The 121356-nt window shown below is 37.5% G+C and overlaps 6 protein-coding genes across 6 annotated transcripts; 5 read left to right on the top strand and 1 right to left on the bottom strand.

The window, feature by feature from the left end:
- The first annotated feature begins 23686 nt into the window (after positions 1–23686).
- On the top strand, positions 23687–28587 carry LOC149029406 (urea-proton symporter DUR3-like). The gene is made up of 9 exons (XM_089141788.1): positions 23687–23872; positions 24788–24895; positions 24993–25088; positions 25204–25286; positions 25423–25643; positions 25786–26048; positions 26200–26438; positions 27414–28063; positions 28360–28587. Exons 1-9 carry the CDS (start codon positions 23687–23689, stop codon positions 28566–28568), a joined length of 2055 nt encoding a protein of 684 aa, XP_088997914.1. The 3' UTR covers positions 28569–28587.
- Positions 28588–29986: 1399 nt separating this feature from the next.
- LOC149029405 (transcription termination factor MTEF18, mitochondrial-like) lies at positions 29987–35331 on the bottom strand. The gene has a single exon (XM_089141778.1). The coding sequence runs from the start codon at positions 35153–35155 to the stop codon at positions 33413–33415; it is 1743 nt and encodes a 580-aa protein (XP_088997904.1). The 5' UTR covers positions 35156–35331; the 3' UTR covers positions 29987–33412.
- Positions 35332–35382: 51 nt separating this feature from the next.
- On the top strand, positions 35383–70379 carry LOC149029404 (flowering locus K homology domain-like). The gene is made up of 8 exons (XM_089141782.1): positions 35383–35751; positions 36680–36781; positions 43976–44191; positions 60697–60755; positions 60846–60928; positions 61023–61150; positions 62780–62842; positions 69189–70379. The coding sequence occupies exons 1-8, from the start codon at positions 35455–35457 to the stop codon at positions 69258–69260; spliced, it is 1020 nt and encodes a 339-aa protein (XP_088997908.1). The 5' UTR covers positions 35383–35454; the 3' UTR covers positions 69261–70379.
- A 2823-nt stretch (positions 70380–73202) lies between these two features.
- Positions 73203–76572, top strand: LOC149029403 (MADS-box protein GGM13-like). The gene is made up of 6 exons (XM_089143342.1): positions 73203–73390; positions 75284–75350; positions 75476–75637; positions 75761–75802; positions 75880–75921; positions 76357–76572. The coding sequence occupies exons 1-6, from the start codon at positions 73203–73205 to the stop codon at positions 76570–76572; spliced, it is 717 nt and encodes a 238-aa protein (XP_088999468.1).
- Positions 76573–88965: 12393 nt separating this feature from the next.
- Positions 88966–91622, top strand: LOC149029402 (derlin-1.1-like). The gene is made up of 7 exons (XM_089150731.1): positions 88966–89067; positions 89552–89687; positions 89846–89919; positions 90133–90226; positions 90335–90463; positions 90976–91136; positions 91309–91622. The coding sequence occupies exons 1-7, from the start codon at positions 89051–89053 to the stop codon at positions 91421–91423; spliced, it is 726 nt and encodes a 241-aa protein (XP_089006857.1). The 5' UTR covers positions 88966–89050; the 3' UTR covers positions 91424–91622.
- A 15267-nt stretch (positions 91623–106889) lies between these two features.
- LOC149029401 (U-box domain-containing protein 52-like) lies at positions 106890–114075 on the top strand. The gene is made up of 10 exons (XM_089141771.1): positions 106890–107070; positions 107671–107893; positions 108543–108661; positions 108763–108881; positions 110255–110451; positions 110793–110989; positions 111398–111499; positions 111637–112068; positions 112680–113435; positions 113533–114075. Exons 2-10 carry the CDS (start codon positions 107689–107691, stop codon positions 113710–113712), a joined length of 2307 nt encoding a protein of 768 aa, XP_088997897.1. The 5' UTR covers positions 106890–107070; positions 107671–107688; the 3' UTR covers positions 113713–114075.
- The last annotated feature ends 7281 nt before the right edge of the window (positions 114076–121356 follow it).

Raw genomic sequence — 121356 nt, 5'->3', positions numbered from 1 at the left:
TTTTTTTTTTTTGACCAAAAGAGGTGGGGGCAGTGATGGCCAGCAAAGGAAGGGTGTGTGGTGGTTTCTGATAAGGTAAAGTGTAGGAAGAGGAAGAATGCCAATGGTGAATTAGTTCAACAGTTAAAAGCCCAAACTTCCATAAGGAGGTTTTGGGTTTGCACCTATCCGGCGGCACTTATATTAGTAATATTCCCCCTAATATAAACTCGTTGGCTACAAAAATAAATAAATAAATAAAGTGTAGGAAGAAGATGGGTGAAGCGGGAATCCTTCTGCCTACCTAATGATTGGATATTGAATGACATACAAGGGTAGTTTAATAAATTGATATTATGATAGTTTTTAAAAAAAAAAAAGAGTTTTTTTACCGATGGCAAACTTAAGTGGGGGTAAAACTCTGGTCTCCCCTTTTAAGTGGGAAAAATTACTAGTGACCTACTTTTAATAAAGTGAAAATTTATTTATCACCCACTATAACCTTGATTCTATTAGTCAAATCAAAATTTGAAATTTAAATGACATTTATGCCCTTAAGGAGGGTGTTTTCAAGGTACGCAATCTCGCCAAAATTCAGTGAAATATTGCCGAATTTTGGTGGTTTTGGTTCATGGCGAACCTTAATTGCGAGCAAACTACAAACTGCCTAGATATCGGCGATTTTCCGACGAATGGCGACACATAATCTAAATTTAGGCGAAATTTTGCTGAAAGTCCATTCGCCAGAATCACTTTTCTTTCCCACTACTCCTTCCTTTCTCTGTGCATGCGAAGAACTTGAATTTTTTGCTATTAGGGTGAGAGAGGTTAGGATTTTCTTGCTAGTAGGTACTCTACTTCTGAGAAATCAGAGGTAGAAAAATTCAAAAAAGAAAGAGATGATCTTCAACACTCAGTCTTTATCTTTGCTTTTCTTCGCTGGAACCATCATCACAAACACTAAACTTCATCCCTGCAATCACCGTGACAAAATGAAGAAAAGGCAAAAATCTCAAATCCATGCATTTTGCCTTTTTCTAATCCATTTGTGTGAAGTTCACACAAGGTGTCTTTTCAATTTTCATCCTCTCACCTATTAAATGCAATTTCATCCATTTGTTTTGATTTGTAGTTAATGTGTTACTTTCAAATTTTCACATGTGTAATGGATGAAAAACCTTGGGAGACGAACATTTCAGATTTCAAATATTTAATGGATAAAAAATACCTTAGGAGCCGAACCTACTGCATAGTTACACTAATTACATTTCACATCCAATGATAATTAACAATTTTTATCAGCGAAATTTCGGCGAATTTTGACTGGTTTGCCCATGTGCGAACCGGCGAAATTTCGCACCTTGGGTGTTATGACCATAATGCAACCATTCCTCTCACTCATATTGTCCCTCTCCTACACAACCCTTAGGTGGGTGAAGACCCATCTTCTTCCTACACCTCACCGAAAACCACCACAACCCCTCCCCCTGCTAGCAACCATCGCCCCCTCCATCCCCCATGTCGGAAATCGCCCCATTAGCATCCCCTTTTGCCTTAAACCCTAATAACCACTCTAATTCCATAACATCTTATGAAGAAAGACCATTTTGCTTCAAAGGACAACAAGATTTTTGGGACGCAAGTGAGAAGTATTCAGCGCCTCAATCCAATCATCACACTATTCATCTTTTTTTGGGTCAAAAATCACACTCTTCGTCTACAACCCGGAAAGGAGGAAGCAAAAGAATAATTTTAAACAATTGTAGAAACCCTCAATTAGCTAGATATGTAGGGCATCTAAAATGAGCATACATATAAAACTTTGCTATAGTAAAATTAGAACTCTGAGTACATCGAACACGTATTGAAATATTTTATCCAAAAAAAAACATGTATTGAAATAAAAAAGCAAATCAAAAAGTAAAACCAAAGAAGGCAAAAATGGAGCAACAACTTCAAAGCAAAAGAAACAGGAGGAAATATACCCCAAAGTTAGGTTTTCTGATTGAATTTACCTTCATGTAGACCAAACTAGCTTGAAACACTATCGATAGAGAAAAGATCATTTAGATGATTATGAACCTCTCACTTACCATGTTGGAGCACACTATTGAAGTCTTGATTAGGACTCTATACAAAAAAAGAAGCCATTTCTTCTTATTTTTAACTACTACTATGAGTTATCTAGACAATAATTTTTAATCTTCTTAATGAGTAGTGATAGATAAATCGATATCAGGAGAAAGTGAAGTAGTCAATCAGTCAACCAGATCAAATTATTGGCAGGTATATCATTTTTAGAGAAAGAGTGGGGTGTGAGAGAGAAAATTAAGGGGAAGACAGAAGAAAAAAAAATAGAGCTTTTGTTTACAAAAATGGTGACATGGAAAAGCTCCCATGGGGAGGTCTTGGGTTCGCACCCATCTGGTGGCACATATATTAGTAATATCCCCCCCCCATAATATCAACTCGCCAGCTCCAAAACAAAAAAAGGAGAATTTGATAATGTTTGATTACCCTTATGAATTTGATGAAACAGATATGTGGGCTTTAAATCATGGAGAAGCAGTAACATCACCACTAGGATTGAAGAAATCGACAAAATCTATTGTAATGATCATGTATCTCTAGCTTTGTTCACTATTTGTTCTCATGCATTCATGTTCTTGCTTTAGGCTGCTACTAACGATGGTCGTATAGTTGGGATTCGGGTTTATCGTCATAGTTCAAAATTTTCACATCTTCTATTTGCAGATGACTCTTATTGTTTGGCAAGGTTAGTGTAGAGAAAGTTTACCTTATTAAGGACATTTTATAATTGTATTGTGTTGATTCTGGACGGGCTTTAAATCTATAGAAATCCAATCTGACTTTTTCCCCTAGTACTTATAGTCGACTAGAGCGCTAGTTCTCGCAAATTCCCCACATTCCATGTAATTTCAGCCCTAATAAATATTTGGGCCTTCTAACAGATTTTGGAATAATCTCCAAATCAAAGTTGTTTGAGGATCTTTTGGTCAAAGTAGATAATCGTATCTCAAGTTGGTGTGCAAAACTACTTTCTCATGCCAATAAGGAGACTCTTTAGAAGTCATTAGTTTCTTTGATGGGAACTATGTTGCATCCCACTTCAAGTTGCCTCAATCTTATCATTCACGTCTTCACAATGCTTCAATGAATTTTTTTATGGGGTGATTTAAGTGGTCATAAAAAGATACGTTGGGTGGATTGAGACTCCCTATGTCACTCGAAAGAGAGGGGCGGTTAGGGCTTTAAGAATTCCTTTATGCATAATCAAGCTTTACTGAATAAAGTAGCCTATCGACTATGGTCAAACCCTAACTCACTATTCTTTATTAATATGAAATCGATATACTTTCCAAGAACATCTTTCTTGGAAGCCTCAGTTGGACATGGACCTAGTTGGGGTTGGAGATCAATCATCTGGGGTAAGGAAGCTTTTTTTAAGGGTCTCAGATGGCAAGTTGAGGAGGTGATCAAATAAACATTTGGCTTGACAACTGGCTCCAAACTTTGACTGGAAAGGGACCCACTAGGCCTCTTGTTATTCCCACCCAAATTACATCGGTTGCGGAGTTTATTGATCCTATCAACATGGTCTGGAAAGTAGACTTGGTTTGGCAATATGTTCACCTACATGATGTTTCAAGGGTTGTCTTAATCCCATTGAGGTTGGTTGCTGGGGATAATGGTAGGTTTTCAATTAAAATTTGTTACCACATGCTGATGAATTTTAAGGATGAACAACGTCTTCAACAACCTTTAGCTTCACTTGTTGTACCTCTGATAGTAGATTCTTCAATTTGAAAATCATTGTAGTCTTGTTTAACTTTGCCTATAATGTCATGCTTCTTGTGGAGGGGTTGGGTTGATGCTTTAGCCACTGGGGAGTGTCTTCATCGCCATCATCTACATGTTGAGTCACAAATGTATCAGATGTGGGGAGCCTCGACGGTTCGGCATATTCTCATGGGATGTGAGTTTGCTATCTTAGTCTAGTTTGGTTGTGGTTTTGGATTCTCACCTCTATATGGATCTTTCTTGTTGATTTTATTAGGATGTGGAAGCACTTTCATTTACTGGAAAAATCTTACACGCTCATATCTCCTTCGCATTACAGTATTTATGAATTGGTTGTTGTCGGTTGGTTCATTGCCACATTGAGATTTCTCCTTCATGTGTGATTCGTGTGGTGCATCAGGCAAGTGCAGAGTTTGACTCGGCTTAAGTCGAGTCTCAAAGAAGTTCACATCCACCATCCTATATCCAAATAGATTCTCAGGTGGCAATTAATGATGTAGCAAATGTAGCAGCTGTACAACTAAATCAGAAAGTGGATTTGTTTTGTGACACTAGTTTACCTATTGAAGCTGTTCAAGGTGGGTTGGGTTATGCAATATTTAGATCTAGTGGTCACTTGGTGGTGGAAAAATCGAGCCCGACATGCTTTGGTTGTGCCTATTTAGGTGAAGCTTTATCTTTATGTGTTGAGCTTTTGGAGGCCCATTAGCTAGGTTACAAATATGTACAAGCTCATTCTAATAATTAGAATATGGTTTCGTTCTTGGTTGATCGAGTGGGAGATCTTCCTTATGATTTTTGTGGAATTATGATTGAGATTCTAAAGCTTCCTGTGTCTTTTGAGTCATGTGTTTTCTTCTATGTTCCAAGGGTGTTTAATGATTGTGCAGACGCTCTTGCTTGGAAGGCCCTATCAATCTTACTGTGCTAGACAACTTGGCCTCTTTTCGATCCTTGGTTGTGGGGTATCTTGCCCGCTAGGTGCTTTGTAAGGTAATATGCAATTTGTCTCTTTTAATATATTTTATACTTTATTACCCAAAAAAATTGTGCATTATGAAGATAAGGTGAGTTGGCATGTTTATGACTTCAAATAGCAGTGATTGAGTCCCATAGCATCCTTGGGAGGTCTCCTTGGTGGTTATAGGGGTTAGGGAGAAAGGAGACGATGGTGGGGTGACTTCTAGCAGGGGGAGGAGAGAAGGAGGGGGCGGTGGTCACCAACAGGTGGAGGGGTGTGGTGGTTTTTGACGAGGTATAGGAAGAAGATGGGTGGACCCACCTAAGGGTTGGATAAGAGAGGGACAATGTGAGTGAGAGGGATGAAGGCATTATGGTCATGACATCCTCGTTAAGGGCATGAATTCATTTAACTTTCAAAGTTTGAGTTGACTAACAAAATCAAGGGTAACGAGTAATTTTCCACCTTATTTAAACATATTCTCTATACATAAGCTCGAATGACCCCTTCTCATAATGAGAATGTAAATAACCCTATTCCGGTCTGGTCCGGTATGGAATGAACTTATAATCTGATGATCGATAGTTTCACCCCCCACTTAAGTGGGCCATTGGTGAAAAACTCAAAAAAATAAAAGAAAAATGAAGTCTAATACAAATACTTTAATATTTAAAACAAAGAAGAAGAAAAAAAAATACTAATAATAACACAAAAGAAGATAACTATTGTTGCCCCCTTTTAGTATTGCTTAATTATTAATAGAATCCACCTCTTTATGAAGTTAGTATTACCCCTTCACTTCCAACGGTGTTATGAGTCTATTATGGTTAGATATGTGATGTCCATTTTTTCGTTCATTAGAAGTAAGAAAGTCAAAAGACAAAATTACCCTCATCGAAAAAAAACATACGAAATACCAATTTTTGCCCTCATATTTTTGTCATTTTAGATTTCAAATAAACGGATCCTAATGAGATGAATAAATAGTAACAAACCTTAGAGTTACTTCGGGGTTTTTGAAAATGCAAACATGGCATGTCAACAATCAATGAAGAGAACACAATAGAGGGCATTAGTAATTTCAAGACAAAATCTAAGTTCGATTAGTAATTTCAAAGACTACAAGGGATAAGGTAATAATTAAGATATAGTTTGGAGGGACTAGTAATTATCCCCAGTTTAAAATCTTTATTTATTTATTTTGTGAAAACAATGAGTTGAATCATTTGTGAAAGAAATTTAAGTCAAATGCAATCCCTTTTGATTTCCAATGAGACTTTCCTTTTGTTTTTGAGAACGACAAAACAAGTCAAAGTTATTTGCAAAAAGCCTTTTCAAGCACAAATTTGAATAATTCGTTTCTTGAGGACAATAGAACAACCCATTTTGCCAAAAACTTTTTGACCATTTTTCTATGTTTTCAGAATGATGGGATGCCAAAGTTCCTTGGTCAGTTACCAAACACATTTTAAGTATTTAGGAGGCTATTAAATCGGTGGTCTCCCTATATAAGTGTTGGTCACGTGTGGCTTCAATTTGATAATCAATCTTGTGTTTGTTATTTACAAGGCATGTAGATCAAGCGGTTTCAAGGGAAGTTAAACTTGTGTTGGATGATGTCATGTTATTGGTGTCTAATATTGAGTCATGTACTTTTGAATATATTCCAATAGCATCAAACTATACTGTTGATGCCTTGGTTAGAGAGGCGGTTTCTATTCAGTGTGGGATAGAATGACCACATTCTAATCCTTGGTTGCTGATTATTTTACCTACCAAGTGGTTCATGCAATAGCTCTAATAATATTTTTCTTCTTCCCACAAAAAATGAAGAAGTAATATGATAGGTTAGACAAAGAAACCTCGTCAATTGACATAATGAACCAAGGCATGCACAAGACTTGGACTTGGTAATGAGCCATATAACGCCGATGAAGAGATATCACTGCTATGAGAAACTCCCAAAAATTCTATTATGTCCAAGCTTGTCCCTCCCCAAACCTCAATTTATAAGGATGCCAACTCTTTTTATTTGTATAATAGTAATGGGGGACAGATGCTGGAACATGCAAGGCTTACTTGTCTGTCTAGAACCCAATGGTTGGGCTAAACCCACCTCAACCGCAACATGCTAGTCACTACTTTTTTCAAGCAAGGTTTCGACGGGGCTTGTATGGCCTCAATTTCATTTGATTTCTTGCTTCCTACTTATTTAAATCAAAATAAACACAATGGAACTAATAGTTTGCCACACAAACTTTTGAAAATTATCATTCAAGCATGCTAATAAATGATTGGTTCCGAGAAGTACAAAATATATTGCATACATGCATAGAATCATCAGTATACGTGAATTGTTTGATAGAATGATTACATATACAACAAGTCAACAAAATATAATGACCAACTAACAACTACAATGTTCTAGACTTCAGTTCCATGTTTAGTGGCTGCTTGAAAACGGTGGATCTATCCCCTGTTTATAGTAGTACTTCAAGTACTAGATGAAAGCTAGCCATGAAATTTTGCGTAGAAAGTTATCTGTGAATTAAGACATTGTGTTTCTATAGGTGGAATCATCCACATAATATAGATATTCCATTGCGTGAACTTTGCTCGTTTGAACAAATTTCTAGCATTTTCACCCAAGTTTCAATAAGTTTTGACAAATGAATTATTGATTTACTTTATGAAGAAATAGAGATTGGAATCACAAAATCTAGCCCAAAAAAAAAAAAAAAAAAAATGCTTTGAGGGTTGAAACTCAAAAGGAAATATCTGCGAAATCTCGCAAGATTTGACTGGTTTGATCGAAACTTGGTACCTTTTTGACTCCATCTAGGTTTCATCTTGTTTTTCTCAAAAAACAAAAATTTTGGTGGTTTTGCCTGAAATTTGTGCCATGATGTAGAGGTGTGAAGGGAGCACATTCCACTCACAGGTAGAGAGGATGCCAACTTATTACCATACATTGAGGAGGATCCACCTTGTGGGAAACCTTTGATTAATGTGCAAACAATCAACATTTCTGCACTAGAAAGTATGCAATTGGGTCAATTATATAGAAAATTGGAGAGGAAAATTGAATCATTCATGATGTTGTAAACCCAACTCACATTTATTATTAGCGCATGAACAATCTTGACGAATCCAAAACTACAACATAAAGAACTAACGTCAAATGATAGAAAAACAATGTTGCTATGAACAATTAGGGGTTGTATGGCAATGATTCTGTGCCAATTTTCCCAATTCAACACAAAATGCACTTTCTATTCTTTTGTGCCGAATTGGATACAAAGTTTGTACTGAAATCTTGTATGGTTGGGCATAGAGGAAACGTTTCTCTGGCAAAATTGGCACATAATCTTGTATGGTATGTACAAAATCAGAGTACAAAATGGGCATTTTTTTCTTAATAAAATAATTGAAAAAGGTAAATACACATCAGAGAGACAAGAGAGGCCAGAGAGAATCAAGAGAGTTGAGAGAGACCAGAGAGACCAGAGAGAGTCGAGAGAGTTGAGAGAGACGAGCAGAGAATTTAAGGCTTTCAAAATTAAACGTGAAAAATTACATCGATAACCCTCATCACCATCACCGTCCCTCTTTTGTGCCCCACCTTTTTTTGAGAATCGCTTCTATGTCAGAGCAGCTCGAATTTGAAGCTTCTTGTTGACACAAAAAGTGTGTGCCAAACACCCGGTTCAACACACTTTTGTTGAACCAACACACTATTTTTAAACCGATTTTCCATACATGATTTCGGCAACTCCTGTGCCAAATTGGGCATATGACATAGAATTAGCGTGCTAGAATCATTGCCATACAATCCCTTAGTTGCTACAAGCAAATTATCAATGTGGTAACTTTTCTAGTACCTCTAAATTCAAATTCCAAAGGTCTCAAGAGCAATATGCCAAGTGTTTTTTAGGCTTGTACTTGTACATATTAGAAATCACAATCAAAACAAGCTTTTACCTATTTGTTCCATACAAGATTTCTGTTTCATAAATATCAGCTCTCGACAACTACTTTGTCTCTAGGCACGCTACTAGTTCCAAAAAAAAAAAAATAAAAAAAAATTCTAAAGATGTATTTGTCCACGAAATGTTGTCTAGTCTAAATCATTACATGCTAAAATCTATGACCGAGAAAGAAAAAAAACACTAAAATCATAGTCACTTATTATAACAATATGTTTGAAAGGAATGTACTTATGTATTGCATACGAAAGATCTTACCAAGAGAGGCACACTCCCGTACTAGGATGATTTTGTATTGTACATGCATGTTAGATTTATTTTATTAAAATCTAATTTTATATTAAATTTCTAAATTAATTTTTGCATTTTTCTTTATTTTAATTGATTTGCTTGTGGGTGCGACTTATGAGTTAAGGATGGTAATTAGGCCCTTTATGACCTTGATTATGAGGCCCTTCATGATCATGGGTGGTGAGGTGTCTAGGAATATCAATTGGAATTGATATGAGAACCTTAAATACCTTGGTCATGAGTGATGATGGTGTGGGCTTGTTTATTGGATGTGATTTTTTCAAATGTCAACATAAGTTACCGTGGACCCCTAAATTTATATTGGCACCGTCATGACCTTTATGACCATTACCATGAGAATGAGTGGGGTTAAGGTGAACATGAGAATCAATTCTCCACTTGGTGGGAAAGATTGGTCAATGTGATTTATCTCTATTAGTGGAGAAGGGACAATGTTATTAATTCTTCATTAGTTTTAGAGAAATGACTATCCACTTAAGTAGGGGAGGTGCGTTAATGGCCAAATTCATTACCACGACCAACTCAAGGGGTTTAAGGGGTGGTATTTACCCTATATAAACCCAACCCCGTCTTTGGATACATATGATTCATATAAGTCTCTTTTTCTCTTGAGTTTATTTTGATGTTTTGCTGTAACTTTAGGCTTTTTGGAGGGACTATAAGAACTGCTCCATCTGTTAGTTGGAAGGTGATTTATGTTGGAGGTGGCGGTGTCAAACTACCCAATGTAGTAAGGTGCACTAATTTCCTTAAAGGTAGTCCTCAAAATGTGACTCAACCTCTTTCATCGGTGGTTTACTCGATTACTACATCAAATACTCCGAAATCAGGTGATGATCTAATCTTCAAATTCCAATTGTATTGTAGGTTATTTTTGCGCCCCAAAAAAGGGAATTTTGGGATAAGGTGTTGATGCGTCCAAAATCTGCTCAGCCCTTAGATCTCCTGAGAATTACCTGCAGAAACGAACGTCAGATGTGGCCCGATCGCTGGGATCGAGAGTCCACCTCCGAAGGCTAAGTTAGTTGATGAACTTAATTACAAACGGCTCTGCTAGAGCATAGAGCTAAGGAATGAATAACGAGAATACGATTCAAATTGTACCCGTCCTCCTTACCTTGTGAGTAGGTGATGTCTTATATAGAGTGTACCTTCGAATCTCCTTCGTTGGATGTATTTGAGCCTTCTTCGGAAATGATTCAAATTTTACCCGTCCTCCCTACCTTGTGAGTAGGTGATGTCTTATATAGAGTGTACCTTCGAATCTCCTTCGTTGGATGTATTTGAGCCTTCTTCGGATAGTCATTGGATCTTAATAGATAGATCCGTTGAGTAATAGATCTCTACTAGGTTGGACTAGTAGATGATTCCTTTGATAATACGATCGTTATATGGTAGTTATCCATATAATAGCGTTGAGTGACAGCTGCCAAATACTGCTAGCCGTCTTTAGGTTGATTAGCCTATTCCGATCGTATCGGATTAGGGCGTGCTTGTGACTAAATCAGTTTTCTTCTTCAACAAGCTATTTCATGGACCCGACTTGCCCGGAAGAGAGTCAATTTCTTTCGTCCGACCGGAGTCGAGGGTCAAACCAAGATTGAACCAGGTTCGGTTATATTTTCTCCATATCAGGTGTGTACTATTCTAACAAAATTTTCACCAGCCGGAACCTGGACCGGGTCGACACAGAATCCTAACCCGAGCTGACTTCTCTCTGCATTTCAATTGGAGTCTTAAACCCTCCAGACCCTAGAGCGTTGGCATCGCCCTGTATTCCATCCTCCGATTACCGATTCGCACGAAAGCTTCCTTATTTACTTTAGGCTTCTGGGTTAGCGTTTGTTGGCCCTGAGATATTAACAAGTTAGTGGGAGTGATGAGAATCACCAGTTTTCAATAATTCTTATGTGAAGATGCACAGGTTTAAGCACAAAGTGGGTGAATCCCTGGTTATGGTTAAGAAGACTAGATGGTATTCTGTGCTTAAACCTTCAAAATGGTCGTCTTCCTCAATCGTTTTCTCCCCGGAAAAGTCACTATCTGATGTGGGTTTTATTACCTTTTCATCCACGGCAACGGAAAAGAATGCGGTTGACATGGGAATAGCTGACTCGTTGAAAAAGGTATGCGCTTCCTGATTGCAGGCATTTCCGTTCAATTCTCGTTTTGTTTTGTCCGGTTGATGGTTAGTGAGTTTCCATGCACAGATGTATTTTAATTTTAAATGGAAGCAAGGTACGATATTGTACTTGGAATTTTTAGTTTCTTCCCCCCTTTTGAGGCGGGGGACAAGAACCCTCCCCCAAATTGACCTCCCAATCTGCAGAGAACAATAACTAATTTGTACCTGTACTACTGTTTCACAGATGATGCTTTGGCGAATTTTTGGTTTATTTTGTTTATTATAAATTGTGTTGAATTGCGTTCAATGTATGTAGACTGACTTCTTACTAGTGCTCATATTTTCTTCTCTTTTGCCAATGGATACATAAAAGAAAATTTATGATTATGTAACTGGGAAACTAGGAAAAGAAGCTTAGATTGTTTCATGTCTTATAAAAGTTTCCTCCTCTTAAGAATTCTTATTGCCTCATTATTTTAATTTTAATAATTGCGTGCCAGTATAAATGTAGAAGATTGTATGGAGTGTCCAGTTCATAGTTCATGCCAAAAGGACACAATAAACAAGTAGGTGGTTGACCAAAAAAAAAAAAAAAAAAAAAAAAACAAGTAGGTGGTCAAGTTGGGTCTACTTATTCACGTCAGAAATTCTTTTCAAGATTACAAATTTTGAATCAGCATTTATGGAATTGCTTTACTTCCAAAACTCTCATCATCTGCTGCAATTCACTTAGACAAATTAAAATATGAGCCTTTTGATGGTCATCAAACTGATGAAATGAAGTATTAACACATTGCCCTTCTTGGAGTCAGTAATATGGAGGTTGAGGTTAATGTACACAGGGAGGGTTGGAGCAGGACATAGGTTTGTGTTGAATGAGTTTGAGGGAGATGTTTTTGGACTGCAGGGTCACAAGAAGAACTTGGTTAATCAAACTGGGAAGAAAATTGCGATGAGGCTCTATCTATTTCTTCGGGGTGTAAATGGGTTACTGCAATCCACACTAGAATCTGCCTTTTTATTTGTTTAAGGGTATCTGAATCCATCCAATTACTAATCGGATGTATGATAATACCCCGTTGGACATATTACCATCCAACTGTAATTATCCGATTAAGTTACCTTGTTGGATTTGTTTTCTTTATTTTTATAGTCTTTTAACTTAAGATAATGTGAGTTTTCTATTAAAATGAGTATTAACGAAATCAATAGTACATATTGTAAGACTATCAAAGACTAAGAAGAGGAGAAGAAAGGGAAGTTGCTAAATTCTCATATCTCAAGCGTACCCTTTATCAATAAAATGATAGCCTCACGGATAATTTCATTACCTTCACGAGCAAGATAAGATCTTGATGGGTGGTTGAATATTTGAATCCAGGCCATAATCATGCCCATTTAGGAGAAGAACTAAAAAAAATAAAAAATCCAGGTACTATCTGAATCAGACTGAATCCATCTGAATACCCAATATCCTATTTTTCCATATATAGTAGGATGTGAATATGCTAATACCAGTATACCACTATCCAATTCGTTTACTCCCCTACATATTTCTATATGCTTCTATAGATCCAAAATCAGTTAAAGGTTTCAAGCAAGTTTGTGTGTAAAGAGCGATTCTCTTTTTCTTTGGAGGATCTGTGAGTATGCGTTGGCTTGTGCATTTTGAATGGGTGCTGGAATTCAATGCACCAGAAGTTAGTGTTTGATAGGTGGGGAAGTGAACAATAGGCAGTGGAAGCTGATCACATCCTGTACGATTAGCAATCCTGCAATTCCCTGCAATTAACCATTAGGATTGTAACACGTGGCAATTATTTATCCACTGATCACAATTAAAACCATATTAGGAAAAAACCGATCTTTTCCTACAATTTCTCCCCTATTTTCTCTCCTCTTTTTACACAACGAGGAAAGATTTCCACTGTCACTCTGTCGTTCTGCAATCTCTTTCTGTGATTCAGCCATTATATTCTTATACATGTTCTTGCACCAGTCAAATTTTCTCTTAAATTGAAAAAACTGGGGGATGGTGGAGATAATTAGGATCCTAACCATATCTCGTACAGCTGGCTGTCATTTTCAACCCCATATCTCCTCTCTTTTCTGAAAATATCTGAGCCCCCCCATTAGGCTTTCAATGTAGTGCTAGCCAATCTTGATAAAGTGCCTTTTCTTTGCCTCACCTTTCCCCCTTTTTTTCATGTTGGGTTGGGGGGGGGGGGAAAGGTTTGTAAAAAAAGAGACTTTTGGATCTGCCATTCCTAGAGGGAGGGAGGGGCAACTCCATAATGCATCTCAGAGGTTGGACCCTGACCCATTGTGTAGTGTGGAGCTGCCTCCTCCTCCCAGGGGTAGCAGAACTCGACCCTAGAAAAGATGTGGTGGCCATGCCTTGTTACAGTCTTTGAGCAGTTGGTGACATGCATGCTCCCTGGGAGGAACAATGTAGGGTTAACCTGACCAGCAATTAATATGGCTGGGTTGGTACTAGTGAAAGCTTCCTAGAGCTCTATCTGTTGCCTTCACTATGAATCATACTGTCATAAGACTAATATCATGTCTAATCTCACATTAACTGTTGTTGAGTTGGCTTGAAAGATTTTCTCTAGAGTTGAAAGCTAAAATATGATAAACCACAATCTTGGTTCCTGAAATAAATTCACTTAATTATCATTTAATCTTTCTTCTTATTATGGAATTACTGCTAATCAGCACATAAAGTATGTTACATAACTTTCTTAACAACTAATGCAATTATCTTGCAATTTTTCATGCTATGTCTTCTCAACAAATTGATCTATTCCAACTCTTAGACTCTTGGTAGAACTTCTGCTACAGGCTGAGTGACTTTGGTGATTCTATTTTGTTTTTGAGGCTTGTGCTAGTGTTCTGCTTCTATTATAGTATAAGATTGAGGACATCATGTAGAAGGATCACACAGTGTATTCAGAGTTAACAAATTGAATAAATAAATAAATTTGGCTGTTGTATCTGTTATGTGTTCTCCTCCTCGCTACAATAGAATTTTATATTAAAGAGAAAATGCCTGGGGTGGGGGTAAGAAACTGATGTAAACTGTTTCCAGGGGCAGCATAGGGCCTAGGATTACTTTCCTCAAACCCTATGGCCCCTAATCGCTCCAGGGGTATTTTTGGTCATTTTAATAAGTCTCACCGTGTCCAAGGTCAGGGTCTCATTGTGTCCAGCTTGTTGTCAGGACCCTAGATCTATTTTTGTTTTCTTATTTGAGTCTTATTTTGTGATTTATTGAAGAGTCCTTGTTAGGGTCTGAGTACTTGGTTGTGTGGGAATCCCCTAGTTTCAGTCCACTTCTTGTTAAGATTCCATATCTACTGTTAGATTCTAAATTGGGTCTTTCTAGAGTTAGATATGATAGAGTCCTTTTTTAAAGTAGAGTCTTTAGTCAAGTCAGAGTCATACTTAGCATGGCTTCATTTTTGTTCTTCACATTTCCAGTAAAAAGATTAAGTTTCTGGAAATTAAATATTGCAACAATCTTTCTTATTCAAAATGTACTGTACTTGTTTCTTTTTGACCAAAAACGCCTACTGTATTTTTTCTGCATGTAAATGAAAATTATAAATTTAGGGTTTCACTTGGCTTCAACTAGGATAAATAGCAATATGAAGGCTTGGTTTGAATGTTGATATAATTTGCTTGACAGACACAATAATGAGCTATTTTCTTGTCATTTGAGGGCCCAGTGAAGAGTAGAAATGAGTAACCTCATATTCTGAGATGGGCAGCTTTGCTCAAAATGGAAAAGAAATAAAAAATAGATAAAATAATAAATATTCCTATGATGCATGTTATGAATGTGAGGTCATCCATTAGGGTGTTCCCGTGCTCCCAATAACTTTCTCTTTTGTTAGATGCTGTGGTTACAATATAATACTTCTCTGTGCTTGCAATGGTTCTTTTTATTAGATGATATGAAGATGACAATGTAATTACAGGTGGTGTTAAAGTCAGGTCCTGTGAGCAAAACTAGTATTGATCCCAGAAGGCTGTTTAAGGTATGCATCTTTTGAAGTCAATTATTAGATATCTCTGAAGAGACCATGAAATGTTAAGAACTGTTTTCTGCTTTCAGCATGTATGTTTTCCCTTTCCCTAAATCCATATAGAGGGAGAAGAAAAGATAGAGACTTGATATTTTCTTTTTCTCCAATCTATCTGCAGGATGTGCTGGGGACTGAAGGTCAGCTTTGCAACTTATGTTTAATCACTGTTTTGACCTAATGTCCTGTATATCGCTGCTGTCCTTATGGAAATGGACCAGTTGCAAATGTAGTCTGTTGGGATCTCTAAATTTTCATACCTTCTTATTTTCCACGTAGCTCTCTCTTTTTCTCTCTCATATGAATGATTTTACTATATAAAAAATCATGCTCATGATTTACCCATATGCGGATCATAGCACTGGGGAGTGGAGACTGACTGTTTAATGTTCCCAAGTGTACCAATGTAGGAGATATTAGTTTGAAAATATGACCTGATTTAACGATAAGTACTTGTCCAATCGATGCTTTTTTGTATTTTAACTATAGGGAAAACTTTGGCAAGTTAGGATCATATAATTAGTTTAGATGCTTAGTATCATCCATAATGTCAAAATTTGTTTGAAGAGCTTTTCTAGGTTGTCCTATCAAATGGTGGGTGTCTTAACACCTGATGCTTCACCAATTTATGAATGGATGGATGGGGAAAAAGAATTCTTCTATTGGCATATATCATCATTAACTCATGTTTCCCTGTGATTGAAACAAATACCTAATAGTTGGATTCAGGGTTTGGAAGTATTTGCAACAGCAATGACAGCCACCTTACTGAACTAATAGAGATTTTAGTGACTGTGGTTTAGTTTATATCTCACTATAACTTCCCCTTGTAATCCTGTAACTGTTTGACACTTGCATGGACTGATACCTCATGGAATTTGAGAGATCTGGATAGTATGACAGTTTTTGGCTTATAGAGAGAAAAAAGAAATGATTAAAATACTCTTGAAGATTAATGTCAGAAGTTGAATATGGAAATCTTCAAGAAAAAGTGGTTTTTGTGTGTGTGTGTGTGCGTGTGCAATGGCTTTTACAGAGGAAGGCATGGAATTAGGCATTAGCACTATTTGGGAAAGCTCCAAAGTTGTGTTTTATGGTTCTTCTTTGTGGCAAATTGGGATTGGGGTCCATGCTTTGTTCTCTTTTCTTCATTTCATGGTAGGCCAGCTCTGTTCCCTTCCCATGGTTTACTCAAAATGTGATGTGCTTTGTGATGGTGATTTTTCGAAAATTGAACAAGAAGAACACTCTTCAGGATGAAGTTGGATTTTGATTCAAGCTAGTGAATTAATTACTGAAGAGCTGCATATCTCTGTGGGGGTTGGGGCTTTTCCATATGGCTGGGAAATTTTTTTTGTGAGGAAAACAATAGTCTCCTGGTTTTGTTTTCATTTGATTGGAAAACCAAATTGGTAATGGCAATTCGTTAAATTTATTTAAGAGTAAATTGGAGAATGGAATTTATTGTACCAAATGCAGATTCTGATCTCATTCTATTCCGGAATTGATTTCAGAAATGTTTACCATCCACTAATTTTTACTATAAAAATCAAGGAACCCGAAAAAACCAATTCCACCTGGAATCAAGGATTTTGGAGCGAGTTGGGTTACCAATTGGGTCTTGACACTGTTAAGAATCTCATTGCATACTTGAGCGTGAGAGCTAACTGGGATGATTCATTTATGATGAATTTTCGACTAATACATTAAGTATCAATGACAGACGGCGGATCTGATCCTGATTGATGAAGCTGTCTTGATCCAACCCAGGATCTAGCTCGATGTCTGGGTTATCAGCAAGTCTTGGATGGATCATGTCAGCCCATCTGGATCTGGTTCTGCATTGGGTGATGCAACAGATCTTATCATGATTCTTGAAACCTTGGATTAACTTTTACCTTGGTTGAGTAGAATGAAATGGTCCAACCATCTTTATTTAGTTCCTTCTGTGGTTTCCGGAGGGAAATTTTATTGAAAGACAGTAACATGTTGATCTAGTTGGTTGACAGGAAATCCAATTTTGTCCAGAGGATGGACGAGCAGAGAATGTCTGCTTAGTTCATGGAGTCCTTACCAACTCGCGAAGTACCATGGACAACCTGAAATACTTCCATTCTTGGCTAGATCCCTTGCATCCAGTTCAGCTTCTCAATCATCAAAACAAACTCCAGAGGTTAGAAATATAAATTGAAAATTATGAGCTATTGTCGCATCACACATTATTTTGCATTTCAAAAGCTTCACATTATATTGTATCCATGGTAAATGTGTTTAGTTATTTCCAGTAAATATGATTTTGCTAGTAATTTTGTATGTTTGCAAAACATGCTGCTTTGGATATAGATTCTGCAAGATTTATTATCCAAAAGATGTTTACAACCTATTTTCAATTAACTAAGCTGTGAACTTGCTCCAGCAGAACAAAAAGGCATATCTACAGTTGATGATCCTTTTGATGCACCCACATACAATATTCCAGAGAAGCCGGTGACCTTCACAGAAGGCGCCTCTTACAGTGTTATCATACTAGTAGGACTTGGTATTGCAGCTGCTGCTGGATATGCTGTTTTCAAAGAGCTTATTTTTGAGCCTAAGGAGTAAGTTTCTGACTACTATCTAATGGAATGTTAAATTATAACTATTTTTATCTCCTTTTAAATGACGGTGTATCTTCCATCATCTGTTTTAGGTACAAGATTTTTGGGAAGGCTTTGGAAAGGGTTCAGAATGATGGTCAGGTAAGCTGATGGCATTTAGTTCTTCTTGCAATCCAAAATTCCCCCCTTTTTAATCCAGATTTTCTCCTTTTCCCCCCCTCCCTCTTCATTTCGAGTTAAAATCCAAAGTTTTCAACCTCAATTGTGGAATCTAACTATTAACCTTTGTATCTTAGAGCCATCCCTTGTGTTTTGAACTCAGAGAATCATTGGGATTCTTTGGATGAATTTCAATCGGTTTCCTTAGAATGCATTCTAGAAGGGATTAGGGAATACATATCTATTTGTTCTCAAATCTTATGCATGGTCAAGCCATGAATAGCAAACATCCTGCTCTTCAGTGGTGGTTGAGGATTCTGTTGGTTTGAGCAAGATGACTTAGGATTCCAAATAAGGATTTGGTACCAGGAGTTAAAATCTGTGGCTAAAAGAAAATTCTTTTTGACAGAAAATGGTAGTTGTTTATATGCACAGTATAGAACTGCTTGGAGCATTTTTGTATGAAAGGTAATGACGCTTGAATTCTGCCTAGGCCATTCCATGGGGTGATAGTCAACCAGACCAATATTGGTTGCTTACATTTGTTATCAGAAAAGACATGATGAGGATCTGTATTTCAATTGAATTTTTACGGCACGGAGATTCAGTGCAAATTTGATCTATGGATGCTCTCCTGCAAGCAATTCCCCATCGATGTTCCTGTAGCATAGCTCTGCCATTTACCTATTGTTATTGCATCCTTATGATATCACAAACAATGAATTTTCCCCCCTCTGGTCACCACTTTTGATGGATTTCATGTTACATGATTTTGATTTGTCTTCTATCAGGTTAGAGTGAGGATTGGATCACCTATTACTGGCTATGGTCAGGAAAGTAGAAACCGGGCAGCTCGGCAACGGATTCCCAATAGAACATGGACCGATGAAGATGGTGTTGAGCATGTTGAGGTACCTTCTTTGTAAAAACAGTGCAGGATATTATTCTGGCTCACCCCCTCCCCCCCCCCCCCCCCCCACCCACCCACAAAAAAAAAAAAAGCCCCAAAAGTAGAAACAGCTGCTGCTTGATTAGTCATTGTTTCCTTGGTAGTTGAAGTAAAATATGGCAGCAAAATTTTGTAGGTAAATTTCTATATCCGTGGGCCCCATGGAGCTGGCAAGGTCTATGCTGAGATGTTCAAAGACAAGGAGGACAAACAGTGGAAGTTCACATATCTGATTGTTGAGATCACATCACCTTCACCAGCACAGTTGATGCTTGAGTCATATGTCCCAGCATAAGACATTGAGATCAAATTACAATCATATCACATGCCATTTTCAGTCAGATCTGTATTCTGATTTATAAGGGATTTTGCTTGAATTAAGGTTCTTGTGAGGCCTGTGGCCTTCGGCAGTCGAGAGCATTGCGAATAATTTTTTTTAATTACTATTTGTCTTTGCTGAAGGTCCCTGTAGCTAGTTTTCCAATCTAGTTGGGATAAAGCTGAGTTGTATTTTGTTTTTTTATTTTTAATTATTTGAGGATGAATGTTTTATTTGACTTCATTGCCTTCTCTTTTTTTGCCGACCTCTAACAGATTAATCCATTGGCTGCGTGGAGCCAATCAAGTTCAAAGAGCTACGTTGTGAGGGTAGTTCTTTACTTTTGTGAAATCAGTTGAGGTATCAAATAGAATCTACCAAAGGTGGGCTCATATGATAAATTCCATCCTATCTTAGGCTCTTTTTGGTATCAATTATCATTCTCAGTTATGAGAAATTTTCATTATTTTAAATTGTTTGGCATCTATTATCAATTTTGTTTTTATTTAAAATAATAGATAAGCCTCCAAATCTATAATAGGCTTTTTGCTTATTATGAATTATGGTGAGAATTTCATTTTCTTCATTTATGCAAATGTTTACTTAAAATTTTATAGTTAAGATGAGGGTAAAATAGTTAATACACATTCTTTTGTAAAAATCATATTTTCCCCCACTCTTTTCTCACATGCTCACTATCTAATAATTTTTTATTTTGACATACCAAATTTATTTTTAACAAAATTCACCAAATCATTTTTTATTCTTGACCAATAATGAAAATTTTTATTTATTTTTTTTAATTAAGCATAATAGAGAATGAGAATTGATACCAAAAGTTTACCCCAAAAAAAGAAGAGAATTGATACCAAAAAGAGCTTTAGTATCTCCGATGTATTCATGTAGGCTCGCATGCACGAAGATTTATTGAATTTCTGTAGAACTCTTAAAATTATAATTTACCATAAGAATTTAAGTTATGCTTCTAACTCACTGAAATGGAGGGTACATGTGGTCGTATTTTTTGCATCATGGTGGAAGCCTCTTATGTAGAAGTCTTAGGACGAAGGAGATCTAGGTCGGAGTTTATCCGTATGTATCCCTTAAGTTTTTACCTCCTCTCGCCGTTCCTGTGCCTATGGGCCTCCAGTCCTAGTGATTAGATTGATGATGACCATAAAAAGGAAGGTTTTCATGGATTATCAATCTTTCAAGGAGAAAAGGAATGGTTGTATGACTTGATGGATGGAACTCACCTTAGAGATGTGGGCATGAGTTGTTTGATGATATTATAATGAGAAGATGCAAAGAGACCAGTTTTCTGGGGGTTTAAACCTGAAAGTTGTTTTACAATCTATCATGTAAGTAAATAACAATGGGTTTATGCTAACAAATCATATCTCTCACTTCTTTATGGATTGAATTTATTTTAAGGGTAAATAATATAAGAACTGTGACTAATATCAATAGGGGTGTCAAAACCTAACTCGAACCGTTAAAACCGGACCGTTATAGCCCAAACCGGCCCGCACCGAAGCTTAATGGGTTGTATTTGGGCTGAACAACCTCAGCCCACAATGGTTCGGGCTGGGCCGGGCTAGCCCGTGTGTGGCCCGCTAGCCTGAACCGGTTGGCCTGAAATCAGCCCGAACACGAATCAACATGTTAAACCCGTTATAAATAAATAAAATAAAATAAATTTAAAAGACAAGAAAACCCCCAAGTTTTTATTTGTTTTCTTAATTGTTTTACTTTGGAATATGCAAACAACAAGCTTATCAAAGCCTTGACCATTTAGAAGACGGGTTTAGTAAATATTTAGCAAATGTATTATCATTTGAAAATCTTTTAATGTTTTATTTTGTTCCATTTTTACAAGCATCAAGAAAGGAAAGGAGAATAAGCAAATATAACCCACTAAAATTCATCAAGATGTTAGCTTTATTTTGTATATTAGTTCAATAATTTTTACTTCTTTGTAGAAAAAAAGTTTTTGGTTTTGAACACCCAACACAAGAGATTTGAAATGAATTTAATGCTTATATGTGTTTACATGCTTTTGATAAATTCCACACATCAACAAGGTACTCAAAACATAGCCCTAATAAACTTGAACCCAAACCGTTAATAAACCAATTCTAAACCGTTAGCCCAAACCGTTAGTCAATCCAAACCCAAACCGCACCGGTCCGAAACCGCCCGAAACCGTTATTTTCTTAATGGGCCGTGTTTGGGCTGAATGCTTTTCAGCCCGAAACTGCTAGGCCTAGCCCGAAACCGGCCCAACCCGAACCGTTGACACCCCTAAATATCAAGCATAAATAAGCATAAATATAAACTATACCAAATAGAACCCTTGGGATCATTGTGCCATGTTAATCTCAACCATTGATCAAAGAGAACATGAAATGAATTAGTTTTTAAAATTGAACCCCCAAAAAAAAAACACAAAAAAAAAAAAAAGGTTTTTTAAAATAGGGATAGTTAGATACTCAATGATATATATATTTTTAAAATTTCATGTAAATCTGTATTTTCTTGTAATGGGAAAAGAATATCATTTTTCTTACAAAAAGAAGAAATAACATAATTTTCTATATATTTCCCCGTGGGCCATCATCATCATCGCAATATTCAACACCTTTCCTAAGCATTCTTTAGCCTGACGTGGGAAATCCCTTCATATATGCGATCATTTGACATTCCTTCCCATGCATCCAGAGTTGCTTAATGTAAGAGATGCCATCATATGCAAAGGGATATGAATCCTTTCCCATTTTGAAATCCTTTGATATATAACTTGAAAAAAAAAAACAAAGGAACTATTTAGATCTTATCGCATTTCTTGAATTCTTGTATCTATTCTAAAGTTATTTTACTCCTATATATATATATTTTCTGGTCTTAGAAAGGAAAATTTGGTGAGGTCCGTAATGACGGACATACATTGCATAGAATTGTCCTTGAAAGATATTAATTTCTATTTTGTTTCACTACTACAATGAACAATCGTCAGCAATGTTTGTGGATATAACATAACGTATTGTTGTGTGTGTGAACCATGCTAATTTGTGTTTTCTTTGCTCTATTTCTGTTTTTCCATGTTTCTTGATGTTTGTATCAGCATTAACATCAAGATCTTCAATCCAGATATAAAATTTTAATTCTAATTTTCATAATAATATCCAAGAATATTTAATTAAAGTATTTCAATATTTACCATATGATGAATTTAAATCATTGTTATCTATCATCGAACCATCACTCCTTGTGGGATAATAAAAGTGGACTGCTTTTGCAAGCTCACCAACAAAACTTTAGTGTTTTAAAAGAATTGCTGATTTTTGATTTGTAGAATTTATTCTTTACATGTTTGGCATGTGTCATGTATAAAAGCTATAAATGGCATGCAGCACCGAGAAATTGAACAAAGTCCAAGAAAGTCCAGGCATTTTTTTTCTTACATCAACCATTTTGTCCCCTCCTTACCCAAAAAAAAAAAAAAAAAAAAAAAAAACCATTTTGTCCCCTCATGCCCTAAATGATGCATATAACTGTCACTTCATTGCATCACTATCACTTTCATTATAGGAAAAATAACTAAACGACAAACCTGAATCAAACTAATAAATCATTTTTGGACCCCACTTGGTATCCTTATAATCTAGGCATGATGCTTCATGGCAAAGAAGTCAAATGTTCCAATCTCTGCACTCTAACCAGTGTGTCAAAGGGCCAAAGGTGTTTATTTTTTCAACTACAGTGAATCTATCTAGATGGGTGTGTGGAAGGATATCATGAGGGTATGTTGGAGAATCTACTAGAATCTCTTAAGGGTCTGTGAATCTTAAGATAGTAGGGAGAAATCACATCATGTGGTGAAGGAAAACTTTACCCATAGTGATCCAAATCATCATATTATTTTTCAACGTGACAAAATTAACTGAGGGGTGCAAGAAGTTGCCAAAACTTGCCCTTTGGAATGCAGTTCTGGTCAAGGCAGTTTTGAGCTTTCACAGCAAACAATAAACAGCTCTTTAATTCTATTTCAGAGATCCAATTGTGTAGCTTGGCTGAAATGGAATCTAAGACTTCTCTTTCTCCCTCTACAAAGTTGGAATTAGAATGGATAGTGAGACAAATTGTGAATGTTCAAGGTCTTCACACTGAGAGTGACAGACAGAGATAGAGATAGGCAGAGATATTGTAGCCAACCCCAAAGAGTTATTTTCAAATTCCATAATCTGAAGAGCTAAGAGAGATAGATACTTAAAATTTGACGTCAGAGGTTCCCTTCTGTCACCCAACCATCATTTCTTCAACTTCCCACCCTTTATATAGCCAGCTTAAGAACAGAGCAAATGGAGAAAAAAGAAGAACTCTGTTCTCATGGCTTCTTCTTCTGTGCAGTGCCCACCATTCGGGTTCTCTGCACAGTACTATCAAGTTGGTCCTGATGGAAGCTGTATCCGGCAGAGTAGTTTTTTCGAGGGTAACCCATCTCTCAGTCAAGCAGTTGGGTATGCTGTGATTTTGGGTTTTGGAGCTTTCTTTGCTTTCTTCACCTCTTTCCTGGTATGTTCAAAACTTTTCATCTTTTCAGTATTTCATTTCCATAATCTTTTTGAACGTTTGTTTCTGGGTTTTGTATTCTGTTCTTTTCTACTGAATTAATGGGTTGAGTGGAATCAACAAAACTAGCTAGTTTGAAAGAAAAGGATAAAGAATTAAATGGGCATGAGGCATCGCTGCATGTTTGGATGAAGGGATGACTCTGAATTGGTCAGGGAAAATCTGGTTCTGTTGTTCTGGTTGACTCTGGGTCACTAGGTGGACTGAGGACACTCAGGGGGAGTCTTTTAGGTGGGACCCACATCCTGTGTTCTTGGTAGAGCACCAGAGAAGGCCAGTGTGTCTCCTTCTACGGTGAAAATCTAAATGTTAATCACTACTCTAATGATATCTAGGTCTTTGTTGGAGATTTTCAATTAAGGAATGGATGAAGAGACTTTTCAAACTCCGATGATGCTGCCAATCTTATTATACTAAAATCATCTACTAGGTTCCTTGAAGCTGGTCTGGGTTGAGTTGTGACTGCCATGTACCAAATAGCTCCATAGGTTCAGTTTCAGAACAAAAAGCATGAAAGAGAGTTAAATGCTATAGTGGTATAAGCATTTCTTCTTCGTTCTCTATGGTCCATTAGTGAAGCTCAACTTTCTATCCTACTCACTTAATACTGGAAAAGAAATGCAAAAAGTAAACTTTTGCTTATGTAATACTTTGAATTGGTAACCAAGAGTGATCTTTACCTCAAAACCAGTTTTTCTTTTTTGGGGCTCAGTTCAACCAGGAACGAAGAAGCTCGAATTTGTATTTCTAATCGAACTCAGATCCTGGTTCTTCTGGGTCCAGTTTGCATTTTGTCTTCTTTGCATGGTACAGCTACGTGTGTTCTACTAACCTTTTCAATGCATCTTCTATAATTAGGTATGGCTTGAGAAGCGATATTCAGGTGCACAACATACATCCGAATGGTTCAACACTGCAGGAAGAACTGTTAAAACAGGACTTATTGCTAGTGTCATAGTTTCTCAGGTAAAATGCTTTTCTGCAGGTTATACTACCTGTAACTAAGTTGCAATAAATTAACTACTGAACTTACTTACATTTTTCAATATTTGGGTTCTCAAAGTGGACATATGCTGCTACAATTTTGCAAAGCTCCAATGTAGCCTGGGAATATGGTGTTAGTGGTCCTTACTGGTATGCAAGTGGTGCCACTGTTCAGGTCTGTTTATACAATCTCATGCCTTGTGTATTGAAGCAATTTGATTACACTGTTCTTTCTTAGGGATAATAAAAAGAAGGAATCACATAACGATTAACTTTGTTCTATGAAACAGGTACTCATGTTTGGTATCATTGCAATAGAGATCAAACGAAAAGCTCCTAATGCTCATACAGTCTGTGAAATTGTAAGAGCTCGGTAAGTTGTATATACTACTAATTGCATGACATAATTGTGTGTTCTACATAGTTACCAACAGATAGATAATTTCAACAGTTTCTTACATTATAAATCAATCTAACCTGTAGTTTAATTGAAATCTCACTCCTTTCAGATGGGGGAAAAAAGCTCATATTGTCTTCCTTTGCTTCTGCTTCATGACAAATATTATTACGACAGCCAATCTTATTCTTGGTGGTTCTGCGGTTGTCAACGCTCTTACTGGGGTCAACATTTATGCTGCAAGCTTTCTAATTCCTCTTGGTGTCATGGTCTACACATTGGCTGGGGGACTGAAAGCTACATTCCTGGCTAGCTACATACATTCTGTTATAGGTACAATACCTGATGTTGGCAATCTCTGATAACTCAGTTAATTTGGATAGCGATTAACTAAGCAAATCAAACAAGTAATGTTCTTTCAATCTATACTGTTTGAGGTTTTGTAGACTGATTTGTTGATGTAATGCTCTATCAGTGCATGTGATTTTGGTCATCTTTGTATACCTGGTTTACACGGCAAGCAGCAAGCTTGGAAGTCCAACAGTCGTCTTCAATCAACTCATGCAAGTAACCAGCAAATCAAGAGTATGTCAAGAGCCAATTTCTCATACCGGACAAGCCTGTGGACCTGTTAGTGGCAACTATGGTGGATCCTACCTAACAATGTTGAGTTCTGGTGGTCTTATTTTTGGAGTTATCCAAGTAATTGTCAATTTTGCCACTGTTTGTGCAGACAATGTAAGTTTTATCTGTTCTTCCAGAGATTCCTCCTTGATATTTGTTAAAAAGATTTTCAGTTTGAACCCTTTGCTTTAATTCTTTTGTTTCCATCAGTAGTTAAGTAAATTTATATTCCTAACTGCTTACATTTTTGACTTTGGTACCTCAGGGATTTTGGATGAGTGCCATTGCTGCACGACCTACCTCAACTCACAAAGGCTACTTGTTGGGTGGCTTGGTTTGGTTTGCTGTGCCTTTCTCTTTGGCAACATCACTTGGTTTAGGAGCATTAGCTCTTGATCTACCCATAACAGCAAGTGAGGCCAGTCGAGGACTTGTTCCTCCTGCTATAGCTGTAGTTTTAATGGGACAAGCAGGATCATTTATACTTCTTTCCATGCTTTTTATGTAAGTCTTGCTTCCCTTCAGAGCTTTGTCGTTTATTTTCACATTTTTAAAATTTTTATAACTTAAGAGAACTACATGATCTTTAATGGAGTGAAATGAAGGAGAAAGTTTCATGGGAGTTTAAATTTTCCTTTTGATATATGTTTTGTTTCTTCACTCCTTTCGAGCATCATCATCACAGAATCTATTATAATGAGTTGCTAAGCTCCCCCACCCCCCCTTTTCTATTTACACCTTCTTCAAGTACTTGTTACTGATCCTAAGTTACTCTTGCCATTTCTCCTGGAGTCATTTCAGGACAACCGCTGGTGCTTTCCACCCTTCATCTGAATGAAGCCAGCCCTCTCTGTGCTGGAGTATTCAAGGGCCTCCATTAACTATTTTGCTCTGTTTACATCTTACTTCGTTATTCTTGCAATTTCTCCTAGAATCATTTCAGGTCAACCTCTGGCGCTTTTGACCCCATTAATCTGAATGCAATCACTCCTCCATGCTGGAGCATTCAAAGGCCTCCATTGCATATATATATATATATATATATATATTATATATATATATATATATATATATATATATATATATTTTTATATATATATATATATATATATATATATATATATATATATATATATATATATATATATATCTCATGTTAAATGACTTTCTTGCAACTTATCATGCATTGGGGATAACTTCTAAACTTGCTCTGACATGTTCATCTCTATTTATCTTTTTAAGTTTCACCACTCGTCTGTCTCAGTATCTGCATTTGAGACACACTAAGTTTGTTTATAAGTGGTATTTTACTGCCCAACATTCAACTCCATATATCATAAATGAGCTTGATATGCCTTTCCAATAAGAAGCTTTCTGGAAGAAGGAACAAAACCACAATGGATGGTTAAAAGTGTATCCATGGATAGCAAAGAAAAGGAGGTCCCCACCAGCTTTATCAAATTTATGTTTTCTTTTCAGGGCTGTGACCTCTGGTGGTTCTGCTGAGCTAATTGCCGTGTCTTCCTTGTGTACTTATGACATATACCGGACCTATATCAATCCAAATGCAACAGGAACACAAATTCTGAGAGCTTCAAGGATTGCCATTCTGAGCTTTGGATGTTTAATGGGAGTGCTAGCTATGATACTGAATATGGCCGGAATCTCATTGGGCTGGATGTATTTGGCCATGGGAGTTATCATTGGTTCAGCTTTTGTTCCACTAGCTTACTTGCTTCTATGGAAGAGAGCAAATGCATCAGGTGCCATTGCTGGAATGATCACTGGCTGCATTTGTGGAATTATCACATGGTTAACAATGACAAAAATAGTGTATGGTAGAGTAGATATTGACACCACCGGCAGGAATGGCGTGACACTTGCTGGAAACATTGTCTCTATAGTGACTAGTGGAGTTATCCATACTGTGTCTAGTCTTATATGGCCACAGAATTATGATTGGGAGAGCACCAAGCAGATAACCATGGTTGAGAAGGATATCAGTGATTTGCCAGATGATGAATTCAAGGAGGAAAAGCTGAAAATAGCAAAAGCTTGGGTACTAAAATGGAGTGTCTGTTTCACAATTGTGATTTTGATATTGTGGCCTGTTCTCTCCCTTCCAGCAAGTAAGTTCACCTATTACTTCTTTCTATTTGATCTAGATGCTTAGATAAATTCTCATCAGGCTTCCAAGACATTCCCAAAAACTGTTCTGTTATGCCCAACTAACCAGACCAAATCCAACATAAATCATATTTTCGCATCTGTACTACCAGTTTGGATTCTCCATGGTCCAAAGATATCTTACACTAAAACCTGTCATTTGACATGAATTAGTTGGTTTTGGCACAAAATAATCAGGTATGCTTTTCAACAGATTTCTGCAAGATATATTGTTCTAAATATAATTTCTCTTTTGCAGAAAGCTTCAATTTGGGGTACTTCACATTTTGGGTTGTAATAGCAATAGCATGGGGTACCATTGGAACTGTTGTGATTATCGCTTTGCCCTTGATTGAAAGCAGGGATACAATCAAATCCATAATGATTGGCATTTTGCAAGATCTTGTTCCCAACAAAAAGGTTGAAGAAAAATTGCATACAGTCACGTCATCAGTACACAAAGGATGAAATGGATTTTCTTATTAGAGAGAGACGGCCAAGAAACTTGAAGAGCTAGAGCAACAAGTGTTGCTGTTTATTCAAAGACATAATAGTCTTCTCATGTTAACTATTGTTATTTATAGTATGGAGTCTTAGGCTGCTCTTCAGAATTTCAAAAATGGTGAATTATCAAATTAAGTGGTTGTGTACGTTCCACATTTTTTTCTAGGTAAGGATATGTGCTCAGGGGGCCTAAGGCTAGCTATCAAATATTCATATCTATATTTGCCTTAGCTTTGTGATCTATGCTTCGTTGTTGTTCAAGGAAAATACAAAATGTTGATGGTTCAGATGTTCTTAACCTTCCAGTATCTGAAATCTGAATAGAGGAAGACTCACCGAGCCTTTTCTCCATGTGTTAATATCATGTAGATGTAAATTTAATAGAGGAATTCTGGGGTTTTACTTGTGTGGGGGCTGCCCAGAAAGCAATGTAGGTCCGAAGACATACCTCAAAAGAAGCCACAAGGCCTGAAAGAAGCCCTATGCTTGCTGCCCAGCCATAAGACCACCACTTGATAGATCAGTGGCACTTCTGTGATTACAGAAGTCCCACTCGATACCAGCAGAGGCATGAATTACAGTAGCGTTTAATTCTGTCTTTTAAATTTTGTTTTGAGTCACCCTAGGTTATGTCAGGTCTATTAAGAATGATGTAAAATAAATATAACTGACAAGGAGTCCTTTTAGGTTAATAATACAAGTCCTATTTGACTTCAAGTTGGAGTCTATGTTGAGTACAAGTTGGGAAGTTGGTTCAAAGGCCATAAATTCAAGGCCTGTACATATAACAGCAGAACTCAGATTCCAGAATACAATGTATCGCTGCCTAAGAACAAGGTGTTAGTAGTGCTTCTCGTCAGTGGTTAGGTACCTCCAGGTGATCGAGAAAGCAATCTACGGTTTCAAACTGAAGGGTTTCTCCTTCGGCAGTACTTGCAGCGTGCCTACACCATCCCATCTTCATCTAAGCCATTACCAGACTTGGTTACTAGTAAGTAACAAGTAAGCCTTATTCTATTCACCTTTCACCTATCTTAAGTTGCTGTTCCTTGCAAACGCTACCCCCTTCTGCCCTTCTTCTTTTCTCCATATACCCTAGAGTTCACAATTCTTAAACCCATTTCCCCTTGCTGTTCCAGAATCACTCTACAGACACTGTCACTCGATCCCAGCCTCAGCACTTTTCACTCCACTAAAACCCAAAATCACTGCTGCTCTAGATTCCCAAACCCTATAACCTTAAAGTCCTAATTCTGGAACTGTAATCCAAAACCTAGATCCACAAGTACCTAGCTTCCCTTCTAGAACTTTAGCATCCTAACCCCGGACTTGCCCAACCCCTGTCATCCTTGGGCTCTAACCTCGGGCCACTCTGTCCCCTGTAATGCCTAACCCTACTTCCAGATTTGAGGGATTCAAAACAGCATTCTGTTACACAAAAACAGTCACAAACAGGTGACTTAGAGTTCAATTCAGTTTCAGAAATCTTTTTGGCCCTAAAGAGAAGCTTGACTCTTTCCTGGCAGAAATCTCTTCTAGTCTATCTTACTGCCATTCACCTAAGGATCTTGGCTTTCTGATCCTCATTCACTTGAGGCTACATTAAAAAGCTTACTGAACTCTGATTGGTTTGAAGAAAAATTCATGTTGGGTGAATATAATCCCAATTTAATATTTCAAACAATTGATCTTACCTCATGTAACATTAGAGTATTTAAATCAATCAAAGGGAGGATTTCTAATTACCTAATAATCGACAAACGTAGGTTCTTCCAAAGACTTTGGTCTCTGGATCAATTCCAAGAAAACTGAACTAAAACAAAACATTCATAAGCAAATGTTGCTTCGAACCAGTGGCAAAGCCTCTATCCTCCCAATCTAGGCTTCAAAACCTAAATACCAAAACCCAGACAAGAGGAAAGGACGATATGGTCTCTACTTTTCTTGAACACCATATGGTGCATTGACCTGGTTGGACTTGTGAACCATAATTTGAGATTTTTTTTTTTGTTTTGTTTTGTTTTGGATATGATTCTTTGGGATGTTATTAATAGACCAACAGACAATGATTTGAAAGAACAGCAATAGTTGCTACATTAGCGATCTAGCTAATCAACAACTGGATAGGCATTTGAAGTAGTCAATAAGAAAATCCTATGATTAAGTATGAGGGTTTGATGTTGGTTGGAATCTGATCTCGTATTTGCCAAATAAATAACAGTATCATTCTCTTTCTAGATAAGTTTCCAACCATACTGCTTTAGTGAAATTTGATTTTGGAGACTCATTTTATGCGGTAGTCATTATGGTTTTCTTAATGTGCTGTATCATTGTTTTTTGGTGTGGATGAAAGGAGGAAAAAAATCTGTTTAGAGAAGATGATTGCATCATATACAGAATTTTCAATAGTATCTGCTTCAGTAAAGCCTTAACAGCTAACCACTTAATCCACATAACAACCTCTTCACCAGCAAATACACAGAGTAACAACTAGCCCCAGTTCCCCAGCCAAGCAGGGAAAAATAATCTAGCATAAATTATAGAATGATTTCCATGATCAAACTGTAGACTTTGGAATCATTGCAATAGCCTGCAAAACCTTAGAATTAGTCTGAAATTCAGCAATTTGCCACCCCGTTGTAGCTGTTAATCTGTGAAGGAGACCCTGAGCATCTGCTTCAACTTCATGGCATGTCACAACAGAGCCCATACCTATCAAAAGAAAATGACCTTGGAACAGAATCCAATAGGCCCAACCTGCTTTGTTCAAGAGATCATTAGTAGTTCCAGCACATTCCAAAATGGGATAGTTCATATCAAACCTTGAGTGGATTGGATCTAATAACATGAAAGATTTGATCTTTCTCTAAATTTTATTCCAATTAGAAGTATCAGAGAGTTCCCCTGGGCTCAAATTGTAAGGTAACCTATCTCTATGCCACCACTTCCGAATTCATTTGATAGTTGGTCAGCAGGAAGATATTTGACCTGTTCAATTCAGCTTGTTTTTGGTCCAGCAGGTACTGTTCACAGTGAAATCAACAACCTAATTATCTGTGCCAACCATTTAGCTACTCCTATCTTTTCTATTATAAGACCATTATGGATGTGAAAAAGCTTCTTGATGGTAAAGCCTGACTATTGTATCCTTCACAACCCCAAGTTACCAACTTACCAGACATCCTGACCAAAAAATTGGGTAGAACTTCATCATCCTCACAACTCCTAGTTCTAGAACTTAATGATTTGCTCTTCTGACATTAGCAAGGGGCTTCAAGTAAGATACTGATACCATCTAATCTGTTGGTTGGAAAAAGGATTAAACCTCATTGATGAAGTACTCCAGAAAAAAGGTGACTGTTCAAGCTTTGAGAACATAATTTAATAGTGATTCCATGAAATCAGTGGAAAGGCTAGTTCCTGGTCATCTGTAGTAGGTAAAGCCCATGTGGAAGGAAGTTCTCATGTAATTGGGAAAACAGGGATATACCTGTATGGCTATCCAAGTAGGCTGCATCCAACAGGACACTTAGATGTAAAAATCATGGTTCTGTCTCAAACAGCAAATTAACCAACTAAAAGTATTGATGATTCTGATATTATTAAAGTGTCTGTAAGTTGAATTTCTCCATGCCACACCACGCCAAACCCAAACCCAAACGCCCCTCCCCAGCAGGCAGCACGTGGTCCCTTTCGAACAGGTGTCTGAAAGGTGAACTTGGTCTGTTGGGAAATAGTGCCTTGGAGTACCTGGGTGTACTTGATAGACTAGAGCTGGATCTAGTACAAATTCCTACTCTCATGGATCTATGTTTATTTCTCCAAATCACATGATACCCAAGCAAAATACACCAATGTGACATGTTCTGAATGTTTCTGCGAGCATACATGACTTTTGATGTTCAATGCCGATTGCAATGGAAGCAACTCCATCAATAGAAGTTAGACCTTGAACACTGCCTGAGTGCTTATGTAGTCTATTCCATGGAATATCGTTCATAACTAAATAGTTGGGTCTGATTCTTATTCCTATTTTAGTATGTCTTTTCCAATTGTTTTTCGGCTTTAGGCTCCTAGCTGTGAGTCTTTTTCCTTTTCTAATTCTGTTTTCTTTCAGTATAAAGACATGGGCTGGTGCAATAGACTGAGATACAACTCATCCAGTCTATCTTCCAGCCTTCTCTTCTTCTCCTTCCTCCATTTCTCCAGCAGTTCTCTTTTTCTTCTGATTCTGCTCTTGATTTGAGGTTTTCTTACACTAACAATTGTTAACAACACACTGACTCAAATTATAATTGAGAATGGGCATACAAGTCTTATCAAACTAATTTACAGATAAACAAGACATATTTTGAGCATGAAAATCTAATTAATGACTGGAGCAGATCAGATGCAAATGTGGCTGCAGTGGTGCTGCAAGAACCAGTGAGACCTAATTCTTCATGAATGAACACCATATTGAAGTCCTAAGAACATTTTGAGGTTTCTCAGAGACAGATCAATAGATAGTTCTACGAATGAAAACGTAGCATGAAGACCTATCGAGTAAAGCATACCTCTTAGATTGTCCAGATAATTGAATATAGAGGATCACAGATTGGTACGCAAATCTGATTTAAGTGTATTCACTTCAAATAAGCCTATTTGTCTTGATCCAGAAGTTCTTCGAAAATATAGAACTGAAATTTCTAAACAGCCCCCACTGAGACTCTTGAAGAAGTGTTGGTTCCCCTACAAAGTTTAGTATATGGATTCATCGGAGAAATAACCTACAAAGAGTCTGCAGGGATCATGGTTGCTGCAGTTAATCAATCACGAATGGCAAAGAGTCTGTTACTGCATAACCTAGTCTCTTGATCACCGTCAGATGTTTTGTCAGAAGAAAAACACTCCAAGAACTGTTTTGGAGCAGCTGGATGAACTCTGCGAAGACGAGCAAGGAAATTCTTTTCAGAAGTAGCAATCATGCTTGCAATGGAATACTCCTCAGTCAAACCCTTATCTGTAAGCCACCTATAGAATCCAAGTCTAGGCTTGATCCGGTTCTCTAAATCAAAACACAGGTAAGATGGGAAAAGATCAAGGTATTGTAAAGAGCTTCCATAGTCCTTGCAAAGGAAGGTGACTTTCTGTTCAAGCATGTCTGGATTTTGATTCAGGATACTGGGCCTCGAGCTAAGCATTTTACAGAGATTGGAGAATTTAATACCTAGTTGCAGAAGGCATTCAAATCTCTCCTGCAATTCGTCACTTGAGCCATGTAATGAAGAGAATACCTTTATGAGAGAAGCATTCTCCCCAAATCCAATTCTCTGTAAGAAATATAACTTTCCAATCATGTATCTGTGATTCCGAGCAGATTGGATTCTCTCAAGGCCTTGTTTATACTCGTTATCCAAATAGTTATCAGGACTACTAACAACAAAATTAGTTAATAGGTGGTGTTCCCCATTCATGATCTTGCTGAAGAACCATTGGTGAAGATCCACTGCTTTCATCACATTAGGCAAATTACCCAACTTGTTCCTTCCCAAAACATAAGGGTACTGGAGAGAGACAAAATTCAGTTGCTCTTCGCTTAGTCCAATATGTTTCATAAAATCCAACACCGAAAAACGAGGGCTCTCTAAGTCATAACTCAGAATCTCCGGATTCTGGAGAAGCAACAAAGCTACGTCTGCTTTCTTTGCACCAAATCTACAAAAATATTCCACCTTTTGCACTAGACACTCTTCAGAGTACTGAAGAAAGAAGTCCTGTCCCAAGCCAAAAAGTTCTCCAATCTTCCCCATCTCCCATCCCAAATCGTAGAAAACCTTAATTTTTCTGCAAATCTCATACCACGAATCCACATTCCAATCTACACGGTTCGCCAAACCAAAATTAAAACAAGCTTTTGTCAAATCATCAAACAACGCATTAACTTGGCCATCCGATCCAGCCTTTCCATTCAGCACAAATGGGAAAGCCAAACATATCCCAGCCGCAGAAACATTGTCAAACCCAGACTCTCTCACACGATTAAGCCTAGCAATCAAAGCATCTGGAGTCTCACCATAAATTGAAAAAATTTCCTCCTTGTACAGATTTCCTAACCTGTTCCATGGGAACCCATAAGCAGAAAGCACATGAGCTATCTTCAAAATGTTCCCATCTTCAGATAGGAAGAATTCATGGCGGGACAAGAAACCATTAATTTCCGAAGGAGGGATGCCGATACTTTCGAAGAAAAACTCAATTTCATTGATGGGATGGTAGCTGAGGAACTTCTGAAAATTCCTGACGAAGCTGGAAGTTGAGAATTCAACCCTCGAAATGAGTTCCGTGAGGGAAACGATAGAGTTCTTACTAATGTGCTCAGCATGGGTGAAGGATAAAGATCTAGTGGTATGAAGATACTCAGTTAGTGCTTGCTGGGCTTGTTGGATTGCTCGAGCTCGATGCCTAAATGGGATTTTCCGAAGCTTTGGGAACTCAGAGAGCGAAATGGAACAACTGAAATGCCGTGAGATGAAGCTGCAGCGAGAGAAAGTGATGGGGACGAAGCGCATAATGATAATGGGTTTCAATGCGTTTAAGTTTCAAGATTCTCAAGGAACCAACATGGAGCTCTCATGGAGTTTTGGGCTTCTAGCAGGAAGGCATCGGGCACAACGGGGATTCGTATTTCGCAGAGAGGCAAGGGTAACTTCAGCTAGCTGAAAGCCTGAAAGGGCATTTTTGTAATTTCGACAGCATCAAGTCTATTGACTCTCTTCTATTGTCAACCCCAACTATTGATTCTATTCATTCGTTTTCCCTATTAGAGGCTTCTTGTGTTCACCCGGATATCTAGACTAGGCTAGCAACGATGGCAATGGTAGGGGATGAACAGAGAACCCACGCTAAACCTAAGACAGAAGGTGAAATCGATAGAGGAACGAAGCGTCCTCGGGAAGATGAATCAACTGCTAGTCTCGGCGAAGCACCCCCAGATTCGTCTGTGGATCACCAGTCGCCAAAGCGTATGGCGAAATCTCAGGATGTGTTGTTCAGGATAGTCCTCCCTTCCAGGCAGATTGGGAAAATTATTGGTAAAGGTGGTTCTCGGGTTCAGAAGATCAGAGAAGAGACTCGTGCAATGATTAAGATTGCAGATGCAATTGCTGTGAGTTGAAATTCTCCTCCTTTTTGCACCCTAATTGTTTTAGCTAACAAATTAGAGCTGCGGAATGAACCCCTACTGAGTTTATCATTTTAACAACATGAACTTTTCTATTTTCTTCTCTTCACTTGCAAGTAATGTAGCTTGTTTAGACGTGAATGTAGAGTTAGGTGAGATACGACAGTGTTGATTGAACAGAGAGTTGTTTTTTAATGGCAGTTTTATCTAGCTTTTTAAACTAATAATGCTTTGGTAGTGCCTGAAATAAATACTCCTTCAGGGAACTTAGGTGTAGCACCAACGGTTGGGTGATAAATTTTTTTTGTTATTGATTGAAGAGAAGGGACGTGACCAGCTCTTGGACTAACGGTTACAACACATACACACATACACACACACAAAAGAAGATTTTTTTTGGTGGGGCGGGGGAATCATTTTTTATATATGGCATGTAAGAGTGTTGGATGTAAAGCACAACAGAAGGCCGAAGATGTTCTAAGTTGGTGTTTAGAGAAAGTGCATCGGTGACCGTTATGGCTCTACATAGGGTGGAAATCAGGAACATGATTTGTCTAACCGATCACAGATTCACAGGTAGTTGGGATATTGTGTAGTTGAGTGAGTTATTTAATCATGGGAAAAAATATCAATAGGTGACATATGTATTAGAGATGATGTTCCAAATTCCATGACTGTTGTCTGCTGCTTAGTTGTTTAATATTTTCAGAAATCATTATTACCAAAAAATAAATGCACCTATCTTCCTGATGCCTTGAAGAGCCAATCTATAAATAGGTATTTTGGAGGTTACCCTAATTTTTCTGTTCTGGTGCCCATCTAATAACAAAGTCTTTTGGTAACAATTATGCTAGATTGTAATGTGTTAAATCTAAAATAGTGGTATCTCTGACTTTACTTTCCCATTTTGCAGCCATTTGAAGAACGTGTTATCATTATCAGTTGTGTGGACAATGATAGCAAGATTTCTGATGCAGAAAATGCACTTCTTCTTATAAGCACGATTATTCTCATGGTAATATGATTGACAGTACAGATTAATTTCTTAGAAATTGTGTTGTCATATGTACCTTGTTTTCCTAATGTTGTTGGTAAGTCACTTTCTTTAACAAGCATGTTTTGTTGCTAGAAATGTCACTTCTCTTTCTTTGTGTGTTATTTTATCTCGAGAACATTTCTGCCCATCATTGTTAATTCCCTGTCAAAGAAATCTTGGTGTTTCCAGCAAGAACTCATTATCCTTTTTCTTAACTGGGTAGGAGGATACGTTAAAGATTGAAAAAGAAGGATATAAAGTATGGTCAATGAATATGCCAACAGAATTATAGGAGAACCAGATTTTTTTTAGCTCACCACACTAACATCAGCAGGCACCCCGACCTTTCAAGTTTCAACCACATACAAGTATACAACTACCTAGGACAGACATGAAATGAAAAAAAGGAAGAAGACAGACTGGGAAAGAAGAGAGGAAGAGAGAATTCAAATTGATACATAAGCTAGGATGGGTGCAATTATCTTTGGGTTAGAAATCTCAACTCAGCCTTGTACCATCTAAAAGGGGTTTTGCTACATGGATCCTCTTCGCTGATCAGCTTTATTCAAATTCATATTTAAGCTATACATGTCTTTCTCCACCACTTCAAAAATCATTTTGGCCAACTTGTGTCTTCTAGATCAAATCGTCCTACAAATTGGAAAGTTCAAAGTATTTGTTGCGCATGTCTGTGCCACTTCAAACAACTTTTCGCCAATTATCACGCATGGAGCTTTTGCTAAATTAGTTCTAATTTATGCATTCCTTGTTTTATATTCCAATTTTACTACTTATTCATCTTAACATTCTCATTTCAGCTACACTAAGTTTATTTTTATGTTGTTCTTCACTGTCCAACATGCAGCTCCATGCATCATTCCTGGTGTAACTGTCCTGTATAAGTTTCCTTAGAGAGTTCTACGTCTAAAGGAATATATTGGATCGCATAACACTCTGGACACACACATCTACTTCATCCACCTTACTCTAATTCTTTATGTGATGTTGTTCTCTACTTCTCCTTTATTTTTTATGGAACTTAAGTACCTGAAATTTTCACTTTGGGGTGTATCTCCGTCATCAATTTCACCCCTTCAAGTGAAGTCATGTTGCTCCAAAAATTACATACCAACACTCTATTTTGTTCCACTTATACATGTTGACTCCAAGGTTGATCTCCATGATTCTATCTTCACCTTTATCATTGGCTTTGTCTAGTCTATTCAAACAATGTTATCAGTGAAAAGAAGCTCGTCAGCACATTTATGGTCAGTTCGAGCAAATGTTGCTAAAGGCTGATCCTTGATGTAATCAAGTTGTAAGTGAGAATTTACTACATTACCTCCCACAGTTTTACGCTAGTCACTGCCATTATGCAAATATTTAACTATGTCCTATGTCCACATGTATCACACGTTGCTATGTGTTTTAGAACTGTCCTCCGAATCCCTTGCCAATAAAATGTTAATCTTATCCGTTGATAAGTTTTTTGAAATCCTTCGTGTGTGCTACCATGAAATTGGTCAATGATGGGGGCTATAATAAGAGAATTTGTAGGGGGGAAAATATCACTTCGTCTCTTTCCTCCCCTGCACACACAGCTTCATTATCCCTTATTCTGTGTAGAAGTTCTTGCATGTCTATGTTAGAAGCAATTTTATCTGTGATGGAGTCAATCCAATTAGTTGAGGTAAGGATAATGCCAAATGTTGGCAATCCTTATTCCCCTCTTTTTCTCCTTCACTTTCTCCTACTTCCTCTCTCTTGGAAAGTGTGTCTGCCACCATATTTCTCTCCCTTTTTTCTTTTGCATTTCAAAATCATTGATGCAATAACAATTGTTGTTGGGCCGGGTGGCTTTCTTTTACTTGCATAAATTTTTTTGACTCCTTGGATCAGTTCTCACCGCAAATTGTTGCCCAAAAATATAAGAGTGCCACTTCTAAAATTCTATCACTTGTGCAAGGATTTCCTTCTCATAGGTAGAAAGGAACAACTTTTTTGCCCGGACGTACTAATCCACCATCAGCTTTTCAAGCACTAATGACTCAAGTATTCAAGGAACATTTAAGAAAGTTTATTTTGGTTTACTTTAATGATATTTTAATATATAACATGACATGGGAGGGGCATCTAGAGCATTTGGAGATGACGTTGAAAATTTTGAGAGAACAAAAGTTGTTCGTGAAGAAAGAGAAATTGATCTTTGGCCAGCCAAGTGTTCAATATTGGTACTATATAGTTTTTGCCGATGGAGTTGTAGTTGATCCAAATATGAAATCAGCCATGTTGAACTGGCCCAAGCCAAAGATTGTGAAGGCTATGCATGGGTTCCTTGGATTGACTGGCTATTATTGAAAATTTATTAAAAATTATGGGAAGATAGCTGGGCCCTTCATTGGCTTGCTTAAGAAAAATAGTTTTGGCTAGACCCTGTAGTAGAAAAAGTATTCAGCCAGCTCAAGGATGCGATGGCACGTGCAGCGATCCTCGCAGTGGTGATGGTAGAAGAAGCATTCAGCCATTTGTTGAAAGGAAAATAAAAATTGTTCCTTTCTACTTGTGAGAAAATCCTCGCACTGGTGATAGCAGTTTAGAAGTGGCATTCTTATCTTATTGGGCGATAATTTGTGGTAAGAACTGATTGAAGGAGTCTAAAATATTTGTGGGAGCAGAAAATAACCACCCCGGCGCTATAACGGTGGTTATTTAAGTTGATGCAATCAGGGGCGGAGCCAGGATTGAACATTGGGGGGGGCCGAATATATGTGGGCCAATGTGGGACCCACTGTAGGTCCCATGTCAGAATATATTATTATATTTTAATGTGGAGTCTACATTAAAAATTAGGTAAATTAATAGAAAATTCGTGAGTGTGAGAGAGATAAAAGAATAATTTGAGAAAGAGAGTGAATACCTGATGTGGAGAAGATTTATAAAAATTCCAAAGTTTGCTAACTACTTCAATATTTTGTGAGACGTGTGAGAAAAAAAAACAAAAAAAAAAAAAAACAGAGAAAAAATAGGAATAAAAGATGAGATTCATGAGAGAATAAATAGAAATAAAAATATGAGAGAATATATAAGGAGAAATTCATGGATCGTGAGTTAGTTTTTAATTATAATTTAACATTTTATTCCTTAAAACTAGGGATTTAATGATAATCATTAGATAAAAGATTATGAATGACAATTGTATCCATCATTTTTATCTTAAATTTTTAATTTTAATTTTTGGAGGGGGGCCAAATAGTGGTATTTCACATTTAAAGATAAAGAAATAAGGGAAAAAAACAAGAATACATACAATTTCAAAAAATCCGGGGGGGGGGGGGCATGGCCCCCTCCGGTCCCAACGTGGCTCCGCCACTGGATGCAATATGATTTGAAATACAACACAAAAGAGGAAAAGAGAACGTGGTGGTGGACGCACTTTTCAAGGGAGAAGTAGGAGAAAATGAGGAGAAAAAGAGGGGAATAAGGATTGCCATCTTTTGGCATTGTCCTACCTCTAACTAATTGGGTTGACTACATAAAAAATGAAATTGTTTCTAATGTTGAGATGCTATAACTTCTGCAAAGAATAAGGGATAATAATACTATGCACCCATTTGAGGAAAGAGAAGCTGTGAGAATAGGGAAGTAGTTTTCCAAATAAGATCTAGTCAAGGGGTGGTGAGTGAGAATAGGGAAGTAGTTTTCCAAATAAGACCAAGTCAAGGGGAGAGTGCGTGAGAATGGAGGTATTTGATCAAAGTAGTAGGGGAGTCATCTATTAAGTATGGTTTGTTAGCAGTTATTTTTGACTTCGAATTGTAATGGGTTAGTAATAGCTATTTTTATGGGATTTGAAGATTATTTTGGGCGGTTATAGGGGAGAGGTAGTGAGGCATTATGAAGTTTATAATTGGTTGATTTGTTGAATAAACCATAATATATTTGCAACTACTCTTGAGTAGAGAGGTTAGGCTTCCCTCGATAAAGCCGCGTGTCCCGAGAACCTTATCTTCTATTCCAACCATAGGTGGAAAGAAACAACCCACTATATATATATATATATATTATTAGAAGGATCATTAAAGAGGAGGAGCAACACTTGAGGCTCTCTAGGTTTGCAAACCTGTTTGCTTTTACATTTTGTTATTTGTTTTTTAATTGATGATTTTGTCATGTGAAAGAAGACTTGAATAATTTTTGTTCCACGATGTGTTTGGATATTGGAATGATCCCTTTGTGATAATCTTGCCATAAACATTTTTAGGTCAACCGGGAATGAGTCCATGCTGCCTTGTGTTGAGGATTAGTTAACTATAAGTCTATAACCCTAATTTCCCATGGGAGACCCCAACAATGGACCATCACAAGGTGGTCAACTGAATAGTACTATTTGCAGTGCACATCCAAACCATTTAATCCCACACCAATTTATGTAGGAAATCCAGTAAAGGTCCATTGCTACGAAGTGCAACTCAATACTTCCAAGGCGCTCACAAGGTGACAACTAAGCGATCAAGGCGTTATACTATTAATTTTAAGGTGGTCAAGGTGTTCTAATGGTAAAATTTTGAAATACAAGCTAAAAGTTACATATTTTATTCCTAGCCTTCAAGTATGAAACATTTTGCAAACTTAACAAAAATTTCATTAACATGATCATTATATAGCATTTAGGTAAGTTGTAACAACAATTGAAGAAATAGTCTTACATCCTGGAGTTGCAAACTTGAAGGGGGAAAAAAAAAAACAACCGTGGCCTAAGAAGAAGAGGCTGTTGCAACTACTGTGAGTGTAGCGGCCTATAGGTAAGTCACAAAGTTCCAAAAAAAAAGAAGAGAGGCATCACCAGGGAGGAAAGAGAAGGAGACTTACCTTTGGTTGGGAAGAAGACCACTGGAGAGTGGCCGGAGATGGCCGCTACAACTCCTACGAGTGTAGTGGCCTATAGGTAAGTCACATAGTCGAAATAAAAAAAGCATCCACTGGAGAGGAAGAAGACTACTAAAGATTATCGCTGATTCACGCTAGGGTGAGGGTTTCTTTCGTGAGGAGCAATTTGTGTTGTCGTGAAGAAGAATAGTTGTTTTGCGATTTATATGGGTTAGATTATGTTTTGTCCTTTTTTTTTTTTTTAATAAAGTAAGTTGATACTTGATCCCATTTAGCACTGATTAAACTTTCAATGTACTTTCAACCAATAGATATATCTATATTAGAATCAAGGAAGATGATAAATATCAGCCTTCCATTTGCTTTATTTATATAAAAAAATTAAAGAGAAGGTGGACGTTTGGCTCCCAAGGCGTCTTAGGCGCCTGCCTTGGGCACCAGGGTGCCCGCTTTATTTAGCTCTCATAAAGTGAGTGTCAACTAACACTCTTGAACGCTTAAGTGTCGCCTTGACAACTATGCTTAATTGCTTATAACACTATATTTTTAATTATTGTTGAGAAAGTAGTTTAATTTTCGAAACATTCTCGTTTAATTTTTAATATTGGGAATGCAAATAGGTCATTTGAAGGGCTTATTTGAGTGAAAATAAGCCATAATATGGTTAGTATGTATTGAGCTTTTGATTCTTCGTATTTATTTTGTAAGTCACCAATTTAATGTCTAAAAAAAGTATGATGAGTAAGAAAACGAGATACCTGTGCTGCTTTGGCTTGTTATGCCCATAGTCAAAGATAAACATTACTTATGGTTACTTAGTCTAGTAGTATATCGAAGCGATGGAGGCAACATCATTATCCATATTATTGTTTGCAGGTTCATCTACCGAATCATAGTAGTAGTAGTTTCATGGTTTGGGATCTTTATCTCAATAGGGATCTCGGTCCCTTAAAAACACCGAGGTCTCATGAGATCTGGTACAAAACCTCGGTCAACTCGATCCAACTCGAGGGCCCATGTCGGTGGATATTAAGATTTAGGTTGCGCTAGAATTTGGTATTTAGTCTATTTGGGGCCTCTAAACACAATGGTGGCCTTAGATTTGTGAGAAAACAAGTCTATATGTGAGTTCCAACTCGACCATAACTTTGAAACCGATGCACTAATGGAGTGAATATGCAGATTTTTAAGATATGAAAATAACAGCCATTACTTGATATAAATGAAAACATAGAGGTTTAAAGTCAAATAATACATTAAACATGTTCCATTGTTCACAATTTCACATTACAACATCGATGTACTTATAAGTTACACCATGAGAGTACAAGAGTAGAATCAATGATTAAGCAACTCCTCCAACTTTGGCTCTTCCAGCATCAACACCAACACCACCTCCGTCAATGTAGAACACAGTTTTTAAAAAGAAATAAAGTTTGGGAAGACCACTTAGCTTGCTTCAAGATTGGCTTCAAAATCTGTATATTTTTGTTCTAGATGAGCTAGATAGCTTGTTGATGCACCCTAGGTAGTGATCAGACCAACTTTCTGGCTAAAAATCCGGCCAAAACACCAAAACCAGAGAAGGTAGGAGTGTCGAGACAAGTCAAGATTGTCTCGACAAGATATGGTATTTTTAGAGACTGGATTGAACCGAGTTCCTATGAGACAAAAGATCTCGAACTGAGGTCTTGGCTGAGATCTTTGTATTTTTCTGGGATCATCTTGTTTCACATGAGATCTCATCTTGAGGTCTCAGGAAAAGAGATCTCGGATGAGATCTCAACAAGATCTCGCGAGACCTTGAACTATGAGTAGTCTGACTCTGATGAGTTAGTACCTGCATCTCAAGCTTAATTGCTGAAGTGATGCAAGTCTCAGATAGAACAATTCTCATAATTAAATATTAACTTCCAGGCTCTCTTACCATCTTTAATATTCAGTATGGAACATGAAACCTCTGCTGGAAATTTATAGATGCTTGTTAAATATATAGGTGTTGATATTGGTTTCTAACACTGACTTTGAAAATGAAGTACCCTTATCAGAGAAGACTGGAGTGAACATAGCAGCATCAATTTAGGGGGTTATCACCTGGTTAACGTGTTGTTGGTTGCCTTGCAGAGTCATATTCTTAGGTGATGATGTTAAAACCTTTCTGGGTGTAGTTAGTAGGCTTCAAGCTTTAATATATGATGAAAAATGTGTCTTTGGGTCTGGATTTTTCCTTGTGAGGTGAAGTACTAATGGGGTTTTCGCCTTTTTCTTCCCCTCTTAACTTCACAGGACGATGCCAATGCTGTTGCATCAGTTGGTGTTGGCCAGGTGGCTGTTAAAATGATTCAGTTGCTGATTTCAGGATCACAAGCAGGATCTTTGATTGGGACGTCCGGCAAGACTATTGAGCAATTAAGGAATATATCTGGTGCCAACATCATGATTTTGGCTCAAAACCAATTTCCTTTGTGTGCTTCTGCTCATGAATCTGATCGCTTGGTGCAGGTGAGCTTATCTTTGCGAGAGTTACAATTTGTGGATAGACTTTTCTTTGTTCCTTCATTTTAGATTATAGCTTAATTTATACTTCTCTTCTTTATCATCTGTTTCTGTCTTTGTTGTTGTTGTTGCAGCTGTTTCTATGGTTAACCTTTACTAAGTAATGTAGATTTGGAACCTATTTGTTGGATAATCCTCGATAGAAACAAATGGGTTATTAGAAGCCTAAGGGACTAGGTTTTGAATTTCAGTTGAAAACCTTTATTGCTAAATGCTGTGGAGACAAGAAAAACAATGATGCAGGCAAGTCACTTAAACTGCTTTCAAATTGGTCATGGGCTTTGGTAGGGGTAATATTTGTTTGGACTATGATCCCATGTGTTTTCTATGAGCTAAAAATTATTGTAGATGGTAGATATACAGGATTAGGCTGTTAGTTTATGCTTTTTAATTTTAAGATGCCTAATAGGCTTTGAATTCTGTCACCTTGCATGAGTAGGATTCCTTTTATTAGTTTTTTTTTTTTGGTTTTTTTTGTTTGGGATGATTAAACAATTAAATGAAACGCCAAGAAAATACAAAGGATGAAACGAAAGGTGGGGGGGGGGGACCAGCCTTCAAGAAGGACACCGGAAAGAGGAGCTAAGACCTTAGGCAACAATGAGCTTGTTCCTTGGGGTATCAACAATCGGGGGATGGGGGATAGAAAGAAGCCTAGCAGAAACATAAAAAAGATGGCACTCCAAATCGTGTCTAAAGAGTGGGATTTGGAAGTCCATCTCCTAATATTGCGTTCCCACTACAGGTGATGGACAATGGCAGGAAAGACTAGCTTACTGATCCGGTCACAAATGGAGGGCTTGAAAAGTTTCTCAAAACCCAAGTCCAATCTCAAGCAAAGCCAAAGAAGCGCCATGAACGAGGCCAAATGGAAGCTAAGGCTTTCCCCCCCAAAGGGAATAGGAGAAAGGCAAGTGAAGAACAGGTGCTCTAGGTCCTCTAAACCATTCTAACAAAGGATCCAACTGGGGCTAACCGAGATATGGCGGCTAATGAGGAGGCTTGGATGGGGAAAACAAGGTTAAGGGCTCTCCAAAGGGTGAGAGAGTGGTGGGGGATGTGACCTTTAAACCAAACCAGGGGGGCCAAGGGGCTAGGGGAAAGGAGGACGAAGAAGGTTCCAAGATGAAGATGTAAAGAAAGATTTAGTGGGAGAGGGAAGCTAAAAAGTGAGGTCATGAGGGGAGTCCAAGAGAGTAGGAAGCGAGTCCCAGACTTGTGTTAAGACTAGGGTGGGGAGAGGGGATCGGGAGCCATCAATGAAGAAAGCAGAGAGGGGGCTGGATTTGGGGATGCGGGTCTCATAGATAGTAGGAGGGCCAAAAAGGGTAAAGAGAATACCCATCTGATCCACGGATCAAGCCAGAAGGAGGTGGTAGAGCTAGAGGAAATATGGGTAGAGGTGGCAAAGAGAGCACGCGGTCTCAATAGGAGAAGCTTCCTCCATACCTAGGAAAGATTGGAAGGGATAGAGGCAGTCCAAAAAGACTTAGATCTGAGAAGATAGGAGTAGATCCAATTAACCCAAATGGAATCCTGCCTGGAAACAATTTCTCAAATGAGTTTAAGGGGATAGACTGAATTGACATCTTACATACGACGAAAACCAAGGCCTCCTTCAGATTTTGGACGGTAGATGTTCGACCAACTAACGGGTGGAGGAAACACAAGGAGTCCTAACCCTTCCAAAGAAATGCACAGAAAAAGGATTCCATAGCAAAGATGGTAGACTTGGGTATAGAAAAAATGCCACACCAGTATGGGTAAGAATGGAGAACGGAACAAATGAGCACCACTCTACTTGCAAAAGAAAGGAGCTTGCCTTTCCAAAGTTGGAGCTTCTTTCGGATGTAATCAAGCATTGGAGAGTAGTGGTGGCTAGTAAGTCTACCAGGGATAAGCAGCAGACCTAGGTAGACAATAGGGAAGGAGCCTAGCTTGAAGCCAATGAGATGCAGGAAGGTGGTGTGCAACGAATCAGAGACACTAGAGAGAAAGAGGGTAGATTTATCAAGATTGACCCTAAGGCAAGAGAGGGAATCAAAGAGGGAGAGGACTAAAAGCATGCAGGAGATGGGGAGATGATTGGATTTGGAGAAGATCATTAAGTCATCACTCATCAGCAAAAGCAAGGTGAGTGAGTTTAAGGGATTTGCACTTGGGAATGGGAGAGATGAGGAGTTGGTTGGTTTTGGATTGGAGTATGAGGGAGAGGACCTCTAAGGCCAAAGTAAAAAGGTAGGGAGAGAGAGGGCAACCTTGGCGGATGCCAACATGAGAGGGAAAATACCCAGCAGGGGACCCATTGGTGATGATGGAGAAAGGAGGAGTGGAGATGCAAATCTCAATCCAATGGATGAAGGAGGGCGGGAATCCCATGCCTGAAAGGACATCACTGATAAAGTCCCAGCAGGAATCCATTTATTAGTTTCCTACTTCGTTTGTTCCTTGGCAATAGGATTTGCTTTTTTGTATGTTATGATTCTGAGTAATGTTAGCTTTGTGAAGCTTAAGAAGGAAGGAAGGTTTTGTGGTAAAGTAAGATTACTATATTAGGATCATGTAGTCCTGTATTCAAGCCTTGAACCGTTTTTTTGAGGAACCAGGGGAAAGGCTACATATGTTACTCCCTACCCAGACCCTGAGCCTTGTGCACTGGTTATGCTCTTTATTATATACATTTTCTAGGAAGTTACGACCATTGGCTCACAGAGGATTTGATGAATAATTTTTGAATTCTGTGCAGTGGAGTGCTTTGTTGAGTCACTAAGAGGGTCAGATACTAATGCAAAAGCAGACTTTGAACCAGGGAGACCAATTGCAGGCAGGATCAACACAATAGTGGTGAACTTGAACGCCTCTCCTTCTCTTTCTTTTCCTTTTCTTTTTTTTTTTTTTGGGGGGGGGGGTAAAATTCCTTTCTCTGTTTACATAGGAAGTAAAAGCATCAAATAAAAGATTAAAAAAAGAAATGAAGAAGGGCATATAGAAGATGATAGAAAAGAAACTGTTGGGGGGGGGGGCTATTTTAGCCTTGGGTCTCACACCCATAGCTATCTCAGCTGTTGAGCATGGATTACTCCATAAGCAATGGCAATATGGTCTATTTGATTTCTTTAAATGTCTAATTCTCAATTGCAGTGAAAGAACCTTTTCTTTTGCTTGGCCAAAGCTTTATAGAAAATAGAAATTCAAGAAAATATAAACTATAAAAGCTACGCAACTAAAATAGGTTCTTCCTGTAAACATCAAAATGGGAACCCTGAAATAGTAACAAACTGAAATTAGAAACTGCCTATGATTCTGTTATGAGGAAAAAGTTATATGTTCTACCTTAAAAGCTGTAAATAGAAACTTAACTATGGCAGTGTTAAATGTTAAAATAAAATCTTCCTCCACTTGATGGGTCCACAAAATCTTCTAGAAAGTATCGCCAAACAATTCAAATATTGGCTGTGGCTCTATTCTCTTATACAACGTGAACCATGTTTTGATCTTGTTTTCAGTCAAGTATTGGTGGGTAATTTTCAGTTGGACCCCCGCTGAAGTTTAACCCAAGTTGCATTTGATCCAAAAAAACATCCTGTTTTGCATTTGGATCCCCTGTATAATTCAAAAACACAAAAAAGGACACTCTGTCAAGTCCTGACAGATTCTGTTAGTTTGCAGTATTTTATAACAGAAGTACCCTTGCACGCTGTGAATGACAGTAATGCCCTTCCCCTTTCTCTCTTTGTTCCCCTTCGCAGCGACCGCCACCACCATTGGATCATCCACCCCATCTTGACTCCTCTCCAAGTCAACCTCCATATTCTTCTCCTAATTTGGAGTTTGGACATACCGAAAACACATCTTCTGTGCGAAAGCCATTGGATCTGCAGACACATAAATTCCGGAAAAAATGTAAAAACTTACATCTTAAGGTAGATGATTCATTTTTCTTCAGCAAGCACCTTCTGTCTCAGGTACTCCAACGGAAAAGGAAAATGCCCAATAATCCCTAACATTGAGCTCAAGCAATTAAAAGTCTGGTCCAGAATTGAAGATATTGTAGGTGTTGGAATTTTAATTTGAAGGAAACGAAACGGAAAAAAAGAAGAAGCAGAAGACTTATAGCAACCTGCACTCTGCTGGTGGAGGTAGCGGTTCTCATGCACCACCTCCGAAAGCTTCTCTTCCAACATGTCATTCTATTGCTAATAACAGCCTGGATTCATGAAGGTTCTTTTCTCTGCTTCTCCCTGCATTTAAAGAGAGAAAATAGAGCACGATCCAAATAGCGAAGAGGCCATTCAGGTTAGCAACATACGATATCCCTCTGCAGACAATTCCAACCAAACAACTAGAATCCATAATAGCAATTAAAGGCTTAATCCTCATGTCTATGCACAAGAGAAAGAAATCCCCCTGCTCCAATCAAATTTCAGTCCAAAACACCCGTTCTAGAGTGCAAATGGTGCTGAGAAATAAACCTTGGAAGTCGTCATAATGCGTAGAAATGAAATAGGCTAGCATGTTAGGGCTTTATTTCTGTTTTGAGATGGTAATGTTAGTTAAACTAGCTTTATCTTCTTCACCTTTCCCTTCGTTCTTGATTCTTGATTCTTCCTACTATGTACAATAGTCAACTAAGGTTTTGTAAGTATTTTCTCTTTTCCTTCTTTTTAATTAATAAACAATATTTTGTTAATTTAATTTAATAATATAAATGGGTGAAAGCCATTAAAGGTGAGGGCATCTTCGTCATGGGCAATTCAAAGCGAGTAGAATCCGTCAAGACTTGATGGGGGTGTCCCTTTTTAGGTGTTTCTGGTTAGCACAGTCGATCCAAATGCAAAGTGGCATTTTTTTGGGGGGGGGGGTTCAAATTCAAATTAGGTCAAGCCTCACGGGTCCAACTGAAAGTTACTTGATATTGGCTCTGATGCTTTTCACATGAACATTGTGACATGAACCATGTTTTGATTTTGTTTTCTTCTTCATTCATGCTTCTATTTGGATGAGGGCTGCCTCATGTGACCCTCCGTTGAACCAACAAAACATGCCACATCATCAGGCAAGGCTGCCTCTACCAGCAGTCGCATCCCACAACCTTGGTGGGCTGGTTTTTGGGATTAGGTGCATATGAGCTTGTGATCCACATCCAATACCCTTGGAGTGAAGTGAGATTCTGTTCATTTATTGGTCGGCAGCAGCCAGAGTTGTCATTCTTGAATTATAATATTTGATGGATGCAAAATACTGCTCGAAGGTCTGATATATGAAGGAGACAATTTCCCTAGATCCAATGGTTTTGTCTGTAGTTACTATAACGTCCTACACTCCTACAAATGTGAATAGTATGTTGACGCTAGCGTATGATAGAACCTAACTAGTGTTAAAGCCTATGATCAAACAACACGGATGATTTATCAACTGTAAACTATCAAGCTGAAACAAATCAGCTTGCAATTGTAATCACATCTGAGAAATCCAGACATTGTATGGCAGTAAGGCCACTGTAGGACTCAATTGTAATTTGTAATGGCAGAAAGATCAGATCTTGCAATTGTTTGAGGGCTGATGACCAAATCTGAAGCTTGATTTAAAAATTGATATGGTTTAGAAAATTGTGATTCAAACAATGAGATGGAGAAATTTCCAGCAACTAGAAAGTGAGAGAATTGACCTTATTGATGATGGATGGGTTGAAGAAGAATGAAAGAAAGATATATTGATATGTGCCATGTGTCTTACCTGGAGCTTGACTGAAATCCCATCAGCCCTCACCTTTAACATTCCATCAAGGGTTGCATACCATCTCATAGAACATGTGATGCTAAAGCCTGCCTGATTCAACTAGCAAAAACTTTGGGTCGTATGAAACTTTATGATGTTTTAAATAGAAACTGAAGTATGTTTATGATAGGAAAGAATAAACATAATGAACAACTATCCTATTATGTATGTGTCCCAAGAGAACATAGCTTCTCTCACCTCTTTAGGTTTGGATTAAATCAAAAACTTGGTGATCATTTAACTTTATTACTCATTTTTATTGTTGATATAGAATTTGATAAGGCTCTCACAACGCATGGGTACAGGCGAAAGAATAAAAGGGAAAAACACAATATCATTTCCAGCTGCTGTAGGGGATCAAAGGAGAGAGGAAACAGATGGCAACCTCTTACTGGACAGCAACCAATACTCTTATTTCAGCAAAGCTGCAGAACAGGCATTCCAGGTGGCAGAAGAAGATTGGATAGGAGAGTAAGAGTTTGTTAGAGATGGTTGCGATGGTCAGGGCAGTATGAAAAGGGGAGAGTGAGGAGCTGAGATGGGGGGGGGGAATAGGAGAAACAAGCTGTGCTTGTGGGAGAGGGAAGACCTTTCGGGGAAGCTTTGGATGTGGAGAGGTTCTGGTTATCAGGGGAGTGAAGAGTTTTTGTTGAAGGGAAGAGAAGAGAGCAGCAGAGAGCTTGCTGGGGAGAGAGCCATCTCTCGGTTGGGGAAGAGGATATGTAAAGGGGGCTATCACTCGTAATGGGAGTAGAGGCCATGGTTTAGCTGTAGTATATCCTTGATGAATTGTTATCAGTGTCATCGAATGAATAGAGTAAATTCATGGTTGCTGTATTTGCTGTTTTCTGTGATTATGAATGAAAGACTACATTGCTGTTAGGGAGGTTCTTGGTAAGATTCAGGGCAAGGAGAAAGGGTCTTAACAGAACTCTGTGCCCTTACTCTAGATTGGGGCCTCTTATTGGATTGAATCTGCCCATTTGGGAGGTTCTTAACTTCCTGTTGCAGCATGTATTCAGGCATTTGATGACTTGAGCTTTGTTGGGATCTTCCTTTCATTGAGATCAGATCAGAAACCCAACTTCCCGGTAGTGTCTCCCAGAATGTCTTGGGGGTAATGGGAGCAGTATAATTTTTTATTAGCACTTCAAACTTGTCCTAATTGTTTTATTCGAGCACTCATTGTTCATTCCTTTAGGTGGTTGGAGATTCTTGGCTGAGCAGTCTCTTGTTGTAGCAGTGTAATGGTCAATTGTAATACATAAAAGCCCTATATACGACATCCATTTGAGCTGGCTGGGATTCTAATAAACTGATTCTTTGCTCAAGTTTCCATAGATTCCTTTGTAGATGTAAAGGGAGTGATGGTGGGGAGGAATGTAGTATGAAGGAGGATATCATAATATAGATTGTCCAGGAGGAAAAAAAAGTTGCCAGTAGGAAAAAAAAAGTTGTAAGTAGGCAAAGTCATTGTAGGACATGTAAATTTTATGAACCTGGAGGAAAACATCGAGGCTTTGTCCACTGACACTTTTTGTCTTTTTTAAGCACACAAGACATTGATAACGTGCATGAACTTTATGAAATCGGAGTGAAACATTGAGTCTCTGTTCACTGGCACTTGTGTCATTTTCTTTGGATTGTCGCTGCAAAGTTGACCGAAACTGGACCTTTTTTGCATGCAGTCAAGGCCAGAACCAGAGTACCAGGTCTGTACCATGTATTTGGATAGTTATGGACATAACCTGTAGTTTTCATAATGTTATGGACTCGTGATCATGACTGTGTTTTGAATATCTGAATTTCTGTGAGCAATGAGCATCGATTTTGGTCAGTTAATGCTGAGACCATAGATTGGAGAGAATAAGAGGTCATAAGCTCACCTTTGATGGTGTAGTATTATTGATGTAGTTGCCAAGCTGTTTGGCAAGAAACATAATAGAGGAATTAGAAGAATAGGGGCTGGTTCACTTTCGAACCAATTTCGTTGGGCTATAGAGCCCATTAGTTGCTTAGCTGGACTTCTAGATGGGCCAAAACACTGTTCATTTGAATAGTGTCATAGTCAATCTTTGTCTCATCTTGAAAGTGCTTTCTGAAGATTCTGCAAGGTCCATGGCTTTGGAAGATTACAGACTTTATTTAGTTTCTCTTCTAGTTGTTTTCTATGTTTAAAAGTTAGTTTCTATTTGATTATTCATACATGTGGCTAAACTATACAGCCTAATAATTCTTATTTCTCTTAGTTTCTAATTTCAGATTAGGAAGTTGTTATCTTTTATTGGCGGGAATATTGAATAAATAACTTAGCAAAGTCTACTTTCTATTTTTGGTTGAGAGAACAAGGGTTTGCTCAAGGGGGGGGGGGGGGGGGGGGGGGGGGGAGGAGCTGCTGGTCTCTTGTCCTCCTCAGTGATAAGAGGAGAGGACTAGCTTTGGGCTAAGTCCTAGGGTGGAGGGGGGGGGGGGGGGGGGGGGGGGGGGGGGGGGAGGGAGGGAGGGAGAGAGAGAGAGAGAGAGAGACATTGATTATTGGAGCTTTGCTTGGTATATTCTCTTGTCTCTTCCTTGAGTGATAAGAAGGATGAGGACTATCTATTGAGAGCTAAATACCTAGGGTTGAGGAACCTAGCTGGGATAGCTGAAATACCTTTACCCCTTTACCATCTATTTTCCTGCTCCTGGTGTTCTTCTCTTGTTTAAATTTAACCTAAATTGAAGACCAGCATGTGCAGCTGCTACTGTGAAGAGAACTTGGAGGCTGTTGTGAATCTGCAACCATTTAACATTTGACCGTCTGCTTCTCGTGATCCTGCCAATCAATTGGATTTTGCTACTATATTTGGAGTTAACTACTTGGTGAAGCATACAATTTGAACCAGTTCATTTTTTCGTAGCTGTGAATAATCTTAAGTTGCTAATTTCTGTCTTCAATTCTATTTCTCTCTTTGTGGGTTATCTGGGGCTAAGTCATCCCTAATCTTAGCTTTACATCAACCATGAGAGGAGAGGCATCTACCCTTTTTTAGGAATTCAGAATTGACCTCTTTATCTATGGTCAAATCATTAGCCTGGTATGATATATAGAAATGAATCTACTTGTCCTAGGCTTGTAGCTTTCTCCTTTGTTATGGAAATTTGTTAATATGCACTGGCATAGGCTATCAAGTTTGTAATCTATATGTCAATATGTGCTGTGTCTGGGTAATCCTTTTGGTCATTGATGATAGCTACAATAGCACAAGACAAACCATAGCTAGAATAGTAATCGCTCTAGATTGAAACTCTACTCGATGTAGGAATAAAGAGATAAACTACTAAGATAATAAATAAGATAACCCAAACTAGAGTAAGAAATAACTATCTATTTTGATGTTCTCTTATCTATCATGGTTTGAAATCTCGCGAAATCATGCTTGAGATCTCGTTTTTCTGAGAAGGCGAGACGAGATCTCTTGCGAGATCTCAGAGTTCTCACAACTCACGTGGTCGCGAGTTCTCGCCATGATATCTCTGTTGGACTGAGATCTGGTTTGGCCACACCCTTTTAAGACACTTACCTCGAACGAGAGAGCTCATTTCTCGACCTTTGTCGCCACTCTTTCTCTCTCTCTCTCTCTTCAGGTCTTGCTAAATCTCGCCAAAAATCTCAATTTTCTCTAGATTTCTTGTGGATTTCAGCATGATCTTCATTTGCAACTACTTTTAGGCTTAACACATCTACAACACCAAAGGAAGATCAATCAAGTCCATTTCAAGTAGATCTTCAACCAACATGACATTTTCCTCCATAATAGCTATTCATGGGCCCAAGCCCAAACTACAAAGGAAATCTTAAGGCCCAAAGTAATATAAGGCCTCTACAAGTTGGGGGGCGCTGCTCCTTGCAACTCCCTTCCGGGCGCTGGGGGAAGGTCGTCAGCAACAGAATGTGTAACATGAGCCATACCCAACACTTCAATAATAGATCTTCAACCAACATGACATTTTCCTCCATAATAGCTATTCATGGGCCCAAGCCCAAACTACAAAGGAAATCTTAAGGCCCAAAGTAATATAAGGCCTCTACAAGTTGGGTGGCGCTGCTCCTTGCAACTCCCTCCTGGGCGCTGGGGGAAGGTCGTCAGCAACAAAATGTGAAACATGAGCCATACCCAACACTTCTGTTATGAACTTATGATGGTTGTATTATTGTGTTTTCGAGAGTCGAAAATGTGATGTTCTATTGGATGGAATTCTGTTGCTGTTTAAGTTATTTAATATATCTCATCACTTGCTTTTCATATATATGTCCTAATTGTTCTATATTTCATCTTTTATAACTTTACATATCCATTCCTGCAGCATTTCGGTTTCAAACTTACGGTAGATTCATATTTAGGGTTGTCTTCTTACAAGTCTAAGGCCACCAATGTGTTTAGGAGTAAAATAGGCTAAGTACCAACTATGAGCCCAACTTCTGACCCTTAAAAGCCCTCGAGATTGGGTGTCGAGTTCACTCAAGTTGGCTAGGGAAAAATACCACCTCTCAGACAAGATCTGCCAACTTGAGCGAGATTTCTCTTTGGTCCAGCGAGATGGGTGTCAAGAACGAGTTCTTGAACCATGCTATCTGAATAAATAGAGAAGACTCTTGTACGGAGCTAGTAATCTAACTAAATGGAAACAACTCAAAGAGGAAACTCTCCAAATCTAAGAAAAAGAAACTCCAAAAGAAATATACCTCTGTAAGCTACCCATTTTAAAATATTGCATCCTAGCTATAACTTCCAATCATGGCCAGACCAGAAAATTGGTTTAGGACCAATCCTTGGTTTTGGGCCTCCAACATTGGTCATCTTGGTCTATCCAAGCCAGGCAATTGCATTAGTAAATCTAGTACTGCAACCTCGTCAAAGAAATTCCATTGGACTAAAGCATGGTTATTAAAGCGGCAAAGTGACCAAAGCGATATTGGCTTTGTCTTGGCGATTAGGCGGCAATAAAGTGACAAAAGCTGTTTAGTCAATATTTTTAATAACTACTTTTAAACTACTTTTTAATACAAATACTTTTTATACTAAACTAAAGTACTAAACAAACATTCAACAATCACATTCATAAAAATAAAAATAAAAAAAATTCAAGAATCACAATTATGAAAAATTATCCAAAAAAAGAATAAAAACATCACTTCATCTCATCAAGCATCATAAGATTCATAACAATAATTATGTTGTATGTGCTATATCAGTAATCAATGTGAAAAATGAAAATGAAAGATCTGTTAGTATGTACTATATCAGTAATCATTGAATATGGCTCGTGTTTCACATTCTGTTGCTGAAAGACACTTTGGGCCTCGGAGTTCATTTGCAAATTGGGCCTCGATTTCGAAATGGCTCACATATTTAAATTTATATACGGCATCGTAGAATAAATTCTGATTAAAAAAAGAAAAAATAATATGCACAAATTACAAATGTAAAAAAAGCGGTTGCTTTAGCATCTAGGTGGCATTATGGCGCAAAAGGCGGCAAAGTGGTAGTGTCTAAGCAAAAAAGCGGAAAGAAATCAGCCCGTTAGTTAAGCAGTCACAATTTAAGCAGTTCAAAAACTGCTTTGCCGCCTAGGCGGACGCTTTGATAACCATGGACTAAAGGCGCAATGCCTATATAACCCAATCCAAGGCTTATTTTTTATGTGGTTTATTTGCACCAGAAACGGTAAGTGTTTGGTCCTAAGGGTTGTGTAATTCTGCAGTAGCATGTTTTGATTTTCAGTCTGGGTGCAATAGGATCTAGTTTTATGGAATATAATTCGTAATACAAAAACTGTACAGTACCCCTGAGTTTGAGCACTAAATCTACCTTGAAAAACTGTTTGTTTACCTTGAATCTGGGCCATGACTCATTTAGGTAGGTGTGGTTTGGGGAGATTGCTATTGAGCTGATCTCACCGACAAATCAACTTATAGTGTAAAAGGGTATATAGGTGATCCAATGGGTCTACGTGCAAGTTAGTTTTTCCACAACATTCAGCTTTAAAAACCCAGAGTCATGACTCAATGGACGTTGATTTCGTGAAATTGTGCGGCCAAAACACTTCCTAAGGGATTTTCAACCACACATGCCAGGTGTTTCATTTCATATCGATAATGAAGGCAGCATAAATCCTTTGTTTCCTCAAATATCCCTCCCAGTATTATTGTGCTGCACTGCTGCTGCACTGCTGCTTACTGAACATGTGGGGGGAAACAGGTTTTTTTTCCTTTTTGCTTTTGGGTTTTTTTTTTTTTTGGGGGGGGGGGGGTTGTCTAGAATTCCCACTTTTCGTACCTAGTTATTATGTTGAAGTGCAAATTATAGATGCTATGATGCAGCCTACAATACAAGGTTGTCAAAGCGACAAAGTGACAAAGCGACCAAGGTGTTGGAGGGTTCCCAAGGCACCAAAGCGACAAACTGCCAACTAAGCGACGACTAAGCGATCAAGGAGTTAATAGTGTTAAGTTTTTGATATTTGATCCAAACATCAAAAGTTACATTAAATTCCTAGCATTTAAGTATGAAACATTTTGCAAACTCAATGAAAAATTCATTCATATAATCAGTATCTAAGATTGGAAAATGAAAATAGTGATTAAGAAAATGAACATTGTCATTAACTTCAAACATAACAACATCTAAGTCAGAAATCAAACTTCAAATCTGCACACTACATCTTTCTCACTCAAGCCAACATGAGCAAGTGCCTCCTGATTCAAAATAAAAATTGATCACACACCCAAAAGGAGAAACAGAAAAAGCATGTACCATACAATAGTGTACCTCATATTGAATGCAAAATTGAATGACAGTACTACAATATGAAACCTGAAAAACTATAAAGGCATAGACTTAATATCCTGCAAAATGAGAATTGCTCGAAATGTCTATATACTACACTTGAACAAGAACCATTATGTTCGAAGTTCTAACATCAAAGCATGATTGGCAAAATTTGAAGAACTAAACACACAATCTACTACTTAAATGCTACTTAGCTATTTAAGATTCAGAATTCAAACTCAGAGATTAGAGAGAGAGAAAAATGATGTCGCTTGAGAAGAAGATAGTGCCAGAGCAACTTACAACTTCTGCCGACCAGATTAAGATTGCTTCGCAAGGGGGAAAAAACCAACAAGAAAACAAGTCGGAGAAAGAGGGGGTGACTTCACTTACCTTCGACTAGAAGTGAGTGATGCTAGGAAGTGAAGGCACAGAGGAAGAAGTATTAAGCATCGCTTGAGAAGTGAGAACTCACCTTTGGTTCGATTGGGAGAAGTGTGTCACCGGAGAGAGCTAGGGAAGTAGAGAACTCAGTCAACTCACCGTAGACTACTGTACCGAAGAAGGTCGCCGGAGATAAAGAAGATAGAAGATGGTCATGGTGTTGTGGTACTGCAATGGCGGTGACTAGAGCAAGTTAACAACTTTAACTATAAACCCCCCCCCCCCCCCAAAAAAAAAAAAAATAAAAATAAAGGGAAGAAGAAGCATCGTTTGAGAAGTGAGAACTCACATATGGTTTCAATTGGGAGAAGAATGTCATCGGAAAGAGCTACAGAAGTAAAGAACTCAGTCACTATTGCAATTCCGGCAACCAGAAAATGAGCATGAACTTGGCGGAGAAGGAAAAGGTGGAAAAAAAAGGAAGAAAGAAAACCACTTGCCGTCAGCGATAGGAGAGAGAACAATCACACTGCAGAGAGGCCTCTTCGGTGAGGAAGAAGACAAAGAGAGAGTGAGAGGGATCAAAAGAGTTTCGTCGTTAGGGCTTGACGATGAGAGCTTTGTTTCAATTCTTTCTTCTTTCGAAAGTATAAAACCTCAAAACTTCATGATTTGTTTTTCCTTTTTTTCATTCATTTTTTTTGGGCAAACCATTAACCATTGACATGATTCCATGTATAATGGTTCTATAGTTGATGTGTAATCTAACAAATAAAAACCTTTTTATGTTAGAATCAAATGCATTTATAATTTATACCGCTGATTTGGTATCTTTTTTTTTTTTTTTTTTTTTTTTTTTTTTTTTAATGAAAAGAGTAAAAATAAAATAAAAGTCTACAAAGCTGTGGCTGGGCGACCAAAGCGTCTGCTAGGACACTTAAGCGACAAAGCTACCGCTTTTTTGACTTCAAAAAAAGTGATGGTTGCTTTGACAGGGGAGGTACTGCCCAAACACTTAAGCATCGCTTATGTGATGCCTTGACAGCTATAGGTTTTATTCTTTTGAAAGAAGAAAGAACCGAAACAGAGCTCTCATCGTCAAGCCCTAACGACAAAACTTCTTTGATCCTCTCGCTCTCTCTTTGTCTTCTTCCTCACTGAAGAGACCTCTCTGCAATGATTGTCTTTCTCCTGTTGCTGATGGTAAGTGGTTTTCTTTTCTTCTTCTTCTCCCCCCCCCCTTTTCCTTTTCCTTCTCCGCCAAGTTCATGCTCATTTTCTGGTTGCCGGAATTGCAATAGTGACTGAGTTCTTTTGTAGTTCTTTCCGATGACATTTTTCTCCCAATTGAAACCATATGTGAGTTCTCACTTCTCAGACGATGCTTCTTCTTCCCTTTTTTTTTTTTTTTTGGGGGGGGGGGGGGGGAGGGGGTTTATAGTTAAAGTTGTTAACTTGCTCCAGTTGCCACCATTGCAGTACCACAGCAATGACCATCTTCTATCTTCTTTATCTCCGGCGACCTTCGGTACAGTAGTCTACGGTGAGTTGACTGAGTTCTCTACTTCCCTAGCTCTCTCCGGTGACACACTTCTCCCAATCGAACCAAAGGTGAGTTCTCACTTCTCAAGCGATGCTTAATACTTCTTCCTCTGTGCCTTCACTTCCTAGCATCTCTCACTTCCAGTCGAAGGTAAGTGAAGTCACCCCCTCTTTCTCCGACTTGTTTTTTTGTTGGTTCCCCCCCCCCCCCCGAAGTGATCTTAACCTGGTCGGCAGAAGTTGTAGGTTGCTCTGGCACTGTCTTCTTCTCAGGCGACATCAGTTCTCTCTAATCTCTGAGTCTGAATTCTGAATCTTAAATAGTTAAGTAGCATATAAGTAGTAGATTGTGTGCTTAGTTCTTCTAGTTTTGTCAATCGTGCTTTGATGTTAGAACTTAGAACAAAATGGTTTCTATTCAAGTGTAGTATATAGACATTTCGAGCAGTTTTCATTCTGCAGGATCTTAAGTCTATCCCTTTATAGTTTTTCAGGTTTCATATTGTAGTATTGTCATTCAATTTTGCATTCAATATGATGTACACTGCTGCAGTGTATGGTACATGCTTTTTCTCTTTCTGCTTTTGGGTGTGCTATCGATTTTTTTTCTGAATTAGGAGGCACTTGCTCATGTTGGCTTGAGTGGGAAAGATGTAGTGTACAGATTTGAAGTTTGATTTGTGACTTTGATGTTGTTATGTTTGAAGTTAATGTTCATTTTCCAATCATATATACTGATTATATGAATGAACTTTTCATTAAGTTTGCAAAATGTTTCATGCTTAAATGCTAGGAATTTTATGTAACTTTTGATATTTGGATTAATTATCAAAAAATTTACACTAGAATGCTTTGACCGCTTAGTTGTTGCTTTATTGGCACTATGTCGCTTTAGTGCCTTGGAAGCCTTCCATCGCCTTTTTGACAACCTTGATAAAACCACAAAACTTCATGATTTTTTTTTTTTGGGGTAAACCATTAACCACTGATATGATCCCATGTATAATGGTTCTATATTTAATGTGTATCTAACAAAGAAAGACCTTTATATTAGAATCAAATGCATTTATAATTTATACCGCTGATTTGGTATATTTTTTATAAAAAGATTAAAAATAGAATAAAAGTCAATAAAGCGGTGGCTGAGCGACCAAAGCACCTGCTCGGACGCTTAAGCGACAAAGCGACCCTTTTTTTACATAAAAAAAGTGATGGTCGCGTTGACAGGGGAGGTACCCTCCTGGACGCTTAAGCGACGCCTTGACAACTATGCTACAATATGATGAACCTCCATCCACAAGAAAAAGAAACTAATCATATGGAAGTTATAATTCACCAAGGTGGAGGATGCACATTTGACCGGGGGGGGTACCTGCTCGGACGCTTAAGCGGCGCCTTGACAACTGGCTACAATATGATGAACCTCCATCTACAAGGAAAAAAAATTAACCATATGGAAGCTATAATTCTCCAAGATGGAGGATGCACATACTATGCATGCTGAAGTTCATAGGGGTGGTTCTACCCAAAAAAAAATTCATAGGAGTAGGATTGGTCTCTTCCCAACATCGTGCTGTGTAGTAAGAAGGGAAAAAGGTTTCCTTCACCACTTTTGAACTATGCTTCACTTATCGTGATATTGGATAAGTGATTGAGCCACCTCAGGCTTGTTAGAGCAAAACTGATACAAGGAAGATTTCAGTATCCATTTTGTTTACTGTGTGATTTTGAAGGTTAAGGGAGCATTTTTTAGCTTCCTCTGCAGGAAGAAATGCTGAGTAGTTTCTGGTAGTTTATAACTGTGTGGTGGTCTTCTTGACTGCTTTAAAGCTTCGAGAGACTGTGCCTCTTCTTCATCTTATTTGGAACTACTTGATTTACTTCTGGTCTCTTTGCTTATTAGCAAGTTTATTATTAACTATTGTGTAAAAACAGATATCAGGTGATAGTCCAGGAGTATTGAAAGCTGTGGAGGACATTGGTACTCTGTTGAGGTCAGTCAATCTTTATTTATTTGGTTAGTCAATGTTTATCAGCTTGATTTCAGCTTGCTTTCTTATCCATCGGGATTTCTTATTTTGCAGGGCAAATCCACCAAGAAAAGTAGTTTCTGTCAAACCAGCGTACAGTTTTAACCCAACTCAACCTTACATGGCCCCAACTTCAGGTTATTCAGTGCTACTCAGATCGAAACAACCGTACTATCTATCTGCACCATTCTGCAAGTGCAACATTTTGTCTTATAACAACATCATCTATAGGACTCCCGTTTGCTGCTGATTATGTAACACTGGATTTGTTGGTTCCGGAGACAATGGTTGGTGGTTTTATCGGCAAGTGTGGCTGCAACATTTCAAAGATCAGAACCGAGTCTGGAGCAACTGTCAAGGTATGCAGTTCAGAAGTTCCATATCATACCTTTGCATTTTTCCTTGTCAACTTGTGGAAAGAAATTGTTTTTTAATTACACACCCCAGCCCAGATTTCCATCAAGAAAAGAACCAAAATATGCTTATCTGTAGCTCAGGTGTCCAAGCCTTTTGTTATTTCTCTGTTGATGACTAATCTGAATTATATTTCCTATATATACGCGGATAAATCCGAAAGATTACATCCTAGGCGGACTGCCAACTACCCTTCCCCCCCCCCCCCCCCCCAAAAAAAAAAAAAAAAAAAAACTGGAAGCCTAAAATATGCTTTTAAACCCTATTCTGTTATCTGCCATTGACTCTCTATGCCAGCCCTTCATAACCAATCATAAGAATTTCTGCATGGTTCTCTTCCTTGAAATGAAGAAGCAGATAGAATTATCAGGCATACCAGTGAAACTTTGAGAGCATGATTTGGGTTATATCAAGAAATGAAACCATTGAATAGAGAATCTATTTTATCTTTTACCAGGAAGATTGACAAATAAAGCTATTTACACAGGCAGGTGAAAAGTTTAGTGTACAATTATTTTCCCTTTTCTTTTTTTTTTTTTATTGTCATGGGGATCGTGGTTGACAAGTGACAAGGTTAACCATTTTGGTTGAGGAGCACCTAGTTGGTTTTTCATTTTCTTCCTCCTGTGCTTTTGTCTCAATTACCCTTAGCTGGTCAACCATTGATTTTCCTGTCTGATGTGCTTTGAACCTGCAGAAATTTGTTTATAGCTTGTTTGTGTTTGTTTGAATTAATTTTCTTTCTCGACTGTGCACTCTTTTCTCTCCCTCTTTCTCTCTTGGTTATCTTTGTCCAAGGGGATATGTTGCTTTAGGGTTATCTATCTATGTGTTTTTATTGTGAAATTTGGAGGGATTTAATTGTATTTTCCTTTCTTCTCGAGTGGAAGTTTGTGGAGTTTTTGCTTTGGTTGCCAAAAGTGGCAGAGGATGCAAAGCAGAGGAGGTTAAGAAAAAAAATGAAGCAGCAGCACGAACTAGGGAATAGGGAATAAAGAAGTTGAACCAGAACAACCAATGGATACGGAGTCAGAGTTGCCAGAATCGTAGAGCAAGGGCTGAAGTGTTATTGTTGTGATGGTTTCAGAACTAAAGAAGCCTGAAGATGAAGTTGACTCCACCTCCCCTCCTTTTATCCTCTTTTATTATTAAATATTATTCCATATATTGCATCGTATCATAATCCACTTGCTCCAGGCAATGCCCAGGTGACCATAGCAGTTTCCTGCATCCAGTAGGTGAGAAGTTGAGAACACATCATGACCAATGAAATGCGCCTAGACTCCAAGGCACCAACTATGAAGGGCAAGGATATAATAAAGTGCCTAGAAAAGGAGTAATATTTTTAGTGCTTGTAATTGTATAATTAATGTATGTATGAGGCTGTTGAGTTGGATGGCAACATGAGATATCTCTCTGTCAGTGGTTTTGCTTCTCACCAACCTGGTTTATAATGTTTTTATATGGGTATCATCATGTTCTTGTTTCTCTTAAAATTTACCGATCCATCATTTTTCCATAAAGAAACATATAGTTCAAGTTGGTTGTTTTTTATTCTTAGCTTGTTGCTTCAGGTTGCTGGTGCAAGGGGTGAACAAGCTCAGAGGTTAATCCATCTTGGCGGTAGTGCGCAACAGGTAATACTTCCTACATAGTCTATTGCAGTTGGTGTGACTGAGCATAACTGTTCCAAGGAAATGGGATTTGTCTCAAATTCTAGTCACCATGCTGTTTGGTAGCTTTGGTGATCTTACCAGTACATGGTGCTGTTTATTATTTATGGCGATACGTGACTTGTGCATGGTGATGTTGAAATTATGTAGCTTATAACTAGCACTGTAGGATTCATATTACCTAAGTTGTATTAGGTCACGATTTTCAAGTTATCATTCATAATTTTTTTTTGTTGCTGTTGTTGTTGGTCTTTACCTAACATACATGCCTTGCTCACTGTAGAATACACAAGAGTTAGAGCCAGGGTTTCTTCTACTGTTCTAACTGTTTCTTTCTTTTGTACCTTCTACTCCTTCAATAATCCTGGTTATCAAGGTTAGGTGCCCCCCCCGACTTGGTATCATAGCAAGGTTTAATAAATCTAGTTTTAAGGTCTGAACGAATTGAACAATATCTGCTGCAATCTGATAAGACCCTACCAATACCTCTGAAAATCTATACAAAAATACTAAAAATACAAGATAGAAACTGGTTTTAATGGTGCCAGTCATCCCCACACCTCAAGGTGTCCCTCAGCCTACGGCTGCCCAAGAATCTCTCCCTAAAATATTTGATACCTCTCCACTCAGTTTTCCCTCTATTTATTACCCCTAAATTAACCCTAATATTCTCTCTCCTCCTCATGGCATCATCCTAGGGCCCTAACACTACCGGTCCCTCGAAAATCACCTTGTCCTCAAGGTGATGGGAAATTTCGCTACCTTAGGACCGTTATAGTTACGACTGCCGTTCACCGGGGCTTCGGAGCTTAGTCTTCACATGCTTGCCACTTAACCATAGAAGAAAATTCAAATGAAATTGTCGAAATTTTGGTCGAATGTCTGCATTTTTAAAAAACGAAATGAAATTCCAATTATTTCGGGAAAGTGTCAAATTTCGACTGAATTTTCAGAGATTTTGACAGAAATTTCGACCGTTTCGACCAAAATTTCGACATTTCAGCATTCCAACTTGTTTTTCCTTAGTTTTTGTTGATTTCTATCCCATTTTCACTACTCCTTTGCCTTCAAACACCACTTTTGCTCATTTTTTGCCTCCAAACACCTCCTAAGCCACAACAGCTACAAAGGAAACTCCAACAACAATAGAATGTGAAGCATGAGCCACATCCAACAGTTCCAAACTTCCCCTTTTCTTATTTTTGTTTTGTTCATGCCTTAAATGATCTTGTATTGCCTTGAAATTAATATATGTTTAGCCTAGGATTATGATCTATGATTGTGTTTTGTTAAACTTATCTTTTTATTATTTGCTACCATTTTTTCATTTTTTTATTTTAATAATTATTTTCTAAAATTATGTATTTTTATTTTATGTATATATGATATATAGGCTTCAGCTTAATATATTTGAGACACCATCTCTTGATCTAGTCGATCATTTTATTTTGTTGACTTGTTGTAATGTAACCATTCTACATTTCTACCAAACAATTCATGTATGTTGTTGATTCTATGCATGTATGCAATACAATTTGCACTTGTCGGAACCAATCATTTGTTAGTATACTTGAATGATAAATTTTCAATGTTTTTTTTTTTACAAAATACTAATTCCATTGTGTTTATTATGCTTGAAATAGGAAGTATACAAGAATCCAAATCAGCTTGAGTCCATATGAGGCCTGAAATTGAAGTTCCAATTTTCAGAAAAAGTGTCCAGTTTCGATCGAAATTTCAACGTTCCTTCGACCGGAACGTCGAAATTTCAGCCTTTTGCAAGGTTGAAATTCTTGTTTTGGTCAAATTTTCTTCCTTGCACATAACTAGGCCATTTCTGTCCCTCTTGAGCAATATGCCAAACACCCGAGACGGGGATATATGTTCTTAAGCAAGTTTTTCAATTTCCCATCTCTATCCTGAGTATCAAGAATGTTATCACCAAGATCAGCCAAAAGACTTCGCTGATTGATCCCCTGATTAGCATTCTCTAGCAACAGTTGATGTTCTTGCTTTACTTTCATCTCTCATCAGGGGCTAAAAATTTTGTGACCCACCCATATGAAGCTGTCTCTTACTTTCTTCAACAGCATCAAGCACTGATCCAACCCGAGTTTTTTTTTTTTCCCCACTAAATCCATTACCTCATGTTTAAGCTGAGTATGGCACTGACGCAATTCTGATATCCTATTCCTGATCAAATCATCTGAAGAAATCCTCTTCTTTTGCAACTCAAAAACTTTCTTCTTTACATGGTTTTCAATCTGCAGTACCACGTGGAGCTTGTTTTGAAGATGGTGTACTGAATTTCGTAACGTCTCCAGCTCCTCTTCCAAATAGCCCCGAAATCCAGTGTAGAGGGAAGCTATTTTTATCGTTGACTTCATGGCACAGGCAGTGATTTTCTCCAGCAGGTGTTTCAGTCCAAGCGTCGTTGGTACAGGTTGCACCCCTGCAAATAATGCCCGTGCTGGGAGAGCCGATAGATTGGAAGCCTGAGTTGCACTGGATTTCAAACAAAAAAAGAGGGTTTAACTCGCCGGAATCGAGCACTACATCTCCCCTTAGTGGCTGCAGCCCCAACGTCGCTGCCTCCCTTTCCAACTTGATGATCAGAGGTTGAAGATGATGGTTCAATCGGACCGCTTAGTCCTTGGTTCGTACTAGTCTTGGGGTTGGGTCTTGGTCCAACTGAGTTATTTGGGTCCAATTTAGAATGGAGAGATATTGGGTTTTGTTGTGATGAAATGGGCCAGCCCATAGTGGGTCTTTTGAGTTGGTGGGGTTCACCCACTTAAACCCATTAGTAGGAAAGGACAAGCTGGGTATTGGGTGAATGGAATGGGCTGGGCTTAATAGAACGAGCTGGGCCCATAGTGTTTCCTGTAGATCGTTTAAGCCTAACCACTTGAAATCATGGGCTAAGAAAATTGGGTTAATGCAATAGGATGGGCTTGTTTTCGAGGTGGGTCTTTTAAATGGGTGGTGTCCAAATACAGATCATGGGTTAAGAGAAATGGGTTGGACATTGGTTTGATGGAATGGTTTGGGCTTTGGTTCATGAAAAGGGAATGGGCCCAAGGAGGTTGTTTTGGGAACCAAGCGCCCAATCTTTAGATTTGGTTCGTTTGGGCCCTATGTGGGAGAATAAGCGTACCTGAGTTGGGCCCAAATTAAAAGAACCTTGGTTCTTAATGAGTGAACCAAACCCATAAACCGGTCTGGGGTGAACCAAACCAACCATAACAACCTGCAACAGCTAGCATCGTCTTCTTCCTTTTTTGCGAACAGAACTTTTTGCCGCTGCCTGCAACTTTCAACCGATTGCCTCTAGCCTCCTTCGATTCTCCTTGCCCACCGGTGATCTAGTGATGTGATTTCTCGCTGCAGAAACCTTAGTCCGGTAAGTTTCGACATCTAGAACTCTCATTCTCGTCTTTCTCTTCTCCAAGTATGGCATGGGACCACCGTAGTAATTAGTTGGTCTATTTCGGCGATTTCACTCGGCGTTCTTTCCCTTGGTTTTGCTTGGTCTCCCATTTCTACCACTCCATTAGCATCAATAATTTCTTCCTGATTGTCATCCAAAATCACATTGATCTCTGTTATCTAGCCATCGCCGAACTTAGTTTGTAGGGCTTCTCTAAAACTCACCCAATCAAACACTGGCCAAGACCTTGCATATACCCAATCCAGTACGACTCCTTCCAAATGCTGGAGAGCTATGCCCAACCATTGGTCATCATCGATGTGGTGTTCCCAGCAAACAAGAAGACCTGCAATAGCCATCTCTGCACATCCTCTTCGCCTGAAAACAGTGGCAATACCATCGCTTCCCTGGGATCAAACTGCTCTGATGCCAGTTGATAAGACCCTACCAATACCTCTGAAAATCTATACAAAAATACAAGATAGTAACTGGTTTTAATAGTGCCCGTCACCCCCACACCTCACGGTGTCCCTCAGCCTATGGCTGCCCAAGAATCTCTCCCCAAAATATTCGATACCTCTCCACTCAGTTTTCCCTCTATTTATTACCCCTAAATTAACCCTAATATTCTCTCTCCTCCACATGGCATCATCCTAGGGCCCTAACACAATGTTGCTATGATGCTGTTGTATCTAGAGTAGAATGAAGATTGATCCATGCATGAATCATTCTCTGTTGTGCTTATTCCTTAAGGCATCTGGAGGTTCTTGAAGGAGTTTTCAGTTCTTGGAAGTCCATGGATCCATGAGCCAAACCATCAGATTGTTATCAACTTTTGAATGTTTGTTAACCCTATAAAACCTTGATTTGAATAGAAAATCTCTGGTCAGATCCTTTAATATTATGAATCTGGCATTCTTCTTGTGGCTATATCTTACTCTTCGGATCTGAGTCATCCGACATTAACCTTATTCAGTATCAGGTGCCACCCTTCCATAGGAGATATTGCTATTTGATTTGAAGAGCAATTCTATCCATGCAACAGTTCCTTCCTTATCACTGGATTTTCTATTATTTGATTTGCACATCTTTTGTGCTGCGAATTTTGTCTGTGCCAGTGAGAAGCAGGGCATCACCTTTAAGGAAGATAAAAGTAACACCGGTTCCTTTTGTCTATGATCCACCTACTATGTCTCCATTGCACTCAATGGAAAGCTACATCCAGCAACTTGATCTTCCAAGCTGCTCAAATCAACTGCAATCTGCTTGTCATTTTCTGCCTTGGTTCATGGATGAGAGGTTGTTCAACCTCTTACCCTGAGTTTTGATTGCTTTTTTTTTTTTTTTTTGAAATTGTTCTACTTCTAGCCATATTCTGTGCTTATTCCAAGTCTACCTTTAGTTTAAATTCCAATTCCCTTCTTATATTCAAACACCTATTTATCATGCAAGATCCAAGATTGCATGAATTAGCAACAGATGTGTTATCTTGTTACTCTTGCTTTTTATTCGATTGGGTAACTTATTGGACACTGAGCAGGGGTACCTTTTTCTGATATTTGATTTCCACAGTCAAATTTGGGATTTATATAATCAAAATGGTTGATGTACAAGATCTGATTTGCTTGAAAGATCACATATTTGCTGCTGGTATTCTTGGTTGTGGCTTATCTGCTGCTAATGTTAGTTGCTACTGCGAAATAAGGACAGTTATCCTTTATTTTCTTTCCAGCATTTGTTGTTTGTACTATGTAGTGTTATACGTGAGGGGATATTGGAGATTTGAATAAATGCATGTTTGTTGTTGCCCATGTCTCCTATGTCTCCTTTATAGGGATTATTACTTGTGACTCGTGTGAGTTTTCTCTCACTTTCATGCAGATTATTGCTATTGTGTTATTCGTGAAGAAACAATTTTACCTACCTAACTCATGACAGTTACTGCAGTGTCATGTGAGATTTTTATCTCTTAATTTTGGTCAGCAATGAAGTTCTATTTGTCTTCAGCTCCTGCAATCTTTCAGGCTGTTGCTGTTGTTGTCTCTAACCTACAGGGCTAACTTGCTTGTCTTCCTTTCCTGCAAATTTTTAGCTTTTGTTGTTACTGCTGCTGCTATGGTATTCTGGTCTGCAGTTTGCATTTTTTGCCGTTCATTTTGTTTTTTCCTGTTTGGATTTTTTTGACAAAGATTCTTCTTGAGTGCGGTGTTACTGACGTGCTTATGTTGTTGCACTAGAAGGGGTTTTACTTTTGGTTCTGTTATTGCTGGCTACTGGTTTTGCTGGTTATGTCCGTCGCTGTTGTTCAATGATGGAGCATATGATATATATATATATATATATATATATATATATATATATATATATATATATATATATATATATATATGCTCTGGTTTGAGGGGGAGCTGTGGAATTAGTGATGGTGATATTTAATAGCTCTGGTGATGCTTAACAATACGTGGTGCTGTTTATTATTTATGGTGTGATACGTTATATTTGTTTATTGTTCCTGGCAGTATTAAATCAATGTAGGTTAGCTGGAGTCTTGAGGTTTACTATAGTGTTAATTGTATTCAATCGTGACTGCAAGGAGTCATGCTTTATTTAATATGGGCAAGAAACTGCTGCCAGATTGTGTAGTGGCTGAGTAATAGTATAGGGGAGATACTCTCTTTTCTTTACTGATCCTGATTATCTGTATTAGGTTTCTATGGATATTGTGTGGTTCAGTTCATCAGTATATGTGTAGAAATGGTTGGTTGATTGAGTTTTTTCTGACATTATCAGCATCTGTTAATTTGATTGATCTGGTGCGTATTCCTTTGTTTTCTCTCATTCGAAGGTCTTAGGTGCTGAAATTTTTCTGTACAAAAACAGGTAGCGTGGGCAAAGAAGTTGATTGATGAATACATCTACTCGCAAGCAATATTACAGCAGAGACGTCAATAATGCATCTCTCTTCTTCTGATTTGCTGGTTATTTGTTACTTTCGAGTTTCTGTGTTGTAGCTTATCAGTTATGACCAGTTCATACGACACCAAAAACGTTTTGACTTGGTTCACATATTGCCGAACTCCCAAACTGGGGGTTTAAATGATTTTATGGGTGTATCTTTAATTTGCCACATGACAGATGTGACAAAGTGTTCCTTGAGAAGTTTTGTTGCGGATTGTAAATATTTTAGAATTCACACTGATCTTACTGGCTTGAAGTTGTAAATTTCATCTTGGGATAATTTAAAATCATACTATCAGCTGTTTAGTCAATCAGATACTCTCTGTAGTTCCATATACCTCTGTAATTCTGAACTTTTCAATTTGTTTTGTAGTTCCTACCTAAAATCATGAATGTTCCTCAGTTCACCATTTTAAGCTTCCTGAATGACTCTTCCCTTCTTTTTTTCGGGTCAAGGACTCATCCCTTCATTAAGTTACATTTTGGAATATGGGAGAGGGAGAAAAATGTGTTCTGTAGGACCAAATATGGAGGTCATGCATTTGTTGAATCGTTCTGCTCATGAGTGTGTGATCCACGCACTAGAAAATCAGTTGATTACTTTATTGTGGTTTCAAATTTAGTCAAAACTCATGCTGGATGTGAGTGAACTAAGTTCTGCAATTTGCAAAATGTAGTTGGCTATCACAGTTTTTTGTTTCACATCTGTTGCAATAAATGAAAGAAAGATATATGGAATCACTAATCTGAAACGGAGACAGTAGCCATGAGCCCATTGCAACCAAAATGGTGGATGGAAGGAGACGTGAAACTGCAATTGGACCACTCAGATGCCTATATTTAGCAAACCACTGCTTTCTCTGAAGTGGGTAGTGCCAGCATATTCATGTTGTGCCGACAGTAACATCATCACTTATCTTGTGACCCCAGAACTTCTTCTTTGCACTTCATGGAGAAAATATTCTATGAGATTTCTCACCTCAAATGCTTCTTCTGAGATTTTGGTTTTTAATCCCTCTCTTCTCCTCAAAACCATTACATGCAGCTCATAATAGTTGGGTTGGGATTCAATTAGGCTAAGCAATAAAGATGGCAGACTAGACCAGATGGGACCAAGCCTATAAACCCAAGATTCTCTCTTTTTGGTAAGAAGTAAGACATTCACATGATTTTTGTTTTCTGGGTAGAAACCTTCACATCTTCTTATATTTGTAAGAAATTAAAAGAGGAATAGAATTCTTAAAATATAATCCTGCTACAAACAAATGATACCCTTGGTTTGCACTTATTTCTACAATTTTTACCAATAAATGGTAGAGACAAAATACATGGAATACTACAAGGTTAAAAAGTTTTTCTTTTCTTTTTTGAGTAGGCAACTTAATTTGAGAGACAAGGAAGATTGAAGCTAAAAGAATAATTTCTTTCTATGTATATAGTATTATATACTTCTACTAAACTTTGTACCAAGCTTGCATAGAATCATAGGTTTTTTATATTAGGGCTTGACTTAGTTCTTTGCTTAAGGAAAATGAAATAGTTTGAATCATCAACCTACAGAAGAGCTGATGTGACGAATTGAAAACTAGAGTTAAATAATATAATATCATGGTATAGGGAGACCTATGATAACGGTATTCCATTGCAAACCAATGGTCAAGAGTCGTTAGGTAGCATGCATTCTAATAAAATAAATATAAAAAAATCACAAATAGAAACAAAAATAGACCTAAGTAAATTAAAGATTTGAAGTGATTCACAAACAGATGCGATGTGCTACTTCTGCAAATGAAGAAGAACTTTCACTATGCATGAAAGAATATTACAATAAAGATCTCTCACTAATCGCCAAAATGGTGCTACAAAATCTCACCCAACACCTTGAGGTAAATTCCAAATCTCACAATGACTTTATAGGACCTATGAAGTTAAGGTACATATTTATAAAGTTTCTATTGGTAAACTAATCAACCCATCGGGTTGGGTTGTATAGTAACACATGCTACATCCCCGTCCCCCCACCCCCACAAATGAGGATATTCATATTTAGAAAATGGGTCTTCGAGTCACCCACCAAAATATGTTGGTGTAGCTCAATCTTCAAAATCAGGTACATGAATTGGGATCATACACACTATAAATGAAATGGTTACTCAAATTAAATTTAATATTCTCCAATACATTGGCATGCACCCCATTAATATGTGCATTTCTACAATACTCCAATTGCTCTGGATAAGTTGTTGCAATGCCAGAATCCCCTCAGGCTAATGCTTTGAACCAACACATACTCAGAGAAGGCAAATCAGATAGAAAGCCAAAGAGAGTTTTCTGGCTAGTTTTGTTAGTTCCGAATAGGCATGATGGATTTTTAAGAAAGATGCTGATCCTACTATGGTTGAGGTGATTATTTATGAACAAATCACCAACTAATACTAATGTATAACCTCTAGCAGTGCTTAAATTTTCAAAGCTCTAGCTATTTTGCAACTGAAAAACTTGTTTTAGCTAAAATTTGACACTAGGGTTTACATAGCTTACACCACATTTGTTAGTAAAATGCATGATATATTGAGTAATATGACATTTAGGATGACAACCCAATAACTTGATTCTGAGGTTGCTGGGTCTAGTTTAGCAAACAAAAAAGGTTCCAGATGCTAGTTGGCCCTTGGGTTTACAGCTTTCGTTCCATGCTAGAACAAACCACCATTTTATATATGGACCCCATTTTCTTTTTTACTCTACCAAATAAGAAAAAATCAAAATCAAAATAACACCCCCTTAACCTGATGGTTGAAACCCTAAACAGAAATAATTTACAGGAAGTCAAGTGTTAAGTGAACCCAATTTCATATGAAGGCATAGAACATTTGATCTTGGACAATTAACTAGAAGTGATTATTACCCAATTACTGATATGGGTTATCTTGTAAAACTAGTGACAACTGAGTTATAATGGTGCCATATGGTTTTAATCTATATAGTAAAGACTGTAGAGACTGTAGGGTAATTCTTCGTATGGTCATACACGTAAGAAGATAATTTCTTTTAGAAGACCATGAAGAAAAATTCTTGCAATGGGAGAGGCTCAGAGATGTGACACTCTGTCTCTTACCATTTTGAATTAATTTCTGACCATTCCTAGCTTGTATACGAAAATTCTTATTTGCTACTCTATGCAAAGCTTACTTAGATTAGCAAAGCCCATGAAACTACTTCGCAGGAGCTAGCAGTGGTGGTTACAAGTCATAGTTAGCTTTTCTTTGTGTTGGAAATTGGACTGGTTTCCATTGCAAATTAACAAGAATGCCATCAGTACTTCAAATTAAAATGCTTTTGTTTGACCTTGGTGTGCATCCTATCAACTGCATTGAAGTGGTACAATTTGATAATTATCATGAAAGAAATGGGTTATGTGGGCATGTAAGGTGGAAAATGATCCATATTCAAAGCTTTCTTGTACAAATATCACACGCTTCATTCCACTTACTACAACTCCAACAAGGAAAAACAGCAAGAAGAGGTAAAACACAGGCTGAAGAGTTTATCTTCTCTTCCTTCCTCCTTTTCTCTTCTCTTTCTCTGGTGTCTATCATTTCATCTCCTTCTGAACAAACTAAAGAAGAGGTTCATTGTCTCAAATAGTTTTTTAAAATACTAGGTTTCTACTTTTGTTGACAGTGCTTCGATCCTACTTATAATCCTTTATTAAATTAAAACTTGCTCCGAAGTAAAGTTTCTTGCCTAAAACCTAAACATCCATCTTTGTGCCTTTCTTTTAACTTCATTTTCTAGTTTGATCGTTGGTTCTTATGACTTAAACCAGGAAATTCAAGCATAATAGAAGAAGTAAAAAATTCCATTTTTTAATTTATTTTTTCCTTTTGTCTTTCCCTAACAGGAAGAGAGACAAAGCTGCAGTGTTGGATTATTATGGGGAGAGGAAAGATTGAGATCAAACGGATCGAAAATTCGACAAGCAGACAAGTCACCTTCTCAAAGCGCAGGGGAGGATTGTTGAAGAAGGCTCATGAGCTTTCTGTGCTCTGTGATGCCCAGCTGGGTCTTCTTGTTTTCTCCACAACTGGGAAGATGTATGAATATTGCAGCAACCATTGTAGGTCTGTAAGCAACTTCTGAATTTTTTTCTCTTCGTTTTCTCTTCTGGGCTTTCCATATGATGAAGCTTTTTAATTTTGTTTTCAAGTCTGTTATTTTTTTTCAGTGAGATAGATCTAATACATTGTTATCCCTGGATGCAGTTTTAGCTTTAAAGGTTCATGGTTCATAGGGTTGAATCCATTTTCTTTTCCATATTACTGGGTGCAATTTAACTTTAATGATTTTCTCTTATTTTTAAGTGCCTTTTTTATTCCCAAAAGTTGCTACAATTACCGATCTTGATATTCCAGTGAATTAACTCTTAACCTTCTTTCTAAATCTTACTGTGACATGGGTATGCTAGCTGCTGCTTGCCCTTGCATCTTTCTTTCTCTCTCTCTCTGGTCAAACTTCTCTTCCTCTGTCTCTCTCTTTCTGCATGGAAGTGTTTGGTCACTTAGTGATGATTATTCTGCAGTCGTAGCAGTTGAACCTAGTTAAAGCACTGTAGCTACTAATTAGGCTAGGGCATAATTATTTGGGCCGTTTTTCTTTAATATATATTCTCACCTATTTTTTAGTGCCTTGATTTTCCAGTGTTTCATCCTCCTTTAAATTTGGAATGGAGGTGAAACGTATGGCTAGTTTGGAAAATCATCTCACATCTTAAAAGTTAAAACCCTAGACAAACTGGTATTCTGATCCGCAATACAGGAATGTCTCCCAACCGATCTTTCATCCATTTCTGCCCTAGAAAGAAGAAGGTAAAGCACCATCAGATGTTGAGCTTCTTTTGATTTTCCCATTGTAAGTTTAAGCTTCACCTACATCAATTTCTTTTTCTCTTCTTCTTCTTCTTCTTCTTCTTCTTCTTCTTTCCCGACTCACAAAATTATAGATGTCCAATAACGTCACATGATAGTATTCTGTGATCTTGAGATAAGCATAAATTTAGACTCTTATAAATCAATCTTAATTAGCTTTTGCCTTGACAAGAATTTGTGACAAGCTGTTGGACCAAATTTTCTCCAGCCACCGATAATGGGGATTCATTCTCAATGAGATTTCAGAAGCAAACTAGAGGGCACAGAGAGAGGGTGTATGAGGATACATACTGATACTCTATAGAGTTTGTGAACCCTAGAATGGTTTGGTAGATATTCACCATGTGTTGAAGAAGAACATTCCTCCAAGACAATGAAAATGCTCACCTATGACAACATAGATTGACTGCAATGTGTCAAGAACATCTGTAAGATCCTTACTGCAAAATACAATCAATTAGCAAAAAAGAATACATTCTATGCCCCCCAAAATGGATTAAACTTACGTGGCATTAATGTGCAAGGACTAAGATGGTTCCCCGGGAAGGAAGAAAAGAAGAAGAAGAAGAAAATAATAAATATACCAAAAATTAATCTGCCTAGGAGAGAAAATCAGTTATGTTTTACTTTCGTAATTTTAGATGCAAATGAATAATTTGATGAGTTGATTTTGAAATGCACATTAATGGTTCGGTATAATGATTCATTCTTTTTGTTTTCCTTTCCCTCTCCTAATTGTAAATTTGTAATCTAGCACTCATTGCTAAAGGGCCAATCCCTCCCTATTTTCTTGCATTTTCATAATAACCTTCTTCCACTGTAAATATATTTTTTTTCAAACCCTAGAAAGCCATTGACTACAAAGTAGGACCAAGGACATCTAATTTTTAGTATATCCAATTTGGGAGAGAATGAATTTGTTTATGTGTTTGATTCTGGTAGGGGTATGTGTATGTTTTTGCATGCATAAGCTTACAAATATGATCACTTTCTGGTTTTGAATGTATGGATGAAATGAAAATCCAATGAATGGAAACTCATCTGTTTTAAAATGTAACTAAATATTTTGAGTTCATTGTAATGCCATAGCATGCAGCAAATCATAGAAAGGTATCAGAAAGTCACGGGGATTCGTATACAAGAGTACGATAACAAGGTAATTAAACTCAAATTCACATGTCAAATCCGTTCCATGGAGCCAAATATCCTTTTCAAGATGAACACTAATCAAAGAGCTGTAAGATATTTGAAGTTTTTGATTATTTATGAAATGTTTTGCAGCAAGTTTTTAATGAGCTGACAAGGATGAAAAGTGACACTGATAAGCTTCAAGCAAGCATGAGACGTTTCTATGGAGAGGATTTGGCATCTTTACCATTTAATGAATTGCATCAGCTCGAAGAAACACTGGAGAACTCTGTTAACAAAATCCGAGCTAGGAAGGTAATACTTCATGACTCCCTCTAGTGAATCCCCATAAGGAACCAGGAAGCTGGCTCCTATATATCTGTGATGAAATTTATGGTTGAAATAAGAATTAATCCTTTTTTTTTTTCCAACCCACAGAATCAGCTTCTGCAACAACAGCTTGATAACCTTCGTAGAAAGGTACCAAACATCTCTCTCTCTCTCTCTCTCTCTCTCTCTCTCTCTCTGTGAAACTCATCCATCTCTGCCGTTTGCAGGAGCAAATCTTACAGGAACAGAACAGTCACATGTATCGTTGTGTAAGTATAGCTTTACTGTGATGCTTTTTATAATTCATTTACTTGGGTGAGAAAAGAAAGATTTTCTTATATGTGTGATGTGTCATGTTTTCAACCATTGGATGGCATGATTGTGTACGATTCACGTCTTCGGATCCCGATCTAGTGGTTGCAAGCATGGCTATACACCATGCATGACCATGCAACACAAAAGTATTTTCTCATTTGATGAACCCATGATAGAAATGAGAAAATCTTCCGTGCTGTTTCTCAGCCAGCAACACTAGTACTGGGTCGGTATCAGATTGATATCTGATCTCACAAATTCTCAGAACCCATTTATGAAAAAATGGGGATCACTTATATGGTTTAAGGTAGCTAGGTTTCAATTGAAATTTGGATGGAATTCTGCAATTTACCCATTAGTTTTTATGCTGTGATGGTTAATGCCATTAGATTCAAGAGCTGGATCAGCAGCACCAAGCTGTGATGGAACAGAAGAGCATGGAGCAACCATTGGAAATGGAGCTTTATGGAGATGACTTGGGGAGAAACATTCTAAATCTCTCCACCCTTTCTCCTCAGTTTAACCGTCTTCAGCCCACTCAGCCTAACCTGCAAGAAGTCAGCCTCCCACGCCATGGCTTGCAGCTTTGGTATTCTTCTGCATAAACATCGTTAGTTACTGTAAAACTGGAGAAGTTAGCTCCTAAGAAATCATTTTATAAGCATCTCAACTTGATTTTACTGTTTATTTTTGCAGAAACTTGAGATTGCATGTAAAGGGCTTTATCAGATGTTGAAGCAGGTAGTCATGAGAAGTTTGTTTGTCAGATGGAACCTTCAGCTGAACTGATTACTATATATTATGAGTAATTATTAGTATATTTGTGTTGTGGGATTAAGAACTTATAGATATGTATGCAGCACTGAAACCCTAAATTATTATCAGTTATTCTCCACAAGGCTTATTGGTTAATTCTTCATTTAATTGCTTCTGTGTGGTGATCACTACATGAAATCTAGATGTTACAGGCCTAAATTATGAGGTCAACCTGACCCAACCTACCTGCCAGATTCTGGGGCTTAAGTAAGGGCTGGAGAACGAAGGTTCTTTATGCTTCAGGTAACTAGGTTTTATATGGGCATTTAATCCAAAACAACACGAACCCAGGCTTACCTGGTTGAAGAAAAATAGAGAAATTAGTTTATATATTATGTTGGAGCAAGGTTAAATAATTCCCTTCAAAACCCAACCATATATAAGATCAAATACAGTTTTCTGGGGCCCAAACTAGGTTTAATATTGATCAGCTGTCCACGAAGATTGAGAACCAACTCAGAATGAATGGTTTAACCCTAAACCTGGGATGTTATTTGGATCATGGATCAACTACTGAAAAAACAAAAAATGTTCCTCAAATACTAGCATACAAGAACAAACGGACAAACATACATGGTATATGATCTTTTGCATGTGTTTTCCATCTTCAAAGCCAACTACTAAAAAGGGTATAAAATTAAAAGGGTTTCCTCTAACTCTGCTGTTTGGAATTCCAGCCTTCCTTCCTCTCCATGCCTATATGAAAGGTGGTAGCTTGATCGTTTATTTAATTCCCAAGTCTTCTCAAGCTATGGATTTTGCTATCTTCTGGACTACTGCTCTCAGCAACTTGATATTTATTAGATAGGGGTGTCAATTAGCAGCCCAAACTGCACCGGCTCGAACTGAACTTAATGGGCTAAGGGGGGCAGAGCCGGCACCAGCCTAAAACGGAACCGCAATCCGTTATAACTCGTTTTATAATTTTACATTAAATACTTTTTGAATCGTCATATTACCACTAAGTAGTTGTTACTGACAATCATAAAAGTTGAGCATAAATTCAAAGATCAAATGATCGTTCTACTTAGTAGTAGGGACAATCAAAAGAATTAAGTATGAATGTCCAACTAAATGTATTAAGTTTTTTTAAATTGAGTAAATATTTATCTAATTCAGAGGTATTTCTTTTACATATCAAATTAAATACCAGCCCAAAAAGGAGATAGATTTTATAGAAGTGAAAATAATAATAATAATAATAATAATAATAATAATAATAATAATAATAATAATAATAATAATAATAATAATAATAATAATAATAATAATAATAATAAAAAAAAAAACTACATGTCCATAGAAGAATAACCCAATTTAAAAATGAAAACTTATCCAAATCATTTCCTGGTCAGAAATGGACCATCCATTTCCTTGTAGATGTGTGAGATGTGTTTTACTATTATATCAAATGGTTGAAATTCATTTATAAATCACATTAATCAACTCTTTGATGTGACTTATAAATGGATTTCAACCATTTGATGTAATAGTAGAACATATGTCACACATCTACAAAGAAATGGGCCATGCATCCATTTCCTTGTAGAAATGGACAAGATATTGGTCCATTTCAAAACAATCAATCGTAACACCGGATGAAATTTAAAATGATTTTTAGTTTGAGGATTTGTTTCTGGAGGACCATCTAGTGGAACCTAAGGAATGAGTTTGTTGTCTCTATGTTACTACTTACTATCTAGGTTCTTGATTTCCATAGGGTAGTTGGGTTTTCTATAATGTGTAATGACTTTAATTTTTAATAGAAATTGACCAATTGCAATTTTGTTTTGCATGGAATTTTGGCTTTTGTTGCAGGATGCCCATTTATTTATTTTTGTTCTTTTCCTTGTAAACCTAAACCGTTAGTCAACCCGAATCTAAATTGTTAACCCAAACCATTAGTTAGCCAAACCCACCGGCCCGAAACTGACTCGAAACCATTATTTTGCTAACAGTCGTATTTGGACTAGGTGATTTTTAGCCCAAAACAGCCCCAAACCGTACCGTTGACACCCCTAATATTAGACAGTAACCCCACAATTCTACATGCAGAACCAAATCGAATAAAAACAACTACAAAAAAATAGAGAACACAAGAGAGATTTGACGACGAAGTTCACACTTAAAAAGACGGATGTCTCTAGGACTCGGATTCAAATCCAAATGCATTGGAGAAGCCCTAGAATCTTACAAAGAGAGAAATAGGAGTGTGCAAACCATGAATCTCACACCAGTGACTCCAAAAACCACACCATAACTGCAAGATTACAAGCATAGATCAAGGGATCACATCACAACAAAAAGAGGGGGAAAAGCAAAGAAAACCGTAGCACAAAGACCTGGAAAATCCTAACTGCAAAATTGAACCAAAGAACAACATATACATCCGGTTCAGCACAATGAAGAGGTGTCTGTTCAAAATCATTGAGCCAGGTAAACCAAGCATTCTTTGAATCAAATTAAATGCCTCCAACAGGGGAATGTACAGGTTAGCCCCTCACAATATACAAATTCATTTAAAAAAATGCTCACCTATCATAAGGTTGTGCATGACCTTGTTCACGATTGGATGCATCCCCTCCCCCCTCCCCCTCCCCCTGGCAACCCAATTTTTTGACATTTTCTTTGTCATCCTCTTTAGGTTTGTGAAACATCAATACTCGCTTCCACCCCCAAATTTTTTGCTTTTGAAATCTCCTTTGTGACCCTCTTTCCATATATGAAGTATCAGTACTTGGGCCCATGATAAAACATTTCGGCGAATTTCACCCGAAATATGGCTAAATTCACCCAGTTCGACACTCAACGATATGAAAGTCGCATCGAAACCTAAATTTCTAAAATTCGCCGGAAAATCATTGCGAACTAGCGAAATCTTGGCTAAAATCGCCGAATATTCTTCCATTTGCAACCCTGCAATTCAAAAAGCGAAAAATCTAACCACATCCCCGTTATTTGTTGATCCTCTACAACTCAAACCCAAGTCCCAAGCTACAAAAAATCAAACTCTGCAACTCAAACTCTAGCAGCAAAATCTAGTTTTAGAAGGTGCGAAATATGCCATGAAATTGAAACCCTTCCATCTTTCATTGTTCTTCTCTTCTCTCAGCGTTGGAACCACCATATGGAATTGAAACCCTAAATCGCCAAAACCACCACCTGAAATAGAAACCCCGGAACCACGGCCTAGAATTAAAACCCTGAATCACCGAAACCACTGCCTGAAATTGAAATCTTGAATCGCCAGTGGTCTCTCAATGTTTCTCCTCTTTTTATTCTATTTAAAACCTCAATGAAGTTTGAAGAGAGAAGAGATTTCTATGGGAATGGGTTGATGGAAAATTTGAAGTTTGAAAGTGGGTGGGGTTGCGTGTCATGATGATTGGAATTGGGATTTGGGAATTGAGAATTGGGAAAACGAAATTGAGGAAATATCTAAGATTTCGTACTTTGCTTGGGCCCCAATTGGAAAACGTTTTTATTGACAAAGATAATTGGTAGAATTCATTGTGTTTTGTGTAAAAGACCAGTGTACTTGCCCCATTCCGGATGTTAAATCCTAACTCCAACCTATTTGCAAGAGACAGAGACTTGGTAGAGTATAACAAGAGAAGTTCAAAATAATTTAAATTCTAAAAGAGTTCCACCACTGTTTTTGAGTTGAACTTCAACTTGGCCTACTTCAAACTCAGTGTTTGTAGTCACAAAACTACAGAAGTTCCAACCCCCACCCCCCAAAAAAAAAAAAAACCCTTCCTTTTCAAACTCAATGTTGATACTCACAAAAGTTTGGATTGATGAAGGTAATTGTACTTTCTGGTGAAGCCTTCTTGTTAAGAAAACGCTTATGTTTTTTCGCCAGCGCCGCCCCCGGAAACACATATCATGTGGGCCTTATAGGACCCATTGGGGGTCCCACCTCTGAATTATTTTATTATATTAAAGAATAGGTCAACATATATATTTTGTAGGGCTCAAACATATTTGAAAAAAAAGGATAAAGTATTGATAATGATATTTTTTTGGGACAAAATATAGGTAAATTAAAGCAAAAAAAAAAAAAAAACAAAAAAAACAACAACACATGACTTCAACCCTAAAAAATTAGATGCAACCAAAATTTTCTTTGATAGGAGACGCAAACCAATTTTATTTTGGGATAATTACTGTTGCCCCCTTGTACTTTGATTTTATTACTACTTTATCCCCTGTACTTTTTAAAATTACTATTCCAACCTTTAACTTTGTCAACAATTACTAATGCCCCCCCTACCGTTAAGCTCCGTCAGTTCTTGATGATGTGGCATCTATATATTTTTTCAAAATCCCAAAAATAACCATGCAATTTTTTTTTTACTTATTTGCTCTTTTTTCAAGTTATAATACTACCCTTCATAGGAAAAAATTAACTTTAATTTCACTTTTCTTTTTTAGAAAGAATTCACCAAATAAAGGAAAGATGTAATTAAATAGAAACTAAAATATTAAGAAATATCAAATTTAATTCAAAGCTGAAAATGAAAAATCACCTAATATATGCTGACCATTATGTATGACTGTATGTTACCAAATTTTCTATCAATTAGATCTTATATGCTAATTTGTTTGTAAAACTTCCATCATGATGATTATAAAAAATTTAAGTGGAATGTGAAAGTTTCAACAATCATAAGTATGTGGTCCAACCAAATCCAAAACTAATTCTAAAATATAAAATTTTAAAGATATAATTGATATGCAATATAGTTTCTATAAATGAGAGTAATGCCATATTTTTTTACTTCTTAATTTTAAGGGCAAAATAGATATTTCATATTCGATGTTAACAGCTACTTAACACCTTTAGAAGTGAGGGGGGCAATAGTAATTTCACAAAGAAGAGGGTTTGATTAGTAATAAAACCAAAGTATAAGGGGGCAATAGTAATTATCCGTTTTATTTTTTATTTAGATAAGAGGTGTAAACTGATAGTAGTTAGTTACCTTAATAACTATTGACATTTTATTCACAATATAAAAATAAATAAGAATTTTGTAAAAGAAATAAAGAAACAGAGATTATAAAATCAAATAAAAAATAACAAAAAAGAAAAAGTAAAAGAGAAACCATAAATGAATTGAGAAAGAGAAAGAATACCTAACTGTGGAGACCCCACACTTATAGAAAGGGAAGAGAGTGAATAACAAAAAAAAAAAAAGAGGAAAGAGGAGAGAGGAGAGAAGACATACAAGAGAATAAATAGAGATTGAGGAATTAGTGAAGCAATAGTGCGAATGTTCTCCTGTTAATGGCACAAACAAACGTTTCCGTTCTTCTTCCCTTGTATTTATGATTTCTGGACCGTTCTGAACCATGTCTCATATTTATGATCGATGTTGGTGGGAGCGTGATGTTCTTACTCCTTTAAGACTTTGTAGTTCTTTTTGGGGTTACGTTGAATCGGGGGTCTGTGTGTTAGGCGTGGAGGGATGAGTTTGTTCGACTTTGCCTCTTAATTCTTTCTTTCACTTCCTTACCTACCACCGGGTGTATCTCATTACACCTCGACCTTCTGATTGCCTTTTTATAGGCTTATGATTTGGCTTCTCCCTCACGATTGGCCAAAGCTTCTTGAAAGTTTCAATCGTACTTCTTCTTTTCTCTTAGTCCCTCTATTTCTGAACAAACCGAGCTTTCATACTTCTTCCTTTTCTGGAAATACGAAAAGGTTCTTCTCTCTTGAATCTACTTCCTCTTCTTCTTATCTAACACCCTTAGGGGTTTCTCTCCTTGAAACCCAGTGGAGAATCTGCTGGTATCTCTCTTGCTGACTTTCTCTTTCTCTGCGGGATATTGTGAAGTCTTCATGGGTCGCCAAACTTCCTCAGTGGCTTCTCGTGCCTCTGCCCTCCAACCATCTTCTTCGGGCATCTTGGGAAGCTCCCCACTCAAAGGACGTTCTAAACCTACGGAGGTTGAACCTGATAATACCATAACGGCAGCGTGCTGGCGTCTTTCTGGGCATGGTGTCACCTTACTGGAGGGCTCTGTTACTAGGCATCTCCCTCACAAGAGGAGCAAAAGGGTTTGTTTTGGACAAATACTCAGCTACAAGGTCCTTCCGGTAACTGAAGTGGTGGATCGTTTGTCAAAGATGTGGGAAAGTGGAGGAGCGCCGTATATCATCTGCTATAATCAAAAGCTGGTGGCTGCTGAATTCATGACTGAGGAGCATAGGAACCGTATTATCTTGTGTGCACCTTGGTGGCTTGACGCTGGCCTTCTGCATCTCGCGCTCACTCCTTTCCTTGAGAACGCTGGCCTTGGTGATTTGGCGCCTCCCTTAGCTGTTTGGATCCAAATCCATTGCATTCCTGAAGACTGTTATAAAGACCCCTGATTTCAGCAGCGGCTTCCATCTTTGGAAAGGTTATTGATGTCCAAATTCATCTCAAAGTCCTTGGACTCCCACCGGATGCTGCCCGTGTTAAGGTGATGCTTGACCTCAACCAGCCGATTGAGTTGCGTGGCTATCGCAACATCAAAGGGGAGGCTTCCAAGCTAAGTGCTTCTTCGAACTAAAAATGATCTGTTCTAGATGCGTCGGTGTCTCATGGTGATCTCATGCCCGTTCGCTTGTCCCCTAAAGGAATTCCCAACATTGACATTCCTCTTCTGGTTCTTTTGTGAAAGCCAAGACTCCGGCAATAATGTCTGGCTCTTCACGAACCTTTTCTACCAAATCACTAGAAAATTTCCTACAACTTAAACCTGCTTTCCTCCTTAAAAGATGGCCCAAGGAAACTGGTGTCTCTGGTGGTGGATGAGGCTATACCAATGGCCTTGGCTGTGATGAAGCAAAAGATAACTTTGCCTCAATGATTCTAAAAGATGATGGTGGCTTGGGTTCAACCTTCCCTTTGTTTGATAAAATAACAAATCCAACTCAACTCAAGGAAAGGGTGGGCTGTAGACAAACAAACAACATATGCGTCCTTCTAGATGTGGAGCCTGGGAAAAGACTTTGTGGGGTTCAACTGATATCTACCATGTCTTGGTAACATTGATGTGGCTGGAGGGTACGGTGAACCCTGGGTGTTTTCTTCTCCGCCTTTGGGACCAGAGGTCTTCACACCCCAAGAGATGAGAATGTCAACTAACAACATCGCCTTTTGACCCTATGGAGTCCTTCAACTCCTTTGTCGACTCCTTCTTTCTAACTCCTTTAATCCCACTCCTTCTCAACTCTATGAAAGGCCATTATTTGAGACTTTGATAGAGCAAATCAACATCTACATCCCTTCCACAATACCTTTTATCTTCCCGACAAGATCAACCTCCGATGGACAACCTGCCCCTACCTCTCACTTCCTACTTTGCTCGATAATTCTCTTGTTGTGTTTGTTGTTTCTCTTTTCGTGTCCAAATTTTTACTACTTCTTCTCCTCTTTATCCTTTCTACTTATTGTATTCTTGTTTCCCCCCTCCTCCCGATGTCCATCTTCTACTCTTGCTGTCTGTTGTTTTTTTCATCCTTTGCTCTTCTCTCGTTTTTTTGTGGAGAATTTCTTACCTGTGTCCTTATTTCTTTTTGGAGGACATGGGAGAGAAGTTAGATATTATGAAATTGTTGTTATGTCGTGGTTTGATGGAAGTTTACCCTATTAGATTAGAAAATTTATGTGGGTTTTCTCCTAACATCTTGTTCTTGTGTGAACCCATGCAAGAATCTTGACTCTTTTCATCGTTCCATGGGTCCCTTTTAAATTCTCCCATCTCCCAGGGACTAGAGGTTTTGTTTTTGGTTCTCTCAAACAATTCGTTCTACCTTGTTTGTTTGCAAATGATCATTTCATTGGAATTATGTTCATGGAAACTTCTGCTTTTTTGTTTTCACCACCTCACAACCTCATTCTTTTTTCCTTTTGCAACACATCTCTAATCTCTCGATCCTTCTTGCTCGTGTGACTTCAATGAGCTTTTCCCCAATGACAATCCCTTTAACCACTCACCTAGCCTTTCCTTCAATTTTGCTCATTTCCAATTACTTGACTCCAAGGATCTAAATTTACTTGGTCAAACCACAAAAGGCACCTCATCTTACTCTTGAAACTCTTGATGAGCCTTTCCCCCAAACTTTCAAATCGATTTCCTAACCTTAGGTTTCTTTTCCCTGTTGTCCGATCACTCCCCCTTCTCATAAATACAATTTTCTTCCCCACGAACTCTTTCATTTTCAAAGCTTTTCCCTTTTTCAATGATGTGTCTTCTTCTCTCTTTTTTCTAATCTTCTCTCTCCAATTTTCTTCGTAGTTGGAATGCTAACAAAATTGGTAACATTAACTCCTTATGTGAAAGACTTGTATTGGAATTGGCTGCTATTGAACGTGCATGAATCCAACTTCTTTATATCATCAAAAGTTGATTGGTTCATTGGATTTTGATGCTCAAGAATCCTTTTGGTTTGAAATCCAGACCCGTTTTTTCATGAGCATCCAAATTTTACCATATGTTGCTGATACTGTGGTGTGGAGATTTTCTCTTGTGGGACTTTTTCCCCTTCTTTCTCTTTTTCTTTATATACCTTCCTCCTATCCTCCCTCCTTGTGAGATGTTGTTCTTTCTTGTCTTGCTGATCTTTTCTCCCCCCTTTTGATGATCCAAAACTTTTTCTCAATGGGGCTCTGCCCCTGTTTTTTTCCTTTTCTCCTTTTCCTTATTTGATGTGCTTTTTTCTTTTTTCACTCTGCTTCCTCCCCTCTATCCCCTTTGTTTTATTCCAAAATGATCATGCTCTTTCCATTTTCCAATCTTTCTGTCTCTTATAAAATTCTAGCTCCGCTCAGATTGCTGTTGATAAATCATCCCTTTCCCCTTTTCCCTCTTTCCTTTTTCTTTCTGGTCTTTTTCCTTGTTTTCAGCATCTTTTTTCCTTTTTAATGCCTGTTTTTCCTTTTTTCTTTATTCTACCCTATTTCCACTTCTTTTTCTATCAAATTATGTCCCTTTCTTTTTTGTGGTTCACTTCCCTAGCCCTTCTTTTTTTTTTTTTCTCTTTCTGAAATGCATTCCATGGTATTAAAATTGCCCGCTTGGCACCGAAAGTACTCATCTGTTCTTTGCTGATGACACCTTCATCTTTTGTCGTGCCTCTTTAGATGATATTTGTGTGATCAAATCTGTTCTAGATATTTTTGGACTAATTACTGGACAGGTGATCAATCTGGATAAAAGTGAGGCTTTCTTCAGCAAAAACACACAACCTGCGATGAAGGAACAAATCTTGAATGTTTTAGGAATAAAGGATATGGGCAAGAATTCTACCTACTTAGGCAGCCCTCTTTTCTATGGGAAGACAAGGTCAGAAAGTTTCGATCCTGTCTTGGTTAAGCTGAAATCAAAACTAGCAGGGTGGAAAGCGCACTCTCTTTCGTTTGCAGGGAGAGCGATCATGGTTCAATCTGTAATGCAAGCAGTGCCAATCTACCATATGCAGTATATCCTGTTTCCGAAGAAGGTGTGTAAAACAATGGATTCAATTTGCCAAAAATTCTGGCTAGGCAAAGTGGATAAAGGTAAGAATTTTTCACTTATTTCTTGGGATAAGTGTTGTCTCCCTAAAACCATGGGGGGGGGATTAGGTCTTAAGCGAATGGAGCTTATGAATAAAGCACTTCTGCTTAAACTTGGTTGGAGACTTTTAACGGAGCAATCCTCGATCTGGGCAAAGTGTTTTAAGGCAAAATATTTCCCCCATACTTCATTATTTGACCCAAAGGTGGGGAAAAGGAACGGTTCAATTATATGGAATAGCGTTCGATCTACTATTCCGAACCTTAGAAACTTAATAATTAGATCGGTGGGGAATGGGGAAGAAACCTCTTTTTGGTTTGATCCATGGATAACCAATAAAGATGACCATGTTGTGGGCGATTTTAACATACATGTTGCGCCCTACAAGGCTTCAGTGGCAGATGTGGCTAACATGAGAGGTAGTTCTGATGATGAAATTTCACTTACTCTTGATCCTTTGGTGGTATCTTCATTAAACTCTCTTTTGCTTAACTCCCAACAGGATTCCTGGAAGTTAAATTTTTCTCCTGCACAGCAATTGTCTACTAAATTAGCATATCAACAACTGCTCCTTAATTCTAATCTTTCACCTGTATCTTGTCTGACTAAAAGATGGTGGATGTTTTTATGGAAACTTAAGATTCATCCAAGATTTATTAACTTTTTGTGGCGACTTATGCATGCAGGAATCCCAGTTAATGCAATACTCGCCAGATGGAATCCAAATGCAGGTGGCTGTACGTTTTGTGGTCATAGCACGGAATCGAGTTGGCATCTATTTTTCACTTGTGAATGGTCAAGAAGGATCTGGGCAACGGGACCAATCGGGCTAAGAACAGAATTACTACCCTTCTCTAATATTTCTGATTTCTGTCTAGATTTGTTTTATAACTCACAACTTGCCAAACCTATGATAAGATGGTTAGTATCTGTTATAAGTATTACCTGTTTTAGTATGTTGCGAATGCGTAATGAAATAATTTTCAGAAAAATGGATGCGGACCCTATGAGAGTACTGAATTATATAAACAAGTGGTGTCAAGAACTACAGTTGCACCCACCTGGGGAAAGACATTGTAATCTACAGACCTCAATTTATAGGGGCCTGAGGGAAACTAATTTCTCTAGATTACAAGAATCAGTGGCCAACGACCTCACTATATTATTCTGTGCAGGAGTTGTGAATCACGAAACAAAGGAAACAGAATATCTTGGGGGCTAACGCGACAACGGAACATTGTCTACTGCTGGGTCGGCAAAGAGAAAGGAACCTCCTATGTTGCTACGATGGCTAAAGGGTTGGCCTCAGGAATGAGAATTGCACAAAATCAACACTTGAAGCCGGACGAAATCATAACAAATTGGGGACAGATCAAGGAGACTATACCTATCCCAAAGACTAGATGGCCTTTAGAAGCAATTGAAGACTTATTGATTCTTGCGCCTAAAATAGAAGGAGCTCAGATTATTACAAATAAGGATCATGAAATTTTAAAATCAGCGTATTTGCTTGCTTGTACAGTGCTAGATGAGACAACCCCATGGGACTGGAAGAATGTAATGTGTAATGTACCAAGATAGTTGTATTTTATTGTTTCGTATCAACAAAAAAAAAAAAAAAAGATTTTTTGTCAAATAGCTTTTAATTAGAAATGACATTTATACCCATTATTTTACCTTTAAAATTTTTTCTCAATATTGAAGGGGCCAATTAATGATATTTCACATGTGGGAAGAAAAATACTGAAAAAGAATCAAATAATTAATATAACTTTTTAAGGATCTGTTTAGTTACTGAGTCTGGAGATTTTAAATATCTAGAGATTTCAAATCTATATATGGAGTCCTGGTTCATAAAATTAACTGTTTGATGAGCCTGAATCTTTGGAATGAAACCTATAGATTTATCCTGAAAAAATATTTATGAAATCATGATTCAAATGTTTGACGTTTTAATAGTAGTGGTGAAATCTCTGGATTTCACCTCATATCCATAAATCTGCAGATTCATGTTTTTAGTGTAAAAAAATGAATCTCTAGATTTCATGAATCAATGGATTCACACAACCAAACAGGTATAAATCTCTCATTTGTGAATCCAAAGATTTGAAATCTCTGGATTCATGTAACCAAATAGGCCTTAAAAAATAGGGCATCCCCGGCCCCACTGTAGGTCCGACCCTATGACATGCATACTCTTTAGACCCTTACAGGTTCATCATCCTATCAAACACCCTTGACTCTCAATATCCAATTTAAAAATCTGCCGGAGCAGTTGGGTGTCAAACACGCAGTAGACATTGAAAGGTTCAAAGTCCACAGTCAGGATAGCAACACCTACAGGATGAACCTTCCTTCACGCCTATATTTTAAGTCTTAAAGACTTCCACACCAAGACTCAACAAACAACCAATGCCTTTATTGGACCAGGTGGGGTCAGATTTCTGGTTGGACCATCTGGTTTCCAACCGGTCCAACCAGTTAAGCAGCGGCAGAGGATCAAAGTCCAAATTTAAAACAGAGGTCTCAATGGTGGAAGTAAAAGTCTTCCTTCTATTTAGTAGAGTGCCACTATTAATATTCCAAGTTTTCCAACCAACTATATTATTTTAAGTATTATTACAAATATAAATGATTGATTATCCTTATTCTTCCACTCCATCCTTGTAAACCAATTATCATCACCACTGCCATCTCCACTCTGTTACTGCAATGTCTTCACCAGGGGAGTAAGAACTCTATCCTACTATACCAAGTGATTAATCTTTCAGTTTTGGCTTTTGGGCCAGTTTGATCAGCTCCTTTCTTGGTTTCTGCTGGTTGATGCTGTGATTATTTTGAGTGTTCCCTGATCAGAATGTTATTTCCTGGAAACCCTGTGACTGGAATGAGCTTTTGGTTCTGGGTTCTCAAAAATTTTCAGATATGCCAAGCTTGAAATTCTTTGCCTAATCTTCTTCTACCCATATTGGGTTATTTCTCCATTTTACTTCTAAGCAACAGTCAAACATCTAATGGCAGTTTCTTTATTTAATTTATGCCTGAGTTAATTATCCTTTATCATAATTGTTCATTCATTGATATTCTCCATCAGGGTTTTCTAGTTGTAGGCAAAGTAATTGATGGTTATTTGCTTCTAATGGTGGCTTTGATGTAACATGTTTAAATGATGTTCTTATACATTTATTTGTCTTCTGTTTCATTTTTTCTCAGATACTACCAATCTCTACCACCAGTAATCAAGACTTATGGGGTGCTCTGCCTGATGACATCCAGTGCTTATTATCTCCAGCTTATCGATCCTTGGAATCTCTCCTTGTCATATGAGAGTGTCTTCAAACGTCTACAGGTACAGTATGATGGCTACACTAGCATATGTCCCCTCATCCCATGTAATTAGACCATGATGTAATATAAATAAATTACAGTATAATTCTGAATTGGTATTCTTCAACTGTATTTACCTGCTTGATCATAATCTGCTCTCCCACTTGGTTTGATGAACAGATATGGAAGCTTATTACAAACTTCTTCTTCCTTGGCCCATTCTCAGTCTATTTTGCAGTGCGTCTTTTGATGCTGTAAGAAGATCTTATGACTCCTTTTGCATATACCATTTGAACTTCAAGTTCTAGTGAATATCTGAGATGATGATGCTTGTCCTCTGATTTGCAAGCAATTTGTCTCTCCATTTTATACAATTTGTTGTCTTTTTTACCATTATAAAGATTTAATTGTGCATGACTCTCTTTTCTTTCATCTGACACTCTTGAGGGTTGGGTTGAACTACATAGTGCTAGATATGGTGTTTTATTGGAGAAGGGACCTTTTGACAAAAGGACAGCAGATTTCCTGTATATGATGATCTTTGGAGCACTGTCTCTCCTGGTAAATCCAAACAAACTGGTCTTTTAGCTGCTTGGCTATGTATGCTACTACTGTTGCTTACATTCAAAGGACAATGACAAGAGTAACAAAGACTAACCCATGTTGCAGGTGATTGCTGCTGTTCCATTTCTGCATTCTTCCTTCATGGGAATTTCTTTGGTCTTTATGATTGTCTATGTTTGGAGCCGGGAGCACCCGAACGCACGAATCAGTATCTATGGTGTTGTGACATTGAAGGTGTGTTGTCCAGCCCCTGCCATTCCTCTATAATTTAAGTCAGCTTAGCAATAAACGTTTCTCCAATATGACACCAAGTAGGGGTAAGGCTACATATGTTTTGACACTCCTCAGGCCCTACAGTGGCTGATACACCTTCTAAGTAATCTAAATAATCTTTAGGGTTACCTTCTTTGTTAAGGAGCAAGTACCCAAACACAAGATGAACCCTTTTAAGTCTGTAGCTTGTCAATCTAGAACAGGGTAGCTTCCCCCTTCAATTTGATACTTTCAATCAGCAAGTTTCAGTGAACTTACTGAACTAACCAAGACTATTATCTAATGAAAGTGGAAGGCCTGTGTAAGGGAAAAGACATCTCTCATAAGATACTTAGCAGATGAGTTATCATCAGGCTTCATATCTGTTTGTGCAAAGTCATTAAAAGGCTTGATCTACCATTCTTGTGCTGTCTTTATGAGTCCAAAAGTGTCTAACATGTAGATTGCAGCAACTAATTGATCTGGCTTTGTAGGGTTTCTACCTTCCATGGGCAATGCTTGCACTGGATTTGATCTTCGGAAACCGTTTGATGCCCGATATCGACGGAATGTTTGTGGGTCATCTCTATTACTTCTTGACAGTGCTACATCCTCTTGCTGGAGGAAGAAACATTCTAAAGACTCCTCTCTGGGTGTATCCTTGCTATAGTACTTTACATTGCTTTTATGAAACCATGAATCCAAATTATCAAATTTTGGAGTATCTCTAACAAATGCTAGCTACCTGTTTTTATCATATCTAGAAGATAATTAGAACATAGAAGATCTACTATCATGAAATGTTACTATCCTTAACATGTTTGCAGTCATAAACTGGTTGTGTTCTGGGGTAAAGGAACCCAAATCAACAGTCCAGTGGAACCCAATCCTTCTGCCGGCGTTGCGTTCCGTGGAAAGAGTCATCGCCTTGGTGGCCGCTAGCTTGTTTAATTTTGAGGTTAATCTACAAGACATCTTATGCTCATCAGTTTGATTTCAATCTACAAAAACCCATCCATCTCTCACATTTGTATCAGATCCTACTCTATATAATCTCTCTAAGTGTTGGAAGTCATTAATTATAAGACGATGTTTCTTTCTCTCTTAGGCAATGTTTGGATTTTCGAATTCGACCTGTCGGAGTCCTTAGATCACAAGACAATTAACATTTGATGATTAAGGAAATTCCTAAAGAGTCATGAGTGAAGGCTTTGGGTGTTTGTTGTGGCACTCTCTCTCTTGATAATTTGATTCAAAATGCCCAATGATGTCCTTAAATATGAAATTGATATGAAACTAATAAGAAACTTCAGGATCATGCATGCCTAGAGTAACCATCTCACACATAAGTGATAAAACCATCAACAAAAAAAATAAGAATTTCAAATTAAGTTGAAATGGATGTATGGAGTAATATTTGTGAGGCCCATAATGAAAATGGGCTCTAGGCATATTCTGGATGAGACATATTCTTGGAGAATAATTGGGCCTCAATCAGGCCACACTTAAAACCAAATGGACCATAATTTAAACGTAAGGGGCGGCTTCGCCGCTGACCACGAAGGTATTCAAACTCTAATCTCCTATATAGAACCATTGACTATATCTTATTGTTTCGATTGGTTTTAGGATTTAGATCGTCTATTGTCTACGTTCAATAAGGGTGGTGGTTTTTGTTTTTATGATCTTTGGATGAAGGCCGCATGGATTATTAAGATCCACACCATCAAATTTCAAACAAGCATAAAATCACAATTTAAAGTCGTTAACTGCACGTGTGAAATCCTACGATATGGAAGTCTACCCTTCAATAATCCTTTTTTTTTACAAGGAAGATTTTACATTTATTATTATTATTTTCTTTGAGTACAAGGTAGTTTCTACGTATAGGGGGATTATTACATATATCAAGAGTCAAAGATTTCTTCGAGTTAAGTTTTCTTTTCTTGGGCACTTGGCCCCATTTTGTACCGAAAACAAAAAGAGGTTTGTTGGTATGACCAACCAAGCCATCCTTTTGATATCCTGCAATAATTCTTTGCTATCATATTGATATAGTTTTAAATCCTCCACCATCAATGATAGGATAAAAGTAACTTGAAACAAGTGATGGTTAGTGTTCTTATCCCTGAGATTAGGGTCCTAAGTCTCCAAGGTGGGATGTCCGCACAGCATGTGATATGGAATCGTCTCCTACTTTTATACGGGGATGATGGATCTAGATTCTACGACTACACTACAATATGAATAGCTTCCCAGTCCTAGTCTTAGGGGAAAAAGATAATTTTCATTTAGATCTCTTTAGGTTTGACACAAGTCATTTTTATTTATTGAGAAAAAAAAAGAAGGAATATTTTGCATTTTGCCTCTCCTACAATAAAAAATAATAAAAAAAAAACCACTAAAGACACACCATTAATGATACAATGGCTTTCACTATAGTTTAATCAGATAATGATAAGGGCATTTTTGTCATAAAAGTCATGTGGTTTGATCCATTCATTTGCAATGGATTCTAAAAGCAAACCATTTAAGGTTGCCAATGAATGATGAGGAAATAGGTATATCTTTTATTTATTTATTGGTAAAGAAGTATATCCTCTATTTTTATAAACCAAAAAAATGTTATCTTAATAAATTTTTTAATCAAAAAATGTTTCCGTTATTAGAATAATCAATGACATCATCTGTTATGACATCATAAGTTTCACCTTCTAAGGGACTTGTCAGATATTTATTGCTTCTTCTAGAAATTACTAAATTATTAATTTTTAGTATTATAAAAAAAAATAATCTTGATTAGGTACCACGGAAGAAGTTAAATCATTGTTCCCCTTCCAGTAAGAAGAAGACACTACTAAATTAGCAAGAAACACAACATTCCAATCTTTTCAGATTCTTTAAAACACGAATGTTTAGGTATTTTGATTCTAATCATATGAAATCTCTAATATATTGAGAAAAAAAAATGACATTAAAGATATAATATTACATATTTAATTTTTTAAAGTCAACCCTAATAAAGTATTTAATATTTTAATCTAAAATAAATAGTAGAAATCTAATGGTACCTTCTCTCGCACGTAGGGGGCAATCCAACTGTCAGAAGTCATGTGTCTAACTATGTAAATATAAAGTCAAGGTTTGACCAACTCAATTTACATGCATCTTGACTAGATCCTGACTAGATCCTCAAGGGTAATCATTATATCTTTAAAAAAAAAAATCATTATATATAATTTTAATATAAAGTATAGAAGGAATTCAAACTTTAACCTCATCTATGAGACATTGGTTTTCTGCCAACTAAGCAACTTTTTTTTTTTTTTTTGGTTTACCAACCCCGGTTTTCAAGGCTTTGCCCCGACTAATTCGGTGATCGACCCGAGTTGCACACCTGGCTGTAGTGGGTGAGTCTCCCAACAGAGATTTTTTGCATCCACAAGGTTTCGATATCGGAACCTTACTTAAGCGAACCAAACTGCTTACCACTTGGACCAACCACCGTTGGTAAGCAACCCCTTTAACGGATTTTTATTTGCGGCAGCAGTTGCCTGCTGCTGCCGACGGTCTCGATTGTGGCAGATCAACATAATTTGATCCAACGATTGAGATTCAGATGATGAGTGTTTACCTGTAAATATTGACTTTTTATGTTTACATTTTAAGTACTTAATTTTATCAATTTACAACTTCAAATCCCTCAGTTACCCGACCGAAAACTCTCTTTCTCATTTTGCCTTTTCACACCGACACAGATTGGAGTTAGTCTTCGTCCAGTGAGCGTAGTTGCAAGGTTCCCAGAAATTTCTTAATCAACAAGTGAAAGAGACATCAATCCTTCTCAAATAATTCGCGCCTTTGATCAAGAAGGTATTTCTACGTTCGATTTACTCTCCGGTTCCGGCGTAAAAGAAGACGTCCAAGTTTACCCTAACAGCACGAGGAAGAGTTGAGACTACAAGAGAACAGGTCGAGACTCAAGAGGCCGCAGTGCAGCAAACACAACTTTTGCGAGGGAAAGGGTTCTTTTCTTTGCAAATTCAATTGGGAGCAGGATTCCGAGAAGCTAGAGCCGCTCCAGTGAAATAACCTAAAATTTTGTTTCCGACCAAATGAAGCAGATTTGAAGTTTCGGTGTTCTTCCTCTTGTAATTTTATAAGATAATTTTCTCTGTTGCGTTTTGTCTTAAGATGGGTAAAGAAAGAGGAGAGACACAGAGAAGAATGATGGAGACAAGCTTTAAGCTTCAAGTTAGTGGTTTTTGCCAATTTCGTCCATGCAACACTAAATCCGCTTCCACCCATTAAAACTCTGGTGCACTGACGCCATTAACCCAGCAAATCTCTTCTCTTGGGGCTTAGGCATGCCCTATTGTTGTCAAATCTGATATGTGCACAGTGCACCGGAAACCAAGTCCACGCTTTTTTATCTCCTCCATTCCGGCGACTTTAACCTCCTCTTCACTTCTCCTTACTCCCCTTCCTTCTCCAATTCCAACACCGTCGCCGGAGACGCCGCTATCCCCACCGTCGCCTCTTTCGCCTCCACTCACTCCTTGGCATCCTAGCCATCGCCATCGAGGTTGAAGATGCCATCGCCGCCTTCAACACCAAAGGTCGCCCTCGTCGCAATACCTTCGTCTTCTTCAATATAACTCTTGTTCTTCTTCAATAGAACTCTGGCTTCTCGGAATCCTGCTCCCAAATGGCGTCGGTGTGAAAAGGCAAAATGAGAAAGAGAGTTTTGGGTGTCAGGGTAACTGAGGGATTTGAAGTTGTAAATTGATAAAATTAAGTACTAAAATGTAAACATAAGAAATCAATATTTACAGGTAAACCCTCCTCATCTGAATCCCAACCGTTGGATCAAATTTTGTTGATGTGGCACAGTCAAGACCGTCGGCAACAGCAGGCAGCTGCTGCCGCAAAAATAAAAATCCCCCTTTAACAACCAAGTCTTTGATCGTGTTAACTTTCATCTCCTATGTCAGTTAAAATATAAATTCACTCTTTTAATTATAAGTAATCAGGGTGTAGGGCTATTTTTAATTAATTTATTATTTTTTTATTTTTTTAGGGGAAGTACCTTGAATGAATGCTGGATTATCGAAAAATTGAGTTTTGTTGGTATCAATTTTTATTTTTATTTTTTGATAATTTTTCATTTTTAATGTGTGTTTAGTTTCTATTGTCGAACCTATTTTTAGGAGAAAATTATAGGCACCCACTCTTTTTTGAGTAAAATTAGTAATCACTCATTATTATGTCCAAAATTGCACTCACAAACAGAGATTGGAGTATTTTTGTAATTTCTCTACACAAAGGACATTTATGTAATTTAAGTTTTGAATAAGTTAATAAGGGTAAGATCATTTAGGTAATTTTACTACTTATTTAATACTAAAATTTAACTTGTAATTATGCATGTAGGTGTCATGTAATTTTTGAGATGATAGTGGGTGATCACTAGTTTCACCTATAGTTATTTATTTTGGATTCAAGAATTATTGGGATGGAGAATTATTTGAAATAATTCAATCAATCAAAATTTTTGGTTCGGTCAATAAAGCGGTAAAAAACATACATATTAAAATTCAAATTTGAGAATTATTCGTTTACTAAAAGAAAATTTGGGTAAAAAACTTGGATATTTAGTCGAGCAGTCGAGCAAATATTAAAGAAATTCGTCAATGCAGGGAATGGTAAGATCCATACTTCTCAGTGGAGAGGTCAAGAGTTTTGACCCTTGCGGATGACAAAGCTCCCCCCTTGAGACCAGATGAAAATTTAATTATTAAAATAGTCTATAGTTTATTAAAATCTTCTGTGTGGTTAAAGAAACTAAAAAGAAACTAAGTTTAAGGAAAATTAGTTATTCAGATAGTCAAAAGACTATTATTTATTACACAAATATAGTCTATAGTTTATTAAAATCTAAAACTAACATTGACACTCAAGAGAGAAGTTTTTTTTTTTTTGATATGAGGTTCATCCGGGCCAGCTTACGCGCACCACGATTACATCCTCAAGAGAGAAGTTAATCATACAGAATACAAAACCTCTCGATTTCATCCGTCGTTTTCAAGTTAAGAATCTCAATCAATCTCTAGATGGAAGAATCGCAGAAAAACTTATGAGTGTGTTGAAATTGTTTGCAAAAGGAATGTATAGAGAAAATTTATAGAAAAAAAAATAACACTTAACATGCTAGGAGTGAAAAATCAATGAGTTTTTGCCTCTTTTTTTTTTTTTTGTTATTAATCAGAATTATTCACATGTAATTCAGTTTCGGAAAGAATTAATGGTGAATTTTATTCATGTGAGTAAAAATCGAGAATTTTACTGACTCAATGGAAAAAAAAAAAAAACAAATTTGGAAGAATAAATCATATTATTTCTGAGAATTAAATAACTATGGTTTCACCCCAAAAATAGTGTGTGTTGTAATTTTCTCATTATGAGATTTTAGGCAAAAAATCATTCTTATCATTTTGAGCATGTGATCATATGACATGCATGAAACATAGAGTTTGGATTTGCCTAAATAAAAAGAAATTTTCTAGTTTACATAGTGGATTCTTAATATGTGTCCAATCTTAAAACAAGATTTTTTTAGTAGCAATAATTAATAATATTAAATTATATTTTAGTTAATTTACCTTTTTTTTTTTTATTAAATGATCTTATTTTGAGATTGTACACGTATTACTAATCCAACCATATAGGTTTAAAAATTTCCTCTCCATGTGAATAGAGGAACTAAATTTTAGAACACAACGATAACAACACCAGTTACTCTAAGATATCAGAAAAGCATATCCCTCCTTACTTATTTCTCTCTTAGATTCTTTAACTGGTTTTTGACCAGAATCAGCGACTAAGAATGGAGCAAGTCCACCCAATGGTTAGTTGGGATAAGATCTAGTCCTTGTTATTTTGGAACCAGTTGATAACTTGATATATAGTATTTTTTTGAAATATAAACAATAAATTACTTTTTTATTTTTTTAAAAGAATCTTTAAACCCAAAAGAATACAAAATTATAAAGAGAGTAGTAACCAAGATTCATTTGTTTCAAAATGAAACCCAAGCTTTCTAAATCCCTTTTATTGCAACTTCAATTACAAGGATTGGATTTTCCCAAAAACAAATTATTTTGGTAAAAAATTGGCAAGAATTAACAAACAAAACGTTATTAGAATCAACCCCTCATCTACTATTTTTAGCATCTAATATAGAATAATAGAAAATATCTTAATAGTAATTCCTGCATAAAACGATCTTTTAAGCGTGTCTTGTAAGCTAGCTGCAATGACACTATGGACCGAGAGAATTCGGATCACCACCCTGTCAAGGGATCATTCTGTGCTCCCCGACAGCTTTACCACCACAAATTCTGTGAGACCCACAGAGAAAAAATAATAATAAAAAAAAGAGATCCTATCACCCAACCCCTGGATCCCTTGTATTTATGGTGGTAAAGCCGTCGGGGAGCACAAAGTGCTCCCCCGACGGGTAGCTGATCCGGACTCAGACTGAGAGACCTAGGATGTGGGACAATTTGAACATTATTTAACTTGTAATTATTTATTAGTTCTTGTATTAAATAAATAAATAAAAAGACAAAACAAAAACAAAACGTTTTTTAAAAACCTTTAGAAACGTATATTTGGAATTTGGATTAGTAGGGAAGCATTAGATATATCCATGGCATTAAAAGTACAAATGGCCTGTTTGGTTACATGAATCCAAAGATTTGAAATTTTTGGATTCATAAATGCGAGATTTATATCCGTTTGATTGTGAAAATCTCTAGATTCATGAAATCCAAAGATTTATCGTTTTTGTTAAATTTACCATAAACATCTATACAGAACCCAAAATTTAACATGGTTCGGCATTCATTGTGAAGCCTACCTCCACGGCAAGAAAACCCCAATCAATTTACATCTCGGGTGAGGTTTCATTATCTTTAAATAGAAATGAGTAAAAATTTTACAATAAGTTAAATTCTAACTCCCCCTCTCTGCTAGTCTCCTTATAGAGTTGGGAGACTAGCAAGTTTTACACTAAAAACATGAATCTATAGATTTTTGGGTGTGGAGATGAAATCCAAAGATTTCATCCCTACTGTACAAATGCTAAAACATTTGCGCATTTACAAAAATCACTGATTAATCCACAAAATTCATTACACATTCGATTAACCAAACAGTAAATTTTATAAATTATGACTCCATAGTTGAAATCTCTAGATATTTGAAATCTTCAGACTCATGTAACCAAACAAGCCCTAAAGCACTTTCATGAAGGAAAATTCATATGAGATTTGTGTCAAACAGATATATTTCATGAGTCAAAGACTCTGGATAAATCTTGATTCCAAATCAAAAGAAGAGAAAAAACTACCAAAAAAACTGTAGTTTTGCATACTAAAAGAGAAAAAAAAAAAAAAATTAAAAGAATGTTTTGCTATATTCATGTTGAAGCTGATTGATGTTTCTACCGAAAGAAAAGAAAAGAAAAAACTGCACTGATGTTTCTACTAAAGAAAGGTGCATTGATGTTGGCTTTGATTATTATTCTCAATCTCAGAAGAAACTTTAGAAAGTTGAAACTCTTATTCTACTTGGGTAATGGGAAATCAGAAAACACGAACATAACGTTTTAGTTTTTCGACTTTCTACCTCAATTTGAATTTAAACTAACGGTCACCTTGGGCAAGAATAATGTCCCCACGAAATGCTCGAGTTGATAAACGGGAATACTTCTTAATTATTCGATTATTCATGACTTTTATTGAATTTATAATCTTTTTTGGGGGTAACAAGAGATTTTTATGTATAGAGGATGTGATATTACATATGATGCAGAGTTAGAGAGACTAATAGGTGTGCTGATTTACTTGCAAGGCTTCTTAATGTTGAGCAAATAATTGCTTTTGATCCCCAAGGGGTGGCTCAGTGGGCAAAGCCCAACGTTTCCACGTAGGAGGTCAGAGTAAGAATCCCCTCGAGGCCAGGGGCGAAACCCTACCTATATTAATTATATAAAAAGCGCCTTAAGGATGTAGTCATGGTGCGCGCAAGCTGGCCCGGATGAACCTCATTTCCACAAAAAAAAAAATAAAATAATAATAATAATTGCTTTTGACCCTAAGATACTTGTTGACTGCCTTGCCCTCTTCGTTCATGAAGAAAGACAAGGTCGACAACATTTCTACAGAGTGTAACACCCCCTCTATTCAATTTAAGTCTCTCTTTTCTAAAAAAATAAAAAAAAAAATACTCTTTTCTAAAAAATAAAAAATAAAAAAATATTAAATATGGCGTCGGTAAGGGTCAAATTCACAACCAACCCTGCATTAGCAAAAATTATAGATTATGAAATTAACTTGTAATAATACAAAAATAATGGAAGAAAATAAAAAACAAAAGACTATTATACAACTTTAGACGGAGAGATCAACTAAATTAAAGGATAAAGCTAAGATTAGAAATCCCATTAATTAGAACGAAACATGGTCATGGTGTGGGTGAGAAGACTTGGATCTTTTTATCGCATGTACTTTTAGTTAAACATGCTTTTGTAAACAATATTTTCGAATGAGATTTACGACCAATTCATTCTTCAAAACTAAATAATTTATCAAATACAATTTAATTATTTTTTGTTCTAGACATGAAAACTCAGCAAATATTTTTTTGGGAGACATAGCAACCGCCTCTTCAGTAAATTTGCATTTGAAAATTATTAGGAAATAAATTGTATATTTCAATAGGAAAGAAAAGTTCAATCAAGTGGACAAAAAATATTTGGGTTCAAATTTAGATTGAAAAAGACCAAACATGTTGATATGATTTTTATATTTATAGTGTCTACTCAAGGTTATCAATCATTTAACTTACTAAAATAAATAAATATAATAAATACAAGTACAATAACTATGTGGGTAGTCGTGGATAGACTGACGAAGTCGGCGCATTTTATACCGATGAGATTACCTTCAACATAGACAAATTGGCGAGATTAAATGTGAAAAATATAGTGAGACTACATGGTGTGCAAGTTAGCATTATATCGGATCAAGACTTGAGATTCACTTCAAGATTCTGGAAAAGTTTGTAGAAAGCAATGGGTACTCAACTAAATTTGAGCATTGCTTACCATCCAAAGATTGATGGACAATCTTAGAGGACACTTCAGATTTTGGAAGATGTGCTTCGTACATGTGTGGTTGATATGAGTGAAAACTGGGATGAGCACTTAGCAATAGTGGAGTTCGCCACAACAACAGTTACCAGTCCACTATCAGTATGGCATTGTCAAGGCATTGTATGGACAGATATGTAGGACTCCTTTGTAATGGGATGAAGTTAGAGAGCGCAAAGTTTTGGGCTCTGAATTGATAGAATCCACGGGGCTATGGTTGATTTGATTAGGGAGAGAATCAAGACAGCTTTAGTCTAGACATAAATTTTATGTAGACAAGAGAGTGACAAATCATGAGTTTCAAGTAGTTGAGCGAGCTTTCTTAAAGGTATCGTTGACGAAGGCTGTAATGAGGTTCAACATTAACGGAAAGCTTAGTCCAAGATATATCGAGCCATTTGAGATTTTAGAGAGGACCAGTTGCATATTAGTTAGCACTTCCTACATCTTTATCTGGTGTGTATAATGTATTCTATATTTCTATGCTTTAACAATGCACAGAGAACTCAGAACACCTCCTACTGCAAGAGCCCAAAGGCTTGAGTGCGACCTCTCTTATGAAGAAGAACCTGTTGAAATTTTGGATTGCAAGGACAAGCAACTTGGGAACCGAACCATACCATTAGTGAAAATTCAATGGAAAAATCATACTTTGGAAGAAAAATCGTGGGAGAAAGAGGATAAAATGCAAGCAAAGTATCCCTACCTCTTTGGAGCCTCAGATAAGTCAAATTTCGTGAATGAAATTTCTTATAGAGGAGAGGATGTAAAATCCCCTAAATCCTAATCTGATAACCCATTGTTCATGTACACGAATCCAGAGTGCTAGCAGAAGATAACTTTAGAGCATTCAAGTTGAGATTGGGAGTTCGGAAGGGGAACCTATGGACTTGGACGAGGTGGGAAATGACCCAACCATCTTAATAGATTTTGAAAGGAGAGTGAAAGCCAACTCGAAAGGCTTAAAAATGAGATTTGGCATGCACATAAATCGATGCAAAAGATCCCAATGTCGAGGTAAAGTTTACCATCGAGTCATGCATGTTTAGAATTATTTGTCACTGATTTCTTCAAGGATCTTTTCATCCCTTGGGGAACCAATCACACACTTCTTTTGCTTCATCCCAAAAAAGGGAAAATGCATCTTCAGTGACTGACTTCTGACCTATTAGTTTGTGTAATGTAATTTATAAAATCTTAACAAAAACACTTGCTTTAAGGCTCAAACTCTATCCTACCCTTGTTCCTCTCCCCTCTTCATGGGCTTGTTCCAAACAGGCAAATCACCGAGAACATTTTTTTAGCCCATGAAATCTTCAATTTTATGAAGAAAACAAGAGGAAAAGTGGGATATGTGGTTCTATACCTGGATATGTCCAAAGCTTATGACAGAGTAGAGTGGAATGTCATCTCATCGCTCTTCAACTTTATGGGGTTTGATTCACATTGGTGAAACCTTGTCCATAAACTTATCAGTTCAACTTCTTTCTCTATCAAACTCAATAGGGTCCCATATGGTTGCTTTTCTAGCTCGAGAGGGCTTTGTTAGGGCTACCCCCTGAGCCCCTACCTTTTTCTTTTAATAATGGAGATCTTATCTTGCTTGCTCAACAAGTATATACCCCTAAATCTTTTTAGAAGAATTAAGATAGCACACACTACACTAGAGATCTCTCATTTATTCTTTGGAGATGATATTTTTCTTTTTTGCCAAGCAAAAGAGGAAAACATTCTCAAAAGAGGGAGGCTTAGGTTTGTAAAGAATGGAAGAATCAATTGTACTCTTTTGCTCAAGTTAGGCTGGAGACTACTCAATCAACTTGATTCATTGTGGGCTAAAATCTTCAAAGTGAAATACTTTCCTAGCACTAGTATTTTCAACCCAAAGGTTAGGAAAAAATAGGGATCTTGGCTTTTGAGAAGTAAATGCAACATTTTACTAGAATTGGAAAAAATGATCAAAAGGCAACTAGGGGATGGTAAGGATACATCATTCTCTTTTGACTCTTGGCTCCCTGAAGGTATAAGTGTAGCTAATAAATTCCAGAAGAAGGAAATTTGGGCACCTAGGACAATAGTGGTCGAGGTCGGTCAAGCCATCCAGGTCAATAGGGACTATCTCTCGAACTTTAATCTACCCATTAATATCTTAACCATGTCTTCTCTATCTTTTCCTTCTTCTCCTGATAAGTGGGTATCCAACATCTCCACAAATGGTGAGTTATCTGCCAAATTGGTGGGGTGAGCTTTGAGGAGAATGAAATACCCCCACAATGCCAATTGTTTCTTGCAACGGTGGAAATTCTTTTGGAAACTACCACTACATCCAAGATTTGTATCTTTTTTTTTGCGTCTACTAAATGCAAGATTACAAATTAAGTCCCATCTGTCCCGATGGAAGGAGATATAGTCTGTATGTGAGCTTTATGGAGATAAGACAGAGACTAAATAACATCTATTCATCTCATGCGAATGGACCAAAAGAATCTGGGTGGTAGAACCCCTAGGTTAGAGAATGGAACACATAGAGGAAGAATCTTTACTTCACCTCTACAATGCTCTCTTAACGGATGGACATCTAACAGGAACATGAGGCGGTGGTTTGTTTTTTTTTTCTTCTATTTTTAATATCACATGCTACTACTTATGGGTAGAAAAGAATGGAGTAACTTTTAATAAAGATAAACCCAACCCCCCACAATGTCTTGCATAAGTTAGCCATTTAGGTTAGAACACTTGAGTTGGATGCCGCAGTAAACAATAGTGCAGACATTTGTAAACCATCCCTTGTGGGCAAAATAAGAACATATGTTTGTTGTTTAAAGAATATCAAAACTACCTCATTGATTCTATGATGTGCAAGGTTTCTAATGAACATCTAAGACTAACAAGATGGAGTGCAGGGATTATTGGGAGCAAATATGATTCATGCGCTAATGGCAAGATCACTCAACAATATGGATGTGTTCGAGGCCAACCTTACGGCAATCATACAAGGCTTGAACCAGGCAAGAGAGAAAACTATCTCCATACAAGAAATATGGAGCAACTTGGATGAAGTGCCAAAGCTCTCGCCCACACCTTGAGGAGGAAGTTGGCCAATGGTACTCCTACCTCAATTGACAAATATTAATGTCGCTAGAAAACAACTGATTCCATTTTGTAACCATAAATCACACTCCACATTAGACGTTTTAAACCTAATTGCATCAAAGTATGCTGCTAATAGTAGATCTAGGGTTTTAATCACTGAAGTAAACAGTGCTTGTGGTAGTAGTAATTTTAACTTTAGCATCTAATATAATTTTCTTAATTTTCACTGAAAAGAAAAACTTACTTGCAATAATTCATTCTCATGCATACGAAAAATGGAGATATTCCGAGAAGGGTCAATGTGTAAACGACAAGGACATTGTGCTTATCCCATTAACTAACAGGAAATTGCAGGTCTCTTCTTTCTTTCTAATTGACGTTTGAGATATGTTTGTTTTCTCTTGGCCAGGATGACTGTTTCCACAAGAGCACCGCCATTCTCGAAGCTCTAATAAGCTGTAAATAATGGGTTATGCTTCATTCTGTGTGCTTGTTTTTCTTCTCCAAGAGTTCATTTAATTCATTTCAAAGAATCTGTGAATGTTTCATTGTTTCATGGTTTCATGGAAATCATTAATTTCTTTGTTTTGGACTTTGAAAAGGATGAGTTTGGCTTCTTGAAGTATCATAAGAACACATATTTCTCTCGTGATAAGAAGATGATTTAGACTCACTGTTTACGTTCAAGCTGCATTGATGTTGACTCTGATTAGTCACTTTCCTGCAGAAACTTTACAACTTTGAAACTCTTGGATTCTATTTGGGTAATGGGAAACCAGAAAAGAGCCCCAAAACACACAGTTTGGTTCTCTCACTTTCTACCTTGATTTGAAATTAAACTAAAGATCACTTGGGCATCCACGAAGAACAATTATATCCATATATACGAAATGCTCAAGTTTATAAGTGTAAATACTTCTTAATTATTTGATTATTCATAATTATTATTGAATTTATAACTTTACCAACTCTATTTTTTGAGATTATTGACTCGAAATATTACAATAAGGGAAGAAAATAAAGAAAGGAAGAGACTACGATGAGAAGACTTGAACCTTTTTTATGGTGCATTTTTTGTTAGACATGTTTTTGGAACAACTAAATGAGTCCTTGAGGCTTTTTGCAAAAGCTATGGTTTGAATGTGATTTATGTTCGATTCATTTTTCAAGCATAAAAAAGAATTATTTTATTAGGCACAATTTAATTATTTTTTTTATTCTGCACATAAAAACACAAAAAATACATTTGCTTAAGAAATTTTGGATTTGAGAATTATTAAGAATGAGTTGTTTTATTATCAAAATTAAGATGAACAGACAAAATAAAAAATTTTAAGAATGAGTTGTTTTATTATCAAAATTAAGATGAACAGAAAAAATAAAAAATTTGGGTTTAAATGTAGATAGTAAAAGACCAAAATATGACCAACGGGGTTGGTCCAAGTGGTAAGTAACTTGTTCCGCTTAAGCATATTTCCAGTATCGAATTCTTGTGGATGCAAAAAATCCCATGCTGGGAGACTCACCCACCACAGCCAGATGTGCGACGAGCGGGTCAAACACCCAGTTATAAACTGGGGTTGGCAAACCAAAAAAAAAAAAAAAAAAAAAAAAAACCAAAACATGTGGTTATGATTTTTAATATTTACAGTGCCTCTTAATGTTATCAATCATTTAATTTACTAAATAAATTTTTACCAAAAAATTACTAAAATAACAATTTGAATACATGTAATTTTTAGACCATCCAATTTCATCATTCATTCATAATAGTACCTCATAAGTCATAACATTTAATGCACCTAATTCCATCATTCATACAAGAAAGATGATATATCAATAATAAGAATTTCCCAAACCGTGTGGGACCCTAATCATGGGCATATTATGAATATTAGTCTCGATGATCAATGAACTTAAAAATCAATTAGATGTATCAAAATGCTCAAATAATTTGGTCTAGCTTGTAAATTTTAGAAAATAAATTTCAATTTCAATTTTTATATTTTTAATTCAAATTTGGGTAGAATTATCCTTTTTTTTTTTTTGTTGCGGGGGAATGGTTTGAAAGACTACTCCAAGAATTATTCAGAAAAATAAATAAGTATTTGGACAGTAAGAATATTCCTATTACTCATGTGTTTTTAGTGAAATAGAATCATTTAGGGATAATTACTATTGCCCCGAGCAACAGACCCACCCCCCGCCGGGCTCCCTACAAAACCAAATATTACCTCTTGAAAACTGATTTCTGTTTTCTCTTAAGAAAAAGGCCCATTGGTGGAGCCGCTTAGATAATAATAATAATCTTTGGGACTCTCTTACTTAACTGGTATCAATTCCATTGTTCTTTTTTTTCCTTGTCTCTTTTGTTCCTTTTCTTTTTTTGCGGTTGTTTGGTTGTTTCCCTTTTCGGTTTTTGTTTTTGCCTTGGTTTTGTTTTTTTCCTTCTCTTCTCGGGTTTGTGGGCTGTTTCCGTGGGTTTTGTTTGCGGGCTGGCATAGGGTTCCCTCAAAGGTTTTCTTGAAAATATAAAAACTTCGAGAATATTCATGAATCTTGAAGGATCTGAATTGTTTTATTTCGTCTACCAACAAGAGTAGAAAGAACACTCTTGCTATCCATGAAGCGTTCACGTTTTTATCATCTCCAAGGTTGTGAGCATAGTTGCCATTGTTGGTGGATATTCAAAACCAATCTAGGTGAATTTTATTAACTTCCATCATCTAATAAATCGATTTATAAGATTGAATTCTCTGAATATTCAAATGAATAGGGAATAATTGGAATACGTATCCCCTCATGATCCTGAAAGGGGAAATGTTCTTAGCATCGTATCAGAATATCTACACTCAACTCAAAAACCGATAATGATGTCGAATTGGGATCATCAGACAATTCTAAATTAATTTATTACTAATAACTAAATAAGTGAAATGAAGAAGATGCAAAGTCAATATAAAAATACAGACGTAAATCACCAACCTCAAAACTTAAATTAAAAAAATTAATTCATTCGATGGGCATGGAAAAAGGATTACAGATGAAAAATGGAAGGATATTCGGGGAAGGGTCAATGTGTAAACGACAAGGACACGTTACAGTTTTCTTAGAAATTTAAGAGGCGGTTTTGTCTCTGGGACATTGTGCTTATCTCATTGGTTAACAGGAAATTGCAGGTCAGTTCTTTATTTTCTGATTGATGCTTGATAGATGTTTGTTTTCTCTTGGGATGACTGTTTCTGCAAGAGCACCTCCATTTTTGAAGCTCTGATAAGCTGTAAGTAATGGGTTATGGTTCTGTGCTTGTTTTCTTCTCAAGAGTTCATATAAATCATTTTAACGAATCTGAATGTTTTGTTGGCAATCATTTCTTGTTTTGGACTTGAAAAGTATGAGTTTGTCCTTCCTGGGTGTTTTTGCCCTCTTCGTCTGTTCCTCTTTTTTGGGGTGTGTCTCTTCTACTCTGTTTTGGGCTATGGATTCTATTCTTAGCAATGGCAGAGCCGCAAAAGACCCATTTGCTTTTGCTTCTATTTTAATTGTTCACGACTGGAAATTCCAAATCTTTACCTTTTTTGTGTTTTTATTAGTTAATTTGTTTTGATTGTCTCTACTTCTTCCTATTTCATTTGTCATAATACTTTTAGGAAATTCATAATGAAATTCTTCCCTTAATTCGTTGACAGAGAAGTAAATTATGTTCATTACATATTTGAAGAATGTGATCTTTGTTTTGGATTTGAGTTGATTGTTCTTCCCATCATCTCAATTAATCATCTGTTCTAGGTAGTTTTATTTTCTTATAGAGAAAGTTCATCTCCAATTCTTTTATTTATATGCATTGATTTCCCAATAACATACACACTGATTTTCACAGCCAAATCTAAAGTTAACAATGATGGAAGAAAGGCAAATTGTTGAAGCAAAAGAAAATCTAGCATTGCCACCTGCTCCACTTTTGACTGTTGCAGTGGCTATCAGTGGTAGTAAACATAGCAAATGGATTCTCAGATGGGCACTGGAGAAGTTCATTCCAGAGGGGAGAATTTTATTCAAATTGCTGCATGTTCGTCCAAAAGTTACTTCGATGCCTACTCCTTGTAAGTGATATCCTTCATATAATCCTGCATAAAAGGAAAAAGAAGAGATCAAGTTTTTTTTCTTTTAGAACAGTTTTGCTAAAAAAAGAAAAGAAAAATGTTCAAACTAGAAGAGCCAAAGAACAATTGGAAACAGTAAGATGTTGACCAAGGTTTCATCAATGAAAAGGCATGTTGGGTAACAAAGTTTGTACTACACACTAACCTTTTAGTCTAACAGCACTGAAACAAAGGTGTTTTGTTTGGTGAAGATTGAGCATTCCAAGTGAAATAAGAAGGCACTTGTAGAAGGTGTCTTTCAGCGTGAAGTACTAACTGCAGAATTAATAAAAAGCTGCTCAAGTTCCTATTTCCATGTAGGTGTTCATGTTTTTCTGTTTCCAATATCTTAGACTAGGTATTCAACCAACATGCATGTATTTTAAGGAGACTTAAAGCTGAAGTATAGCTTGATTTCGTATCCTTAGTACTTTGAACTTGATTCTACCACTAGACGATCACATCTAATTTTGAACAGAGAAAAGATATTGAAACAACAAACCCAAAGTCTTAGTTGTTCGAATTGAGTAGTGATTGTCTAACATTTTGGGAAGCTCTCAAAGAATAGAACACTGAATTCAAATTACTTATTTCTGGTGGGATTTGGCAGTGGGAACGCTACTTCTTTCTCAAGTGCGAGAAGATGTAGCTGCTGAATATATAAAGGAAATGGAAAGACATACATGGGAGCTGCTTCTTCCTTACAAGCACATGTGTGCTAAAAGAAAGGTGGAAACTCTTTCTTGCTCTCTTTCGCTCTCTCATTCCCTCCCCCTACAAGGATGAATGATAAAGATATAAATTTACATTCTTTTTGCCCTTTCTTGTAGGTGCAAGTAGATGTCGTGGTGATTGAAGCAGATGATGTAGCACGTGCAATTTCAGATGCAGTTGCCAAGTTCACAATCAGCAAGCTTGTCATAGGAGCATCCCTTGGCTTGTTCTCAAGGTAACAAAAAAGTGCTGGTTTATTAGGAAATTGACCCAATTTTGGACTAATTGAAGATGATACTGCACTAGCAGCAGTTACAAAAAGGGGTGGAGACTGCCACCATAACCTGGACAAACTGAACTGTTAGCTCCCTTGGCCAAATAATCGGCCATGGAGTTAGAAGACCTTTTTATAAAACAGAAAAAAACAGCAGAAAAGTACTGAAATAGAAATATCACTTCCTCACAAATGCTGTTACTGGCCCAAGTGACTTGGACTGCCCATTGAGGGCTAGGTAAACAGGCTTACACTCTGTGAACACTATAATGGAAGGTATAGAAAGAGACATATCTAAGTATGTGTGTTTCAATTAGATACCTCTATCACCTCATTCAGCAGTCCAATCTGGAGTCATTCCCCTTACTTGTTTGATCTCATCTTGAGGAAAGGAAATAAGATACTTGCTTCATGAGAAATGCCTAGGCAGTTTCCTTTTTTGTACCTGAGGATCTTAGAGGTTAAAGCTGGCAGTGTAAATTCTTTTTATTTTCAAAGCTGGTAAACCATAAGTTTTGGTGCTTCTATAGGTTTAACTGGTTGAGTCTTTTGGTCAATCCTGACATACATATTTACATAATTTTGGTTGCACTTTTATTATTTTACCGTCAGCCCCTCTTGTCAGATTATTATAACCCCTTCATTCCTATCCCCTTGGTCTACATATTGCTGATAAATGAGGTTTTTTTTTTTTGGTTGGGTTGGGGGGGGGGTTGGAGTTTCCAGGGGAGGGAAGGAAAATTCGTCTAGGTCTCTAATTTAATAACACTTCTTCGATCAACTGAGATTGCAACTCCTGTTACTTCATGTCCAGTATATCTTCACATGACTAACTCAAAGCCCTGTCTGGGGAATTTAGTTGAAAATTCTTGATAGATCATATGTTGGAAGAGAAAGCATGTGGATATTCATCTTAGTTTTTTCCCCCTTGACAATGTTAGCTTGATTAGGATTCCAACTTATACTTGAGGAGAGGATTATTCAGTCTTGGGTTTATATCAGGGATATATTTTCGTACGCTGCTGTTTGTCATTTTTCCTGTATTATATTACTCTTTAAAACTAGGTGCCTTCAATCAGTATTTTCAAATGGTATAGATAATGGCCTTGGGACATTGGATAGCTTTCATTTAATTCTTGTTTTCACCCTTTACTTTTATGCTTTCATTCACTTTGTCTACTACTAATTGATCAATGACCACTGACCCATAATGGCAGCGTGTTCCATTATAAACATGAAGTTGTAAAATTCTCAACTGTGATGGTTCTGTATGCTTATTCTATCACTTTCATGATTTGTCTTAATTTTTTTTTATTTTGGAAAAATGCGTACAGGAAACTCAAGGGCCGTAATTCATCATCAAAAATCTCGGAATGCACCCCCGGATTTTGTACAGTCTATGTTGTATCAAAAGGAAATTTGACATTTGTGCGTCCGTCAACTTCAGTGGAAAATGTGGGTACCAAAAGTGAAATTAGTGATTCAAGTGAATCTCAAAATGGTTCAAGTCTTGCTTCCAGCTTACTGACAGGTATCTATCTCCCACTGAAATTTAACATATTGGGTAACCAGCAAGGGTTGTATCTGTATACCTGGTATCTGTTCATAATGAATCTTGATCGGTTGTACTGTAGCTACAGAAATTGTTAAGCTTTTCGTTGGCATCTCATTTGAAGCCTTGACATCCTCCATGCTTTCATTAGGTTATGATTGTGTTTGATTGTGTTTGGACACACTCATACGTCTCCTTATATATATATACATAGGATATTTGGGAAGACCCAGGGCTTTGCTGTTCATTTTCATATCTTTCTTTTCTACAAAAGTAGAGGTCTCAAGGCTTCACCATTAACCACATCAAATTCTATACAGGATCCACTGTAAACCATTCTAGAGGTTCATCTCTGGATATTAATGATGTGGACTTTATGAGTTCATATTCGAATGAAACAGACATTCGAAATGATGGAAGTAGATTTTCTATTGACAGTTTTTCAATAGATAATGACTCACAGTGTTCTGCTCGCGCATCCACCTCGGAAACTCCAACAGATTTTTCAGGAGACCAGGTAATTTTTTTTTCAATTTACAAAAACTATTTGCAATATTCACCAGGGAAGGCATTAAGAAATAGTAGGCTTTGTCTATATGACCTAGCCAATAAATGAGAAACATCAGAAAAGTTGAAGACAAGTGTGTGAAACTGATTAACTGGATAGTAATATCAGCTTACACTTTTTCTAGTGTTTACAATCAATACAAGGGCAAACCTGGTTCCAAAGGCTTCAGCACAAGTAGAGTCCAGGAAAGGGTTAATTTTCCTGCACAATCTTACCCCAGCAATTTTTGTTGAAAGGCTATTTCTATGCCTTGACCTCAGGGCTATTAATGTGGTCTACTAACCATTGCACCAAGGGCTGCCTGTCTTACATTTACAATCAAAGTTAAATAAAAAGAAATTTCTTATCTATGTGCAGGTTGATATTCATTTTGAGTTAGAAAGGCTGAGAATTGAACTCAGACATCTTAAGGGAATCTATGCAGTGGCTAAAAATGAGAATATTGATGCTTCTCGGAAGGTAAGCTCAGGTTCCTACGGCAAAAGAACTGAAAGGAAGAAAATTTGAATATTTAGAAATTTATATAAAGAATGAGCAAAAATCTGTAATAAGTCTTACAAATACATAATTATGCTTTTGCTTATGACTTGTTTCAGTTAAATGACCTAAGTAAGCGCCAGTTGGAAGAAGCCGTTAAGCTCAAGGAGATCATCTCCATGGAGGAGGAAGCCCGAGAATCAGCAAGACTTGAGAGAGAGAGACATGAAGCAGCGAGGAAGGAAGCTGAATACATAAAGAGACGTGCTGAAAGAGAAGCTGCACAAAGGAAGCAAGCTGAGATTCAGGCCAATCGTGATGTGAGAGAGAGGAAAAAGCTTGAGAAAGCCCATAATGCAACTTCTGTTCCGTCATATACGATTTTCACATGGGAACAGATTGTATCAGCTACATCATCATTCTCTGATAATTTGAGGATTGGAATGGGAGGATATGGTACAGTTTATAAGTGTAGTTTGAACTATACGACAGCAGCTGTGAAAGTTCTTCACTCCAAAGAGATTTGGTGGACCCAGCAATTTGAACAAGAGGTAGTGAAATTCTACTCATAAAATTGACCTATTTGTTCTATTATACTCATATGATATTTCACGAGGTCATTTTGTCTTTCATCATCATATCTGTTTGATTTTCAGACTCATTGATCATCCAAGTTTAAATGAACATTAATTGAGTAGAGATGATTCCTGCCAAATATGAATCATCTAAGATAATAACATTCTAATATAAGGTTGGCAAGAGAAGGCATGAACTAAATCCCTAGATATCTAAATTAAGGAAATCAGAGATTCTCAGAAAAGCAAAATGTGAACAACTTGGGAAGCAATCAGTATACTTTTTGTAAAGAAAGTCCATAGCAAGGGTATGACATGGCACTCTTAACTGAAATAAAAGTTTTCCATTCTTTTACTCAATATAATACAGCTCAGATCATAATATTTTCAGTATTCAAATTATGAATTCATAGTTCCAGGACCAAACATCAGAGATTTATTGAAATGGATGCATGCTTTCAAATTATATAGGTTTTTGAGGGCTTTACATTTAGGGCCTTTCTTTATCTTGTGCTGAAATGTCATCTTCAAGTGCATTGATTGAATAACACATTCATGTATTTCTTCCCCCCCCCCCCCTCTTTCAGCTTAAAATCTTGAGCAAAATGCGTCATCCCCATTTGCTTCTTCTTCTGGGTGCCTGCCCTGATCACGGCTGCCTAGTTTACGAGTACATGGAGAATGGAAGCCTAGATGAGAGGTTGCTTCGAAATAACAATACACCCCCTATTCCATGGTTCGACCGATACCGGATAGCTTGGGAAGTAGCCTCTGCTTTGACTTTCCTCCACAATGCGAAACCAAAACCAATCATACATTGTGATCTGAAACCAGCAAACATCTTGCTTGACCATAACTTGGTTAGCAAGATTGGTGATGTAGGCGTTTCCATGTTGCTTCCTTCAGACTATTATTCTTCAGTGGTTTCCATGTACAGAGAAACAGGCCTTGTTGGAACTTTTTGCTACATAGACCCTGAATATCAACGAACTGGTTTGATTTCTCCCAAGTCGGATGTTTATGCATTTGGATTGGTGATTTTGCAGTTGCTTACAGCCAAACCTGCAATTGCATTGACTGGCATAGTGGAAGAAGCTATAGAAAATGGTTGCTTGATAGACATTTTAGATTCAGAGGCTGGGGAATGGCCAATTCAAGAAACACAAGAACTAGCTATGTTGGGATTGAGATGTGCAGAACTACATCGTAGTGATAGACCTGATTTGAATACACAAGTCCTTCCAGTTTTGGAGAGATTGAAAGGGACTTTTGATAAGGCCAGAGATTTGGCACCTACTGTTAGGTCATCACCACCACAACATTTCATCTGCCCAATGCTTCAAGTATGCCTCTTGTATCATCTATCTGTATACATTTCCTTGCTGACAGCTACATTTGTCAATTTGAGTTTGACATGGAATTTTGTTGTTTTCATTACAGGAAGTAATGGATGATCCCTGTGTTGCTGCAGATGGCTACACATATGACCGCAAAGCAATTGAGCCATGGCTCAAAGAGAATGATATCTCACCAATGACTAATTTACCTCTACCCAATAAAAATCTTTTACCCAATTATAATCTTCTCTCTGCAATCACAGACTGGAAATCCAGAATATAATGGCACCTGACCCTGTTGCTGCTGTAGATCCATTGTCTTTCTCTTCTCTCGAAGATTACTTGTTTTCCTTTTAAGTTTTCTTGTAAATGTCTAGTTGCATAGTTGTATATAATATTTTGAGAGGAAAATATGGACACCCATGTCCATTTAAGTCTTTGAAGTGCTGTTGTGCTCATATTTCAGTCTCAAGTACGTTTCATATATTGTGACAACTGAAGCTGAAGTTTTGCTCATGGGAACAGAGAAAATTTTTGCAGTGTTGTGATAGTGAGGGTATAAACATTTTGAGTTCATTGTAGACTTATTGGAACTCAATAATCTGACTTTGTTTGATGCTTATTGTACTCATATATTTAAATTAAGATGTTCACAGTTCATCAATGAGATTTCACACACTTACAGCATGAACATCTAAGTATTTTAATTATAATTGATTGACATTTGAGGTTGGTAATATTAATTTAATATTAATCACACATGCATCAGGGAACAGTTTTCTTTAAGCAACGTTGCCCGCTATAGATTTTGCTAAGAAACTATCTTGATTAATATTTATTTAATATAATATTTAAGAAGAATTTCAAATAGTATTGGTTGATAATTCGTCTTAACAATGGCGGTTTATTGATTGAGTTTGCCATGTAACATAAGAAAGCAAGGAGTGGGAAGAGCTTTTGTAAGAATATCAGCAAGCTGCTCCGAAGTAGAAATAAAATGTACTTGAAGATCTCCTTGAGAAACCTTGTCCCGAACGAAGTGAAAATCAATTTCAACATGTTTCGTTCGTGCATGAAACATTGGATTGGAAGATAAGGAGGCTGCCCCAACATTGTCACACCACAATACTGGTGGAGAAGACAAGGAAAGATTAACTCCCGCAACAAGGATTGAATCCAAACTACCTCAGCTGTGGCTAAAGCAACAGCACGAAACTCTCTCTAGGTACTTGACTGGGAAACAACAGATTGCTTGTGAGATTGCCATGAAATAAGATTGGATCCCAAGAAGATACGATAAACACCAGTGGATTTACGGTCGTCAACACAACCAGCCCAATCGGCATCCGAAAAAGCATGCAACATCATAGAAGAAAAAAAGTTCCCTTGATATAGCGTGACATATGCTTGACGGCAGTCCAATGAGCATCAGAAGGACAAGACATAAATTGGCAAAACTTATTGACAGAATAAGCAAGATTGGGTCGAGTAAGTGTTGCATATTGTAAAGCCTTGACAATGCTACGATATTCAGTTGGATCTGACAAAGGAACACCATCATAGTGAGATTATGAAGATGTGGAAACCATGGGAGATCCAATGGGCTTGGAATCTACCATATTAGTATGTTGTAGAAGCCCAAGTAAATATTTCTTTTGAGTTAACAGTAGCCCATCATTATTTGGGGTAAGATCAATACCCAGATCTTTAATTGCAAATTCTTGAGCAAGATGAGTCAGTAGAGTGTCAACAACAACAGAAGAGGCCCAAGGACTACAATATCATCCACATATATCAAAATATAAATGGGTCCCAAGGAATCAATCCGATAAAATAGAGAAGAATCAGTATTGGAGCCACAAAAGCCCAACTTTTCCAAGAAGGAGCTTAGACGGTGAAACCAGGCCCGTGAGGCCTGTTTAAACGATTTCCTTAGTTTGCAGACATGATCAGGATATTGGGATCGGGCTGAACCATATATATTTCTTCAGTGACGTACCCATGCAAAAAGGCATTTGTAACGTCAAGTTGGCGAATAACCCAGTCTTTTGAGACAGCCAAGGATAAAAACAAACATATAGTAGTTGTTTTGACGACAGGACTAAATGTCTCAGAATAATCAACCCCCTATTCTTGGGCAAAACCTTTTGCAACCAACCTTACTTTATATCGCTCAATTTTCATCAGATTTTCATTTAATTCTGGTGATCATAGGATGTGATTGACATAAATGAGAAGAACCAGGACATTAAACCTCTGAATAATTGAAAGAAGCAGAAACATTTGTTTTGATGATGCAAGCCCATTGTTATTTATAAAATCAGTCCCATATAACACAGATGCTGGCCCATTAGAAGGAAGTGAAGAATCAGATCTATGGGAAGTAGGTGACCCATGATCAATTGACACATCAGTAGAAAGCAAAAAATCAGTCATTTAAGAAATGTTATTCAGCCCATTAGCACTTGGCACTGGTGCAGTCTCAATTGGTAAAGAAGCACTCTTAGTAGAAACCTTGGCAGGCCCAGTTGTATCACATATAATAGTAGGCAGAACAGGAGAAACAACAGCACCATTAGGAATCACAGCAGGAGTATGAGAAACTTGCTGAGGAATAGATAATGAAGCAGAGATAGACTCACGCATACCCTCAACAGAAGAAGGAAAAGGAGGAAACAGAGGAAAAGCAGGCCAAAAATCAGAACAAGACACAGAGTAACTAGAAGAGGGTAAACCAGAAACTGATACTCATCAAATGTGACATTTCTAGAAACAATAATTTTTCTAGTTTCAGGATTATACTGGAGGAAACCCTTATAATTAGGCTATAACCAAGAAACAAACACTTAGCAGTTTGAAAATTAAATTTGTGAGTGTTAAAAGGTTGAAGCAATGGATAACAAACACACCCAAAAACTCTAAGCAGAGAGTAATCAGGAAAGCTATGAAAAAGACAGTCAAAAGGAGACTTGAAAGACAGAACAGCAGTAGGCAAACGATTGATAATATAGACAGCAGTCATGAAGGCATCAGTTCAAAACTCAAAAGGTAAATGACTATGAGCGAGCAAAGCAAGACCCATTTCAACAATGTGCCTATGTTTCCGTTCAACAATTCCATTTTGAGAAGAGGTGTGTGAGAATGACAAACAGTGATGAATACCCCAAGAGGATAAGAAATGAGTAGAACTCCTATATTCACCTCCCCAGTCAGATTGAAAACTCTTTATAGTTGTGCTAAACTAATTTTCCACTAAACATTTAAACAACTAAAAAGCAGTGAGTGCTTCAGACTTTCTTGCCAAACTATGAATCCAAGTATATCTAGTAAAGTCATCAATGAAGAGCACTTAATAGCGATGTCCAATAACAGATAAAACTGGCGAAGGACCGCATAGGCCTGAATGAATCAATTGTAAAGGTTCAGTAGTATAAGAAACAGAAGAACCAAAAGGCTGTTGATGAGCCTTACCAAGTTGGCAAGAATTACAAACAGTCCCATTAACAAACCTATCAAAATTGAAGCTGTACAAAGCTTAGCTTGCTGCAAAATTCTATGAACTACAGATGGTGATGCACGAACAGCAAACAGAGCAGTACAAGAGCCGTTAGTAGAAGAGAAATCCAACCGATAAAGACCACCGTCAACAGGTCCTGTGAGAAGGATATTCCCCGAGAATTGATCCTTAACATAAAAGCGATCAGCATGAAATTCAAAGCAGACAGAATTATCTTCAGCAAACTGACGAACAGATAAAAGATTGAATTGTAATGAAGGAACATGCAGCATCTTCTCAAGAAGAAAAGAACTACCAGCACTGGTAACAATAGAAGAACCAGAGTTAAAAACTTCAAACCTATTCCATTTCCAATATGAACAGGAAGAACCATCATGTCCAGAAGCAGTTTGAATTGAGGCAACATCAGAAGTCATGTGGTGTGTAGCCCTAGTGTCTGGAAACCAACCATGAGGCGGAGGAGCAGCAGAGACAACATAATGCGTTTGATGAGTTGATTCCCTCTGAAAACAATTTTGAGCAAAGTGACCATTGTGTCTGCAAATTTGACAAACATCCCAAAATTTATCTTGAAACGAACAACAGAACCACAATTATGCTGAGAACTTCCAGCACCTCTAAAAACACCAGATCATCCTCGAAAACCTCCAGATCTACCACCCCTAAAAGAATTTACACCATGAGCGGAGGATGGAGGATTTGAGCCATCTTAATGATGATGATGGAGGTGATGGAGGGGTTGATGATGATGATGATGTACCTTGTGATTAGTATTTGGCTAATCCTAGGGAGATAGCACCACTACCACCACTAGCACTAGTTGAGAGTTAGGGATGAGGGGGACCACTGAGATTTATGGGTGGAAGTCAATTCACCCATGCGACACAAGATTCAGATCGTGGTGGAGCTACATCTGGAGTTCATATTGCTTTGACATATAATAGGAAGGTGATGTGGGAAATGCATATATTACGTGGATGAGATTACATGGGGGACACATCATCATTTGAGTCTTTCTGTCCGATTGATGCAGGGAGCTTGGTGGGCTCTATAGGATCTATGAGCTTAGATGATTTCAGAGGCTCCATTGCTAGACGATTAGGATGGAATAGCCTCGCAAATTTCTAATAACATAATTGTGCTTTTGAAAGTGTTGGTTTTGCTTTTGGTTATGGTTATGGACCTTATGGTTATAGACCTTAGGTGCCCCTCCCAACTATCAGACACTAGTGGGCCACACTAATATGTATTATCTAGGGTTTGATGGGATGGTATATGGGTACCAAGGTGCACTTATGCCGATCCTAACTCCAGTTCACTAAAATTTGAGAAGAAAATCTTTGGCATTAAATCACAACCACCAGCCCTTCTATAGAGTTACAGTGGTTGACTACCTCGACAACCATTGTCACCATATGTCATAAGATACCGAGACACTTGTATTAGACCTAACACTTTTGTTCATTAGTTGTCTACTTGTCTATGTAATTAAAACTTTCGAAGTTGTAAGTTGTAAGTTCCAACCATACTTGTCTATGTAATTAAAACTTTCAAAGTTGTAAGTTGTAAGTTCCAACCATGTTATGCAATACAATTTGTGTTTCTCGCTCAGAATTGGTCATTTGGTAGTATACTTGAATGATGATTTTTTTAGTGGTTTTTTGGGTAAAATACTAGTTCCACTGTGTTTATTATGCTTTAAATAGGTAGGATGCAAGAATTTAGATAATTTGGAGGTTATATAATGCCCGAAATCTAGGGTCAAAATTTTAAAGAGAAAGTACCAAGTTTAAACTGAAATTTCAGTCAAAACCTGGAAATTTAGGTTTTTGGCTAGCATTATACCGGCCTTGAAACCAAAACCTTGATCCATGCTTGGCTGCATGGTAAGCCTTTGATAGAGGATAGGAGGTCAGAGTGTAAGTAATTCAAGAAACAAATCGGATCAGGTGGGTCACTTGATTGAAGATCTATCTAGCGGGAGGGGACCACAATGTGCTTGGGTGCCCCAGTGTTTCTTATGAGGTTAAAGTTGTAATGACAAAGTATTTGAAAGGAGGGAAAGAGAAAAGCCAAGAGAAGAGGGCAAAGAGGGATGAGTTCGACCTTGACACATCATCCTTAAAGACAGATATAGAAATAGTACTAAGGACGGTTAGAGAGTCTCATAAACTCGATGAGAACAGGAGAACACAGAGGGCCATAGGTGCAAGGTCACCTAGAGATCCAAATTTGAAGAGGGAAAGGAGGAGCCATAATGTCAAAGAGTCAGCTCTCTTGCCATGGGCCCATGGTCTTGAGCTAATGCTACATTTGTTGCACCTAGACGCAGTCCTATAGATCCAGATGAACAGATGCTACGCATTGATCCCGATTTGGTTAGGAAGCGACATATGAAGCATAAAAAGTTGAACATTTGTTGGGTATTGTAAGGAGAAGATGGATGGCCTTCCCTAAGTGTGTATTCTATCACAATGTTCATGTGAACGTTGCATAGGGACCTTATTATAAGGCTTTGATGGATGAGTGTAGAGGGATGCATTCGAGGGTTTGATAAGCCAAGAGAAGAGGGCAAAGAGAGATGAGTTCAAGGCTGCATGCTTAGATGAGCTGGGGAGCAGGACATGGATTTATATGAGCCAGACCTCGACGCATCATCCACAGAGACGGTTCTGAAAAGAATAATGAGGATGAGTAGAGAGTCTCATAAACTTAATGAGAACAGGAGGACACAGAGGGCCATGGGTGCAGGGTCATTTAAAGATTCACATTTTAAGAGGAAAAGGGGAGGCAACTCTAGTTTGACGCGAAGCCAGTGTCAGAGAGTCAGCTCCCTTGCCACGGGCCTATGGTCTCGAGCTAGTGCTACATTTGGTGCACCCAGAGCCAGTCCCATAGATCTGGATGTCCAGATACTACGTGATGATCTCGATTTGTTTAGGAAGCCACAGACGAAGTAGAAAAAATTGAACATTTGTCGGCTATTGTAAAGGAGAAGGTGGATGGCCTTCCTTAAGTGTGTATTCTATCACATTATTCTTACAAACGTTACATAGAGGCCTTATTATAAGGCTATGATGGATGAATGCAAAGGGATGAGTTCGAGGGTTTGATGAGCCAAGAGAAGAGGGCAAAGAGGGATGAGTTTGCATGCTTAGGAGAGCTGGGAGAGCAAGACATGGATTTAGATGAGTCAGACCTCGACGCATCATCCCTGGAGACGGATATGGAAAGAGTAATGAGGATGAGTAAAGAGTCTCATAAACTCAATGAGAATAGGAGGACATAGAAGGCCATGGATGCAAGGTCATTTAGAGATCCAGATTTAAGAGGGAAAGGGGAGGCAACTTTAGTATGAGGTGGAGCCATAGTGTTAGAGAACAACTTCCTTACCACAGGGCCATGGTCCCTAGCTAGTGCTATATTTGATGCACCCGGAGCCAGTCCCATAGATTCGGATGTCTAGATACTGCGCACTGATCCTTATTTGTTTAGGAAGCCATAGGCAAAGCAGAAAAAATTGAACATTTTTTTATATATTGTGAAGGAGAAGGTGGTTTGCCTTCCCTAAGTGGGTATTCTATCACCGTTTTCCTGTGAATGCTGCATAGGGGCCTTATATAAGGCTATGACGAATGAGATCGGTGGTTCTGGGCAGGGGGTGTTGGGCCAACCCCATATGAGATCTATAATGTCTATCTGCCATAAGATAAGGACTTGAAGACCTTAATGGTCTAAAGCCAATGTGGAGGCACTATGGGGTGATAGTGATGTGTGAAGGTTTGGCTGGTCCCACTAGACAGTCCATCATCAATTTTATGTTGAATTGTGATGGGAGAACAGCGTTCCTCAAGTCTTTTGATGTATCCAATTACAAGAAGGATGTAAAATACATATACAGGTTGCTGAAGAGAGTGGTGAAAAATGTTGTAGTTGAGCACATGGTGTAGGTTTAGACAGATAATGGCTCAAACTTGAAGAAGGCTAGGGTGAAGCTGATGGAGAATTCCAGTTATAGGATCTTTTGGACTCCTTGTGTTGGACATTGTATTGAATTGATGTTGAAGGACATCGGGCAAATCAAATTTGTGAAGAAGGTTGTTGATTGGGCTCGACATGTGAGCACATTCTTCTATATATAGCTATGGATTTGCATTATGTTGAGGATGTGTGATGGTGACTTGGTGAGGCCTGAGATCACCAAATTTGCTAAAAATTGGATTACCTTGAAGAGTGACAAACCCCTTATAACCCACGTTTACAAAAGGAAGAATAAGAAGGGAAGTAGGGGATCAACACCTGCAGAGAGCAGGGGAACAGATCAATCAGTAGGGGACAAGTGGCATGGTACTATTGGGTAACACCCATAATTGAAATAGGGGCATGCAGAGGAGCTCCCACCTGCCAGTG

This window comes from Hakea prostrata, chromosome 1, assembly GCF_041222555.1.
Source record: "Hakea prostrata isolate BN-2017 chromosome 1, UWA_Hpros_2, whole genome shotgun sequence".
Taxonomy (NCBI): domain Eukaryota; kingdom Viridiplantae; phylum Streptophyta; class Magnoliopsida; order Proteales; family Proteaceae; genus Hakea; species Hakea prostrata.
The sequence above is the reverse complement of the archived record's forward strand: the minus strand, read 5'-3'. Positions and strand labels throughout refer to the sequence as shown.

Bases quoted from the DNA above. Each gene is read 5' to 3' on its own strand.
- LOC149029402 (XM_089150731.1), top strand. The intron at 90,227-90,334 runs GTAAATCCAAAC...CCCATGTTGCAG, and splicing joins TTGGAGCACTGTCTCTCCTG to GTGATTGCTGCTGTTCCATT. The intron at 90,464-90,975 runs GTGTGTTGTCCA...CTGGCTTTGTAG, and splicing joins ATGGTGTTGTGACATTGAAG to GGTTTCTACCTTCCATGGGC.
- LOC149029406 (XM_089141788.1), top strand. From the start codon at position 23,687: ATGGCTTCTTCTTCTGTGCAGTGCCCACCATTCGGGTTCTCTGCACAG. The intron at 23,873-24,787 runs GTATGTTCAAAA...TTCTATAATTAG, and splicing joins CTTTCTTCACCTCTTTCCTG to GTATGGCTTGAGAAGCGATA. The intron at 25,089-25,203 runs GTCTGTTTATAC...TCTATGAAACAG, and splicing joins CAAGTGGTGCCACTGTTCAG to GTACTCATGTTTGGTATCAT.
- LOC149029401 (XM_089141771.1), top strand. From the start codon at position 107,689: ATGATGGAAGAAAGGCAAATTGTTGAAGCAAAAGAAAATCTAGCATTG. The intron at 110,990-111,397 runs GTAATTTTTTTT...ATCTATGTGCAG, and splicing joins CAGATTTTTCAGGAGACCAG to GTTGATATTCATTTTGAGTT. The intron at 111,500-111,636 runs GTAAGCTCAGGT...GACTTGTTTCAG, and splicing joins ATATTGATGCTTCTCGGAAG to TTAAATGACCTAAGTAAGCG.
- LOC149029405 (XM_089141778.1), bottom strand. From the start codon at position 35,155: ATGCGCTTCGTCCCCATCACTTTCTCTCGCTGCAGCTTCATCTCACGG.
- LOC149029403 (XM_089143342.1), top strand. From the start codon at position 73,203: ATGGGGAGAGGAAAGATTGAGATCAAACGGATCGAAAATTCGACAAGC. The intron at 75,638-75,760 runs GTAATACTTCAT...TCCAACCCACAG, and splicing joins ACAAAATCCGAGCTAGGAAG to AATCAGCTTCTGCAACAACA. The intron at 75,803-75,879 runs GTACCAAACATC...TGCCGTTTGCAG, and splicing joins TTGATAACCTTCGTAGAAAG to GAGCAAATCTTACAGGAACA.
- LOC149029404 (XM_089141782.1), top strand. From the start codon at position 35,455: ATGGCAATGGTAGGGGATGAACAGAGAACCCACGCTAAACCTAAGACA. The intron at 44,192-60,696 runs GTGAGCTTATCT...GTGTAAAAACAG, and splicing joins AATCTGATCGCTTGGTGCAG to ATATCAGGTGATAGTCCAGG. The intron at 61,151-62,779 runs GTATGCAGTTCA...TTGTTGCTTCAG, and splicing joins AGTCTGGAGCAACTGTCAAG to GTTGCTGGTGCAAGGGGTGA.